Genomic DNA, 144,179 nt, shown 5'->3' on the forward strand with positions numbered 1-144,179 from the left:
AAAGTCCAAAAAAGAATAAAAAACGCCTGAAAAAACGCAAAATTTAAAACCAACATGGCGTTTTTCTTGGCATTTTTGCTCTCCCATAGACTTCTATGGGAGGAAAACGCCACGATTTCAGGGAAAAAACACCAAACTAGGTTTTTGCAGGATGTTTTGAAAATCCAGCCTCTGAGCCTGAAATTGCTGAAAAACGCCAAAAGGATAAAAAAAAAAACGCCAAACTGAAAAACGCCAAGTGAATCTGGCATTTTGCAGTTTACCATTGACTTGCAGCTAACATCTGGACGCTGCGTTTTTTTTCACTGAAAAAACGCTGTGCGGGAAAATTGGTGTTTTGACAGCGTTTTTGCAAAAAAAAAAAAACCTCAGTGGAGTTCCAGCCTTATAAGGGAAAAAGGCTCTGACAAGCAACACCTCTTACGGTTGTGCTAGGTCTAGTTTGGCTTAGCAACATGATCATGAGACCTGTCATCTAGGGATCACATGATCTGTAGGACCAATCAGTACAGCAATGTTAGAGGCATATTGGCAGCCATTAAAGGGTTAATTAGTGCTCTATGGGGAGAGCTGAAATATGTGACTGCAAGACAGATAAGACATAAGCTTGTATGTATTGCAATGCGGAACTCATTTTACACAAATGGAGAATTGGTCAATGACTTTCTATGAATCAGTGGCAGATGTTTCCCTCATTAATTAAATTCCTGTTTTGTATTTCCTCTGTGTCTCCGTACTACTGTCTACAGTGGATGGTTGTGCAATTCACACCGGTTTTAGGCAATTCATTTAGCTAGCTTTCCTGTATTCTGCTTTGCATCGCTATGGTAGTACATTTTGTAACATTTTATAGTTTCTGTTTCTTTTACATGAAGACTAATGTATGAAAACTGACCACACACTTCACAGCCAAAAGGTCACTTTACACTTGTATTTTAGGGAATTGCGTGGTTAATTTCCTAATAATTCCCTTATATACTATATTTTATGAATATAATAACTCTCTTTATGAACTAAAAATTGGTGGGAAATGAGATTTCAACAGTTTCCCTGCCAGTTCCCACCACAGCAGACATGAGTTTACAACAACCTGTACCTACTTCTCCATAGACAGTACTGTATACTGCTTGTATATTGCTAATGTACTCCGAGGGCAAGAGTGGGACATACACATTACATGCGGCCACATTGGTGTTTTGTGGAATTGTTTACTACAAATGAAGAGCAGAACCAATATGGCTGTGAGTAGCTACTTTATTATTTTACATTAAAAAGAGTTTTTTTCTCTAGAATAAATGCTAAAAAAAAAACTATTACAAAGAAAAAACATTAATGTTGCCTGTGGCAACCAGCCAGGTTACCTGTTGCCTTTTCCAAATGGTCTTAAAAGAATAAAAGGTGGAATTAGACTTGTTGCTACAGGCAAGTAACATATTTATCGGGGTACACCACGCACCGGCCTATAACACGCACCCTCATTTTACCAAGGATATTTGGGTAAAAAATGTTTTTTACCCAAATATCCATGGTAAAATGAGGGCGCGTGTGTGTGCATGCGTATACCCCGATACACCCCCAGGAAAGGCAGCGGGAGAGAGGCCGTCGCTGCCCCCTTCTCTCCCCCTGCCTTTCCTGGGGTCTAGATCCCTGCTGCCGCCGCTTCTCTCCCGCTGGCTATCGGCGCCGCTGCCCGTTCTCTCCCCCTGACTATCGGTGTCGGCAATGGGGCAGCGCCGCCGACAGCCAGGGGGAGAGAAGGGGCAGCAGCACCCATTGCCGGTGCCGCTGCCTCCCCCCATCCCCGGTTGCATAATTACCTGTTGCCGGGGTCGGGTCCGCGCTGCTTCAGGCCTCCGGTGTGCGTCCCATGTATCGTTGCTATGCACTGCACGGCGCAATGACGAGTGACGTCTTTGCGCCGCGCCGTGCAGCGCATAACAACGGCACAGGCGACGCACACCGGAGGCCTGAAGCAGTGCAGACCCGACCCCGGCAACAGGTAATTATGCAACCGGGGATGGGGGGAGGCAACGGGGCAGTGGCGCCGGCAATGGGTGCCGCTGCCCCTTCTCTCCCCCTGGCTGTCGGCGCCGCTGCCGGCACCGATAGTCAGGGGGAGAGAACGGGCAGTGGCGCCGATAGCCAGGAGGAGAGAAGGGCAGGCAGGGGCAGAGAAGCCGGCAGCGCTGTCGGTCTCTGCACCTGCAAAGCAGTTCATTGATTTAAAGCGCCCGCTTTAAACCATTGAACTGCAGCGGCTTATCGGCGTATAACAATCAGGTAGACTTTAGGCTAAAAATTTTAGCCTAAAAAGCGCGTGTTATACACCGATAAATACGGTAAATAACTTGTAGCTTGTATTTGTTTTAGTATATGCCCCCACTGTTTCTAGAAGAGAATATCTATGTCTTGCATTGCATGCTTCCATCTGATGTCTGGTACAAGTATCAGATCTCATTCTTGTTGAGGTCTTCTGAGAGGAGATTTAGAGTCAGGGAAATACTTTAGCCTGGATTCGCACTACATTTTCCCTTACATTTAATATGTAGGGAAAACCCCTTACATAGGCATTAAACATCTCCACAGGTGTTGATTAGGCAGATCATGATTGAGTGTCCAGTAAGTAATCGGTACGCTGCAAAAAAACTAAATATTGAATAGTGATATTTCCATAGATGGGATCCTGTAAAAATGAATCCATTAAATGGTACCATAGTAGCCTATCAATGAGAGATGCATGCATACAGGCATCCATTTAATAAATACATCATGAGCTTTCCAGAATACTGTATGTCATAAAAAAACTAACAAAAACTAAAACGTTTATTTATTTCATCCGCAGGCCCTTATGGGGGCTTGTTTATTGTGCAACCAATTGTACTATGTAATGACACCTTTCATTTTACCTTAAAATGTATGGTGCAACCAAAAAAGTATTATTTGTGGGAAATTTTCAATGAAACACACAATTTTCAGGGCTTTTTACAGTAAAAATTAAATATTAATTTCATTCTTTGGGTCAATGCGATTTAAATGATAACCATGTTTACATGCTTTTTTATTTTATTACTGTATTGCTTTTAAAAAGAATGTAGCTTTTTTTTTTTTTTTTTTTACAAAATAAGTATGTTTAACCACGTAAGGACGCAGACCATTTTGTCCTTAAGGACGCAGAAAAGTTTATTTTTACGTTTTCATTTTTTCCTCCTCGCCTTCAAAAAATCATAATTCTTTTATATTTTCATCCACAGACTAGTATGAGGGCTTATTTTTTGTGCGACCAGTTGTCTGTTGTAATGCCATCACTCACTTTACCATAAAATGTATGGCGCAACCAAAAAAATACTATTTGTGTGGGGAAATTAAAAAGAAAACCGCAATTTTGCTAATTTTGGAAGGTTTCGTTTTAACGCCATGCAATTTATGGTAAAAGTGACATGTGTTATTTATTCTTTGGGTCAATAAGATTAAAATGATACCCATGATAACTTACTTTTCTATTACTGTTGTGCTTGAAAAAAATCACAAACTTTTTAACCAAATTAGTACGTTTAAGATCCCCCTATTTTGAAGACCTATAACTTTTTCATTTTTCCGTATAAGCGGTGGTATAGCGGTGGTATGAGCGGAGGGCTCATTTTTTGCGCTGGGATCTGTAATTTTTATTGATACCATATTTGCTTATATAAAACTTTTAATACATTTTTTATTAATTTTTGGGGGAATTAAATGTTATAAAAAAGCAGCTATTTTGGACTTTTTTTTTTTACGTTCACGCCGTTCACCGTATGTTATCATTAACATTTTATTTTACTAGTTCAGATATTTACGCACGCGGCGATACCAAATATGTATATAAAATATTTTTTTTACATTTTTGGGGGGGAAATAGGGAAAATGGGACAATTTACGTTTTTATTGGGGGAGGGGGTTTTAAAAAAAAAATTACTTTATTTTTTTACTTTTTTTACTTTTATTTTTACACTTTAATAGTCCCCATAGGGGACTATTTAAGGCAATCACTCAATTGCTAATCCTGTTCAGTGCTATGTATAGGACATAGCACTGATCAGGGTTATCGGTCATCTTCTGCTCTGGTCTGCGGGAAGGCAGATCAGAGCAGAAGACTCCCGGAAGACAGCGGAGGCAGGTGAGTGGACCTCCGGCTGCCATGCTGGATGATCGGATCATCCGGGCGATCCGATCATCCAATTAAGTGAACGCGATGCTGCAGATGCCGTGATCGGTATTGATCACGGCATCTGAGGGGTTAATGGCAGACATCCGCAGGATCGCGGATGTCTGCCATTACCGGCTGGTCCCTGGCTGCGATCAACAGCCGGGACCTGCCGCGCATGATCCGGGCATCTCTCCGATGCCCGCGGTTCTGCTTAGGACGTAAATGTACGTCCTGGTGCCTTAAGTACCGCATCACCAGGACGTACATTTATGTCCTTCGTCGTTAAGGGGTTAAAATTGCCCTATTCTGACCCTATATACGGTAAGCAAATGTGATATTGATAGGCACATATGTCCGGCATCCGGCCTAGTTGAATATAGGTTGTCATCAGTTTTGTGGCAGCAAGCTGTGTTCCCCTGTCCGGTGCCCTACGGTGTGTCTAACCATCCGGTGTCAAAATTGAGATGCCGGATGATTGTGAACTGTCCCATATATAGTAAATGAATGGGATCAGTTCTAGCATCAGTTTCCCTTCAGTGCACACCGGAGGAAACTATTCTGGATGCCTGATATGTGAACCCAGCCTTACTTTCCCATATATGGGGCAGTTGTTTGTGTTTTTTTACATTTTTTTTATGATGATCATGCCATTCACCTTATGGGATAATAAACATTTGTTTTCATAGTTCAGGCATTTATGCAAATTTTTAGTACCTTTTTTATTTGTAAAATAGGAAAAGGGGCAATTTACATTTTTTATTGGGGGAGGCACTTATTAATATTTTTTTTAAATACTTTCTTTACAGCAATCTTTGCATTGCTTTTACTGCTAGGTGCTATGCATAGGCATAGCTCTGATCATTGTTATCGGCAAGAAGCAGCACAGAGCTGGTAAGCAGAGCTCCGGTGTTACTCTTGGGCTGCAGAGATTGCCCAGAATGCTGCTGTTCCTCTCCCACAAGGTTTAAATAGGAATACAAGGCAATGCTCGGTACTCTGATAATTATTCTACTGAAGAAGGATTGGAGCTCTGACCACTTAGTAAGAGACATTATTAACATTTGCATGTTCTCCTCTACTGCCCCTTCATTAAAGCTAGCTATCTTTGGATGAATGGTTTACAGGTTTTCAAAATTTTATACCTTGCTGTTCAGAGGAGCTAAAAAGACAGGAAAGAATGAGGCAGTGGATGCTACAAAGGGTCCGAGGCTTCGGAAAAATAGCCCCTTTTGCCCATCCTAGAATTTGGCAGCATGTCAGCATTTAATTATGTTGGAATTGTATAGTTGTATGTGTTTTCTAACGCTGCCCTACAGAATATTGAGTAAGTTGACAAACAGGACTACTGTATTCTGGATAATGTTTTCTTTGCAGTCTAAACTGTTCTAGATTGATAACTGTTTCCCCCTTTTTATGTCTTGGCCTTCATACTTATACAGTCCACTACCTACTAAAGTTTAAAGATCCCACCTCAACTTTGATCACACTGCATACTCTTTGCACATATTCCACATCGGGATGTATGTATTAACTACACACAGGCTTCACACATTTTTTTCCCTCACAGATTGGAAATCCACAGAAAATAAAAGGACTCATTTACTAGCTTACTCTGTAGCTGCCCTGTGTTTTTCTTTCATTTAGGGTTAAAAAATCACATTAACAATAGGGTTAAAAGAGGTCACAATAACAGAGGAAATCTATTTTTCTACCTTTTCCTTAAAATTGGAACTTTAAGATAGTAGGAAATCCCTCTGATAAGCTGAAGTGTATACTTGTGCAGCATTGTCCTAAAATTATATTCTTGCTTCTGTCTTACATTTTCCTCAACAAAATGCATAGTCATGTCTTCCTTGTAACTTAATATTGCAATCAGATTTTAGGAAGTGCACGTATCAGCCACTTCTCTTTTCTTCTCCCACTCTGAATCTGCTGTGCTTTCCTAGTGGGGATATAAGCAAAACCATCTCTGCTTGTACCTTTAGTGTTCTTATAAATAATGGTCACTTTGTTGCAAATCCAGTCTTTAACAGTAAGTACAAGCATTTTGTATAGTCAAGTTTTGGCTTCAGTAACATTGACCAATGTATATTTAAAATGATTCTTTGTTTGAATCTCAGCTTTCCTCTCAAATGTCTTATTTATGTAAAAATATGATACCATTAGGATGGTATGTGATCACTTTATGTGGATCACCTTCTTAATACCTGAAGCTCAAACTGGTGCTAGAATTTAATGGAACATTTTTTATTGATACTGTAGCTAAACACTAAAAAGAAAGCTGACTTTGCATAACCAGTGTTTCATTTCAAGGTGGAGAGTAGTAACCTCATTGCTATCTGATCGACTGTTTTGTTATATATTTAGGTTAGTAGTGTATAATACTGATATGTATAGTATTATAGGAAGTCAACTTTCCTTTCTTTCATTCTGATACAACCTTATAATATATTTATTAGAAATTTTATCACAACTTGTAGTTTAAGGTGGTCATACATATTACAGAGCTCTCACATACACATGGGCACTGACTTCTGCTGAGCATGCTCGTGTTCTTGTCATTATTATCATGCTTTCCAAACCATGGGCAACATGAAGAACTGACCGGATCCCTTATTTCAAGAATCTGTGATGATCTAATGTGAATGATTGTGCCAGTTTCAGAGCAATCATAGTTGTAATTTGGGCCAGGACCAGTCATTAGGGTGGTCCTCTGGCCCAGATTGACCGATCTCTTCCTATTTGCATATAGGCAGAGCTCTGTCAATTACAGCCTGTGGACGACTCTGATGACTTGGAGATCCTATTTCGAGGTACAGCTATGATTTTATTTCCTATCAGGTTACAACAATGTTTAGTTCCCAACAAGCAGGGATAGCATTCATCTTTACAGGCTTTCTATCTTTATTTTGGAGTCCAAGGTTAAATTAATCCCTTAAGTACATAGCCCATTTTGGCCTTAAGGACATAGCCAATTTTAATTTTTGCATTTTCATTGGTTCCTCCTCCCCTTTTAAAATCCATAATTTTTTTTACTTTTCTACCTGTAGTTTTCATCGGTACCATTTCTGTTTTGATATGACTTTTTGATAGCTTTTTATAATTTTTTTCTGATTTATGATTTTATTAAAAAAAACGTGTTTTTGGTGTTTGGTATTTTTTTACATTTACACCGTTTACCTTACAGTATTAAACATTATAGTTTGGACAATTACACACACGGTAATACCAAATATGTTTATTTATTTTTTCATTTTGCAAAATGGGAAAATAATTGTGATTGGATTTTTTTTTATTAAGGTAAGGGATTTTATATAATTTTACAAACATTTTAAAATTTCTTATTTAACCACTTAAGGATGCATGGTTTTTCAGATTTAGCATTTTCATTTTTTCCTCATCACCTTCTAAAAATTATAACGCTTTCAATTTTGCACCTAAAATTGCATATTATGGCTTATTTTTGGTCCCACCAATTCTACTTTACAGTGACATTAGTCATTTTACCAAAATATCCATTTGCGAAGCGGAAAACAAATTCATTGAAACAAAATTGAAGAAAAAATTCCATTTAGTAACTTTTGGGGGCTTCCGTTTCTACACAGTGTATTTTTTTTGGTAAAAATGAAATCTTATCTTTATTCTGTAGGTCATATGGTTAAAATGATACCCTACTTATATAGGTTTGATTTTGTATTACTTCTGTAAAAAATCATAACTACATGCAGGAAAATTTATACATTTAAAATTATCATCTTCTGACCCCTATACCTTTTTTATTTTTCCTCATATGAGGGCTATTTTTTTGCGCTGTGATTTGAAGTTTTTATCAGTACCATTTTTATATTGATGGGACTTTTTGATCGCATTTTATTCTTTTTTACATGATAGAAAAAGTGACCAAAAATACGCTATTTTGGACTTTTGAATTTTTTGCGTGTAGACCATTGACCGTGCGGTTTAATTAACAATATATTCTTATAGTTCGGACATTTCCGCACGCGGCAATACCACATATGTTTATTTTTATTTTCATATTTTTTTTTTTAATGATAACTTTTTTGTTACACTTTTTTTTTTGCAGATATAGCCCGCCGGTGGCTATTTCACTGCACATACTGATCTCATACACAGATCATTGTGGTGCATTGACATGACAAAGATTAGATAAATCGGTGCTCAAGCCCGGATTTCAGGCTTGGAGCAATCAATCGCCGATCATATGCGACGGAGGCATGTGAGGGGACCTCTGCTCGCTTTCTAGCTGATTGGGACATAGCTATTTCCCCGCGATGGTCCCGATCAGCCTGACTGAGCTGCTGGGAAGCTTTTACTTTAATTTTAGACGCAGCGTTTTATACCGGGACCGGGCACAGGGCGTACAGGTACGCCCTGCGTCCTTAAGAGGTTATTGATTATATGCAATCATTAGATTGCATTTACTGTACAATGTTTTGTCAATGGCATAGCATTGAACAATATGATCTGCCATCCACTGATATAACCTGGTTAAACCAAGGTACACCAGTAGATCAGCGATTGATGGCAGGATGTAGGTAACGGGACCCTCCTCCAACATTTTAGCCCACGGAACCCCCGCTATCTCCCTGCAGGGGTTTTGTGAGTTCCACTGAGCTACCGACAACTTTCATTCTCACTTTAGACGCTGTGATTGGCATTGATCATGGGGTCCAAAGCGTGTCTGGCTACTGATCCCCTTACAGTGCTTTTTATGTAAAGATAAAACATGCAATAAAAGTACACATATTTTGTACTACTGCATGCATAATAAAAAGTAAGACGACCGGGAAGAAGAGGACGGCACACAACAGGTAGACGGTGAAACGATTATCCTTTATTCGGAGTGTCACAACGTGCAGGTTAAAATCCCATAAGCCAGCAGGAGGTTATAGCCATTTCATGCCTGTAAGGCATTTCTTCAGACCACTCCTTCCTCACCTGTCAGGGCGGTTATATACTCACACGCCCATTACGTAGGTGAGGTGAGGCGTTTACAAAAGACAGTGATTTAAAAACAACTTAAAAACACATACAATCTAATAGTAAACTACTAATGCTAGATGTAACTACTAATCGAAGTTGTAAAAAGTAAATGTATACAACAGAGTACATTAACCCCTTAAGGACCCGGGCTTTTTCCGTTTTTTCATTTTCAATTTTTCCTCCTTAACTTTAAAAAATCATAACTCTTAAAAATTTTCACCTAAAATTATATATAATGGCTTAATTTTTGCGTCACTAATTCTACTTTGTAATGACATTAGTCATTTTACCCAAAAATCTACGGTGAAACGGGAAAAAAAATCAATGTGCGACAAAATTGATGAAAAAACACTATTTTGTAAGTTTTGGGGGCTTCTGTTTTTACGCAGTACATTTTTTGTAAAAAATTATACCTTATCTTTATTCTGTAGGTCCATACGGTTAAAATGATACCCTACTTGTATAGGTTTGAATTTGTATCACTTCCGAAAAAAATCATGAATACATGCAGGAAAATGTATACGTTTAAAATGGTAATCTTTTGACCCCTATAACTTTTTTATTTTTCTGTGTTCAGGGCACTTTGAGGACTCATTTTTTGCGCCGTCATCTGAAGTTTTTAGCGGTTGATTTTTGTTCTGATCAGACTTTTTGATCACTTTTTATCCACTTTTTTGTGGTATAAAAAGTGATCAAAAATGCGCTATTTTGGACTTTGGAATTTTTTGCGCGTACACCATTGAACGAGCGGTTTAAAAAGTGGTATATTTTCATAATTCGGACATTTCCGCGCGCGGCGATACCACATATGTTTATTTTTATTATTATTTACTTAATGTTTTTTTATTTTTGGAAATGCCGGGTGATTCAAACTTTTATTAGGGGAAGGGATAATTGAAAGGGTTAATGATTTTTTTTACACTTTTCTTATGCAATATTATAGCTCCTATAGGGGGCTATAACATTGCATGTACTGATCTTTTACACTGATTGATCCATCTCCATAGGAATGGATCAATCAGGGTTTTCGGCGATTGAATGCTCAAGCCTGGATCTCAGGCTTGAAGCATTCATTCGGCGATCGGACAGCACAGGAGAAGGTAAGAAGACCTCCTCCTGTGCTACAGCTGTTCAGGATGCCGCGATTATACCGCGGCGATCCCGAACAGCTCCCTGAGCTAGCCGGGCACTTTTACTTTCGTTTTTAGCCGCGCGGCTCAGCTTTGAGCGCGCGGCTAAAGGGTTAATAGCGCGCGGCACAGCGATCAGTGCCGCGCGCTATTAAAGACGGGTCCCAGCTTCACTATAACGCCGGGCCCGCCGCGATATGATGCGGGGTCACCGTGTGACCCCGCGTTATATCGCAGGACCGGGACTCATGACGTATGCATACGTCATGGGTCCTTAAGAGGTTAAATAAATATGCTAAGGTCCAACCTGTCATTCATTCCAAGCTCCCCTTCCGCGTTGGTACAGAGGATCCACTTAGCCTCCCGCTGCAACAGGTATTTCCTTCTTTCTAACCCTTCCACTAATTTAACCCGTTCTATCCCAAAAAAACGCAGACACCTTGGGTCACTGTTATGTGTATCCCAGACGTGGTTAATTAGACGGGGGGAACCTTTTCAGGTTTTAAGGGAATGAATGTGCTCCCTAAACCGTACGTTAAGGGGGCGGATGGTACACCCTATGTGAAATCTGTGGCACTGGCATTTAATGCCGTACACCACAAAAGATGTTCTGCAGCAGAAGGGATCTTTGAATTGTACAGTTACTCCTCCTAGTGTTAAATGTTTATCAGTGCAGATGTAATTACACCAGTTGCATGTACCACAACGGTGGTTGCCATGGGAGATGGAGCTAGGTAACCAATTTTGTGCATTTTTCTCTGTGAACTTGTTTTTGACTAAAACATCCCTGAGATTAGAGTCCTTCACTAATGCCGGAATCTCTAACAAAAGAGGGTGTAGTAGCCAGTCAACAAATTTTGACAGTGGTTCAGTTAGAGATTTTGGGGAGAAAGTACCAGTGAGCCGGTCGGAGATGCAACGGAAAAAGTTTTTCTGCGGTCTTTTTAGAAAGAACTCCCTTTTCAGTATAAATTCCTAGCAGTGATTGTAGTCTAGCTGCAAGTTTGTTCATAGGATTGTCGGATAATTTACAGTAGTATCTATTGTCTTCCAGTTGTCTCAAAGCTTCCCTTTGATAATAGTCCCTGGTATGAAGGACTATATTCCCCCCCATGTCAGATTTCCTGACTATGATGTCCTCCCTCTTTCTCAATTCCTCAATTGCTCCCCATTCATTATTTGAGAGGTTCTTACTGTCTGTGGGATAGCGCAAAGCGCGCATATCTTCTAGAACCCTTTTATAAAATAAATCCAGACAGTTACCTGTTTGAATGGGAGGGCAAAAAGAGGACTTGAGGCAACCCATCGGGGACACAGATGGTATCACTAGGGGGGACAACCTGCGGGGTGACATCGTTTTCGGATAGAAGATCTACTAATATATCCAGACATTCTAGCTCTGCTTGGGGTGCATCCTTTAATACACTGAACCCCAGAGGCTCTACTGATACAGGTATTTCTCCTTCAGTTCGCATGCATGTAGAAGCTTTATTACAAAAAAAACTTTTTTAAATTTAATTTACGGATGCTGCGGAACAAATCAATTTCAAATTCAATGTGATCAAAGTCCTGGACAATGCAAAAATTAAGTCCCTTAGACAGTGCGGTTTTCAAGTCGGCAGAGATAGTCAGGTCAGTGAGATTAATGATGGACAGTTCATTACCATTGCAAGTCGGTAGACGGTCAGATGTTATCTCCAGGACATTGACTACCTTTTGTAACTTCTGTTTCTGCCTCATGTCCCCCCTCCTCGTCCTCCTCCTAAAGGGGGCTCCACCACAGAATTCATATTTTGTGACTCGTTGTTAAATACAATATTGGGGGTCTGGGCACTGGGAATAACAGTCTTGTCCTCTGACCCACTCGATTCGTAGTCAGTTTTCCAGTAATCAGTCCGTCTGTAGCATCACCTATTTTTATTGGCCTTAGATTTCTTGGTGCCAGCAAAAGAAAAAACTTTGTTTGTTTCAAAGTCCATCTTGTCTCTCAGAAACTTGTCTCTTTTGATTTCCTTGATTGTAGATTGTAAAGAGACAAGTTTACGTTCTATTTTCTTTTGCAAAGCACCATACTGGACCTCTGAAATACGAGTCTGCAACTCTGTTTTGACATTATTTATTTCTGCTACAGTGGAGGCATATTCAATCTCATGTCTTGAAATGACCAATCGCATCATTTCCATGGAATAGCGTAAATGGACAGCCTCCCACTGTGAAACAAAAGCTGCTTCGTCGGTGTATTGAGAGGGTTCTTTTCAAAATTTCTGAGACCTCTCGGAACACGGTTACAAGACTCATACGATTTTAAAGACTGTAAGGTACAAAACAAGTGTGTTTCTTTTTCAGACAGGTTGGACAACTTAAATTCAAGAGTCTTTGTACTTATAACTTTACAAGCCTCCTTATCGTTACACATAGCAAAAAACTCGCTGGCGTCCGAGCACCCTGCTATGACTGCTCCGTCTGCACAGTCCATACCGCTTAAAGAAACAATCTCTGCTTCACTATCCATCCTCTTTAGATGCCGGGAGTCCCACACCATGCTCAGATTAAAAGACAAGAAAAGTCCACAGTCCAATAGCACAGGCAAAGCATTTGTTACAGGTGTCTCTGAACTCCACCACAAAGGCAATGTTCGCAATAGAGGAGATTTGATAAAAAGCCAAGGTACGGACCTGTATGCAGCGTAGATCTGCCGGTATGGTGCTCAGTCCCAGGAACATGCAGCAGTGCAGATCAGACGACCGGGAAGAAGAGGACGGCACATAACAGGTAGGCGGTGAAACGATTATCCTTTATTCAGAGCAAAGTGTCACAACATGCAGGTTAAAAGCCCGTAAGCCAGCAGGAGGTTATAGACATTTCACGCCTGTAAGGCATTTCTTCAGACCACTCCTTCCTCACCTGTCAGGGCGGTTATATACTCACACGCCCATGACGTAGGTTAGGTGAGGCATTTACAAAAGACAGTGATTTAAAAACACATACAATCTAATAGTACTGATAAACATTTAACACTAGGAGGAGTAACTGTACAATTAAAAGATCCCTTCTGCTGCAGAACATCTTTTGTGGTGTACGGCATTAAATGCCAGTGCCACAGATTTTACATAGGGTGTACCATCCGCCCCCTTAACGTACGGTTTAGGGAGCACATTCATTCCCTTAAAACCCGAAAAGGTTCCCCCCATCTAATTAACCACATCTGGGATACACATAACGGTGACCCAAGGTGTCTGCGTTTTTTTGGGATAGAACGGGTTAAATTAGTGGAAGGATTAGAAAGAAGGAAATACCTGTTGTAGCAGGAGGCTAAGTGGATCCTCCGTTCCAACGCGGAAGGGGAGCTTGGATTGAATGACAGGTTGGACCTTAGCGTATTTATTTAATGTACTACTCTGTTGTATACATTTCTTTTTACAACTCCGATTAGTAGTTACATCTAGCATTAATAGTTCACTTTTAGATTGTATGTGTTTTTAAGTTGTTTTTAAATCACTGTCTTTTGTAAACGCCTGACCTCACCTACGTCATGGGCGTGTGAACATATAACCACCCTGACAGGTGAGGTAGGAGTGGTCTGAAGAAATGCCTTACAGGCGTGAAATGGCTATAACCTCCTGCTGGCTTATAGGCTTTTAACCTTCACATTGTGACACTTTGCTCTGAATAAAGGATAATCGTTTCACTGCCTACCTGTTGTGTGCCGTCCTCTTCTTCCCGGTTGTCTGGTCTGCACTGCTGCATGTTCATGGGACTGAGCACCATACAGGCGGATATACGCTGCATACAGGTCCGTACCTTGGCTTTTTATCATATCTCCTCTATTGCGAACATTGCCTTTGTGGTGGAGTTCAGAGACACCTGTGCCGATTGCTTTGCCTGTGCTATTGGATAATAAAAAGTAAACCAGTGTACTTGCATAAGGAATAGAGTTTTGGTGAGAAAATGATGGGTTATTTCCTATAGAGCTAAAGACATTCCTTCACAGAATTTGAAGGGGAGATCAGGTGATTTACCTTTACATTTTAGGTATAGGGGTTGTAAAGTAGAAAAGAACTCCTTCAATAATGTATTTGGGTTACATACACAATGGATAAAGGAAGAGAAGAAGTGTCAAAGTGGAAAAGGGAAGTTCCAAAACTGGAGTTTCAGTTCCCGGGTCTCCTATGATTTGTTTATCTTCATTTGAAGTACATTAGCAATGTGGAGGTGCTGCTCTATTCTCTTCTAAGCTGTAAATTTATCACAGGTCATATCCAATGGATTTTTTACTAGTCTGCTCTGCTAGAAGGTTTAGTAGAGGAAAATCCCTTCCACTATGAGCTTTGTAGATTGATTGCTAATTCTAGAAAGAGGATGTATCAAAGGGGAATTCCGAAACTGTGGCTGCAAATGTATTTGTTAATTTTGGTTCATTTGCAGTTTAGTACTTATATCAACTTTTTATGAAGATATTGGCATATGTATTGGTACATGTGGAATTAATAACTTGGTACATGTGGAATTATATAACTTTCTTCCAAAAGCTGTGACATTTGTATTTTTCAGTCAGGGCTTGTTTTGGTGCATTAAATGGGCACTGTCATTAAACATGATTTTAAATATTTGATTACTTAAGCCAAATAAATAACTTTTGTAATTGGCTTCCATTTAAAAAGAAAAACATTTTATGTTAGTTTTTCTGCTGTATACTTCTGCCCACCAGGGGTTTCCCTTCTTGGCCATTCTTGACACATTCTGTGTGTAATGGCAGGAGACCAAACTCAGGAAGTGTTTCTCTGCACTAAGCTTGATTGACAGCTGCAAATAGCCTCACTGAAAGCTGAACAGACTAAAAGCTGTACAGACTAAAAGCTGAACAGACTAAAAGCTGAGCAGAGCCTCATTGAAAGATACACAGACTGAAAGCTGCTGCACAGATCCTGAGGTCTTCTATTCATCACAGCACTGCAATGATGTGAAGGCAGAAGTGGTCCCCCAGCAGGCTTCAGTGATGTCATGCCTATTGGAAAACACCCACTTTCTTCTGCTGTGAGATTTCACTATGTGAGCAAGAACAAAGGTATGATACAGAGCTTTTAAAAGCTCTGAAATTTTGGTGTTAGGAGTAGTTAGAGAACATATCCTGAGTTAGTTTACAAAAGTTTATTTAGTGCTCTCCTTCAGTATGACAGTACATATAGGCATTCATGGTTCCCTCAATAAAATATAGGTCCCCAGTGCCAGTAGCACTCATGTAGCCCCAGATCATGACACTTCCACCACCGTTCTTGACTGTAGGCAAGACGCCCTTGTCTTTGTACTCCTCACCTGGTTGACATTACACACACTTGACACCTTCTGAATCAAATAAGTTTATCTTGGTCTCAGGACATGGTTCCAGTAACCCATATTATCAGTCTGCTTATCTTCAGCAAACTTCATCTTTAGAAGAGGGACCATAGTAATGCAGACCAATTTGATGAATTGTGACACTGCACCTGAGACTATCTAACTCTAACAAATCACATGACTCTGGGGAAGATGAATGGCTTATTAAGCCCAAATTGGAGATTTCCTGTGCAATGGTTGTGTGTTTAGTTATTTTGAGGGGACAGTGACATTAAACACGTGTATACTGGCTGTGCACTCACTACTTTACATTGTAGCAGAGTGTAATTTCTTCAGTGTCACATGAAAAGATAGAATAAAATACCTACAGAAATGTGAATGGAGGACTCACTTATGTGAGATACTATATGTCAAACTTAACCATAGATACTCTGGTTTTGCCCTCTTTGCCTCTATTGGCAGTTGTAAATACTAGTAAGTCACTGATCTGACAGTACACTGCACTACTATAGTATCAAAAGATTGTATTTTTTATTTATTTACTAGCTGATTATCCGGCGTTGCCCAGTTTTTAATTCCTAATCCTTGTTGGGAAGGAAAATAAACAAAGGAGGAAGCTTTTGACTTCATATCCCATCCTCATATATTGTTGTCATATCCCAACCCCATATCCCGTCCTCATATCCTGTCCTCCTATCCTGACCTCCTATCCCATCCTCCTATCCCGACCTCCTATCCTGCACTCCTATCTCGACCTCCTATCCCGACCTCCTATCCCAACCTCTTATCCTGATCTCCTATCACGACCTCCTATCCCGACCACATATCCCGACCCATAATATGTGTAACAGGTATTGAAATATCCCCAGCCGTACGGAAGTTAAGGGGACTTTAACCCCTTCCCGACCTATGACATACATGTACGTCATGAGTGGGAAGGTGTTCCCGACCCATGACATACCAGGTACGTCATGAACATTTTTGCCGCTACTCGTGGCATCCCGCAGCGCCCGGTAAGATGGTGGCTATCACTGATAGCCAGCCATCTTACCATGCAACCACGTGGGGTTTCATCCCCCCCCCCCAGCGATCGCTGCTATCAGCTAGTCAAATCTCACTAGCTGATAGCAGCGTTTCGCTATGAGAATACTTAGCAGCGCGGTGTGTGAGTCCCGATCACGGGGATTGGGACACACACCGCTCTGCTAAGTGTCCCTTACCCGTCCCCCGGCGTCACTTATCCGGCCATGCGGTGTCCCGAGCGGTCCCGGCACGAGCGCCGTCCTCCATTAGCAATCATGGTATTGCTATGAATAGTCCCCTATGGAGACTATTCAAGTGTAAAAAAAAAATGTAAAAAAATGTAAAAGTAAAAGTTAAAAAAAGTGAAAAATCCCCTCCCCCAATAAAAAAGTAAAACGTCCGTTTTTTCCTATTTTACCCCCAAAAAGCGTAAAAAAATTTTTTTATAGACATATTTGGTATCGCCGCGTGCGTAAATGTCCGAACTATTAAAATAAAATGTTAATGATCCCGTACGGTTAACGGCGTGAACGAAAAAAAATTAAAAAGTCAAAAATTCTTACTTTTTTAATACATTTTATTAAAAAAAAATTATAAAAAATGTATTAAAAGTTTTTTATATGCAAATGTGGTATCAAAAAAAAGTACAGATCATGACGCAAAAAATGAGCCCCCATACCGCCGCTTATACGGAAAAATAAAAAAGTTATAGGTCATCAAAATAAAGGGATTATAAACGTACTAATTTGGTAAAAAAGTTTGTGATTTTTTTTAAGCGCAACAATAATATAAAAGTATATAATAATGGGTATCATTTTAATTGTATTGACCCTCAGAATAAAGAACACACATCATTTTTACCATAAATTGTACGGCGTGAAAACGAAACCTTCCAAAATTAGCAAAATTGCGTTTTTCGTTTAAATTTCCCCACAAAAATAGTGTTTTTTGGTTGCGCCATACATTTTATGATATAATGAGTGATGTCATTACAAAGGACAACTGGTCGCGCAAAAAAACAAGTCCTCATACTAGTCTGTGGATGAAAATATAAAAGAGTTATGATTTTTAGAAGGCGAGGAGGAAAAAATGAAAACGTAAAAATTTAATTGTCTGAGTCCTTAAGGCCAAAATGGGCTGAGTCCTTAAGGGGTTAAGCCACCAGGATCGGAATAATTTCTGATGCTTACTGCTGGCTGCACATGACAGCCCACACCCACCGTTTATGTAGTAGGCCCCATGCAGACATATATGCAGACACATCAAATGTCAAGAAGGGGTTAGATGTGTATCTATTATGTTTAAATGCATTTAACATTTTTCTTTTAAGGTTAAATTTATCTGTTAAATCATGCAAGATGTAAAACAAGAAACATCATTGACTTTTGAGAAGCCAAATGATGTTATGTGTCATATTCCAGTAGCTATCAGTTAAACACATTCCATTGTAATAAATGTTTATCTGCACATGCATGCCTGAATTGTGTCTTTTGTAGTTTGTTAAACTCCCCAATAGAGGATTCTTTACTATTTCTATTCAGGCCTATATTTCACACATTTTACTTTGGAATTCCCTTGAACACTCAGGGACAAGTGGGAATTGTGTCATATATTTAACCCTCGTAGATGCTATGTCCTTGTCACGATGCCGGCTGGCAGGTAGTGGATCCTCTGTGCCAGAGAGGGAAGGCGAGGACCGCGCTAGTGGACCGGTTCTAAGCCACTACAGGTTTTCACCAGAGCCCGCCGCAAAGCGGGATGGTCTTGCTGCGGCGGTAGTGACCAGGTCGTATCCACTAGCAACGGCTCACCTCTCTGACTGCTGAAGATAGGCGAGGTACAAGGGAGTAGGCAGAAGCAAAGTCGGACGTAGCAGAAGGTCGGGGGCAGGCGGCAAGGTTCGTAGTCAGGGGAGATAGCAGAAGTTCTGGTACACAGGCTTTAAACACACAAAACGCTTTCACTAGGCACAAGGGCAACAAGATCCGGCAAGGAAGTAGATGGGAGGAGGTCAGATATAGTCAGGGACCAGGTGGAAGCCAATTAAGCAAATTGGGCCAGGCACCAATCATTGGTGCACTGGCCCTTTAAGTCTCAGGGAGCTGGCGCGCGCGCGCCCTAGAGAGCGGAGCCGCGCGCGCCAGCACATGACAGCAGGGGACGGGAACGGGTAAGTGACCTGGGACGCGATTCGCGAGCGGGCGCGTCCCGCTGTGCGAATCGCGTCCCCAACGGTCATGACAGTGCAGCGCTCCCGGTCAGCGGGACTGACCGGGGAGCTGCAGGGAGAAAGACGCCGTGAGCGCTCCGGGGAGGAGCGGGGGCCCGGAGCGCTAGGCGTAACAGTACCCCCCCCCTTAGGTCTCCCCTTCTCTTTGTCCGGTAACTGCCTCCCCTGGGATGAGGACACCGGGAAAGGATGGAGGGATTCCTCAATGGCAGGCAGAACAGCAGGAGTAGGAATGGGGAGAGAGGGCAGAGGGCGAGACCTGGCACGGGGCAGTGTGACACCAGGACGAGGGCCATGAGGGGACACAGAGGCTTGCCTGATGGGAGGGGGGGAGAGGCATTTCCTGTGGCAGGCAGAGTCCTTAATGACCTTAGGGGGACCGGATACAGGAGGAACCACAGGGTCACGGCAGGGAGTACTGGGAACCGGTTGAAGGCAGTCCTTGGAACAAGAGGGACCCCAACTCTTGATCTCCCCAGTGGACCAATCCAGGGTTGGGGAATGGTGTTGAAGCCAGGGTAGTCCAAGGAGAATTTCAGAAGTGCAATTAGGAAGGACAAAAAATACAATTTCCTCGTGATGAGGTCCGATGCACATTAGGAGGGGCTCCGTGCGGTAACGCACGGTGCAATCCAACCTGGCTCCGTTGACTGCGGAAATGTGGAGTGGCTTGACAAGACGGGTCACCGGAATGCGGAATTTATTCACTAAGGACTCCCGAATAAAATTCCCAGAAGCTCCAGAGTCCAGGCAGGCCACGGCTGAGAGGGGAGAGCTGGCTGAAGTAGAAATCCAAACAGGCACCGTGAGACGTGGAGAAGCCGACTTAGCATCAAGAGACGCCACACCCACGAGAGCTGGGTGCGAGCGTGCGTTTCCCAGACGTGGAGGACGGATTGGGCAATCCACCAAAAAATGTTCAGTACTGGCACAGTACAGACAAAGGTTCTCTTCCTTACGGCGATTCCTCTCTTCCAGGGTCAGGCGAGACCGATCCACTTGCATGGCCTCCTCGGCGGGAGGCCTAGGCGCAGATTGCAGTGGAGACTGTGGGAGAGGTGTCCAGAGATCTAAGTCTTTTTCCTGGCGGAGCTCTTGATGCCTCTCAGAAAAACGCATGTCAATGCGAGTGGCTAGATGAATGAGTTCATGCAGGTTAGCAGGAGTCTCTCGTGCGGCCAGAACATCTTTAATGTTGCTGGATAGGCCTTTTTTAAAGGTCGCGCAGAGAGCCTCATTATTCCAGGATAGTTCAGAAGCAAGAGTACGGAATTGTATGGCGTACTCGCCAACGGAGGAATTACCCTGGACCAGGTTCAGCAGGGCAGTCTCAGCAGAAGAGGCTCGGGCAGGTTCCTCAAAGACACTTCGAATTTCCGAGAAGAAGGAGTGTACAGAGGCAGTGACGGGGTCATTGCGGTCCCAGAGCGGTGTGGCCCATGACAGGGCTTTTCCAGACAGAAGGCTGACTACGAAAGCCACCTTAGACCTTTCAGTAGGAAACTGGTCCGACATCATCTCCAAGTGCAGGGAACATTGCGAAAGAAAGCCACGGCAAAACTTAGAGTCCCCATTAAATTTGTCCGGCAAGGACAGGCGGAGGCTAGGAGTGGCCACTCGCTGCGGAAGGGGTGCAGGAGCTGGCGGAGGAGATGATTGCTGCTGAAGTTGCGACTGAAGTTGCTGCAAAATGGTGGACACTTCCGACAGCTGGTGGGTTAGATGGGCGATCTGTCGGGATTGCTGGGCGACCACCGTGGTGATATCAGAGATATAAGGCAGAGGAACTTCAGCGGGATCCATGGCCGGATCTACTGTCACGATGCCGGCTGGCAGGTAGTGGATCCTCTGTGCCAGAGAGGGAAGGCGAGGACCGCGCTAGTGGACCGGTTCTAAGCCACTACAGGTTTTCACCAGAGCCCGCCGCAAAGCGGGATGGTCTTGCTGCGGCGGTAGTGACCAGGTCGTATCCACTAGCAACGGCTCACCTCTCTGACTGCTGAAGATAGGCGAGGTACAAGGGAGTAGGCAGAAGCAAAGTCGGACGTAGCAGAAGGTCGGGGGCAGGCGGCAAGGTTCGTAGTCAGGGGAGATAGCAGAAGTTCTGGTACACAGGCTTTAAACACACAAAACGCTTTCACTAGGCACAAGGGCAACAAGATCCGGCAAGGAAGTAGATGGGAGGAGGTCAGATATAGTCAGGGACCAGGTGGAAGCCAATTAAGCAAATTGGGCCAGGCACCAATCATTGGTGCACTGGCCCTTTAAGTCTCAGGGAGCTGGCGCGCGCGCGCCCTAGAGAGCGGAGCCGCGCGCGCCAGCACATGACAGCAGGGGACGGGAACGGGTAAGTGACCTGGGACGCGATTCGCGAGCGGGCGCGTCCCGCTGTGCGAATCGCGTCCCCAACGGTCATGACAGTGCAGCGCTCCCGGTCAGCGGGACTGACCGGGGAGCTGCAGGGAGAAAGACGCCGTGAGCGCTCCGGGGAGGAGCGGGGGCCCGGAGCGCTAGGCGTAACAGTCCTAGCATACTGAAAATGATTATAATACTTCCTAAACTATGCAAAACACCCCTTGTGGAGGGGGGAGGGGCGAGTTACTGATTTTTAATGAGGAGATTATTGGTATGATCTGTTCAGTGATATGAAGACTTATTTGCTGGCAATGTTCCATGGGAAATTGAATGCAAATAAGCTCTCCTCCTATCTTCTAGTAGCCAAACCAAAATAAATAGAGTTTATCAAATCTGATGTGAATTTTGGCTGTTATTAGTCCACAAATTTCGCGGAAAAAATTAGAGGACATGCGCCAAATTTATCAAATGGTGCACAGACTTTGATGAATCACCACAGAATTGCTTAATTCTAGTCTGGTTAAATGTTGCAAAGAAGTGGTGGCCATGTGACACTTGTATTAGATGTCGCACGGACCTTGATACAATTGTCACAGTTATATAGGGCAGGGTTGACCTGCCCTGTGATAACTTCTAAAACCGGCCCGTGCGACATTTTTGCAACATTTCTGCAACATTTCACAAAAAGTGGCACATGATAAATAGGAGGCCTCAAGTCAAGTTTGCAGCCACAAACTACCAACCTGCTGCCAACCCCAACATATCCCCAACATATCCTCAATATATCCCCACACCTCTTGTTTGAATATTTATTGTGTAATTTTATGTCTGATACTTGTCTTTGTTTGTAGCCCATAATTGTAAGCGCTGTGGAATCTGTAGGCGCTATATAAATAAAATAAAATAAATAAATAAGTAAGCCACAGTCACAGTCTTGTCAGTCACAAGTCAGTCAAGTCACAGTCATCTGTCTAGTCAAAGTGGCCTGCACTAAATTGTCCACATCTACTACAAGTCCCAGCAAGCCCTTAAGGTCTCTGAAGTCACTGGTCACCTCCGTAGGCCTGGCTGAACTGTATAGACTTTTCCACCTGTCTAACCTCAGTAAAGCTACCGTTGTCCATAACTTGTCGTCGGAGTCATTAGCAAGGTCTCATAAATAGATTCAGTAGAGATAAATCATATGATCAGAGATGAGCTTGCATAAACCGTTTGCTAGTCTACAGGATTCTCTCTATGTGGGGACATTTATCATTGTTGGTGTGGTTTACCCTGTTTCTACTTATTCATATGTTTCGCTCTTGTGCAAAATTCATCATATGTGTGCACAGCGGATGATACATTTTGTGCACACTTAGAAAAATCCACACGGTACATCAAAGTAGTCGATTATTGGACACATTTCTGCGTGTCTTCATTGATGTTGTAGGGTTGCACAAAATGATGCTGCTGTGCGCAAAATCAGTGCTTATTTTTCTGAAAAAGTGCACATAATAACTCAATATCCACTGCAAAAAAGTATCCACCAACCACCATAACATAGACAACCATTTCAAATGCTCTATGAAAAAATGTGCACAAAAAAGATGCAATAAGACCACTGTGCAAAAAAGAGTGCAACAAAATAGAAAAACAGTATATATACAATAATAAATGTCCCCTATGTTCTTAAAACAAACAGTTATACCAAGAACCCAAGAGTATATTTCCAGTTGGCTTATAGTTAGACTGTTAAAAGGAGCCCACCAGAACATTAGTTAGAAGGACAATAACAATGTACATTATTTTCTGACAAAATCAGATACGTATCTTAGCAAGCCTGTAACTATAGCAAAATCCATCCATGATACAATGTATGATAAAATGTGACCGTATTTTCTTCTATTGTGTTCATTCTAGCAACAGTAGTTACGTATCGAGTGCTACAGCCTATGTGGATAAAAGCAGCTTATGCTTTGTAAAGCAGTGTCACTAGATGCAGAAAACATCTGGACACCTTGGGTCACTTCTACACCCAATAATACCTTGAACCTTGTTCCTTCTGTGACCTGGCCTGAATATCCTGACCTCTGCTTGTGACTAGTCCATCACCTTGCCAGTTTGTGCTGACTCTGGTTTGTTATTTTGTTCTACACTGCCCCCTTGGTTTCTGACTTCTAGCTTGACCCTAGTTAACTTCTTGTCTACTGATTTTGTATTTTATCTGCTCATGTGTTGCTGACCTGGCCTGTCTGACCTCCCTGATGCCCCATGCACTTAGCTCAGGGTTTGGAGCATTTCCCAGTTTAGGGCCACCATTTAGGGTTGATTGTCCAAGTAGGTGGGAATGGGGTTGTGTGTAGCACTAGTTTGCACTGATCCCTACCATAGATATATATGGTCTATATTATAGGTAACATAAATAGAAGAAATGTTCCGGCACAGGCTTTGGTTCTTTTTCAATGCTTTATTGATGCATGAACGGTGAACAGGAACGCAGTTGCGTTCCCCTATACCCTTCATGCATCAATAAAGCATTGGAAAAGCACCAAAGCCTGTGCCGGAACATTTCTTCTATTTATATTCTACATAGTCCTCGTGCACGGCGGATTGTTCGAGTGCCGCCCAACCTCCATTTCTCTTCTATATTATAGGCTACTACTGACCAACTAATGCCAATATTCAAGGACTAAATGGCTGAGGATGTGGTACCATTGAAAATGGACAGTCACTGGTTTCGGCACCTTGACTGGTCACATAACCAGAAATGTATTATGTTTCAGCCTAAAACTTGACAACTAAAATCTGCTTCATGCACATAACTTGCATCTACTAACATTAAAGGAGTTGGCTGCCTTTACTTGACTTTTTTGTAAACTGTACTATTTAATAAAATGAGGCACTTACTCATATCCAGTATGCTGACCGATAGCTCCGCCCCTCCCCAACCCCTGGCCTGTTTATTGGCTGGATGGCTAGCATCCTATTAAGGAACATTTGATCGGACACATCACCCTTACCTCCTCCACTGTACCTACACTTCCTGCTAGTGTGCAGTGTAATGCTATGGAGGAGGTAGAGTTATGTGTAGCCATCCAGCTAACACATGGGATCATAGGGCAGAGCCAAGTAATTACAGAGAACAGGGCCGCAGTCAACCCCTTTAATGTCAGTAGCTCATTATAAATTATTTGCATGAAGCAGATTTTTGTTGTCCTCCCCTCCATTGTTTATATAGGTGTCACAGCTATTTGAGTAGGGTTAATCCATTTCAAATAAGATATATGTACCCTATTCATCAAGCAGCAAGCTGCCTACTTAACAAATGGGTCTTAGGAAAAACCTTATCTATAAACCAATGCAACATGCTGCTTAGATGGCTTTCTACATGCTATTCTCCACCCTTGCCCTTGTAACAGATTAGTCCTGCTTTTTTTATATTGTGTTTTTTTTTTTTTTTTTTTGCCTTAACATTGACTGGATCCTGTAGCCCTGGTGACATAAGAAGACCACCTGCTCTGCGCTTAGGTTTTAGTGTAAAACAGTAGTCACTTTGACAAGGGACATAGTACTAAAGAGTTAAGGGACAAATATTCCAACCTTACTGTGTGGTCATTTATAATACAGCCTCTTATTCAGTCACACATAACTTGTCATGTTATGGCACTAAATAAGCAGCGGAAGGAAGCAGGAAGGAAGAAAATTCTCATAAACTATGTTTATTCTTTCAAAAAATCTTGTAGGCTTCTCTATGTATAAATGGTTAACATGAAACTGTTGACTAGCAGAACAACAGGTGGAGTGCTTCTTTAAATGATAAAACATGGTAATCCATAGCCAGAATGGCAGTAAGTAACCACAGAGAGGAAGAGTAGCATAATTTAACCCCTTCCCTCTTTGGCAATTTTTCATTTTCGCACTTTTGTTTTTTCCTCCTTACCTTTTAAAAATCATAACCCTTTCAATTTTGCACCTAAAAATCCATATGATGGCTTATTTTTTGTGCCACCAATTCTTTTTGGTAATGACATCAGTAATTTTACCCAGAAATCTATGGCAAAACAGAAAAAAACATTTATTGTGCGACAAAATAAAAGAAAAAACGTCATTTTGTAAATTTTGGGTCTTCCATTTCTACGCTGTACATTGTTCGGTAAAAATTACGCATTATCTTTATTCTGTAGGTCCATGCGGTTAAAATGATACCCTACTTATATAGGTTTGATTTTGTCGTACTTCTGAAAAAAATCATAACTACATGCAGGAAAATTTATGCGTTTAAAATTGTCCAATTCTGACCTCTATAACTTTTTTATTTTTCCATGTACAGGGCGGTATGAGGGATCATTTTTTTGCACCGTGATCTGAAGTGTTTATTGGTATAATTTTTGTTTTGATTGGACTTTTTGATCGCTTTTTATACATTTTTTTATGTTGTAAAAAGTGAACAAAAATACACTTCTTTGGACTTTGGAATTTTTTGCACATACGCCATTGACCGTGCGGTTTAATTAACAATATATTTTTATAGTTCGGACATTTACACATACCACATATATTTATATTTTTATTTAAACAGTTTTTTTATGGGAAAAGGGGGATGATTCAAACTTTTATTAGGGAAGGGGTTAAATCATCTTTGGGGGACTAAAACAATGGCAGGGATCAGTGTTATCGGCGGTTGATTGCTCAAGCCTCGATTTCAGGCTTGGAGCAATCAATCGCCGATCGGACGTGCAGTGAGGCAGGTGAGACACCCTCCTGTTGTGTTCTAGCTGATCGGGACATCGCGATTTTACCACGATAGTCACGATCAGCCCGACTGGGCTGCCGTTAATCTTTTATTTTCACTTTAGACGCGGCGATCAACTTTGATCGCCGCATCTAAAGAGTTAATGCCGGACATCAGCCCCATTAGCCATGGGTCCTGGTTGCTTATAGCAACCGGGACCCACCAGGTATGATGCAAGCTCTCCTGCTGACGTTTATAAACGTCCATATGTGGCAAGGTGTTAAAATGGACACCTTATTTTTTTTTTCATTAAATAAAAGTAAAATCCACTGATACCCCCCTTACAAATGCTTACTTGATTTGTATAGTAAAATAAATATATTTACATATGGTTCTGCAGTAATAGTTCATACAAATATTTTGCAAGAATAAAAAAATTCTAGTGGCCTATACCAGGCCTATGACTACATAATGCATATACAAAATTGTAGCACTCATTCTGTTTTAATAGTACATTGTCTTTTGTGACTTTTCAGTACTGTTCTCTGTTAATTCTGAATTAGTAATGTCAGACGCTGTACCAAGTATAGTTTCCTTTTTTTCTCATTCATCAATGAAAAATGGAATGTCATATAATATGAATCTATTCTAACATGAATATAAAACAGGGAAGTTAATATAAAAATACAAAATCTAAAAATAGGGACATTGAGTAGTTTCAAAGATCTATAAATACATTTATAGTTTATTCTTAATAATCCCTGACAGGCATGACTGCTAATGTAAGATTGGATGTTATATGCCATCATTTATAGCTGTTTGAGTTATATTAGGTCATTCATTTACCAAAATAGAGAAGGCGGTGGTAAATATGTGAGATATTTAAAGCTTGACCTTTGTCAAGAAGGACCCAGCGCAGCTGCCGCTTCACTCAGTCGATTCTTAAAAGAACTGAACTTTTTTCAGTAAGGCTAAATGGATAGAATACATAAGCATTCATCAATTGGCTTTTATCATTGCTATGTATGTACATTATATTTGTATTCTATTTAAAGCAGAACATAGTGATAATAACATGTATTGGCATCACCTCAGAATGTATGGCCACTGACTGTACATTCACTTGTAACAATGAGGTAGGAACAGCACTGAGGGAATGACAGTAGATGACAGTAGTATGTAGCAGCTGCTGTTTATGGCTGGCACGTATATGAGTATCACCAATTATTGGCTTGGGCCTGTGATTGGTAACATAAAAGCAAGCCTGTATTTGCCATTGGGCACTCGTCAGCCTGTGTTCAGGGGGCAGCACTTCAAAAAATGTTTTATGGAGCTCCTGCTTTTATATTGTGGTCTAGAGAGAAAAAATAAAGCCCCCCCCCCCCCCCTGGTTGAATCTATAGGGGCAGAGGTGCAGCCAAAGCATGCTTTATGGATTATGCTTATAATTTCGTCACTTTTTTTCTATAGAGGTGAGATCCATGATAAATCTGCGACAACTCATGCAATTTTTGAAAATATAAAAAAAATATTAAAATATCCTGACCCTTGTGGGATCACTCTAATGGTGGTGTATTTAGTCCAAGTGCTTAGGGTAGCATAAGCTGTAAAATGAGCCCTGTATATAGGTAAATGTGTGGTACTTCGGGGTGCATTGCGAAAGCCTAGTGTAACTCTAAACTAAACAGCAGAAGAGACAGATTTCATGGCCTTGCCGATATGTGCTTAAATTCGATTTGTTAAATTGAGTCTCATTTTACAACCTTGTTACTATAATCCTCTTTACTATGCTTGTACTTTCATGGGGGGTTTTGTGCAGGGAACTGTGTGGGGACATGATTTGGCCGACTCTGTTTGAAATAGTGTTGGAATAAAAAATTTTGGCTACCACCTCCCTTTGATGTACTCACGGACTGTTCTTATCCTTTCCTTCTCTCCTGTGCCTGGACTGTTGGATGGCATTCCCCTCCACAAAAACAAGTTGCAAATAGGTAGATATTTTCTCATAATATTTCCTATTTTGTGATATTGTCTACTATATTGTTTTACCTCAGGAGGATGCTCCTAAATAGAGAGTCCTTCTGGATGTTCCTTCTGGATACTAGAGAACCAAATGGGTTGAATGTGCGACAGGATCTAATACTAACATATTAAAATGTTTGAAGGTTTATAGAATGTGGGGATTGTATGATATGCATGGTATTGTTATGTATCTAGGTACGGTTAGCATTGATATGGAATTGTAATTTTGTGATGCTGTCCATCTTCTATACAGGAAGTTACTTAAGTTTTATGTAAGATTTGGGTATTTGACTATCACCTTACTGTATGTATATATACAGGTTTACTTGTAATATTATATGATAAGAATAGCATGTCCTTTTGTATGGATCTGTGAGGTAGTGATGTATAGGAAATATCAGCTTTACCGGATCCCGGATTCCATGACACATTTTTTAGATTACTTGTTGACATCACACTTGTAATGATCATGTGATCTCTTTGTTGGATATATAGGAGTGTATATGTCATTGTCTTTTATGCCATGACTTAGGGCAATTAGGAATATATGCCCTGCCTGTATGTATTATCTACTCTTCAAATAAAAGTTTGATGTTTTAACTGCTGCCGTGGTACCGGATGTAATCCTTTTTTCAACCATCTCCCTTTGTGTGCACTTTCTGGGGATCCTATAGAAGTTACTACATTGTGGCTAAAGCTGTCTGGAAAAAGGTACTGTGGTTAGCATTGTAAAAAATAACAGGTGAGCTCAGTCATATGGATTATGGAGGCACTGGTTAGGGCTCTGGTTAGGTCAATCACGTACATTCACAGGGTTGATCCAAAGCCACATCTTGTTCTCTTGGTTGTTTGCTTAGAGTCAGTGTCTTGTTGAAAGGTAAACCTTCAGTCCATTCTCAGGTCCAGAGCCCCATGAATTATTGTGTCTTCCTTAAAATGTCTCTGTACTTAGCTCAATTCAGCTTCCCCTCAACCATGAATACTCTGCCTGTCCCAGCTACTGAATTATAACCCCAAAACATAATGCTGCCACCACTATAAGGATGGTATTGGGCATGCAGGGAGCAGTGCCTGATTTCCTCTATGATGCTTAGAATTTAAGCCAAAAGAGTAAATCGTGGCTTCATCAAACCAGAGAATCTTGTTGCTCACAGTCTAAAAGTCATTAAAGGGGTTATCCAGGAAAAAAAAAATGTTTTTATATGTATCAACTGGCTCCAGAAAGTTAAACAGATTTGTATATTACTTCTATAAAAAAATCTTAATTCTTTCAGTATTTATGAGCTGCTGAAGTTGAGTTGTTCTTTTCTGTCTAACTGCTCCTGTCCCGGGAACTGTCCAGAGTGGAAGGAAATCCCCATAGCAAACCGTTCCTACTCTGTGCAGTTCCCAAGACAAGCAGAGATGTCAGATGAAAGCACTGTTGCCAGACAGAAAAGAACAACTCAACTTCAACAGCTGATAATTATTGGAAGGATTAAGATTTTTTAATAGAAGTAATTAACAAATCTGTTTAAATTCCAGGAATACCCTTTTAAGGTTTTTTTTTTTTGCTCTTTTTCGGGCTCTCATGTGACTGCTTCTGAGGAGACGCTTCTTTATGGCCACTTAGTCATTAAGCCCATAAAGTGCTGCAGTAATTTTTTTCTTTGTAATGTGCAAATAAATCTATTTTTACATTCTCATTATAAGGTTTTGAGTGCAGATTAAAGGAGAAAACTTGTATTTTTTGTCACTGCTATTTTTTCTTTGTTCCTTTTTAATAAATTGTAAAATTCTGTTTTACTATGTTTTTACTTAGCACTGTGGGATATTGTGTACAGAATGATAGGGGGAACTTGAATTTGTTGAATATATTTATTTTAGCACCTTAACATAACAAAATGGAAAATAAGTGAAAGGGTTTAAAGACTTTCTGAATGAATTGTATGCGTTTGTTTGTCCTGCTTCTGGTCATAATGTGGCCATATAAATCATATAGCACATTTCAAGTGCCGATCAACATGTAAATCAGGGGTAAGCACTTGTACTAGACAGCTGTCATTCCATGTAAAAGGTTCCTTGTTTGTAGGTAGGACAACAAATACCTTACAGTACTTAGATATTATGACATACAAACAACTTATTTAAACATTTAGCTCTGCTCTATGGAGGTTAAACTTTTTTTGTGGTCATATATTACTTTTTTTTTTTACAACGATTAATATAGATAACTAGCAAATAAAAGTAGATATTTATTCTTGATTCAAGCCATAGGACAGCAGGATACAATGTAACACGTTTCAGCCAGAAAAAACTGCCTTACTGGTATGAGTATGGCTGTTTTTTCTGGCTGAAACGCGTTACATTATATCCTACTGTCCTATGGCTTGAATCAAGAATCAATATCTACTTTTATTTGCACGTTATCCTGCGCTGGACCTTCAATCTTTTCTATTGCTATTTTCGTGTTGGTTGACACGGTACTGTGAAACAGGCGTCTGGCAAAGAAGGTGAGCTGGGTAACCATCTATTCTTCAACGATTAATATACTATTATAAGTATTATCAATTTTAAATATTGAAGATTTTTTTTCAATTATTTCATTAAATATATTTTTTTACATGAATTCAGTGGACTGAAATTTTATTTTACAAATTGCACCAAAATACTTTTCTGCTAGCTATGTAGAAATAAGAATGAACATCAGCTTAAAATCACTTTCTTCTCATTGACATTGTGTCAACAACTGATCTACCTGGTAGATAAAAGATATTCTTTAGGAGAGAAAATGCCAGTGACATGGATTTAGCCTAATTCAAAACTTTATGGCATGGCTTGACTGAACATTAATTTGCTGCCTAAATTGAAACTAAAGAATTTAAAAAATGTAAATTCCAACATATTTCCACTTTTTAAGTAGACTTTTTCTATAGCCCCACCTGTCCTCTACAAGTTTACCTTACAGATCAGAGTTGGTGATGGTGTTTAAGTCCTATTTAAACCATTCTTTGTATAATGGCATCAAGTCTCTGAGCCTTTATTCTATTTTTCTCTAAAGCAATGTCTTTTTTGGGACATATAAGTCCCAGATTGAATGACAACATAGCCCAGTCTTTCTTTCTTTCTCTTAAATGGGCACTGTCAGATTTAAAAACTTTTTATATGTTGTACATTTTTATTTCATTTTTTTTTTATTATAGCTTATACAATCATGGCTTATACAATCATGGCTTATACAATCATGGCTTTGTCCAAGCTGAAGCACAGGCATGGGCAAAGTCCATTAAATAAGGATAGGCTAGCACTCTCTGTGCTCTCTCCTATCTGATAGGACTCCTCTGTGCTCTCTTCTATCTGATAGCACTCATCTGTGTTCTGTCCTGTCTGATAGTGTTCCTCTGTGCTCTCTCTTGTCTGATAGGACTCTTCTGTGCTCTCTCCTGTCTGATAGTACTCCTATGTGCTCTCTCCTGTCTGATAGTACTCCTCTGTGCTCTCTCCTGCCTGATAGCACTCCTCTGTGCTCTCTCCTGTTTGATAGTACTCCTCTGTGCTCTCTCTTGTCTGATGGGACTCTTCTGTGCTCTCACCTGTCTGATAGGACTCCTATGTGCTCTCTCCTGTTGATAGTACTCCTCTGTGCTCTCTCCTATCTGATAGGATTCATCTGTGCTCTCTCCTGTCTGATAGTACTCCTCTGTGCTCTCTCTTGTCTGATAGGACTCTTCTGTTCTCTCACCTGTCTGATAGGACTCCTCTGTGCTCTCTCCTGTTGATAGTACTCCTCTGTGCTCTCTTTTGTCTGATAATACTCCTCTGTGCTCTCTCCTGTCTGATAGTACTCCTCTGTGCTCTCTCCTGTCTGATATGACTCCTCTGTGCTCTCTCCTGTCTGATAGTACTCCTATGTGCTCTCTCCTGTCTGATAGTACTCCTCTGTGCTCTCTCCTGCCTGATAGCACTCCTCTGTGCTCTCTCCTGTTTGATAGTACTCCTCTGTGCTCTCTCCTGTCTGATAGTACTCCTCTGTGCTCTCTCCTGTCCAATGAGACAGAGCACAAAGGAGTGCTAGCCCAACCTCACTTACTTGGACAAAGCCATGATTTCTATAAAAAGGAAATAACATTTTATATGAAGTATATTAGAAAAGTAAATTTTTTACCAACATATGTTGTACACATAAAAGGCGTTTGTCTCTGACAGTGCCCATTTAATCATAACAATACACTAGAAATGATAATGAATAGTTTGTGCTGAAAAGTACTTGATTATGTATAGTAAATGTTGTGTACTTGTTAGAACATACCTTCAATGAAATGATGATCCTCAGTGGTGTTGTAGAGGGCAAGATGATCATGCACTGACTATATATATATATATATATATATATATATATATATATATATATATATATATATTTAATGAAATAGATTATCTAAATGACAAGCTTATAGTATAAATATGTTTATATCATCAGCTGACATGTACCTAGTGTACTATCTGATACAGAAGGTGGGTGTTTTGAACTGCTGAGTATCGCTGCGACTGATGCATTACATGTGCTATTGGATGCAGTCCAATAGATAAATACATTTATGCATTACTTTCCAGTAGGTATTGGAACTGTCAATAGAAAGACTGAATACCCAATGGTTCTTTACAAGTGTAGTTCAGTTTATGCGGAGTTGTAACCCAATTCCTTTCTTGTTCATAACAATGTTGCAGCGGTCCTGCTGTACTGCTTGAAACTGGTATTCCGAGAGTTTCCTGGTTAGTGTAAGAGCAAGTTTGCAGCGGGCGTACGCCCCGGCTGGCGGTGTCTCAACCAGGCTTCAGCCAACTTCCGGATGGCTGGATGTTGCTAGCGGTTGCTAGGTAGTGACATCACTATGGTGGCTTAGCTGGTCTAAAATGCTTTCAATGCGTTTCGGAAACTGTATGGCTATTGTGGACTAGCAATCTATTCTTATAGTTGGGTCTCTCCTTTAGTTAACTCCTTAGTGTCCAAACATGAATACCACTCTGTTTCAAGTCTTCTCCTCATTTTTTTTAGAGAGGGGACTTAGTTGTGGGAACATGTTAAGGTTAAAATTGAGTCCATGAGGGTTCAGTGTATTCAGATTAAATATCCATTTTGACTCCATTTTGGACAGTTGTGTGACGTAATTACCTCCCATCCAATGGGAGACAACTTTTTCTACACCAAAAAATGTAGATCCTCTAGTTGCTGAATTGTGCTTGTATGGTGATTGTAGTGCACTGATAGAGGATGTCCTTCATTCCCTCTCTGTGTATTATAAACATGCTCTTTTATCCTGATACTCAATTGTCTTTTTGTGCGGCCAATGTACAACTTTTTGCATGGACAGCAGATGGCGTAAATAACCCCCTTGGTTCTACACTGAAATGTTCCCTGATTTTGTATTGGATTTATACATAATCAAGTCCCTTTCAGTGCAAATTATTCATTATCATTTCTAGTGTGTCTTATCAGTAGTACTAAATACAGGGACTAGTACTTATAGTTATGCAGCAGATAGGACATTTCCACTATCCTTAATATAGCGCTGGTGCCAATATTATTTTAATCATACAGATAATTTAGGTAATTTGAGTTCTTCCTCTATGTTATCTTTTTTTCGCATTTAAGCTAGAAATATCAGTACTATCAAATTATTCTGACTGATATAAATTAATTTAATTTTAATAGTAATATTTTTAAGTCCATGTTATACTTTGTAGGCCACTGTTTTTTGCTTTAAAGGCATTAATTTAACCCCTTAACGACCACGGATGTAAATGTACGTCCTGGTTTGGCGGTACTTCGTGCACCAGGACGTACATTTACGTTCAGAGTTTGACCGCGAGCATCGGAGCAGTGCTCGCATCATACACGGCAGGTTCTGGCTGCTATCAGTAGCCGGGGACCCACCAGTAATGGCCGACATCCACGATCACGCGGATGTCCGCCATTAACCCCTCAGATGCCGTGATCAGTACAGATCACGGCATCTGTCTCAATGTGCATGTTAAAATAGATGATTGGATCGCCCACAGCGCCTCCGTCCGTCTCCTCGGGTCTTCTGCTCTGGTCTGAGATCGAGCAGATCAGAGCAGAAGATGACCGATAATACTGATCAGTGCTATGTCCTATGCATAGCACTGAACAGTATTAACAATCAAATGATTGCTATAGATAGTCCCCTATGGGGACATAAAAAGTTGAAAAATGTAAAAATAAATAGTAAAAAAAACCTGAAAAATCCCCTCCCCCAATAAAAATGAAAATTGTCAGTTTTTCCCATTTTATCCCCCAAAAATGTACATTTTTTAATAAACATATTTGGTATCGCCGCATGCGTAAATGTCGGAACTATCAAAATATAATGTTAATGATCCCGTACAGTGAACGGCATAAACGTAAAAATAAACATTCACATCACATTTTATTCCAAATTTTTTTTAATAAAAAATGATCTAAAAGTTTTATATATGCAAATGTGGTATCGATAAAAAATTACAGATGACGGCGCAAAGATTAGCCTTCATAACGCCCTATATATGGAAAAATGAAAAAGTTATAGGTGGTCAAAATAGGGCAATTTTAGATTACTGATTTTGTACAAAAAGTTTTAAATTTTTTTTAAGAAGTAAAAAAATATAAAAGTATATAGATATGGGTATCATTTTAATTGTATTGACCCACAGAATAAAGAACACATGTCATTTTTACCGTAAAGTGTACAGTGTGAAAACAAAACCCTCCAAAATGTGCAAAATTGTGGTTTTCATTTAAATTTCCTCCCTAAAAAAATGTTTTTGGGGTTCGCCGTTAATTACAAAGTACAATTGGTCACGCAAAAAACAAGCCCTAATATGGGTCTGTAGATGGAAATATAAAAGAGTTATGGATTTTGGAAGGCGAGGAGGAAAAAACGAAAACAAAAAAATAAAATTGGCCTGGTCCTTAAGGTTAAAATGGGCTTGGTGCTTAAGTGGTTAACACTACCTAAGATCTCTGATGCTTGAAGAATTGACTCCAGCACCATCTAGTAAAATCAGTTTCCTTTATTATTTCAACACAGCAAAAACTGGCCACCATGTTTGGCTTAAGATCGTTCTAAATCATGGCTTATAGTAATCTTGTTTGAAAACCGTTGGTGTGTTTTTGCTGTGCTACCGAGCCATTTTTATATGTAGCTATAATAGAGAGATCTGATCTTATTGGATACAGTTCTGACATCAATTCTTTGTCAAAGGGTCTGCCACATGCCAATGGGAACTGTTTTATAATAGTAAATATTGGGTAAGCATTTGTTTCATTGAACCCCATATCTTGGGAACTGGGGGGGGGGGGGGGGGAGGGATGCTGATCAAAATACCCTAAACAGGTGTGTTAAAGCCCCCTCCCCACTTACACACAACAAACTATCAGCACATACAAAAAAAGTGCTATTTTGGATTTGCCATAGGTTCTCTTTAAATCAATACAACAGATTAATTTTTTTTATCTTAGTTCTGTTTCACATAGAGTTCATGTCAGTAGCAGAGCAGATGTCTGGAAGCTCACACACTGACAACCGAATAAGATTATGTAGACTTAATCTAAACTGTCAGCAGTCGGTATTGCAACGTTCTGAGGACCTGACTAAGCAAGACAGGTCTCATTATATTTATCACACCATTGTCTTGCAGAGTCAGCTTTCTCAGTACACCTATATAAAAAAAACTAGTTGTCCTAAGTTTGTAACAACACTTTCATTAGATATGACAGTGAAACTATTCATAAAAAGGGATACTAATGAAATGTTATAAAGAGATATTGTAAAATGTAGTAATGCTATTGTCTTTTAAGTATTTGTAAGTGTGATGGAGTGGTACTTGTGTTTTCCATATAGATGATAGCATGGGATGATGTCATAAGAGAAAAGACATTGACAATGTTTTGTAATATTGTATCAGTAAAATGTTATAACATTTTACAAAATTATCATGTAATTTTATAAATAAGAAATAAACATAGTAAAGATCAGTGCTGACCATGTATCCATCAGTGCTGACCATGTATCCATGTAGAGGTTAGATGAGAAATGCTTCCCTAATGTTTTGATGTGTAATATTTGTATTTTTTTATTTTTTACAAAATATAACTGCATGTTTTAATGTGACAAAAAGTTAGAAAAGACAGAATTGTTTTTGTTGAAGCGGTTGTCGTATTAAATCAACAAATCGCTTCAAGTTATGGTCTGATCGCCCCCAAGAATATGCTGATTTTGACATAGAAAGCCTTGGTCAGCAAAATATTTCCTCTGCAGCAGCCAATATGTGCCCTCTTAATTTTTTATAGGACTCCCATCTGTGAGGTCCATGTGCCTTCATAGATTATATGGCCAGAAGTTGTCTTCATTAAACAATAGTAGAACTGAGCATTTACTCAGATATAGGAGAATACCGTACACAATTGTCTAGTCCATCCTATTGTAACTTAAGATTCTGTATTCTTATTAGCAAACTATATAAAAAAAAAATAGCAATACAGATAGACTCACAGTGGAATCAGCACAAAATGTTCTCCAGGAACCTCATAGTTTGTGTTTCCATTTGTGAACAGCTGTATGCACCAGATACAATGCCAAGTCTCCAATGGGGTGGTGTAAAGCATGCTGTCACTGGGAGTTATGTAAACAGGAGCCCTTGTAATATAGGTAGATGCAGGTCCTAAAGAAAAGAACCACATCTATGGGACATTTATTGCATATCCTGTGGATATGCCATAAATGTCCCAGTTAAAAATACTACAGGGTGGGCCATTTATATGGATACACCTTAATAAAATGGGAATGGTTGGTGATATTAACTTCCTGTCTGTGGCAGATTAGTATATGTGAGTGGGGAAACTTTTCAAGATGGGTGGTGACCATGGTGGCCATTTTGAAGTCGGCCAATTTGAATCCAACTTTTGTTTTTTCAATAGGAAGAGTGTCATGTGACACATCAAACTTATTGGGAATTTACCAAGAAAAACAATGGTGTGCTTGGTTTTAACGTAACTTTATTCTTTTATGAGTTATTTACATTTTTCTGACCACTTATAAAATGTGTTCAATGTGCTGCCCATTGTGTTGGATTGTCAATGCAACCCTCTTCTCCCACTCTTCACACATTGATAGCAACACCGCAGGAGAAATGCTAGCACAGGCTTCCAGTATCTGTAGTATCTGTACCACGGCTGTCAATACTCCTTCAAGACGTATCTCCACGCACCAATTCTATACCCCCATCAGTACTACTCAAAGTACAGATGACAGTATAACACACACTTCAGTTCTTTTAGATGCTTCACTTACCAACAACACCACCGTTTTTTTTAGGCCTACCAGCCATAACCAAGACTCCACCACTGATGGTAAATCAGGCGGATTTTCCTCCTCTGGTGCACGTCCACATTGCGCCCCCACTAGGGACAAAAAGGAAAAAACGCAAAAGAGGGGATGCAGAGGAGGACGTGCAATCAGGGAGAGAAAAGAAGCTAAAAGAATTAACAAGAAGAAAGACGTAAATACAGTCAAAATATTTAATCTCTCTACGTATGTCTTGGATGAGGTACAACAAAGGGTTCTTAAAAAAGGGCTCTCATTCTGTCCGACATCAAAATCTAATAATTTTGATTTGTTCATGGACCTAAACAAATTTATACGTAAAATTACTATTAAGAGGTTTTTTTCCCTCAAGGAATTGGATGGCCTTCCTGCTGTCAATTCAGATGCCTGTCAGTACTCCGACATGGTACCCCCACCCATTCACACAGGACTTCGGCCCAAATCTGCCTTCTATCCGTTGCATGCAAAAGGTCCTTTTGTCGATACATTTTCCACCCTAGTCCAAACAGACTTTGACAATCTGACTAAAAACAATCAGAAAAAATACTCTTCCAACTTATCATATGCTGAAAATAGAGCCATCAAATCCCTCTCTGATAATAAATCTATTACTATCCGCCCAGCGGACAAGTGGGGCGGTATAGTCATACTGAATAGGGATGATTATATACTAGAAGCACACAGACTTCTGTCAGATAACACCTATTACCGCCCCATATCCTATAACCCTACCAAACAATTTCATGAAGAATTAATCCAGTTAGTTGACTCTGGGGTCTCTCAGGGTATCCTCTCCAAACCTGAGAGAGATTTCATACTCATTGATGAACCAGCCCTACCGTTATTTTATTACCTGCCCAAAATACACAAAAATATCCCAAATCCCACAGGTAGACCTATTATTTCAGGTATTAACTCTTTATCCTCCAATCTTGCACACTATATCGATCTACTCTTACAGCCATATGTGACGTACCTCAAATCCTACCTGAAAGATACAACAGAATTTATCAAATCTATCCTAGAAGTCCCATGGGCTGCAGACTATCTTTTAGTGACTATGGATATTTCATCCTTATATACGGTGATTGAACACCAAGCAGGAGTTAAAGCTGTTGCACATTTTATTTCCAAGGATTCAAGCATGCCTGCAGCTCAGGTAGATTTTATCCTTCAGGGGTTGAATTTTATCTTAACACACAATTACTTTGAATTTTTAGGTCAACTATACATGCAACATACGGGGACCGCTATGGGGTCGAAAGTGGCCCCTAGCTTTGCTAATTTGTTCGTGGGTCTGTTCGAAGAGCAATTTGTGTACACTCATCCTCTCTTTCCAAATTGTATGTATTATCGAAGATATATCGATGATATATTTATCGTTTGGAAAGGAGACAGATTAAAGTTAGATGAGCTTCTGTCGCATCTAAATTCTAATGACTGGTCATTACAATTCACACAGTCTGTCTATGACAATCATGCTGAGTTTTTGAATGTATTAGTCTCTCATGATGATGTTTCCATCTACACAAAAACCTATTTTAAGCCAGTTGACAGCAATAGCTACTTGAATTTTGACAGCAGCCATTTAGAAAAATGGCTGGTTAATGTACCCTATGGGCAGTTTAAAAGAATAAGAAGAAATTGCACAAGGGAAAGAGATTTTATCTCTCAAAGTAACATCTTAACAACCAGATTTAAAGCTAAAGGTTACCCCCTTTCCCTCGTGCAATCCTCCTTTAATAGAGCCCTCTCTCTCGATCAAGCAGAATGCTTGTTCCCAAAATCAGACCCACTAGCTTCTAACAATACTGATCGTTCCACCAATTTTATAATCACCTATAGCAGAGAGCATCAAGAGATTCGGAAGATCCTAACCAAACACTGATCTATCTTACATGCAGATCCCCATCTTAACAGTTTCCACCTAAACCTCCAATCACATTTCGGAGAGCTCGCACCTTACGCAATTTAATAGCCCCCAGTAAATTGAAACCACATACTACGTGTTCATCTAGTTTACTTGATACCACAGGGAGTTTCCGCTGTGGCATATCACGCTGCAAGTGTTGTGCAGTCATCTCACATAGATGTAAAACCTTCACTTCTACTGCAACAGGGAAAACTTTCCTTATTAAATCCCTGCTTAATTGTGGATTGCAATATGTTATTTATCTTCTGCAATGTCCATGTGGCTTTAAGTACATAGGGAGGATGATCAGATGCTTCAGAGAATGTCTCAACAAACACCGGAACAATACAGTTCATGGTTTTCTTTTACACAGTGTCTCTCGACATTTTACTGAGAAACACAACAGTGATTTTAATTCTATCTGTGCCACCCCAATTGAACACATTACTAAGAGTGTGAATCAGAGATATAACACATTAAGATGGAGAGAAAACTTCTGGATCCATACCTTAGGCACTTTATCCCCAAGGGGACTTAATGAGATGATTGAATGTCATTTATGATATTGGCATCTCATATTATTCCACAAACTTGCAGTAAATAATTATCCTCTGAAGTGTTAATCTTTTTTTATCAATATTAATCTCTTATAGTTTATATTGCCATTTTTAACCTTACTGATATGGTATTATATTGTGCAGCCATGGTTTTTATTGTATTCCATGGTTTTAAAATAGTAATTTTTTTGTCATTATTTTTATATAAACCATGGTTTTTATTGTGCAGCCTTAGTTTTCATGTATTCCATATTATATAGTATTTATATTTATACTTATTTCTATTATATACTTTATATAGGCTATTATCCACTTATTAATATGAGCGTTCATTTTCTGCACCTAGATATCCCCCTGTCCCATCTCTTCTGGATGACAGGTATACTGTTTACTTTCTATACTTCTCTTGAACACGTGTATTACCCATTACATGTGTTCCTGGTCTCCTTTAGCATACTTTCCTTTAACCATATTGATTTATGTTATAGTCCGATCTGCACACATATACAAGAGCCTCACATTACCGTCTAATATCCTCTGACAGCACATAAATATTATGCCGATATCTCCGTATGCTGTCTGGCTCCCTGTGGACATGTGACGGCCGCTTCCTAGCGACGCGTCCTTGACTACACGCTCATTGGTCTTTATTTGTCACGTGACGGCCGCTCCATAGCAACGCGTCCGTGACAGCGCTGTATACCCACGAACAACTGCACCAGCTCTCCGATGCTCAATGAAACACCGCTCCTGACAGCAGTCCGTTCCCTGCACCTTACATCTTACTCCGGATGCTGTCGGGAGCGGTGTGTGTAGCTCAGCCAGGATGTTTACATTCAACAGTCCGGATGCTGTTATTTCTTATCTAGGAGCAAATTTATTGTTACTGATATCTTTTTTGACAGTAATATGATGGACCACACCGAACTTTCATTTCTTTCACTGCATTAAGTAATTAATTGTTTATTCTTAATTTTTGTGTTCATCTGTATACTTTTATACATTGTACCATGTGATACATGTTTGATTAGCTCCTCCCACTTAAGTGGTTGGCGCCCACTCTGTATGTATTTAAACACTGTCTGCATCTTGCTGCACATACTCTGATCTGAAGAAGGGGGTGGCTCCCCCAAAATGCGTAATCTGTATTTTATTGTTTTATTTATTACAATAAACCTCCCAGTGCCTTGTACTATTACTACATCTCTGGTCTGGTTTACTTCGTGGGAATCTGCAGCGTCTATTGAGGTCCTTTTGTTCTATACATCTAAGTTTCATCAGAATTGGTTGTTCTTCCTCCCCTGTGACCTCCGGCTTGGCAGCAGTCCTACCACCTCTGCAACTTCTGCAATCTCTGGTAACCCCATTGTGGGTTGATACGCAAGTTTTACTTGCTCTCAGATGAGCAGCCACTACCTAGGGGTGTGTCTTATCTGACCCCCTATATTTGAGTCGATCACCCATACGGTATCACACGAGGCGCCCCCCTCTGGTCTCCCTTTTTTTTCTCTTTTACAGGCTGTAAAGCAAGGACTTGATCCTCTTTCTAGGATAGCAACTATTAAACATGAAGAAGTATTTTTTTTTCCTATTCACCCTTTGAAAATGTAAATCTGTATGTAAAATACAATCTTTAGATAATACCTTAAAGGGATTGTCCAGTGAAATAAACAACCTGTGTGTGGTGTTAAAAAGTATAATAAAGCAACTTAATAATATTGTTATTAGCCCTGCTGAACAGATCTCACCATGTGAGCCCTGCTCCCTCCCTTGTAGCTGTGAACATTACACTTTAATGTTTTATCCCTGCTCACCCGTCCCCTCCTGTCTAGTCAGGGTAGGACCATTAATGTTAAGCAAGGAAACTCCTATCACTGCCTATTAGATTTTAAGATGCCTTTCTCAGATTAGATAGCAGTGAGTCTGTTCTGAAGGAAACTACTGTGACTGACAAAGGCTTCCTGCTGACTTAAAATCTAATGAGCAGTCATATGAGTTCTCCTCTTCACATTGATGGTCCTCAACAGATAGGAGGGGAGGGGGAAGCAGAATATATTCAAATGCTGTGATGTGATGTCACTATGTACACTATGGCTAATAACATTATATCAGTTTTTTGCTTTTTATGTATAATTTGACAACATACATTGCTTGTTTATTTCACTGGACAACCCCTTTAAGATGACCAGACACATTAGTCTTACATTTACACGTTTAATATGAAAATTATTGTTCGTTGACTGAAATTTTGCAATAATTATATCAACTGAAGAACGAGTGACTATCATTTTCTGTAAAGAAGTCAGCTGTGTTTAAAATGTTTAGTTAATCTTTATTTATTGTTGAGTGTAACTAGAGCATGAAGGATTGCTCTTTAAAAAAAGGTTTCATAGTAAAAGTTAATTTATCTCCATCTAGTGTCATTTAATATGTACTGTATGGGCACTTTGAACAACTATAACGGTTGATATGACCTAAAATGTAAAATGTGTTGGAATAACTTTTTTAATCTAATGTGTAAACTGCTTATGGAACTCCATTAATTCCTTCAAACTGCTAACCAAATGAGGAAGATGTAATCTATGTATATCCATCCCCTCAGGACCTCTCAGAAGTCGTGGGACACATAAATAAACATCTATTCTTTCATTCAAAGTGTAATCGGTCGGCACTGTAGTAGATGTGGGTGCATGTGGATTAAGTATATCCAATAGAGGTAGACAATTGCTGATAATAAAGATTCTTTATTCAAGCATTTCACTGCAAACAATTTAGCAGCACATGTTCCGGTGTAAGCATTTATCAACTGTATAAGTAACACACGGAACTGGCGCACTTTTATATACATCAAAGTCACATATAATACATGTCATCATTACTCCCACATTGACCCACTCCCTCTGTCCAAAACAAAAACAAACAAAACGTGGCAGATTCAGATGCAGATTCAATATGGGAAGCGGCATCTCATGCCGGGCGCTGCAGCTGTGGAGCGAGAGTGCAGTGGTAAGAAGAGAGAATCATACTGCATTGCATATTACTGTAGCAAACTGGATAGCTCATATTCTCGATTTAACCCTCTTGGTTCCAGGGTACCCAATGTGTGCATCCAATAGGCTTCTTTATGAGCGGGAAGCTTTTTGACATCACCACCACATCTAGGTGGAATCACTCCATCGATTACCTGAAATTTGAGTTGTGCAATAGAATGTCCTCTATTGTGAAACTGACAGGGTATTGGTAACAGTAAGTTTTTGCAATTGATGCTGGATTTGTGCCGGTTTATGCAGGCTCTTACACGCTGGGTTGTTTCCCCAATGTATAGGAGACCACCATAAGTGATATAAGTGATACCAAGAAAGAAATTGATACCATTGAATTGCAACTTCAAGATTCATTGAAATCGGAGGAGTTTGCTACCTTAAAAGAGAATCTCAATAAACAACTGGAAGATACATGTAAACACAGAGGAATACTTGGCATATCGTGTATATTGATGGTGGGACTCTGCCGGCTCCTCGCGGTGGGGGGCTCCTTCGCAGAATCCCATCGGTTATTCATCTTCAAGTTGAAGCAACGATTTTCCTGCCTTCCGCTGAAATAGATGCCCTTTTTTACACCAAGGAAGAGGACGCTGGGGAGGAGAGGCGGCCAACATAATCGGCAAACCCGGAGCTCCCGCAATCACGAGATCACAGGTAGGACTGAGTCAATATTCACCAATATCTCCTCCAGATGTCTATCCTCTGTGGAAATAGCTGTACTACAGAAAGGTCAAACATTTAGTCCAGGAAATAAGCTGGACTTATTCCAACTGGACATTGACTTAGAAAGACTGTTTCTTCTTGTTAGACTTAAAGCACATTTTTCCACAGAAAGTCCTAAACATGATGTGGTACTACCTTCTAATGTAAGCAAAACTGAGGATGTAATGACTTTGGATAGATTCAACTTGATCCCCTTACAAGGGGATCAAGTTGACTCCTTCCTTTCTATTAGACACATCAGAATTTCTGCAGACACTGACTACAGTGAAAGGGGTGACAGAGGAGACACTACTAGTCACCATAGATGTAGTGAGTTTATATATGCCTATCGACCATGACAAGGGAATTTGCGGCTACTAACTGGTTACTTGAACACAGTGACTATACAGAAGAACAAAAATCATTTTTGACAGAAATGCTGGACATAGTATTGCGACAGAATTACTTTCTTTTTGAGGACACCTTTTATCAACAAAGGAGGAGTTCAGCAATGGGGGAGAACATGGCCCATACTCATATATCGCACACTTTGAGAATCAACATGTCTATTCTGATGGATTGTATCAGAAACATGCCAAAATATGGTGACGTTATGTAGATGATATTGTGTGCATATGGGAGGGGCAAAAATGTTTTTTGAGCACCTGGATATGGTCAGGAGTGAGCTACAATTTACATTAACATGTCATGGATGGAATTTTCTGGATATGTTCCTAATGAAGGCCAGCAAGGGAGTTTTAGAGACGGACCTGTATAGGAAACTCACCGACAAAAATAGTATACTGCATTTTACAAGTGCCCATTTACCTTCAGTTAAAAGATCTATCCCATGCTCTCAACGACAAAGGGTTTCCAGGATTGTTAAGGACCCCGTAACAAGAGATCTTAGATGCTAATTTCAGAGAGAGAGGGTATCCTGTGAGTGCGTTGGCCCCACGTCCCCCAAATAACTACAATAGAACCCCGAGATCGCAACTAAAATTTATCCCGTTTGTAAGAACTTATCATCCCTTTAGTTACATGATTGATAGAATTGACTGGGTAGCAACATAAAAAAAAAAACAACAACGTTTTTGAGTACACAGAAAACCGGGACCTTCCGCTGTTTGAATTGCGCCTAGTGTAGCAATGTCTTAAGAAACAATACAATAACTCAAATGCAAGATGATTTTCAGCTCACCTTCCTTTGGTCTTGCACGAAGCCTGGCCCAGCTTCATACATGGCAGTAAAGCACAACAGTGGATGATCCAACAATTTCTTTAAAACGTCAAAGCTTTATTCCAAAGCAGGTTAAAAGTTGCAGGAGATGCAAAACCTCACACACCTAGCCGGTAACACACTCATCATGGATGCTTTTCGAGCGCATGCGCGCTCTCGATCACCACAACACCTGTGCAATGCTCGTCCTTTAAATATACTTCCCAGAGGAAGGAGTCAAAAGACATAGGAATATAAAGTACATATATCATTTAAAACATGTTACATATTCAAAAAGTACTTCTGCATTATTCATAGAATGGAAAGCAAGTGTATGCACACAACACTACAATCATATTGTGTGTACTATTTAACTCGTTGTACTTTCAATATATATGCATATACATCTAACGGGACTTCATGACCACTACTGACAGATTGTAAATTCCTAGTAATGAAACATGAGTTCCTTCCTCTTGTTTAACCCTTTCGGGGATCTTGTTTGTAATGTGAACTGCCAATATGCCTCACGACTAAGGAGTGTTGGAAATCTCCTCCCCTTGTGGCCATTTTTACCTTCTCAATACCATATGCTCTGAAATTATCTATGTGACCGTCATGTACCTCTGAAAAGTGTACAGATACACCGGATTTATTTCTGGTGCCCTCTGTCTTAGTTGCATCATTTACATGTTCCTAATTCTCATTTTTAACTGTTGTGAGGTGCACCCTACATATTTTAGATCACAGGCTGTACATCAATTATGTACACTAGATTTGTAGAATTACAATTCATGTATTGTTCGATTCTGTGTACATGATTGTTTGCGGCATCTCTAAATTGTTTACACACCTTGAGTTGAGATCTCCTATACTTCACAGGTTTTACATTGGGTGGCTCCATACTTAAAAAAAAAAGCCAGCTTTTTTTAACCAAGTGTTAACACCCTGCATTTTTAAGACTACCTAGCTCAGGGAAAAACTGTGAAAAAAGTGTGTTGGCTCTTTTGGGTACTATTGCGGTCCCTTGTGCTTGTATGTTCGCTAATTTATCATCTTCTATTAATAAGTGTAGATGTTTATATACTGTGTCGCGAATTGTTTTCAAATAAGCATTATATGTTATGGCCAAAACTGGTTTATTAAGTCTTTTTATGGGGTGCTTATAGTGCGCTCTTCCCTTGTTAGTAGTAAATCCTGGCGGTTCTTACAATTCTCAATTCTTCTAGCCTGATTCAACTTACTATGACTGTACCCTCTTTTATGTAGATGGTCCTCAAGGGACTGTGCTTCTTCCAGGTAGACGGATTGGGAAGTGCAATTATGTTTCAATCTAGTGAGCTCCCCTACTGGTATTGCTTGGATGGTTTGTGGAGGGTGATTATTGTCTGACCTTAATACAGTGTTACCTGATATTGGTTTTCTGAAAGTAAATGTTTGAATTTTTTGGCCAGTGATTCCTGTGAGCTTTAAATCCAGAAAACTAACAGTAACCAAATCTACATGGTGGGTTAACTTTAAATTGGATGTGTTGGAGTCCAAGTAATCCATGAACAGTGGTATGGAAGACATATCACCCCTCCAAATGAGGAGAAAATCATCTATGAGTCTTCTATACCACTGCACATGGCTCAAAAACTCATTATTGACTGTAAATAAGGTTTTTTCCTCCCAGTATGACATTGTGAGATTGGCTAATGAGGGGGAGTGCCTCGCCCCCATGGAAACTCCACTGCAATAATATATGTGTTTTATATTCACATGTCTTTTGACTCCTCCCTCTGGGAAGTATGCTTAGAGGACGAGGATTGCATAGGTGTTGTGGTGATCAAGAGCGCGCATGCGCTAGAAACGCGTCCATGTGGAGTGTGTTACCGGCTAGGTGGTGTGATGTTTTGTATCTTCTGCAACTTTTAACCTGTTTTGCAATAAAGCTTTGAAGTTTTAAGGGAATTGCTGGATCATCCACTGTTGTTCTTTACTGCCAAATACAATAACTCACCCACACTCAAGCAAAATGTTCCCTATTAACAAATTCTTCACATGACAAGCAAGGAATGTAGTGTACTTGATAAAATGTCCATGCGATCTCCTATACGTTGGGGAAACAACCCAGTGTGTAGGAGACTGCATAAATCGGCACAAATCCAGCATCTGTTGCAAAAACTTACTGTTACCGATACCCTGTCATTTTCACAATAGAGGAAATTCTATTGCACAACTCAAATTTCAGGTAATCAATGAAGTGACTCTACCTAGACGTGGTGGTGATGTCAAAAAACTTTTGCCTCGTAAAGAAGCCTATTGGATCCCCAAGTTGGGTACCCTGGAACCAAGAGGGTTAAATCGAGAATATGAGCTATCCAGTTTGCTACAGTAATATGCTATGCAGTATGGTTCTCTTTCCTTACCATTACCCTTTCTCGCTCCACAGCTGCAGCGCCCGACATGAGATGCCGTTTCCCGTATTGTATCTGCACCATCTCATTCAATGAGTTAGCCATGTGTTGTTTGTTTATGTTTTGGTCAGAGAGAGTCAATGTGGGAGTAATGATGACATGTATTGTATGTGACTTTGATGTATATAAAAGTGCACCAGTTCCGTGTGTGTTACTTATGCAGTTGATAAAGGCTTACACCGGAATGTGTGCTGCTAAATTGTTTGCAGTGAACTGCTTGAATAAAGAATCTTTATTATCAGCAATTGTCATGCCGGGATTTACTCTACCTCTATCCTGAATTCAGACTTGATTTTTAGGGAACTCGTTTTTTTTGCCCTTGTTATATTATTAATTCCTTAATTACGCAGAATGCATATTTACGTCCTGCGCTGACTCCCTCGATATAACAGACCCGGGGGCTATCAATGGCCGGGACCTGCGGCTAATACTGGACATCACCGATATTAACCCTTCAGACGCGGCGATCAAAGTTGATTGACAGTCGAAAGTGAAAGTAAAACCTTGCCGGCAGCTCAGTCAGGCTGATCGCGACCATTGTGGTAAAACCGCTGTGTCCTGATCAGCTGTATGGACATGAGGAGGGTCCCTACCTGCTTCCTCATTGTCCGATCATCGATTTACTTATTTTATTTATTTATATAGCGCCTACAGATTCCGCAGCGCCTACAATTATGGGGTACAAGCAAAGACAAGTATCAGACATAAAATTACATAATAACTATTCAAACAAGAGGTGTGGGGATATATTGAGGATATGTTGAGGCTAGAGATGAACGAACTTACAGTAAATTTGATTCATCATGAACTTCTCGGCTAGGCAGTTGATGACTTATCCTGCATAAATTAGTTCAGCTTTCAGGTGCTCCCGTGGGCTGGAAAAGGTGGATACAGTCCTAGGAGACCCTTTCCTAGGACTGTATCCACCTTTTCCAGCCCACCGGAGTACCTGAAAGCTGAACTAATTTATGCAGGATAAGTCATCAACTGCCGAGCCGAGAAGTTCATGACAAATCAAATTTACTGTAAGTTCACTCATCTCTAGTTGAGGCCAATTAGAGAATGTTATAGGCCTGTCTGAAGAGATGTGTTTTTAGGCCACGTTTGAAACTATGCATGTTGTTGTTGAATCTGAGGGATTGAGGGATAGCATTCCAGGGAACCGGTACAGCACGAGTGAAGTCTTGGAGACGGGAGTGAGAAGTTCGGATTATAGAAGATGTTAGTGGGAGATCATTAGCAGATCGGAGAGAACATGTAGGATGGTAGACAGAGATGAGAGAGGTGATGTAGGGAGGTGCAGCATTGTGGAGAGCTTTGTGTGTGAGACTGAGGATTTTGTACTGTATTCTGGACTGAATTGGTAACCAGTGTAGTGACTGGCACAGGGAGGAGGCGTCGGTGTAGCGGCTGGAGAGGAAGATGAGTCTGGCTGCGGCATTAAGGATGGACTGGAGAGGAGAGAGTTTGGAGAAAGGAAGGCCTATTAGTAAAGAGTTACAGTAGTCGAGGCGGGAGTGAATCAAAGCAATAATGAGAGTTTTAGCAGTTTCAGTAGTGAGAAACGGACGGATTCTTGAAATGTTTTTGAGATGCAGGTGACAAAAACGTGAAAGAGACTGAATATGGGGAGTGAAAGACAGATCAGAGTCAAGTATAACTCCAATACAGCGAGCCTGGTGCCCGGGAGTTATGGTAGTACCACATACCGAGATGGAAATGTCAGGGTTAGGTACAGTATCAGTTGATGGAGAAAAGACAAGAAGTTCTGTTTTAGAAAGATTTCGTTTGAGATATAAATAGGACATGATGTCCGAGATGGCAGAGAGACAGTCACTGGTATTCTGTAGGAGTGCAGGGGTGATGTTGGAGGAGGAAGTATAGAGTTGGGTGTCATCAGCATAGAGGTGGTACTGGAAACCAAATCTACTGATTGTTTTTCCAATGGGGGATGTGTAGAGTGCAAAGAGTAGAGGACCCAGGACCGATCCCTGGGGAACCCAGCAAGGGGAAGATGAGAAGAAGTAGAGCCAGAAAACGAGACGCTAAAGAAGCGGCCAGAGAGATAGGAGGAAAACCAGGCAAGAGCAGAGTCCTTGAGACCGATGGAGCGGAGACTACTGAGGAGAAGTTGGTGATCCACAGTGTCAAAAGCCGCAGACAGGTCCAAGAGAATCAGTAAAGAGAAATTGCCATTTGATTTGGCCGTCAGAAGAACGTTAGTGACTTTGGTTAGGGCCGTTTCTGTGGAGTGAAGGGAGCGGAAACCAGACTATAAGCGGTCAAGGAGAGAGTTCTCGGAGAGATAGCGGATAAGGCGGGAGTAGACCAAGCGTTCCAGGAGTTTGGAGATAAAGGGGAGATTTGAGACGGGTTGAAAGTTGGCTGCACAGGACGGGTCCAGAGATGATTTTTTCAATAGTGGGGTTATGATAGGGTATTTGAAGGAGGAGGGAAAGACCCCAGAAGAGAGGGAGAGGTTAAATATTTTAGTTAGGTGACAGCTGATAGCAGGAGAGAGAGACTGGATGAGGTGTGAAGGCATGGGGTCACTAGAGCAGGTTGTGGGGCGGGTGGAGGAGAGGAGCCTGGAAACCTCATCCTCCGTTACAGGTTCAAAAACTGAGAGCGATGAAGAGGAGATGTGGCTGGGAATTGGATCAGAACTTTTAGGGGACTGGGAGAGGATTTCATCACGAATGTCATCGATTTTAGTTTTTAAGTATTTGGCCAGGTCTTCAGCACAGAGATCAATGATTGGGATCTGTACTTTAGGCCGAAGGAGAGAGTTGAACGTGTCAAAAAGGTGTTTTGGGTTGTTAGACAGAGAGGAGATGAGGGAGGTAAAATATGTTTGTTTCGCGAGGTGAAGAGCGAAGTAATAGGATTTAAGCATGAATTTATAGTGCAGGTAGTGTGAAGAAGTCTTAGTTTTCTCCACAGACGTTCAGCACACCTTACTGCTCTGGCCTGAGATCCTGGCAGGAGCAGTGGACCACCGATAACACTGATCAATGCAATGCTATGGCACAGCATTGATCAGTGTATGCAATTAATGTACTGCATGTTATAGTCCCCTATGGGGGACTATAACATTGCACAAAAAAAGTGTAAAAAAAAAAATAATTGTTAAGAAATGTGCTTTAACCCCTTCCCTGATACAAGTTTGAATCAACCCCCCTTTTCCCATAAAAAAAACTATGTAAATAAAAATAAATATAAACATATATGGTATCCCCGCGTGCATAAATATATTTAATTAAACCGCACGATCAATGGCGTATACGTAAAAAAAATTCCAAAGTCCAAAATATTGTATTTTTGGTCACTTTTTATACCATAAAAAAAATAAAATTTACAAAAAGCAATCAAAAAGTCCGATCAAAACAAAATTGGTACTGATAAAAACGTCAGATCATGGTGCAAAAAAAAAAAAAATTTGCCCTCATACATCCCAGTATGCGGAAAAAATTAAAGGGGTAAGAAGAGGACATTTATAAATGTATACATTTTTGTGCATGTAGTTATGATTTTTTCATGAAGTAAGACAAAATCAAACCTAAATAAGTAGGGTATCATTTTAATCGTATGGACCTACAGAATAAAGATAAGTTGTAATTGTTACCAAAAAATGCACTGCGCAGAAACGGAAGTCCCCAAAAGATACAAAATGGCATATTTTTTTCAATTTTGTCACACTGATTGTTTTTTTTGTTTTGCTGTAGATTTTTGTGTAAAATGACTGACTGTCATTACAAAGTAGAATTGGTGGCACAAAAAAAAAGCCATCATATGAGTCTGTATGTGCAAAATTGAAAGGGTTATGATTTTTAAATGGTGAGGAGGAAAAACGAAATTGCAAAAACGGAAAAACCCTGAGTACTTAAAGTGGTCTTTACTATTCTTAAAGGGGTACTCCGGTGGAAAAAAAAATGTTATCAACTGGTGGCAGAAAGATAGACTTGTAAATTACTTCTATTTAAAAATCTTAATCCTTCCAGTACTTATCAGCTGCTATATGCTCCAGAGGAAGTTGAATAGTTCTTTTCTGTCTCACCACAGTGCTCTCTGCTTACACCTCTCTCTGTGTCAGGAACTGTTCAGAGCATTAGAGGTTTGCTATGGGGATTTGCCCCTACTCTGGACAGTTCCTGACATTGACAGATGTGTCAGCAGGGAGCACTGTGTTCAGACAGAAAAGAACCATACAACTCCCCTGGAGCATATAGCAGCTGATACTGTACTGGAAGTATTATGATTTCTAAATTGAAATAATTTACAAATCTGTTGGCACCAGTTGATTTAAAAAAATGTTTTCCACTGAAGTACCCCTTTAATCACTAACTATAGACCGTTAATCACTAATGAAATAATACTTCCAGTAGTTTCCTGTGCAATTACAGCAAATCACAGGACCTACTGCTCCCTGCTATACCAAGACATAGTGCTGGGCTGATGACTTACACAGTACACTACAAATGGTATGTAAATGGATAAGGGGTTACTGATGCACTGAGTTTGCAAGGTTCTATGAGGGGCATTTACTAAGGGGTTTTGTCATTTTTCTCTGACTATTTTTGGCGCTAAATTGTCACAATTGCGCCTACCCTATTTTTTGTGTGACTTTTTCTAGCAAAAGCTAGAAAGTAAAACATTTTTCCCGCTTGATTTATGCTAGTTTGCATTTTTTACTTGCAGTGGTCAGGTATTTATTAACTGCGACAGTCGCAGCTGCGCAATAAACTGTCGCAAAAACTGCCGTAAAAATTGACTAAATTTACTCCAGTTCCAACATGGAGCAGGAAAAGCTACTGCCGCCCGGGCTCCGACATACTTTCTCCCTGCTACCCTCACTTCGCTACAGGGACACTGCAGTGATTTACATCCCCCCCTCTCAACTGCCAGCGCCACACAACTCCCATCTGTCTGCTAACTGTTCCAAGACTACAAGTCCAAGCATGCCCTTACAGTGAGGACATGCTGGGAGTTGTAGTCTTGTAGCAGCGGGAGCTGAGCGGCGCGTGCGGGAGACAAGGGGGGATGTATATCAGTGTCCCCATAAGTGAGGGTAGCGGGGAGGCTGTATGAGGAGCCCGGGCGGCTGCACTGTAATGTCAGCCCGGGCTCCTGCCCTGACCGCCAAAGGCTTTGGCTGTCAGGGCATGCTGGGTATTGTAGTTTTGCAACAGCTGGAGGGCCACAGTTTGCAGACCACTGGTTTGTGGTCTGTAAATTGTAGTCCTCCAGCTGTTGCAAAACTAAACAGCTGAAGGGGACCGGCGAAGACGTTCACTTACCTTTCGAGGCTCCAGCTACGATGGGTGACGGAGATTGTCGGGCGGCACTGTCGGCACTGGCACTGGCCTAAAACAGTGTTTCCCAACCAGGGTGCCTCCAGATGTTGCAAGACTACAACTCCCAAAATGCCTGGACAGCCTTTGGCTGTCCAGGCATGCTGGAAGGTGTATTTTTGCCACATCTGGAGGCACCCTGGTTGGGAAACACTGGCCTAAAACAGTGTTTCCCAACCAGGGTGCCTCCAGATGTTGCAAGACTACAACTCCCAGCATGCCTGGACAGCCTTTGGCTGTCCAGGCATCCTGGGAGCTGTAGTTTTGCAACATCTGGAGGCACCCTGGTTGGGAAACACTGGCCCCAAACAGTGTTTCCCAACCAGGGTGCCTCCAGATGTTGCAAAACTACAACTCCCAGGTTGGGAAACACTGTGCCCGGCCTCCGCCCCACCTTACTGTAAGGGCATGCTGGGAGTTGTAGTCCTGCAGCTGGGGGCAGGGGACAAGCTTGTCACTTGCCCACACATCTCCTGCACCACACAACTCCCAGCATGCCCTTACTGTAAGGGCATGCTGGCAGTTGTAGTCGTGTGGGGCGGGAGATTTGTGAGCAGATGATAATAAATATACTAACCCATTTTTATTTATTTTTTCTTTTCATTTCAGATCCGTGTATCCTGTGGACTCCTTCGGATTCGGTGGACTACTTCGATGACCAGCGTTTTTCTTTGTTTGATTTTAATAAAATGGTTAACGAGGGCTTGTGGGGGATTTTTGGGGTGGGTTGGGGTTTTTTGTAATAACATTTTTTTAAAACCTGTTGTGTTTTTTCCTTACTTTACTTGACAGGCTTAGTAGTGGAAGCTGTCTTATAGACCATAACTTAGTCCATTACTAAGCTGGGCTTAGCGTTAGCCACAAAAACAGCTAGCGCTAACCCCCAATTATTACCTTGGTAACCAACGCCACAGGGGTGCCGGGAAGAGCCAGTACCAACAGGCCCGGAGCATCAAAAATGGCACTCCTGGGCCTAGGCGGCAACAGGCTGGCGTTATTTAGGCTGGGGAGGGCCAGTAACAATGGTCCTCGCCCACCCTGGTAACGTCAGGCTGTTACTGTTTGGTTGGTATTTGGCTGAGAATAAAAATAGGGGGGACCCTATGCATTTTTTTTTTAAATAAATAATTCAATATTTAAAAAAAAACACATAGGGTCCCCCCTATTTTTATTCTCATCCAAATACCAACCAAACAGTAACAGCCTGACGTTACCAGGGTGGGCGAGGACCATTGTTACTGGCCCTCCCCAGCCTAAATAATGCCAGCCTGTTACCACCTAGGCCTAGGAGCACCATTTTTGACGCTCCGGGCCTGTTGGTACAGGCTCTTCCCGGCACCCCTGTGGCGTTGGGTATCAGGGTAATAATTAGGGGTTAGCCCTAGCTGTTTTTGTGGCTAACGCTAAGCCCGGCTTAGTAATGGACTCCGTCTGTAAGGCAGCTTCCACTACTAAGCCTGTCCAGTAAAGTAAAAAAAAAAGGTTTAAAAAAAATTTATTACAAAAAAACACTCCCCCACAAGCCCTCGTTAACCATTTTATTAACATCAAGCAAAGAAAAACGCTGGTCGTCGAAGTAGTCCACTGAATCCGAAGGAGTCCACAGGATACACGGATCTGTAGAAGAAGTAACAAAGAAAAAGAGTAAGTACATTTAGGGAGAAAAAACAGTGTTAATAGACACACACACACACACACAATAAAGGCCGTTTACCACTATTCTGAGCCATGACTACAATTTAGTTATTTAATTATTTAGATGTGGTGAAAAAGCTACAAAAAAAAAACTCAAAAACAAAAGATCCAGAAGGAAACCTAGCAGGCAAACCTATTCAGACAGCAGGAAAAAGGAACAGACTATTTTTTTCTACTACATGAAGTAAATTTCCCACTTTTGCCTATGTGTAACAAATTTATTAACGCCGTGCAACAATTTAGTAAATTTGTCGCACAGTCAAAAATGAAGGAGAAAAAAACATGGTAAAAACCAGACTACATAGTAAAAGATTAGTAAATGTCCCTCTATGTGAGCATTAAAGGGTACCTTACATCAAAAAAACTTTTGATATATTATAGATTAATGTATGCAGAATAATTTTCCAATAGCATATTATAAAAAAATGTGCTTCGTTCTATTTAATTTTCCACTTTGAAAAATGACCACTAGGGGTCTCCCTACCAGTCCTTTTTCATAGATTTCAGACTCATGCAGGAGTCCTAAATCTCAAACTGCAGCCGGAACACAGACAAACTCAGCACTGCTCACTGCCAAGGGGCAGTGCTGTGCTTGTCTGTGTCCCAGCAGCATCAGATTTAGGACTCCTGCATGAGTCTGAAATCTATGAAAAAGGACTGGTAGGGAGACCCCTAGTGGTCATTTTTCAAAGTGGAAAATTAAATAGAACGAAGCATATTTTTTAATAACATGCTATTGGAAAGTTATTCTGCATACATTAATCTATAATATATCAACAGTTTTTTTGATGAAAGGTACCCTTTAATAAAAAAAACAGCAGCAAAGCAGGAAATGGGTTAAACTAAGTACTGAACTGTTGCTGAAGACACACCTGCAAAAAAAAAAAAAAAGGGGGAGATCACATACAGCAAGCAGCACTGTGCACACACAGCAGAATCATAACAAGGAATGGGTTATACTATGTACTGAACTGCTGCTGAGATGAAAAGGAAGTCTTAATTTACTTGTCAGGGACAATGCAGATTCTCTGGAGAATGGACAGAGGTTACAGGTTTACCACCTTTCTTTCTCTCCCCCTCCTGCACATAGCATTTGATAAACCTACACTTCATATGCTCCATCTTGCTGTGTCTAGATACAGTTACTAGAGACAGAATTTCCCTAACAGGCAGTAAACAGCAGATTGGACAGAAATGAGACACCTATTGGCCAAGGCTTTAGTGCAGTTTTTTCTTGTATAAGGAGTAAATAAAGTGATTTACAGAAATGTCAGTAATCACACAGGCTTTCAAATGAAGGTAAGTTGTTCGAAACAACAGTAGTCATTTAAAATGTTTTAACCTTTTATTAAAAATAACCTTTCCCAATGAAAATGGAACCTACCTATTATAAATATAACACAAAGCTTATAAAAATATGCTGAATAGGTTTGAAATTCATGTGTTTTTGATGAGGGCAAAATAATGGTAAAAATAGTATGTGTGGGGACTGAAAACACATAGTAAACCGATTTTAAATATATACAACATAAAGAAGGACAAACAAAAATACAAATACAAACAATAAATACAAAAATAAAAAAATAAAAAATTAAAGAATTATTTGATATTTTTGAATTTGACACTGAACAACTGTATACATATGCAGGGACTCTAAACAGAAAAAAGATTGTTTTATCTATACATTTTGTATATCTTTTATCCAGTTCATTATAGCTATTATATCATCAGACATTTCTTCACACAATTAATTCCTATTGGAAATATCAGCCTTAGTATATTTATTCATATTTTCTCCTTTTTTTTTTCTTTTATAGAAATAATTAAGTAATTGTAAAATTGTCAACTGACTAAGATGTTAGAGGCCAAATAACTGGCACAATGTGATGACAAAGTAAGCCTAATTTATATGCAAATACTTCATGTAGATTACTGCTGCATGTTAATGTATGTTAGGGGAATTCTAAATGGATTGTATAATTGGAGCATAGCAGAGAGATAAATACGTGTTGTAAATCAAGCATTACTACTGATGATAATTAAGGGCATATTAAAAATACCCACACATGGGGCACTTGAGAAGAATTTATTACTAGTTTGCAATTAACCACTGAAAAAGCCCCACTGGACTAAGGATGCAAGTTTCAATTTACAATACAGTTTATGTCGTATCTAGTATTCCTGTCGTGGTTAAATTAAAGGAATGTGACATCTACAAGAAACTGAGCTATTTGAAGTAACTGTCAATCTTTGCCATCAAAGGGTGGCTTCTTCATAGCCAATTAGATCCTTTATCATGCTTAGTAAGATTATAAAGTCCTACTGAGTTCAAACATTGTCCCTATTGAGTTGCAACCACCAGAGGACTGTGTGGTTGGTACCTTCATCGCTAGGACTGAACTCTGATAATTCTTCAAAATGCCTCATTTAGCTGACTGTTCATACTATGAGGTAAGAAGTTTAGCTTATAGATTTAACAGTTTCTAAATAATTTTTACTTGTTTTTACTTTTTTTTTTATATTTTGACAATGAAATAAATGATGTAAGAATGTAACTGTTTTATTTTTGAGATTGTCCTGAAAGATTTAAGATAGTTCTCTTATTATGTTTAAGTGATTTGCTAATTCTGTGAACTTCTTGTTTGTAAATTAATAATGAATATTGAAATAATATTATTTATGAACTGAGGATTATATTTAGCTTATTTCTATGTCATGTTTTATATGATTAAATAATATTTAATATTACTAAACATTTAATAGTATCTATTTTAATTAAAACGATAATTGCTATATTTTGATTTAACACACATAGGCCATGTTTACAGACTGGAAAAACTATTTTTCTTATGGTGTGTGAACATGGTCTTACATTTTATGTTTGCCAGTATATGTTTATTTAGGAGAATTATTATGATGAGAATTATTATGAAATTTTTGTCAAATGAGCAAATGTATCAGCATGGCATGCAGGGCATACTATGTTTCTTGCAGGTCACTTGCAAAGTTAGACACATGGATGGCATATATGCAAATATTCTATGCATATGTATATATATATATATATATATATATATATATATATATATATATATTTGATGCCTTTATTCCTATGTCTGTTAAATTTTCAAAACTTAAAAAATTTAAGTAGGCATTCATTTCTAATACTTTTTAAAAGCTTCTTTGCATCCATAATGAATCATTCTACTTAATATTGCTGAACATATGTACAAATTGCAGATGTTTTCACAACTCCCCCCTCTTGAAATAAGACATTCGCTGAGCCATTTCACCTTGACTGAGTTTATTGCTTATATACAACAATTGGACTTGGATTGCTTTTTTTTTTATTATAGGTTCAAGCACACCTGGATAACCCAACAAAATATCACTTGCAGCAATCGCAAAGACAGCAAGTAAAGCAATACTTAACTATTGGGAATACATTTTCAGCACCGGCACTGTCCTATTCACATGCTCAACCTGCAGGAGTAACTCCCCCACTACAGAATGGACATATGTCTCCTGTGGCAGAAAGCTGTACACCAAATGGCACCATATCTAATATACTGAATTTAGGGAACAACCATGAAAATGAGGTAACAACAATAAACTCTTAATACTCTGCTGACTGAATTTTATTTAGAATATTTACAATTATGGTTGTTTAAAATGACCAGTCCACACCATTTGCCATGTGTATATGTGTTGTTTGGAACCATAGACTGTGAATTGTTCTAGATCCCTAACTTAAATATTAGCATTATTCCTTTCACCATCTAATAATCCACTAGTTACTGCTCAGCAATAGCTGGAATGTTCTTCAACATACATAGCTAATATCTTAGTAGAAGTTCTCATAGTCACAATTTGCAGTAAATAAATTGTTATTCGGATTTCCCTAGTTTATAATGAATTATTAGTATCAAACTGACAATTTTTTTATTATGCATATCACTGAAAAGACATACTAAAAAGATACTCTCAAAAAAGTAACTTGACCAGCTCAGTATATGAAGTTTTAGAAAATTACATTCTGTCTGGTTTACACAGAACAGGTCTGATAAGAGAGTCTAACATTACCCAGGGAAACCATCATAGGTAAATATATTCCCTGCTGGTTCTATCTCTATAAAGTTATGGGAGTAACAGATATATTAACCAATGGGCAAAGTAGAGCTAATAAAAACAGGCAACTAAGCCACTATTATTTGACTAATTCCAATTTAAACCAGGCACTATTATTTGACTTATTCCTTTTAAACCAGACAGTATATGTTTTTGCACATCGCTATATAATGTAATTTTACTGCCATGTAAAAGGAGCCTTAATCTATGATAGTACATAAGCAATAGATAAAATAGTTAATAGATTAAGGAAGCTCTTCTAATTCACTATGCATGTGTATCACCACCTGTAATATATGCCCACAAAAACATGGAGTCACAAAATATGGCCATAAAAATATTGAGAGTGTCATATTTGCTCTTCCTTGAGCAAAGTTACTCAGGAGATGACCATGTGGTCCCGATTCTCATTTAGATTCCAGTTATTGTTAGGAGCAGAACACATAGGGCTTTATGACATGGCTGAGCTGTGTACTAGAGGCTGTAGGGACCCAAGATGGCCGGATAACACCACCCCCCCCAACCCCCCCCCCCCTCCCACGATAAGACATCTTATCCCCTATCCTTAAGATGTCTAGGGGTGGAGTACCTCTTTAGATATCTAGATGACGTCCATTAGGGAAATGGTGTTTAACTTGTCATGGAAATCTGTAAGTATAAAAGTGTATATATCATGTCAGATATACAAATAAATAAATACATACATTGAAGGTCATTTTAAAAATAGAGTATTATGCATTAAACTAAGAAAATGTGCTCACTACAGCTGACCAGGTATTGCCATTTTTTGGGTTATTATTGCTGTACTGTTTAAAAGACACTATGGGGGAAATTTATCGCTACGTTTTTTTGTATATCCTCTTTTAAATCACTTATGTTGCTGGTATTTTGGCGGACACACACAAAATTTTTCATGCGTGATAAATAATCCACAAGTCCACCAAAACTAACAAAACGACTTCACAACACCATTTCTCACTTTGTAGAGCAGGTTCCTAGTGCAGCACTGAATGTGGTCTATGTTTGTGAGTTTTTTTTTTTTTTAACCATTGTAATGTAATTTTGCGTGTTTTTTAAAATTGCAAATAATAAATTAATGACCACTGCATGTAAAGTGGCCTACATACAAAATCTTCAGAAATCACTTATATTGTAAGTAAAAATTTTTTGCAAAAAACCCCTGCAAATCTAAAAAATATCAAACAATAAATACAAATCTCATGGTCATAGAGCTGTAATAAGTTGCTACTGATTTATATTTAAAGTGGTATTCCCTTCTAGGGCATTTATGGAATATCCCCAGAGTATGCCATAAATGTCCTTAAGATGTGGGTCCAACCCTTATCTTGACATCCAGGGTTCTTCTTATCCCCGGTTGGAAAATTGCAAACAGCTGAGCTGGCAGTTTAACACAATTTGTATAACTCTTTTTTTTACTTTAATGGAGTTGTATAAACAGCACAGTTTACACAATGCTGGGAGTTATAAAAACAGCAGAGCTAACGCTGCTACACTGGTAAAGTAATTTACATTAATGTCATTGAAAATTATCCAAATAGTGTAAAACAACCATGGCTGTTTGGTTTCCTGACTACCTCCTGCAGTTCCAAGCAGGCCAGAGGGGTTCGTGGAGCCCACGATCTCACGGTAGGTGCAGATCCACTTTATGTTCTTAATAATAATAATAATAATAATAATATATTTACTTTTCAACAGATGGAAGACGTTATTGATGACATAATTGGTTTGGAAACAAGTTTCAATGATGATGGCCTGAACTGTACAGAACCTACACTGCTAATGCCAAATAATGTAAGCATTGGATATCAATACCTAGATATGTGGTTAACGTGTAGTCCTCTTGCTTTATAGTACTAAGCTTATGAAGACATTTATGTGTAAATAGTTAAAATGTAGGAAGGCAAAAATAAATAACTCTTCAGGTCCTGAAAGCCAAAACTGGCCATGTCCAGGAGAGGGTACACTGGGGCAGATTGTGCCAAATGTATCACACACAGAACCCAGAATTTCTTGCAGGAATATTATAGCTTCTTTAAGTTGTCTCGTTTTGGTAATAGATTTTAGAAATTAGGTCTTTTTCTCATACTGTAAGTCCTAGGGCTAAACAGATTGGTCACCAGAGATAGAGTTGGCTTGATGTGCACCGAGTAAATTGTTTTAGTTACTATTGAAAAAGACAAACCTGCATTTACTTTGCTGGACCTAATCTGTAGCTTTTTTTAATATATCAATTCTGATTCAGAATGTAAAACCAAATATCAGTGCACTCAGGTGTGAGGAGACATTTCCGTACTGGAAAAAGATATTATGTATTTTTTGTCTACATTGACATTTTATTTTAAATATATTGTCAAATCAAATCCTATAAAAGTTTTCTTCAGGTAGTAATGTCACTAGATAGCCTCAAACCTAATAATGTTTCTACTTGAATAATCTAGACTTTATAATACAAATTGCTTGACACTATTAAATCAAGTTTAATGTAATATAGTTTTGGAGTATTCGTTGTACATGTGACCTGGCTGTACACGGCCTTTAGTATTCATATATATATATATATATATATATATATATATATATATATATATATATATATATATAGAGAGAGAGAGAGCGAGAGAGAGAGAAAGAGAGAGAGAGAGAGAGAGAGAGAGAGAGAATGAGGCAGCAACTAACAGATAGAACACTATATCTACTTTTCCCATTAACTTTGTTGGCATCTTGTAAATTATGTTTATAATAATAAGCGCTGTATACACCAATACCATCAAAGGTTAACATAAGCCCTGTAAACAGCAATACTGTCACCTGTAATCTAGGTAAAGCAGTGATGCCTATTTGCCTACTCTCCCAGGAGACAGTCTCCTGTAGTTGGAGGAAACACTCAGCTTGCACTAATAATAGGTGACTATTTGGTCACACTTTTAAAGAGGATCTGTGGCCAACCCAAAACAGATGTTACTACCATTGAATGGTTTAGAATGGCCTGATCACACATCATTTTACAGTTTAATGATGTTTCCTGCCTGTCCTGAGATATGAGGGTTCATAATTTTTCTGACAATTCTGGGAATCAGTCAGATGGGTGTGGCCTCAATTTAAAAAAAGGGAGTGACAATCAGCTGATGGATGGAATTATAAAGTCGTGGTGTTAAGGTTGACCAATGAGGGGCATGTATGCCTGAAACACACCTCCTGACTGCCACTTCCATTATGAAAATTAAGAACACCCATCTGACTGATTCCCTTAATATATATATATAAGCCCTCATATCTCAGGTACAGAAGGGCATATCAAGAAACTGTAAAAGGGGTTGTGGCCAGGGTACCCTGAGTTATTTAAGGAAGATCTCTGGGATCTCTGGGATATAACGAATTCCTATCACGGAATACTCCTTTAATGTTAATGCAATTTCATTTTGGGGGGTTAGCCACAGGTCTTCATGGGGAAAACTCTGCTGTCATATCTAATATATATCTTGGATTTGGTGTCCCATAGATTGAGTCTCTAAAGCTTAAAATATAATGTAATTCCTATTCCAACTATAGAAAGTTCTATATTACAAATGAAAGACTTAACTACTTTTACCTTCATACACTGCATTTAACAATGGTCACCAAATTTCTGCTTTCCGGATATGCCAAATTTAAGATGATTGCTTTGGTTTAGTGTGCAGTCTACACATACAGTACATGCAGGTGAATTGTGTGCAGATCATCATTTTTCCAAAGTTATAGTTTATTCTGATCCAGCTTTTGCTGCCCCCTACTGACCCTAATAAACTTTAGTTAAATGTGCTAACAGGGTTGCCAACCTTATCCACAATTCTGAACAACTAAACCAAAGTTCACACAAATGAACCAGGGCTTAAAATACAGTAAATGTAATAGCAGCAATGAGCCACAGGTTCTGTAATATCAGAGCAGTAATGGAAGTGTAGTATGCTTGGCACGAATGAGCCCTTGTGTAATTACATTTTAATAATCAGTCTTTGGCCAGATTTGGGGCATTTTTGCATCTGTATAATGGCCTGGTGGTGAATCTAATGACCAGAGCTGACAGCATGATAGATTCCTGTGCTCTCATTTCTGGTTATTAGGCCCAAGGTTGAACTGGGACTTATGGTCGTAATGTGGATGCAGGAATAGGGCCATATTATGCTTGTCTAAGGATGTTTTCATCCTGTACTTTGCAGTACATATAGGAGATATAGATCATCAGGGCTTCCCTGTGTAATTCTCTAATGGTACCTGTAGAGGCATACTGTATACGAAGAGTTTAAGGTACTGAACCAATGTTCATAATTTTCCTTGTAATTATCTTCTGGCTTTACAAAGGTCACATTGAGTTGTATTTTGCCAACATTAAAGGACTTTCAGCATATTAAAACCTGTGTAGAGGAAGAGTGGTGCATTTGCCCATAACAACCAATCAGATTGCTTGCTTAATTTTTCACAGGCCTCTATAAAAATTAAAGAAGCAATCTGATTGGTTTCTATGGGCAACTGCACCACTCTTTCTCTACAAAGGTTTTGATAAATCTCCCCCATCGTGTAAAAAACAAAAAACAAACAAATGTTTTCCTGTTGAATGACTTTGTATGCCCTATTACATATGAAGAAAAAAAGGGTATACTGATATATACCAGGTTACTTTTGTATTTTTGTCAATGATAGATAGATAGAAAGAAAGAAAGAAAAAAGAGACATAGAAAGACAGAAAAAGAGGAGAGAGAGAGAGAGAGAGAGAGAGAGAGAGTAAGAGAGAGAGAGGAGAAATAGAGGGAGTAACATAGAAAGATAGATAGGTAAATACGCTAGATAGACATATATTGAATGAAAACAAAAGATAGAAAGAAAGAAAGATCAGACATAATGAATAATTATAGCTAAATACTATACAGTTCCTAAAATGAGCTAACAGAACTATTATGAGATAGGAAAATTATAAGACTCACAGAATTGCTTCCTTAATATTGGGCAAAAGGTAATGGCCACCCAGAAGACTTTGTAACTAAGCTCATCACATCAGCTGTGTGATGTGCTGTAGATATTTGAGAAAAACATTTTCTATTTGTAAATTATGGATGGTTAGCGATCCTCTGTGGTAACAAAATTAGTCTAAAGGTAGATTGTTGAAATAACCACTTGGATGATAGTAGCTTTATTGTTCCTTAAAGTGTGCATCAGGACGTTTTAAGCTAATATCAGCATGCGAGAATGCACACAATTCCTACAAAGGCATCCTCACACTGCACTGGACAAACATTAACATGACAATTTGACTAGCAAAGGGAAAAAGAAAAAAGACAGGAAAACAAAGTTTCAAGAAGAAGCAAAGTTCACTTCGGTGGCCAGATCAAATGCTTATTCTTGCGTATTGTCTGAGCTGTAAGATTCAAGATACCATATATAACATTAAAAAGATAAGGTAAGAAAGAACATATTTCTGGATGTTGTCACTTAATACAGTATTTCTCTGACATAGATGTAATTACATACTAACGGTTTAAAGTCTTTACAAATATGTTTGAAACAAAAGGAGTACAATAAGTATAGGGCATCTGCCTGTGATATCCAAAAATAATATTCAAGTTAATATCTATTGACAATGATAATAATAATAAAAATGGTAAAGTAAACCTAAATGAACATACTCAAAGGAGGTGATGCGGAAATAAATATTTATTGAAAGCAAGAAAAATTATGTTTTGTAATGAATAGTACTATGTGTTTTTATAAATATTATGTTATATTTTGTAAATATTATATATTTTTAGTCATTATTTATTTTTTACTATGAATCCATTATGTGATGATGAGATATTCTTTCAAAAAACTATAATTTTGTTGTAACAAATTAAGTATAATTTATATAATTCTGTCAGGAGGTTCATTAGTTTTAACAGCAAAAACAGCACAGTATGCAACACTTATCCTGCCATGAAAATATAGGAACCCTTATGGATGCCAGCTAATCCTATTCTTATACAACTCAATGGGATCCACCAGGGTTCATTGGGATCCAATAGCTGTCTTTGCTCTGTAGTGAAAGCCAAGATGCAAATGTGAACACAGCCTTGTTAAAGTCTAACTTAGAAAACAAAATGCAGCATTTGGAGAAAAGACAAAACAAACAAGTTCTAAACAAATGTAGGGAGCACATGGTAGGTGTTCACACTGGTGTGGTGCTCTGTGGTGAACATTGTTTCTGTGATGCTTTGTCTGTGGGGTGGTGTGGCCCAGAGCCAGGGGCTTGGTCGGGCAGCAGTGGGGCTGCCTGGTCACTGGATCATTCCCCCGGTGGGCTTGGTGTCTCAGAGGCAGTGGTCGCCACCTGGCGCTATGCCAGTGTCAGGTTAGGGACCCACTCTGACCAGGTGACCTTGACGTGGCGAGTGGGCTTGTACTATTTGATCAAAATGTATACTAACAACCTGTTAGTTTTTTAAATTATGCTGAAAAGCAAGTAGATCAAAATAAAAATGGTGGATGTGCGGCTATGTTTCTCCTATTTTTGTTGTACAAAGTTCTAAACAAAGCTAAGGCTTACAACAGATCATATAATGTTACTAGAATATGTCATCCATTTATGATTATGTAGAAATGACTGCTGGGACCTCCACAAGTGCCTAGAATGAATGGGTTATGGTGTCACTCCAGACTTACAGCAGTGCTTGGTGTTGCAACAAAACCTCATTCACGTAATCATGGCTGTCATGCAGCTCTAATAGACTGACAGGTACTGCATATTTTAGTATTGGAGGGGTTCCTGTGCTTAACCCAGGGCCATGATCTCTGTGTCCTAGGCTTCAGTGGAGTTTACATTGTTAGGAATACGAAAAAAGAAAAAGAACTTCAAGAACCAAGTTCTCCACTGATATAATTGGTCATATTTAAAGGTGTATTCTGGGAATATATATATATATATATATATATATATATATATTTTTTATATGTTGCTGGGCATGATAGAAAAGTACCAATAAAGGGATATTTACCTACCCCAAGCCCCTGCAGCTTTCGTTCCAAGGACTTCCATACCCCTGCTGCTCGTTTCTTCTCCCGGCTTCGAGACGAGAAGTAGGTGCAGGACCTGTCCCCACAGCTAACCAATGGCCAAGATGGGACTCCACTTGGGCCAGTGGAATAACTGGTAGGTGAGTGGGCAGGTACTGCTCTAACTCTTCATCTTGGAAGCAAGAAGAAGGGAGAAGCAGCTGGAGACCATAGAATTGAAGCTTTAGGGGACTGTGTTGGATAAGTATCACTTTGTTATTTTCACAATATAAATAATTTTATTTTGCCCTGATACCTCTTTAAGAGATAATTTAAAATTATAGGTACACTTTAAATATTCTACCTTAGAGGGCTTGTCTAAAAACATACTAAAGACTCTAAGCATAAAGTTTGGCCTACATGATTGTGTGAGATACATTACTATGCATGTGATGTTACTGAGGTCTGATGAACACACAGGCCTGGCAGATATGCAGAGACACCTGGACAGAAGAATGCAATAGTAGTATGATGCTAATAACATATTAATAAGAATCATAAATATATATCCAGTGCATATATTGTAAGGGTCAATATAATGATAATGGCATTATAACTTGTGTATATGTAGCTTACACACAATTTAATTTATTTTTATAACTTCACTGCTACTGTAACAGGCAATTGGATATTTCATTGGTTTGTGTAATCAATTCCAGCCTCCATCCCCCCACTTTGCTGTCTATTCCAGTCCAGTTTACTAGTTATGCTTGTTATGCCTATGCTTGTTATGTTTAAGGTATGGTCCAAGGTTTAGGATGTGTACACCAACAGTGCCATAATAGAAAAATAATCAGAATTTATAGAAACAACGAAAACCCAATTACTGATGAAGCAGCTGCTTGTGAATATCAGAATATCTCAAGGTCAATGACCCTTCTATGTAAATATTGCATTAAGATGAATAAAGGAAACAGAAGAAAGAAAGTAATCAAATTCACCAACTATTGGTCCCAGACTCCCAGTGGTCTAAGAGTGCATGTAGTAAGGCATACCAATATAATAGTTTGTAATATATTACATGTGGCCTCATAGGTTGGATATACCCCCAGCCCCTAGGTCACAGGTAATAAGTAACATAGTCTGCTTATTCCGTGATGTTGGCAGTCGTCTTAGGGCAATGTTTACACAGAAAGGTCATTGGAAGTGTGCTATGTGAAATCTTGTGCTGTGGACTCTTAGTATGCTTGTTTGGTGAGTAGATATATACATTATTAGTTGTGTGAATGTGTTAAATTTATTAACAATAATATTAGATTTTGCATTACTGGATTTTCATTGTACAATGTTATTATGTTACTTTTTTGTGGTTATTTGTTTCACATAGTTTGATTTTCTCTTTTTTTCAGCTTCCATTATCTAGCAGGATTTTGGATGTCTATAATTCTGACCATAGCAGTTCCAATTCCACCATGGGGCTGTCCAACACATCTGGTGTAAAGAGGGAAGTTACAGGTAAATTTTAAGATGCATTGGTTTTTAGAAACTACTTTTTTTTTTTTGCAATATAAATAATACACAAGGTAAAATCTGGACATTTTTACACAAGATTATCATAGCACAATGACAATCTATGCACTTTTGTTTTATTAGTTATATGTATATTATTATGATTATATTATTTATTATTATTTAAAAAAAATATACATTTATTTAAAAATACAATCCTTCCAGTACTTATCAGCTGTTGGATGCTATAAATGAAGTTGTACAGTTTTTTTCTGTCTGACCAGAGGGCTCTTTGCTGACACCTCTGTCTGTGTCCGTTACTGTCCAAAGCAGAAAAGGTGGGGATTTGTTCCTGCTCTGGACAGTTGCTGACACGCACGGAGGTGTCAGCAGAGAGCACTGTGGTCAGACTGGAAATAACTACACAACTTCCTCCGGGCATACAGCCACTGATAAGTATTGGAAGGATTAAAGGGGTATTCCAGGCAAAACTTTTTTTTATATATCAACTGGCTCCGGAAAGTTAAACAGATTTGTAAATTACTTCTATTAAAAAATCTTAATCCTTCCAATAGTTATTAGCTTCTGAAGTTGAGTTGCTATTTTCTGTCTAACTGCTTTCTGATGACTCACGTCCCGGGAGCTGTCCAGCTCCTATGGGGATATTCTCCCATAATGCAAGGGATATTCTCCCATCATGCACAGCTCCCGTGACGTGACATCATCATTGAGCAGTTAGACAGAAAACTTCAGAAGCTAATAACTATTGGAAGGATTAAAAATTTTTAATAGAAGTAATTTACAAATTTGTTTAACTTTCTGGAATCAGTTGATATATAAAAAAAAGTTTTTGCCTGGAATACCCCTTTAAGATTTTTAAATAGAAGTAATTTACATATCTATATAACTTTCTGGCAGTAGTTGATCAGCATTATAGGGGGTTGATTGCATTGATCAGCATTATAGGGGGTTGATTGCATTGATCAGCATTATAGGGGGTTGATTGCATTGATCAGCGTTATAGGGGGTTGATTGCCCAAGTCTGTAGCTCAGGCTTGGATCAATCAAACACCGATCAGACACACGGAACAAGCTAAGGGGACCTCCACTCGCGTCCTAGCTGATCGGGACATCGCAATTTTTTTGCGATAGTCCCGATCAGCCCGACTGAGCTGCCGGGAAGCTTTTACTTTAGTTTTAAAGGGTTAAAGGGTTATTGGCACGCTGCACAACGATCGGTGCCGTGCGCTATTAGCCCAGGGTCCCGGCTATCATAAGCCACTGGGACCAACCCGGTATGACTGTGTCCTTAAGAGGTTAAATGGCCCCTTTCTACATTTTTAATATTGTCGGCTACATTTTTAGGTTCCCGCCCACCCACATAAATAGATCCCTGTTTAAAAATGTACATTACATTTTTTTTTTGTCTTTCAATTTTCGGGAGAGGGCAGGGACTACAAAATTCAGCGCTCAATATTAAAAATGAATAAGGAGTGCATCTCGTAATTTTTTTTTCTAGTTTTTGTTCTTAAATCATATTTTTTTTTATTTTCACTTAATTTTTTTAGCCCCATTTATAAATTTTTTGGGAGCATTTAGATGTGCTGCCATGAATAATTGTGGGGGTCAGAGACAAGATGAGGACAGAGACATCAGTAATATGTATAATACAGTAGGCAAAAAAGACTGTTTCCCTAATTTACCAAAAATCCATAAATTTACAGAGGACTTCTGTCAGAAATCAGAGATACTTCAAATTGTAATTTGCAGAGGCAGATGGCCGGGACAATAATGTATGTATGCATTGAATGTAATTGTGAAGGACGATGTCATTGTAATTATTAACCTGTTGGGGACCATGGGCGTATGGATACACCCTTGCGTCCTGGTACTTAAGGACCAAGGGTGTACCTGTACACCCATGGGAATTTTGATCCGAGCCTTTAGTTGTCGGGGCATGCTGAGAGTTGTAGTTTTGCAACATCTGGAGGGCCACAGTTTGAAGACCACTGTCCTTCCAGATGTTGCAAAACTACAATTCTCAGCATGCCCAGACTGTCCAGGCATGCTGGGAGTTGTAGTTCTGTAACATCTGGCCCTTCAGATGTTGCAGAACTACAACTCCCAGCATGCCTGTACAGCTTCAGCATGCTTGGAGTTGTAATTTTGCAACATCTGGAAGGGCACTGTTTGGAGACCACTAAACAGTGGTGTCCAAACTGTAGCGCTTCAGATGTCAATTCAAAGCATGCCGAGAATGTCCAGTCATGATGGGAGTTGTAGTTCAGCAACATCTGGCCCTTCAGATGTTGCCGAACTACAACTCCCAGCATGCCTGGGCAGTTTGGGCATGCTTGGAGTTGAAGTCTTGCAACATCTGGAGGGCTACAGTTTGGAGACCACTACACAGTGGTCTCCAAACTGTTCTCCTCCAGTTGTTGCATTACTACAACTCCTAAAATGCCCTTTGGCTGTCTGGGAATGCTGGGAGTTGTAGTATTGCAACAACTGAAGGCACACTGGTTGGGAAACATTGTCTGTTTCCTAACTCAGTGTTTCCCAACCTGTGTGCCTCCTGCTGTTGCAAAACTATAACTCCCAGCATGCACTGACATACCATGCAGGCTGGGATTTGTAGTTTTGTAACAGCCGGAGGCACATGGGTTGGGAAACACTGAGTTAGGAAACAGACAGTGGTGCAGAAACACTGCGGTAGTCTGTTACCTAACTCAGTGTTTCCCAATCCCAACCAGTGTGCCTCCAGCTGTTGCATAACTACAACTCCAAGCATGCACAGTCTGTCAATTGTAGTACAGGGTACAATCACATGGGCTAGGGTTTACAGCAAGTTTCCCGCTTCAGGTTTTAGATGCAGAAAATTTTCCTAAAAACACTACACTACATTACACTTACCCTAAATAAAGAGTAAAACACTACATATACACTACACCCTTACACTGTAGAAATTTAAAACATCTTGTAAGTCAGTTTTTCCAAAACGGATCCTCCAGCTGTTGCAAAATAACATCTCCCAGTATTGCCGGACAGCTATTGACTGTCCAGGCATGTTGGAGGTTTTGCAACAACTGGAGGCACCCTGTTTGGGGAAAACTGACGTACAGTATTTTTGGTGGAGGAGGCAAGTGTAACGCTTGCATCCTGGAACACCCCTATGAAAATCCCTAATTTAGGTCTCAAATGCACATGGCGTTCTCTCACTTCAGAGCCCTGTCATATTTCAAGGCAACAGTTTAGGGCCAATATGGGGTATTTCTGTACTCGAGAGAAATTGCGCTACATATTTATAGTGGCTTTTTCTCCTTTCACCCCTCATGAAAAGGTAAAGTTGGGGTCTACACCAGCATGTTTGGGGAATTTTTTTTTAGTTTTTACACTAACATGATGGTGTTGCCCCATACATTCAGGAAAGGAAAAAAGAGACCCCCAAAATTTGTAACACAATATCTCCCAAGTATGGAAAAACCCCATATGTGGGCATAAAATGCTGTGCACAACAAGGCTCAGGAGTGAGAGCGCACTATGTACATTTGAGGCCTAAACTGGTGATTTGCACAGGGGTGGCTGCTGGTTACAGCAGTTCTGACATAAATGCAAAAAAATAAATACCACATGTGACCCCATTTTGGAAACCACACCCCTCACACAAAGTAATAAGGGGTAAAGTGAGCCTTAACACCCCACAGGTGACTCACAGATGTTTGGAACAGTGGTCTATGAAAATGATAAATTTTATTTTTCATTTGCTCAGCCCACTGTTACAAGATCTGTCAAACGCCAGTGGGGTGTAAATGCTCACTGTACCCCTTGTTACATTCCTTGAGGTGTGTAGTTTCCCAAATAGTATGCCATGTGGGGTATTTTTTTGCTGTTCTGGCACCAAAGGGGCTTCCTAAATGTGACATGCCCCCCAAATACCATTTCAGCAAAATTTGCTTTCAAAAAGCCCAATGTTGCTCCTTCCCTTCTGAGCCCTCTAGTGCACCCGCAGAACACTTTACATCCTCATATGAGGTATTTCCTTACTCGAGAGAAATGGTGTTTCAAATATTGGGGGACATTTTCACCTATTACCCCTTGTGAAAAGGAAAAATTTGTGGTAACATAAACATTTTAGTGAAAATTTTTTTTTTCATTTTCACGTCCAATTTATTGAAAATTCGTCAAACACCTGTGGGGAGTTAAGGTTCACCGTACCCCTTGTTACATTCCTTGAGGGGTGTAGTTTCCCAAATAGTATGCCATGTGAGGTGTTTTTTGCTGTTCTGGCACCATAGGGGCTTCCTAAATATGACATGCCCCGCAAAAACCATTTCAGCAAAATTCGCTCTCCAAAATACAATTGTTGCTCCTTCTTTTGTGAGCCCTCTAGTGCGCCCACAAAGCCCTTTACATCCACATATGAGGTATTTCCTTACTCGAGAGAAATTGGGTTAAAAATTTTGGGGGGCCTGCCTCGTCTTTTTCAAGCAATTCTTACTTGTAATTAAAAAAAAATTTGGGCACAGATACATTTTTAAGCAAGGTTTAGCTTTATTAACACATTTTTTATGAGTCTTTTCAACACTTTTTTCCCTATCGTTTCAGTAATGATGGTGATTCCAAATAAAAAGAAAAAAAAAATATATATATATCATTTAATACATCTATCTATATGTGTCTCCCTTCTTCCTCAGGTCTGAGTTACAGTGTGTGGATAAAGTACTTTATATATACATATTCCCATGAATGCATTAACCCATTAACATTTGAAGTTTGCCGGGTCTGAATGCCATTGGAGGCTGAGTATGACATCAGCCTCCAGGGTCTATTGGTGGTGTATAGGAATGAATGGGCTAGATCTATAACATTGTGAATTTTTGCCCATTGAAATCAATTGGCCCATTGTGGTCTATGGAGATCTTGAAGCAAACAGGGTAGAAAGCTAAACAGCAGGGTCCTGGTAGTAATGTGCATGGGAGACCCTGGTGTGGGTTCAATTCCCAGGTTGATGTACAGTGTTGGGATTATACTTTAATTAGGATAGAAGTATATGGGTCAATTCGTAGTTAAGAAAGTGCTTGAACCGTTGGAACTAGATATATTGGATACCATAAATGGGCAACTAGGTTAATTGAAACAGGAGGTAATAATGTGTATGTTCCAGCATCACATCCAACAGGTAAAGATATTAACATGAAACTTGGCACACGTGTTACTTATATGTCAACAACAAACATAGGATAGGGGATTTAACCCTTACTCCCCCCCATTTGCCAGGGTCGGGGTTTTTGTTTAAGGTCCCATACAAGTTTAGGGGAAATATATGTTCCCCATAACTTCCGTACGGCTGGAGATCTTTCAATAATACCTGGCACACATATTACGTATATGTCAAATAAAAAGATGTGATAATTAAATTAACCCTTACATACACCCTTATATAAAAGATTGTTTTTTGTTTCAAGTCCCATGCAAGTATATGGGACTTCCAGTTCCTTACTCCACAAGCTCCACTCTGCATCTCCGCTCTGGTGAATGTGTCAGTCCGGCTTGAAAAGAGAGATCGAGCTAGGAGGACAGGATATGAGGTTGAGATATGAGGATGGAATATGAGGACAGGATAGGAGGTCGGGATAGGAGGTTGAGATATGAGGAGTGGAAATGAGGTGGGGATATGAGGACGGGATATGAGGTCAAGATAGGAGGACGGGATATGAGGTCTGGATATGAGGACAGCATATGAGGTCGGGATAGGAGGTCGAAATATGAGGTAGGGTTATGAGGACAGGATATGAGGTCAAGATATGAGGACGGAATATGACGTCGGGATATGAGGATGGGATATGAGGTTGAGATATGATAACAATATATGAGGACGGGATATGAAGTCAAAAGCTTCCTCCTTTGTTGATTTTCTTCCCCAACAAGGATTAGGAAGGAAAAACCAGGCAACCGGGTACTAAGCTAGTAGGTATATGTATGGCATATATTCATACTACAGTGGGACCAGAGAAGATAGGCTGGCCGCCTGCATCTATACCTTATATAGGACGATCGTATCGGGTGTCAGAAGTGACACCTGCTGCGATCTGTCTATTAACCCCTGAAGGACCAAGCATTTTTCCGTTTTTGCACTTATGTTTTTTCCTCCTTACATTATCTTATTTTTTGCGCCACCCATCAGTCATTTTACCGAAAAATCTACAGCGAAACCAAAGAATAAATCATTGTGCGCAAAATTGAGGAAAAAATTCAATTTTGTAATTTTTGGGGGCTTCTGTTTCTACACAGTAAATTTTTGGGTAAAAATGACACCTTATCTTTATTCTGATACAATTAAAATGATACCCTACTTATATAGGTTTGATTTTGTCTTACTTCTGTAAAAAAAATCATAACTCCATGCACAAAAAGTAATACGTTTAAAATTGTCAACTTCTGACCCCTATAACTTTTATTTTTTCTACACACGGGGCGGTTTGACGGCTCATTTTTTGCGATGTGATCTGTAGTTTTTATCGTTATCATGTTTTTTGATCAGACTTTTTGATCACTTTTTATTCATTTTTTAAGGTATAAAAAGAAAAGTGACCAAAAATACGCCATTTTTTTACTTTGTAATTTTTTTTGTGCGTATACCATTGACCGTGCAATTTCATTCATGATATATTTTTATAGTTCAGACATTTACGCACATTTTTACAGTTCAGACATTTACCACACACATTTTTTTTTATTTACACTTTTTTTTTTAAATGGGAAAAGGGGGGTAATTCAGACTTTTATCAGGAAAGGGGTTAAATCATCTTTGTTAACTTTTTTTCCCCACTTTTTATTGTGATGTTATAGCCCCCATAGGGGACTAAAACATGCAGTACATTGATTCAATACACTGATAAATGCCATTGCATTTCATTGATCATTGTTATCGGCGGTCGATTGCTCAAGCCTGGATTTCAGGCTTTGAGCAATCAATCGCCGATTGGACGCACAGGAGGCAGGTAAGGCACCCTTCTGATGCGTCCTAGTTGATTGGACATCGCATTTTCACTGCTATGGTCCCAATCAGCCCAACTGAACTGCCAGGAAGCTTTCACTTTCACTTTAGACGTGGCGATCAACTTTGATCACCGTGTCTAAAGAGTTAATGTCGGACATCTGCCTTAACGCCGATGTCTGACATTAGCCACGGGTGCTGTTGCTCCTTAGCTCGCTTCATAACCCTGCCATACCGCAGTACTTTTAATAAAAGGAGTTTTACGGCAAGGGAATAATGCGGGTGTTACGTTATGCGCTCGGGCCGCACACGCTGGTCGTGAGCGCATGGTCCCGTTACCTGCTGCTGCCGGCGGGGCTGGTATTCGCATTGTGGGAAGCGCCCACATTCGAGTCCCAGCCCGTCACTCACATTGTGCTTCTCCTGCCCCCACCTCTGCCTCTCTGCTTCGGCACACGTGTCCCCATCCCCTAGGGCTCAAGCACCTAGGGGTTGCCCTAGAGAAAGCATTCCTGTGCATTGCCTTGCTATGTATCATACCCTTGCTCAATGACCTGACCTTGCTCCTTTACCGCCGGCCCACTGACTATTTACTACGTTCCTGACTACGCAACTGTGCCACCTGCCCTGACCTCCTGCTATCCAGACCACAAGTTGCCTTATCCCACCGGTGCCTCGAATCTCCTCAGTCGCCTGTGTGGTCGAGCCATACCAGGAGTAGTGACCTGGGTGCCGCCTGCCGCAGGAAGTCTATCCCACGTTGCGGCGGGCTCCGATGAAAACCAGTGGCACCTTAGACTCTGCTCCCTGGTGCGGTCCCAGTCATCTACCACACAGGTCCAGCGAATCCACTATCATCAGTGTTCCAGTCTAATGAAACGAGTCCATGGATCCTGCTGAGGTACCCCTGCCTGAAGTCGCGGATCTTCCCTCCGTTGTGGTACGTCATTCTCAGCAATAGGCGCAACAGGTGCAGCAACTTACCCAACTGTCTGCTATGATGCAACAGTTATTGGCCTTGCAGCAACAAAAGAAGCAGGTATCGCAACCTGGCCCACTCCCACCACCAGTTCCTGCAGTGTCTTCTTGCTCCCAGCTACGCCTGCCTTTACCTTCTAAGTATGATGGTGATTCCAAGTAATACAGAGGCTCCGTCACACAGTGCTCCATGCACTTGGAGCTCATGTCTGAACAGTTTCCGACGAAACGTGCGAAGGTGGCCTTTGTCATTAATCTACTGTCTGGAAAAGCCCTGGCTTTGGGACCGTGGTGATCCAGCATCCTCCAATTTGTTAGCTTTCTTGGCAGAATTTTGCAATGTCTTTGATGAACCCGCATGTGCCTCTTCTGCTGAGACGGCTTTGCTTAACTTCTGTAAAGGGAATTCTTCCGTTGGTGACTATGTAGTTCAATTCCATACTCTTGCCTCAGAACTTGCATGGAATGATGAGGCCTTGTGTGTCTCATTCAAAAAAGGACTGTCAAGCAGGATGAAAGATGCCCTCGCAGCACGTGATCCTCCATCTTCTTTGACTGAACTTATCCACTTGGCCACACGCATTGATGTGTGTCTTGCTGAGACAGGAGGCACTGCGCTTAGAGAGGAAACCAGCCTGAACACGGAGATCTCCTTGCCTGGCAACCGTGTTTCAACGTCCGCCCCTTCAGTTTCCTGCGCCTCTTGGTGAAGAGGCTATACAAGTGGATCGTTCTCGTCTTACACAACAGGAGAGGTCACGATGACGCAGTGAGAATTTGTGCTTGTATTGTGCTAGCACGGAGCACTTCCTCAAGGACTGTACAGTTCGCCCAGAGTGTCCGTGAAACGCCTGCAGTTAGGGTACGTGGCAGAGGCGTCCCTGGGTTTGAATACTACCTCTCCATGCTCAACTATTTCTGTACAAGTCTTCGCTTTAGCCAAGTCTTCCTTCATTGCTACAGCATTTTTTGATTCTGGATCAGCAGGTGACTTTATTGATGCTTCTTTGGTCCACAAGTATCATCTTCCTGTCACTCGGCTTGCCAAGCCCTTGTTCATCTCCTCTGTTAATTGACGAAATGTGGACTGTATGGTTCACTTCCGTACATAATCTCTCATCATGCAATTGTATGTATTGCATAAAGAAAATATTGAATTCTATGTTCTGCACACTGTACTTGAGAGATTCTTCTTGGCCTTCCATGGCTGCAACACCATTCTCCGCAACTGGATTGGAAAACTGGAGAAATAACTCGCTGGGGACACTTCTGTCAGAATCCTTGCCTCCACCCATTTCAGACTAAAGTTGTTTCTCGTCTTCCTCCATTACCTGGCCTGCCGCCACTTTACCAAGGTTTCTCTGACGTATTCTGCAAGAAACAGGCTGAGTCTCTGCCTCCACATTGTCCTTACAACTGCCCTAGAGATCTTCTGCCTGGTGCCACTCCACCTCTTGGTAGGATATACCCTCTATCAGTTCCTGAGACCAAAGCTATGGCTGAGTATATCCAGGAGAATCTCCAAAAGGGATTTATCCGTCATTCCTCTTCTCCTGCATGGCTCATTCTGTCCATGCATTGACCACAGGGGATTTAACAAAATCACGGTCAAGAACCATTACCCATTACCTCTTATTTTAGATCTTTTTGAAGTTTTTCTCCAAGTTGGACTTGCGTGGTGCGTATAACCTCATTCGTATCCACAAAGGAGATCACTGGAAAACGGCATTCAATACTCATGACGGACATTTTGAGTTTTTCGTAATGCCATTTGGTCTCTGCAATGCTCCAGCCGTTTTTCAAGAGTTTGTCAATGATAGTGTTGTTGTATACCTAGATGACATCCTGATCTTCTCTTCCAACTTAGAGGAGCATCATACTCATATTCGTCTGGTTCTTCAGCGACTACGGAAGAATTATCTCTATGCCAAACTGGAGAAATGCTTGTTCGAGAAGTCTAGTCTTCCATTTCTTGGCTACATTGTCTCTCAACGGGGCCTGCAGATGGATCAAGATAAATTGTCTGCAGTATTGGATTTGCCCCGTCCTTCCGGTCCATGTGCTATTCAACACTTTCTGGGATTCGCTAACTGCTATCCTCAATTTATCCCAAATTTTTCGTCCTTGGTTGCTTCAATCGTGGCTCTTACTAAGAAGACTTCTAATCCTAAGTCTTGGCCTCAAAAAGCTGAAGAGGCCTTCTCCTGTTTAAAGTCTGGGTTTGCCTCTGCTCCTGTGCTTATAAGACTTGCTTTGGAGGTTGATGCCTCATCTATCAGAGCGGGTGCTTTTCTTACTCAGAAAAATGCCAAGGGCAAGACTGTAACTTGTGGGATCTTCTCCAAGAACTTCTCTCATGCTGAGAGGAATTACTCCCTTGGAGATCATGAACTCCTTGCTATCAAGCTAGCTTTTGAAGACTGGCAACATTTATTGGAAGGTTCTTCTCATCCAGTCAGCATCTACTCCGACCATAAGAATCTTCTATACCTTCAGTCTGCTCAGCGTTTGAACCCCCACCAGGCAAGGTAGTCACTGTTCTTTTCTAGGTTCAATTTCTTCATCCACTTCTGTCCGGCAGATAAGAAAATCAGGGCAGATGCTCTCTCCAGGTCCTCGGACGTCATTGGTTTGGACTCCATGCCTAGGCATATTATTCCTCCTGACCGTTTGAATCCTGCCGCTCCTGCTTAAAGTCAGCAAGTTCTTCTGGGAAAATCCTTTGTGCCCACCGGATCGAGATGCCAGATACTGAAATGGGGTCATTCATCTTTGACAGCAGGCCATCCTGGTATACGCAAGACTCTACTTCTAATGTCCCAACACTGTTGGTTGCCCCATTCTGATTTTGTTTGTTCCTGTGAAACTGTGCCGGTGAAAAAACTCCTCTACAGAGACCAGGGTCGTTGTAGATCGTTTTTCAAAGGTGGCTCATTTTATTCCTCTATCAGATCTTCCTTCTGCATATCGTTTCGGATCGTGGTGTGCAGTTTGTCTCTAAGTTCTTTGTAACCATCTGGACATCAATCTGGACTTCTCCTCGGCCAACCACCCTCAGTCCAATGGTCAGGTGGAGAGGGATAATCAAATTCTTAAGACTTATCTTCAGCACTTTGTTTCTGCTCGCCAAGACGATTGGGTCGACCTTCTCCCCAGGGCTGAATTCTCATATAATCATAAGGATTCTGAGTCCACGAGGTCGTCTCCCTTTTTCATTGTCTACGGACTCCATCTCTGCTCTCCTCTCACAGTTTCCTCCGGTGCGCCTGCTGTTGATGAGCTGGTCCGTCACATCACCATCTGGCAACAGACCCGACAGTCATAATCCCAGGCTTCTTCATGCATGAAGATGCAAACGGATAAGAGTAGAAGACCTCCTAAGTCCTTCTCTCCTGGTGACATGGTGTGGCTTTCATCCAAGTACAACCGCTTCAAGATACCCAGTTACAAGCTTGGTCCTCGCTACCTTGGTTCTACAAAAAAAAAAATCCTTTCTCTTACAAACTCCGTCTACCTGCTATGTTATGTATTCCCAATTCCTTCCATGTCTCTCTCCTCAAGCCTCTTGTCATAAACCGGTTTTCTCAAAAGAATCTTGTCCCCACATCTGTCTCCGGCTCTTTTGATGTCTACAAAGTTAAAGAGATTCTGGCCACTAAAACCGTGAGAGGTAAACAATTATTTCTGGTCGACTAGGAGGGTTAAGGTCCTGAGGAGAGATCTTGGGAGCCTGAAGAGAATATCCTGGACCTTGACCTTCTCAGGAGTTTTCTGAATCGTAAAAGGAGGGGGAGACCAAAGGGAGGGAGTACTGTTACGTTATGCGCTCCGGCCGCACACGCTGGCCGTGAGCACATGGTCCCGTCCCAGCCCGTTACTTACCTTGTGCTTCTCCTGCCCCCACCTCTACCTCTCTGCTCTGATACGCATGTCCCCATCCCCAAGGGTGCATACACGCTGGAGCTGTAAGAGTTAAATGGCCAGTGCGCTCATTAGTGAAATAACACCTGTGGTTCATTAATAAATTCCTCCACCTCCCACACTTCCCTGCCAGATCTTTGTTGCCCTAGAGCCCTAGAGAAAGCATTCCTGTGTATTGCCTTGCCATGTATCATACCCTTGCTCTGTGACCTGACCTTGCTCCTTTGCTGCTGACCTACTGACTATTTGCTATGTTCCTGACTATGCTCCTGTGCCACCTGCCCTTACCTCCTGCCATCCAGACCATGAGTTGCCTTATCCCACCGGTGCCTCCAATCTCCTCAGCCACCTGTGTGGTCGAGCCATGCCAGGGGTAGCGACCTGGGTGCCGCATGCCGCAGCAAGTCCATCCCGCTTTGCGGCAGGCTCTGGTGAAAACCAGTGGCACCTTAGACTCTGCTCCCTGGTACGGTTTGAGTCATCTACCACACAGGTCCAGCAAATACACTATCATGAGTGTTACAGAAACATGAGTGTTACTGCAGGTACTTCAGCTCCCAGCATAGAGCAGAGGGTGCTCCATGTTGGGAGCAGTAGTACCTGCAGTTGAGGACAGATCACAGTGGGTGCCACTCCTGACACCCGATGCGATCATCTTATCAAGAGGCGATAAAGCCGCCCGCATCTATACATTATACAGGACTTTCACAGCCGGTATCAGGAGTGACACCCGGTGTGCGATCTGTCTATTAGCAAGCACAGGTACTACTACTCCCATCATAGAATAATCTGTTCCATGCTGCGAGTAGTAGTACTACCTAAAAAGTTTGATAAAAATAGAGAAAAAAAGTGACACACACACACATACTTCATTAAACAATTATTAAAGTACAATACTAATAAAAATTTGCCGATAATGAATTCGGATCTAATCTTTTTACTTTCTTTTTTAATTTGGCAAATTTTTCAAAAAAACTTTCATCTCTACTAATAATCTTACAATCACAATGGCACATGTGTTTTACAAAGCTTTCTATTTTAGTAAAGCAGAGCAAAGCTCAACAAGCATGTTTATTCTGTCCTCTTAGTTTAGAAGCTCTGAACAATGGTGGTCTTGTGATCAATATGAACATCATGCATTTCCTTAATCAAATTATATTGGGAAACATAGGATTCTTTCAAATGTTGGCTGGTGATCAACTGCATAAATGCATTATCTCATATTAAATGTGTTTCATGATAGAACAAATGGCTTTTTAGAGCTTACAGAAAATCCATTCAATAAGTATCTATATTAACGGATTAACAGCTTGAAAAGTTACATTCAATTAGTCCTCAACATTATAAAACCTTTTACTGTTTATTAATGTCATGGAAAGGAAACAGAGGATTCTTTCAGTGGGAATATTTAGGAAATCTGATTATAACTGAACTAGGGAATGCAGAAAGCCCTAGCTACTGGACAATGGTTAAATACACTTTTTGTATGGAAAAGTCCTATGAAGTCTGACAAGATGACTATTTAACTTCCTAGAAAAATAAAGGCTTTTTTCATTTATAAATGTTTTTCATACAGTTGGCATAGAAATATAAACAATTGTGGACAAGGGTACACACACACACACACACACACAATCACGCATTTATACACACACATTTTTTTTTTCTAAGAAGGAATAAATAAAAATTCCAACATTTTAGCGTTTTGGTCTTAGCAAAAAATAAATATTCCGTTTTTTGTTTTTTTTTTAAATCAACCTGTCATTGTGTTGTGAAATGTTCAATACTAAGGGCATAGTAAGGTTTAGTGAGGCCTAAATATACATACAGTATTGATGCAAAAAATTCAATATAGCAAAATTGTATACCTTGGCATTCTACTAGCGGCCTTGCATCCGCGTAACCAATAGGGTAACAGATTATGCAGACACGATAGGTAATGACATCCACAGAGTCAGGACTGGAGTTATCTCTAATTGAAGCTGTTTTACCATCCTTTACTGTCAGTGTCTTCTACAGTAGTTACAGTGTACTTGCTGCCACCAGTTGGCTCACCCTCCAATCTGTGGCACCTCCTTACAGGCCTCTGATTCACTCCTTTTTCATGTACTTGCTCACACACAACAAGCTACCAGCTTTCTCAGTACCTCACAAGCCAGTGTGGGACCATCTGGTCTTCAATCCACCACCACATTAACAGCCTTCAGCCCCCCCCCCCCTTTTAACATAGTACAATAATAGGCAAGCATAAAGCAATGAGTATAATATTATTAGTACTGACCTAGAGACTAAAGATAACATGTCAGATTTACTGAAAAAGCAACACCCTGTTTATTTTTCAATTTCCTAATGCATTTTTTTCTTTTTATGGTAAAATTAAAGGTGTCATTGCAAAGTACAATTGGTGCCACAAAAAACAAGCCCTCATATGGGTCTGTGGATAGAAAAATGATGTTATGTTTTTTAACCCCTTCCCGCAGAATGTCATATATAAACGCCGGGTTGTGCAGTGCGTTTGCGCATCCCGGCGTTTATAAATGACATTCAGTTAACCCGGCGATGCGCAGCATCGCACGGGTTAACTGGCAGAAGTCCCGCTGTTTCCAGCAGGGGACAACTTCTGCTTCACCCCCAGGACCATCCATTGATGGTCCTGGTCAGCGATCACTGTGATTGGTCCCTGTGGACCAATCACAGTGATCTGGGGTGAAAGTTCAGATCCCCCGCACTGCCCGCCCCTGGAAGTCGGGCAGAACGGGGGACGATGGCTGCGGGGGCTCGCGGGGACCTGCAGCATAGGGGGGGGGGGGGGGAACACGAGGGGACCGGCAGCCTTACCAGATCCAGCGGCGGGACCGAGGAGCAGCGCGGGACCGGCCACGTGGACGAGCAGCGACGGGTAAGTATGTGGTCCTCAGAGGCAGCAGTGAAGATCTTCACTGCTGCTTCTAGGAGTCTGAAAACTACAACTCCCAGCATGCCTAGACAGCCTTTGGCTGTCTGGGCATGCTGGGAGTTGTAGTTTTGCAACATCTGGAGGGCCCCCGTTTGGAGACCATTGTATAATGGTCTCCAATCTGTGCTCTTCCAGCTGTTGCAAAACTACAACTCCCAGCATGCACTGACTGTCCAGGCATGCTGGGAGTTTTAGTTCAGCAACATCTGGCCCTTCAGATGTTGCCGAACTACAACTCCCAGCATGCCCTTCAGCTGTCTGGGCATGCTGGGAGTTGTAGTTTTGCAACAACTGGAGACACACTGGTTGGGAAACATTGTTTCTAACTCAGTGTTTCCTAACCTGTGTGCCTCCAGCTGTTGCAAAACTATAACTCCCAGCATGCACTAACAGACCATGCATGCTGGGAGTTGTAGTTTTGCAACATCTGGAGGGCCCCAGTTTGGAGACCATTGTATAATGGTCTCCAATCTGTGCTCTTCCAGCTGTTGCAAAACTACAACTCCCAGTATGCACTGACTGTCCAGGCATGCTGGGAGTTTTAGTTCAGCTACATCTGGCCCTTCAGATGTTGCCGAACTACAACTCCCAGCATGCCCTTCAGCTGTCTGGGCATGCTGGGAGTTGTAGTTTTGAAACAACTGGAGACACACTGGTTGGGAAACATTGTCTGTTTCTAACTCAGTGTTTCCTAACCTGTGTGCCTCCAGCTGTTGCAAAACTATAACTCCAAGCATGCACTAACAGACCATGCATGCTGGGAGTTGTGGTTTTGCAACAGCTGGTGCACCCCCCCCCTGTGAATGTACAGGGTACATTCACATGGGCAAGGCTTTTACAGTGGGTTTCTCGCATCTTGAGATGCACCAAATTTTGTGCTGGGAAACTCGCTGTAATCCCCCGCCCATGTGACTGTACCCTAAAAACACTACACTACACTAACACAAATTAAAATAAAAAGTTAAAAACACTACATATACACATACCCCTACACAGCCCCCCTCTCCCAATAAGAACGTCCGGTACGCCACTGTTTCCAAAGCAGAGCCTCCAGCTGTTGAAAAACAACAACTCCCAGTATTGCCGGACAGCCGTTGACTGTCCACGCATGCTGGGAGTTTTGCAACAGCTGGAGGCACCCTGTTTGGGAATCACTGGCGTAGAATACCCCTATGTCCACCCCTATGCAAATCCCTAATTTAGGCCTCAAATGCGCACGGCGCTCTCACTTTGGAGCCCTGTCTAATTTCAAGGCAATAGTTTAGGGCGACATATGGGGTATCGCCGTACTCGGGAGAAATTGCGTTACAAGGTTTGGGGGGCTTTTTCTTCTTTAACCCTTCATGAAAAGGAAATGTTGTGGTCTACACCAGAATGTTAGTGTAAAAAAAATTAATTTTTTACACTAACATGCTGATGTTGCCCTATACTTTACATTTTCACAAGAGGTAAAAGGGAAAAAAGCCCCCCAAAATTTGTAATGCAATTTCTCCCGACTACAGAGATACCCCATATGTGAGCGCAAAGTGCTCTGGGGGCGCACAACAAGGCCCAGAAGGGAGAGTGCGCCATGTACATTTGAGGTGATTTGCACAGGGGTGGCTGATTGTTACAGCGGTTTTGACAAACGCAAAAAAAACAAAACCCCACATGTGACCCCATTTCGGAAACGACACCCCTCACGGAATGTAATGAGGGGTGCAGTGAGAATTTACCCCCCACAGGTGTCTGACGGATCTTTGGAACAGTGGTTCGTGAAAATGAAAACTTGTACAGCCCACTGTTCCAAAGATCTGTCAGACACCAGTGGGGGGCAAATGCTCACTGTATCCCTTGTTACATTCCTCAAGGGGTCTTGTTTCCAAAATGGTATGCCATGTGTTTTTTTTTTGCTGTTCTGGCACCATAGGGGCTTCCTAAATGCGATATGCCCCCCGAGCAAAATTTGCTCTCAAAAAGCCAAATATGACTCCTTCTCTTCTGAGCATTGTAGTTCGCCCATAGTGCACTTCAGGTCAACTTATGGGGTACCTCCATACTCAGAAGAGAAGGGGTTACAAATATTGGGGGGTATTTCCTGCTATTAACCCTTGCAAAAATGTGAAATTTGGGGGGAAACACACATTTTAGTGGAAATTTTTAATTTTTTTTTTACATATGCAAAAGTCGTGAAACACCTGTGGGGTAATAAGGCTCACTTTATTCCTTGTTACATTCCTCAAGGGGTCTAGTTTCCAAAATGGTATGCCATGTGTTTTTTTTTTGCTGTTCTGGCACCATAGGGGCTTCCTAAATGCGACATGCCCCCCGAGCAAAATTTGCTCTCAAAAAGCCAAATATGACTCCTTCTCTTCTGAGCATTTTAGTTCACCCATAGTACACCTCAGGTCAACTTATGGGGTACCTCCATACTCAGAAGAGAAGGGGTTACAAATATTGGGGGGTATTTCCTGTTATTAACCCTTGCAAAAATGTGAAATTTGGGGGGAAACACACATTTTAGTGAAAAAAAATTTTTTTTTTACATATGCAAAAGTCGTGAAACCCCTGTGGGGTATTAAGACTCACTTTATTCCTTGTTATGTTCCTCAAGGGGTCTAGTTTCCAAAATGGTATGCCATGTGAGGGATTTTTGCTGTTCTGGCACCATAGGGGCTTCCTAAATGCAACATGCCCCCCAAAAACCATTTCAGAAAACGTACTCTCCAAAATCCCCTTGTCGCTCTTTCCCTTCTGAGCCCTCTACTGCGCCCACCGAACAATTTACATAGACATATGAGATATGTGCTTACTCAAGAGAAATTGGGCTACAAATATAAGTATACATTTTCTCCTTTTACCCCTTGTAAAAATTCAAAAATTGGGTCTACAAGAACATGCGAGTGTAAAAAATGAAGATTGTTAATTTTCTCCTTCACTTTGCTTCTATTCCTGTGAAACACCTAAAGGGTTAAAATGATGACTGAATGTCATTTTGAATACTTTGGGGGTGCAGCTTTTATAATGGGGTCTTTTGTGGGGTATTTCTAATATTAAGACCCTTCAAATCCACTTCAAACCTGAACTGGTCCCTGAAAAATAGTGAGTTTGAAAATTTTGTGAAAAATTGGAAAATTGCTGCTGAACTTTGAAGCCCTCTGGTGTCTTCCAAAAGTAAAAACTCGTCACTTTTATGATGCAGACATAAAGTAGACATATTGTATATGTGAATAAAATATGTTTTATTTGTAATATACATTTTCCTTACAAGCAGAGAGCTTCAAAGTTAGAAAAATGCAAAATTTTCAAATTTTTCATCAAATTTTAGGATTTTTCACAAGGAAAGGATGCAAGTTACCACAAAAATTTACCACCATGTTAAAGTAGAATATGTCACGAAAAAACAATCTCGGAATCAGAATGATAACTAAAAGCATTCCAGAGTTATTAATGTTTAAAGTGACAGTGGTCAGATGTGCAAAAAACGCTCTGGTCCTTAAGGCCAAAATGGGCTTGGTCCTGAAGGGGTTAAAAGGCAAGGAGGAAAAATGCAAGTGAAACCTGGCTTTGTCCTCAAGGGCAAAATTGCTTTGCTCAAAAGGAATTAAAGACCTTTTTACATGCATTTTCATGCAAAAAAAGAAGGTAAATCCATATTAGAAACAACAAAAATGTTTAAACGTGTTGTTCACCTTTGGTTTGTAAGTTAACGTGACACATGACCAATAGATCTTTGCCTTCATCTGTGATCTTGGCTGATCTTGGATAGGTTCTGCTTAATTGATGGGGTACAAATCTTTCGTTTATGATGGTTTAGGAAGTTTTGCCAACAGCTGCACCCAGTGGAGGTGTCAATAGGCATCTGCCTTCTTTTACACCTGTCACACTCATTTATGACATGGGAAGGAGTAGACAGCTGAAACAAAAAATGTTTAACCCCTTAACGACGCAGGACGTATATTTACGTCCTGCGCCGGTTCCCGCGATATGAAGCGGGATCGCACCGCGAATGACTGCTCCGTGCCTGAGATCCAGGCAGGAGCAGTCAAGCGCCGATAATGCTGATCACAGGCGTCTTAATACACGCCAGTGATCAGCATAGGAGATCAGTGTGTGCAGTGTTATAGGTCCCTATGGGACCTATAACACTGCAAATTTTTTTTTTTTTAAAGTGTTAATAAAGGTCATTTAACCCCTTCCCTAATAAAAGTTTGAATCACCCCCCTTTTCTTATAAAAAATAAATAAAACAGTGTAAAAAGAAAAATAAATAAACATATGTGGTATCGCCGCGTGCGTAAATGTCCGAACTATAAAAATATATCATTCATTAAACCGCACGGTCAATGGCGTACGCGCAAAAAAATTCCAAAGTCCAAAAAAGCGTATTTTGGTCACTTTTTATACCATTAAAAAAATGAATAAAAAGTGATCAAAAAGTCTGATCAAAACAAAAATCATACCGATAAAAACTTCAGATCACGTCGCAAAAAATGAGTCCTCATACCGCCCTGTACGTGGAAAAATAAAAAGTTATAGGGGTCAGAAGATGACATTTTTAAACATATAAATTTTCCTGCATGTAGTTATGATTTTTTCCAGAAGTGCGACAAAATCAAACCTATATAAGTAGGGTATCATTTTAACCATATGGACCTACAGAATAATGATAAGGTGTAATTTTTACCGAAATATGCACTGCGTAGAAACGGAAGCCCCCAAAAGTTACAAAATGGCGTTTTTTTCCCGATTTTGTCGCACAATGATTTTTTTTCCGTTTCGCTGTGAATTTTTGGGTAAAATGACTAATGTCACTGCAAAGTAGAATTGGTGACGCAAAAAATAAGCCATAATATGGATTTTTAGGTGAAAAATTTAAAGAGTTATGATTTTTAAAAGGTAAGGTGGAAAAAACTAAAGTGCAAAAACGGAAAAACCCTGAGTCCTTAAGGGGTTAAATCAGCCTTTTTCACCTAAAATGTTAAGTGTATTTTTTTAACAAAGTCAGAAGTATTGTTATTGGATATTTTTTTTACTGAGAATAAAAAATTTGATCCTGGCAGTAGGGTAGATAGTAGGATCAGCTTACCTTCACCTCACATATGTAGATACATGGAAAAGGTGCTGGTCAATACTTCAAGAACAGAGGGGGAAATCCATAGTCCTTTAAACTTCCATTTTTATTAATTTAATAAAGACTGCATGTTCTAAAGTGTCAGTCTTTTCTTCATGAGTCCTCGCAGTAGCATTGCATAGTGGACAACCCATTAAAATTAGTTATGTAGGTGGAGTTGCCTTTTTAAAAAGTAATGTCTTTAAAACAATGATTGATAAATTTATGCACAAGATGCACATATTGAGTAATAGTGAAATTTAAACTATACAACTATGAATTATTATTTTTTCAATATGCACTATATGTGGATATGGACATCCCCCTCTCTATTTTTTAGATTGGAAGTCAATGCAAAAAATGGCTCCTGCTCCTAATCATGTCCTAATATTAATACTTCATTTCCTCTGCAGTAGTTCTGTAGTTAGAGAGGGGATTTTCCTAATGTAACACTCATTAAGTAATTATTGTTGGTGTTTTATCATACCATGTGATGATGTGACTGTAATACAATATGCCAATGCTAATTTCCTTCTCATGCTTGTGATTACAGTCTATGCGCTTTCAAGTTATTTGGTTATGAATTTAATCATCTCTGTAGAATTAAATCATTAGATACACTACATACTGGTGAAGTTGTAACAAAATACCTTTAATACCTAAAAAGCCAACAATCATAATGAAATATATTATAAAGAGCTGTTGTGTTGCATAAAATAACTAACATGCCATTGCATTGATTTTTTTTTTTTTAGATACAGATACAAGAGCATTGGCCAAAGAAAGGCAGAAGAAGGACAACCATAATCTTAGTAAGGATTCCAATATATTAAATAGGCGACAGTGTTTCTAATAAATGTATTAGTTACATAATCAACATTTTAATTGTAAAAGTATCAACACTATAATAATTTGTTTGTCATATTTTGTTTAACAAATTTAGCATAGCTTTTGTGCACTGTTGATTCGTTCATTTTCTGTGTATTTATATGCCACTATGCTATACTCATTTTCTAAAAATGGACAAATAATGGCTGTTTTAATGATAAACATTAATTGAATTACAGATAAATATCTAGGGATCTGGGATATCTAAGCTGAAATAAGCCCTCATGAAATATTCATTGTTTTTTAGTTGAACGGAGGAGACGTTATAATATTAACTACAGGATTAAAGAACTTGGAACACTGATCCCAAAGTCAAATGACCCGTGAGTCTACAGTAAATTCACATCTTACTTTATTTCTGAAATGTTTAAAATTTTAAAGGATGGTTCTGTATTACTGCAGATCTATAATCATACCAAGAAATTAACTATATCAATTCTCTTTATGTTAATGGGGTATTTGGGTATAATAAATATTTATATATTTTGCTTGTGTAAAATTTAAAAAATGTATGATACTCACTTACTCCGGTACCCTGCAACTCCCGTTACTGCGCTTTCCGATCTCTCACTAGTTACTGCTTTTTACATGCCAGCCTATGAAGATGTGCTTCCTATCATAGTCATTGGGAACATTTTTTTTTAAGCTGGTACAAAGGAAAAGTGTAGTAGTTCTCCCATAGCAACCAATCAGATATAATCTCTTTTACAAGCCCGTTCCAAAATTTAAAAAGCAATATGATGGTACCAGTTTTGATACCCCCCCCCCTTCTCTATATTAATATATCATACACTTAAAAATCGGTCAGCAATGCTGGGGCAGTTATAGAAAAAGGTGTGCCTTTTCCAATAACAGAGGAGGCTGCCAAATGCTGGCTTTTTTAAATTTTTAGATACTTCTAAAGTTGTATCTAAACAGTTGTATGCCACATTATTGATGGTCCAGAGGTCGGTTCGACTGGGAGCCAATACATTGAATTGAAAGCATGAAGCCCTCTGACTGCCTTGGTGCGTGCCGTGACTGATCTGCTCTGCCATGATTGCTGATAAAAGTCCCTCCTAGGGGGACTGAAACATTTATAAAAAAATATACAAAAAATTTGCTTGATAATAAATATTCAGATTCCGACCCCTTTCTCCATTTTTCAAATAAAAAATGGAAATAAATAAAACCATTAACATATTTGATATTGCTGCATGAGGAAATGTCTGAACTATAAAAATGGGCAAATATCAGAACATACACAAGCCCTTATATGGGTATGTAAAAGAACAGAAATAAAGGAGTTATGGGTCTTGAAAACCCCCACATTTTTATTCCTTTATAAGGGGTTAAACTCACTAAATACATAACTATATCGTTTTTAAAGCTGAAAAGACATACATCTATCCAGTTAAGCCTACTGTATTACCCTATAATGTGATCTAAAGGAAGGAAAAAGACCCTATCGCTAATGCTCACAAATGGTGGGAATTTGCGTAATGTCTGCCCGGATAACATAGGTGAATATTCCACAAATTTTCATGTTCCGACGGTGCCAGGATTGCTCAGAATTTGCGCTGTCTTCATAGATGACAATGCATTTCCAAGCGGAATCCGCAGAAACAATGAACATGTTCATTTTTTCTGCTGATGACAAAATCGGGATTTAGGTGGCAAATGTTTCCACCTCGGATATTGTGCTGTGTGCACAAGGCATCAGAATCCCATTGAAATCAATGGAACTCTACTGCAGTGGAATTTCCGAGATAAATATTTTTGAAAATGCTGCCACATGAACATAGCCTATGAGGTAGAAGCAAATTTTTCTCATTTAAGTAGAAAATTTCTTCCTGAATCCAAATGTGGTAGAAATAAATTCCTGAATTAACAACCCTTGTCTAGAATCTATTGCATATAATCTGTTATATTATTATTATTCTTCAGAAATGCATTCAGGCCCCACTAAAACTGATTTTCTAAACAGAAATTAAATATTTAGTAAAATACAGATTCATACATTCTATTATTTGTCGTCAAGTATCTGTGAAGAAGCTAAACTCCACTGCTTGACCAGTTCACCCAGTTATGTACTATTTTTATGAATCAAAACCTGTATAAGAACTCAGACAGTCCTTAAAAATCTGTATGGTTTAGGAAGTGTGCCAGTTGTGCTATGGCCATATGTTTATTGCTACATAAATGGTCCTGCTGCCTACTCCAGATTTTCTTCCTTGCAGCTTTGGTGATTCTACCATGCAAATTTAATTTCTATAGCTATTTATAAATAAAGATTGCCCATAGAATTCTAGCGTTTTCTCTTTATTACTTCATTGTGCAAGTTCATTGTGTTTGTGTAAGATTACATTCAAGCTGGTGAGTTGATGGCCTTAACATATAGGTAAAATAAACAGCTGAGTAGTGGTTTCCATTGATGTTATACTTTGATATTATGTATACTTTTAAATAAGAATCGCTACTGAGAATACAGGTTTTTTTACTTTAACAATGAAACACTCTTCCTTTCCTGAAGAGTCAAATATAAAGAATATTATATTTAAAATGATCTTTAAAATGTAATCTGAAGTCCTTGGCAATGTACATTTTCTTCTCCATTAATGTATAAGTACTGCACATAGATTTTAATCTCAAAGTTAATAATAAAAGCAATTTTCACTTAAAATATAAAAACTGTAATGGTGGAATCATAATACATTTAGCACTCTCACAAAAAAAGTCTCTCTATTAGTTTCTTTTGACACATATTTTCATTCCAGGATCAATTTTACTATATAAGGAGTTCTTAACTATTCTATTAAAATTTCCATTCAAAAGCAATAATATCTAACAGGGAATAATAGTCATGTAAATCATTATTTCAGGTTAATGTAAAAGATTTTGTAAGTTCTTATGAATTCTGCTGATGTGCACAATTGTGAAAAGGTTATTTCGCCATTTTGCAGTGATATGCGCTGGAACAAAGGAACTATTTTAAAAGCTTCAGTTGAATACATCAAGTGGCTACAAAAAGAACAACAAAGAGGTAGAGAATTAGAACACAGACAGAAAAAATTAGAACAAGCCAACAGAAGATTGCTGCTGCGTATTCAGGTTGGTTAAGTATGAAAAAGTTCTAAAGTTCTGGAAATTATCTCCATCTATTCTACCACTAGATATTTATTTATTATAACCATTGCCTGCTGGGCCATTTGTGTAATAATGTGTTTAACCTTTAACAAAGATTACTTAGATGAATGTAGTCTGACATTGCTTGATAAGGAGAGATATGATTCCAAACCTGTTAGGCACTAAGAGTCAAGCAAGACAATGTATGTCTCTCCACAGTGTAAAACAAGAGATATAAAATAAAAATACCCATGGTTCCTTTAAAAGGGTTCTCTTTTTTATATAAAAGTTTTCTTTAAGTTGAGCACACAGTTTTTAATTTACATACTTAAAATGTGTTTGTGCATGTTCCATATGGAAAGTTGAGGCAAGTTATTTATAAAGGACCTATCACCAGGGTACTGCTGTTTTAGTTGACAAATAGCCACCAAAAACAAATTCTCTAAATGTAACAAAAAAGCTAAATGCAAAAAAAGCCTGCACCACTCAGGCAGTAGCTCCCAATGTCATGCAGGCACTTTCAACCAGACCACTGGTTGTACTCACAGACACTATATACTTCAGACACCATAAGCTTTCTGCTCAGCATCACATGTAGAAGTTCACTCTTGTAATATCTACAGTTACTGCAGCAGTTTGTTGACTTTGCCCCCTCCTTTATGTGCCCTCCATGGTACCATGATGCAGTGCTTGGCACCAACACATTGCCAGTATGTCTGGATCAAGCCCTGCTTTGGCCTGCACTGATGAAAGATGTCTCCTCGTGCAACCTGGCAGTCAAGAAACTATGTTTGTCCAGTGTCCAATTATTTGCTGTGCATATAGAAGACTGCTGGCATAGTCAACCCAGGGGAAAACTGTCAATTAGGTGGAGAAGTGGGGGCACCTCAAATCAGGCTGGATAAAATACAGAAATGCCATAAGAAAAATTAAAAAGGAATTCCCCATCCCTTACATAGAAAGAAAAAATAAGGTATTTTATTTTCCTTGGCTTCTCTTTATTTATTAGTATTTTGTGAAGCAAAGGCATCAGGAGAAAAGGAAATAAGAGCTGTGATTTGTTGCTATGATAAATCTGGGCAATTGTGTCCCTCTGTGTTGTGCTAGTCGTCTCAAGACCCAGACCTTACCTCCTGGGGGATTTTTAGCGTTGCATGCAGTTCTGTGCTTCAGGAAAAAAAAATGTTAACTGCAACTATGAAAACTTTTGCAAGTAGGCCAGCTCACCAGTCATGTACGCTGTCCATGTCAATTAAAATGTCATAGCTTCAGTCAATATTGAAAACAAAACTCCTATGTAGACATAATGCTTGAAGCATAGACGTGTTTTGGACCTATAGTCCTTATTCACTACATCCACCATCTAGTGAACAAGGATTTTAGGTCCTAAACCCATCTATGCATCTAGTGGTATGTCTATATGGGTTTTGTTTTTTTGTATGGATTGAAATAAAGCTATACCATTTTAAGTGACAAGTGGATCTGTGCTTTGCAAGTATTAACTGCAACTTTGGTTCAAGTGCTTCTAAGTTTGTGTACTACTGTTATTAACTGTAACCAATAAGATTGTGTGCCTGACTGTAAGAAGAAATACATCTTGTTGATTTTCTTGCACCAGTTTTCTGTGTAGCCATGGGCTACATTCTATGTTCATTCATATCTAGGAGCTCCAACAGAGGAATTCTATCAAGAGTTCTACAAAAAAAAATTTTTTTTATGACTATAACTATGTTTAAGACTGCTATAGACAAAAAACCCAAACAATTTACATTGCAATGTTTTCTTTGTAGGAACTTGAGATGCAAGCCAGAGCTCATGGTTTGCCAATGCCGGCAATGTGCACAGTAGAATTAGCTTCACAAGTCATCAAGCAGCAAACATATGGAGAGAACATGTCCGAAGATTATGTTCATCCACTTCCCATGTCTATTGGACAATCAAGTGACTTATGCGATGGGTCAACAGGATATTCAGATCCACTCTCACACTTTACAGATCTATCCTTCAGTGCTGCCTTAAAGGAACAGATGTTAGAAGAATTGTCTCCATATGGAACTGACCCCTTTCTGTCTGCAACATCGCCTGACCTTTCCAAAGAAAGCAGCAGGAGAAGCAGTTTCAGCTCTGACGATGGAGATGAATTATAAACTCAAAGGACAGATCCCAAAGACAATCAGTAACACACAACCTGTTACCAGGACTTTTCTTATGTTTTAAACCTTACAAAGAGCCAAAAAGGAAAAATAAATTTTCAGTACAGGGAAAAAATACAGAATGAACTCCATTCTCTAAAACATGAATGTCAAAGTGACATATTTGTATATTATATTTTACACCAATTAAATTACATGGGCCTAAGTGATTTTCCACTATCACAGCTCCAATTAGTAAATACGGCTCAACATGTTTACCTTGGGGCTAATAATCACCTGGAGACTGGATGGAAAAGCCTTAATAATTTTGTGCACATATATTACAATATAACATTTCTCACTTGTCATTAAGTTGCCATTTTGCTCCTTTAGTAAATGGATCATCCTGTTAGCAAATGTAATTAAGAGAATTTGAAGGCCATAGCAACAGATATTTACTGCAAAAAGTACTATTCTTACACTCCAGTCTAATGAAAATGTTGTGGCCTTTAAAATGGGAAGAACTTATTTCCATTTTTCTAATTTCATAGTTGACTCGGATGTTCAGGAGGAAATTGCTGTTCTATATTTCTGCTGCACCCTTCTCCAGAAGAATTTTAACTGTTTTGAACAATCGGCTTTCACTGTCTCATTAATACATTGATAATTGAGTTTATGCTCCACGCATACGGTCCTCTGGAAAGCACTGTGTTGTCATGTGTCATACTGTGATACTGGATAATAAGCAATGAGCCTAATAGATGGACCCCGGTGCAGACAAAAATAACAACTGGCATTTCTCTAGCACACATTTTGACCTTAAACTTCTCTTCTTTTTTTTGGCTGCACTAGTTTTAATTCATTAAACCCAATAAGCGTATTTGTGAACAGTACAACATTATTAAAGTTTTGTCTACAGTGTGCCATGAACCTTAACTCAATGGAGTTCAGCTACTAGGCTATGCTAGGAAACCTGGTATAAGCCTTTTAGAAAATAATTCTCACAGTTTGCTACTTGCAAGCCATGCCATGTTTTCTCCGACTGTTACAGAAAAAACTCTAAATTTGAATGCAATTACGGCATAAAACTTTTGTAACTACACTACTATGTCTTGATGTGGTTTATAAGAAGCCACCAGTTGCTATATAGCTGGACTCCACTATACAATCTGATTTTATAGAACTAGCACTTTTTTGATAGGAGTCAAATAGTATCCATATAAGTATACGCTGCATGACATTTGTATTGTCAGATAGGACCCCTGCTTAAATAAAACAGTTTTTCATATTTTTTCATGGATAAAAGCCATCTGGACCACACATTGCCTCTAAATTACTATAGTCTTTGTAAACAGTATTTAAACACTAGCTCATATAGCTACGCTACATGCAACTTGGCTGTGATGTCCTATTAGTCTCTAATGTGTTCACCTTACCTTTCCTTGAATTTAGTCAAATATTCAGATTCTTTATGATCCAAATTAAACACAATATTGCAACATGCTAACAAAACCTCAACAGACTGCAGTTCACATCACTGCCACTTGGTGGCTACACATGGGGTAATTTCCTAAGACCGACATTCAAACTACGGTCTTAAATAAAAGGGCACCAGTGTTAGATGTGCCAGAGGCATGGGCCTCTTAAAGGGGTACTCCGGTGAAAACCTTTTTTCTTTTAAATCAACTGGCGGCAGAAAGTTAAACATATTTGTAAATTACTTCTATTAAAAAATCTTAATCCTTCCAGTACTTATTAGCTGCTGAATGCTACAGAGGAAATTCCTTTCTTTTTGGAACACTGATGACATCCCGAGCACAGTGCTCTCTGCTGACGTCGCTGTCCATTTTAGCAACCATGCATAGCAGATGCATAGCAGATGTATGCTAAGGGCAGCATGATGGCTCAGTGGTTAGCACTGCTGCCTTGCAGTGCTGGGGACTTGGGTTCAAATCCCACTAAGGATAACAATAAAAAAAAGTGTTATTATTATTATAATAACGTCAGCAGAGAGAACTGTGCTCGTGATGTCATCAGAGAGCATTCCAAAAAGAAAAGAATTTCCTCTGTAGTATTCAGCAGCTAATAAGTACAGGAAGGATTAAGATTTTTTGATATAAGTAATTTACAAATATGTTTAACTTTCTGCCACCAGTTGATTTAAAAGAAAAAAGGTTTTCACCGGAGTACCCCTTTAATAACCCCAGTGCATCTGTGGCTGCCTGTGCATGGATTATCACTTTTATGTATTTCAGTTACTGGTATAAAGTATAGTAAATGTGAGAGGCTATGGTGGCACCACTCCCTTTCCTGCAAAGCTTCAAACACATTTTCAAAGGTTCAGGGCATGGCATAAGGATAGAAAGTTGCCCATTTGTCAGCACACGAGCTTTTACTAAAAAAGATATCTGTGACCATTTTACACCAAAAATTTATGTACATTTAAAGATAAATTCCCCATATAGGATATAAATCTAGAGAAGCACAAATGTAAATATACTGTTTTTATTTTCTCTATGCTAATCATTCTGTGACACACATTTACGGTTGTATTGAGCTATGAGGAAAGGTAAAAAAGTAAAGATACCACTGGATGGTCACAGTCATGACATATAGAGCGGCCTTATCACTACACACTGCTATTATTCATTGAGTATAGTATAGTATAGCAAGACCAGAAAATCACATTACATGCTTTCCGGCAATGTGCAGCACCTGCAAATCCCAATAAAGACAATACCATGTAGGCAATCATTAGCTGTATAGCACCATAAGGGTGTATGCACACATAGAGTATCCTGCAAATATTTGATGCACAGGATTTGAAGCTGTAGATTTCAATGTAAACTAAATGACTGAACACAGCTTCAAATTCTGCTCATCAATTCTTGCACATTAAATATGCGCAGGATACTGTATGTGTAAAAAGACTGTTGGAATGAAAAATTATGAGGACAAAATGATTGTGTAAGTAATTCAGAAAAAACATGTTCCAAGTACTTTTTGTCCTTTTGAGTATCAATTGGGGATGGAGTAAATGGCTGGTATATTGTAGCAATCATGACATTATAATTGTGATATTATCCCATACTGAACACTTATAATTTGTTCTAGAATTCCAGTCAGCCATTATTGTATTGTAAAATATCACATCATTCATTTTCATACTGCCTCTACAAACAGGCATAATGGTTTCATGTATAAGACTGATCACTAGATATTCTAAATAAATGAAAATACTCCTTTAAGAATAAATCTGGCCCTTGATATCACAAACCCCGTAGAGTTGCACACTGCTTTACAGAAACACTTAAAAACTTCAGTGTCCTAAATCCTCAATATAACAAAGGAAATACCTGAATGAACTGACTCAGATTGCAATACAATTTCCCGGGAAACGCTTTATATACCAGAGGCTATATTTAAGCTAATTTGTCTTAAACATGTATTTTCCAAATATAATTTATAGTGTGGTCCATATTTATTATGCAGTTTAAAGCCATAGAGATCATTCCACAAGCAAAAAAAAGCCTACAGCCTATTCATTTCACATGCCCTTAGGTGTGTGCCAGAGCTTCTAGGTACCTTATGGCAAGAACTGTTTAGTAGCTAAAATTCTTTCACGAGCTCTAAGTTTATGTATTTAAGCAATAATTATTCCATAAGGACACTTAGCTCCTTATAGACAGTTTTGTAATGGGTTAAGAAATATTTTAGGCAAAGTGTTTGGACAATTCTTTTATATTATCCAAGTCTACTTTATTTTAATTCTTATCGCTGACTTGAGAAAATCTAACTTTATACTGAATATTTTAACAATATGGGTAAAAACATTCCTTATGAGACTTTAGAAACATTGTGTGTGTGAAGTGAACTGGGAACCTGTCTTACCATTTATCGACCTTACAATATGAACGTTAATACAGTTGTTATTTTGTGAATATTTTATACATTAGCTTTGTTTCAAAATAAGTTGATAATGAAATAAAGTCTGCTAAAATAGGAGATTCTGGCAATGTAGAAGAAAACATAATACAGTGCAGTAGCCTTGGTAAAATAGAAAAAAAACTATACTTACCCACCCCTGGTCCCCTGCTGATCCTGCCACAGTTCAATTTTTTTTTCTCCCTTTGACCCACCACTTGAACCTGCTTCTGCTTGAACTAGGACCTGGCTACAGCAGTTTTTTCCATTTTAGCCAGTAAAAAGGTCCTTCTGAGAGCACTAATCTCAGGAGCAGGTTGAAGAAATGAGTGGCTGGGGACCAGAACCAGTGGGGGACCAGGTAAGTATAGTTTTTGTTTATATTTTACCAGGGTCCAAGAACCATATTATTTTTCCTACAACACCAGAATATCTCTTAAATATTAAGTTAAACAATTTAGCAATTCTGATATAAACTAATTTAAAAAGGACCTGTGGTCAGTCCAAAAAAACATTTTTCATATCATTGTACGCCCTTCCTTTATTCTGTTTATTTAATTTCTTGTTACACCACTGTACCCAAGATATAGGAGTTTTATTATTTGGTTTAATGCAGTTTTATTGATTTCAGTGAATTGTCATTTAGCTGGGAACTTTATTGCAAAGTAGGGGGTGAATGCTATGCTTAAGGGGTGTGATTTGGTGCTTCATAATCTCATCCCCTAAATAGGAATCAGGTCCCTTCAGCCTTGTAATCGAACACCCTTAGTCTAACATTCCTACCCTATTTTGCAACAAAGTTTCTGCCCATCTGACTATTCATTGAAAAGTACAGATAGTCAACCAAATGGTAAAATCCCCATATCTTAAGAACTAGGGGCATAGCAATAAAGTAGTAACCTGTTTAGAATTATGTATTGTATGCTGCTCGGGAAGTATGAGTATCATTAGTGGTTTTGGTATTATTTTATCCATTCTTTCATAAATATCTCTTTTCAAATAATTTTTATTGAAACATTTTTTAACAGAAAATCAAGATAGCTAAGTATGTATTTAAGTCATACATAATTTAGCAATAACAATAACATATGTTTAACATTACATATTTTCACAGCAATCTATAGTCACCATGCTGAGTGTCACAAATATGACATCTACTGTATTTATTATGGATTGTATTACCAGAAAACTCTTTCATAAATATCCCAATGTTGTTTGTTAGGTAAAACGTGAATAGACAGACATGTGTGACATTGAAAGTGTATATCTTTTTTTTCTGTCTTAAAACATGTCTTGAACTCCATTTGATTGGTTCATTCTAGTACTGGGTATTTTATCCATCTGTAGCTCAACAGTGCTTGACCATCTAGAATGATAAAGGCGCAAAGAGGATTTTCTCTCTTACCAGATATTGGGAAAAAAATCATACTTACTAGAAATACAGGATCTTTAGCTGATAACATTTTCCTGTTACTATCTAGTAACGAATTTTGGTTATCAGCTCATAGTCTCTGTATTCAAACAATATTAGCATTCCTGTTCTAAATGTTGTTTTCCATAATAATGTATATTTGTTTCTTATCTCACTTCTGATATTTTTACAGCATAGGTAGCATTATATTTTCCTTTTTAATTGTACTATATGTGAAAACCACAATACATATGTTTTTAAAAAGCATGGCAAGTGGCAGGTTAGCCAGAGATATTCAGCACAAACCTCTGGGACCCTTCAATTTATCCTTTTTGATTTTTAATGTTTGTACAGTGTTATTACACATATATTTTATACTGACTTTTCAAATGTTCCATTTTATAAATCTAGAACAATTTTATACTATGTATTTGTAAACTGCTGACCATATATTCATCAATACTGTTATTAAAAGTCTTTTATAGTTTGTTTTGTTTTTTTAACTATAACATTTTTTGGTTGCATTTCAGTATTGAGCTTACTAGTTGTGTTTAACCATCCAATCTGCAAGCAGGATTCCATCTGCGGGACACCCGCAGCAGATGATTTACATATGAACGCACCCTTAACAGTAAACCAAACAGATACCATAAGAGTTCCTACAATAATCCTATAATTTACCATCCACAGTTTCTTTATAGGAAAGCCTACTTGCAAAAGAGTCAGTCTGAAACAATGCCCTCCATATCAAAAAAATGCCTCCATAAAAGAGCTAGGTTGCATCAGTGACGCCATAGTAGAAATAGCTTTGAACAAGGCAAACATGGCAAATAACCGCAGAAAGAAGGCCACTTTAACCAAAAAATATCTGCAATGGCACCATTTTAGTAGCAAGTGCCCAGAGCAAAGTCAGCTACTGTAATTCACTTTTATCTTCCATCAGAGAAGCTGAGACCGACAGGTGCAGTGACACTAAGGATTTGAGACTGTACTTTTTGTTTTGGCCCTTTTTACGGTAACCAGAAAAGCAAAACAATACTCTCACCGGAACTGTGTTGTTACAGCTGCTGCAAAAGCACCTCTGCTATCTTGTGATATGGAATCAGGGCTGTATAAATCAGGGCCTCATACCTGCGCTACCTTCTATCCCTTTATACGACCATGCCCTGCAGTTTAAAATGTTATGGACCAGTCCCTCTTTTTACAGTTGTTTATTTGAAATAGATTTAGTGCACATAGAAATGTGCGTAACCTGCATTTTAGCCTTTTGTTCCTATTCACCATTTGGGTAGGATCACAGGTAACAGATCTCCAGCTGTCCTGCTCGCAGCAGCAATCCGCCGCTAGGAGCCACACTTGCAATGCACTCAGACATCGTGGAGCGGCTGCAATGTCTGAGGACATTGTACATGCGCCCGCGATTCGCTTATCCTTGTGTGGCTGCTCATAGAGGTGGATTGCTTCTGCAAGCAGGACTCGGGAGGGAAGAGGGGAAACAGCTGGAGGCGCACTATAGGGTCTGTCCACCAGGGGATCTGCAGTCTAAACCACACTGCGGATCTGTTACGTGTAACCCTACCATTCCTGTTCATTTTCACTCTATAACTGTGCAGAGTGGGGTGTTCTTCCTGTGGTGCAGATAGGGAACTGTATTATAAGCTTTGATTAATTAATTAGTTGCCTTCAACCTGTTGCCCTTCCTTCACTCTCAGAGCCATGGCTGAAGCCAACATACTACAACCTGATCCTTCTTCCCTCTCCCTTTCCTCTGTGTCTGCATAACACAGTGATACCCCAATATAAAAATATAACTCAGCAATTCAAAATTAAAATATCCCTATGCTCTAATCATTTGTTTACTAACATATATCTCAGGTATCACTCCATCATTAATATGCAGATTACTGTACATTAAGGCAGACCTGTCTGCAGGAAAACTTATATATGGGATTTTGGGCATACCATTTTATCTCCATAGTCCTCTTTATTGCTGAGATATAAGCCTTTTTGTTAGAATGGAATCAGTGCAAGGGAACTAAAAGCTTAGCTTGTATCAAAAATCATTAAATACATCACATAAACAACCAAGACACTTTTATTAACAATACACAGGATAGTGCATGTTCAGGGTATGACATTGTACAAATATAACATACAAAAAATTCTAAAATCACTAAGATTGCATAATTATATGCAAATGAGGGTCAATTGTCTAAGGGGTGTTTCCCAGCATGGCAAGAGCCCAGATAAGTCCAGTCCATTTACTCTTTGTCTAGTGGTAGTCAGTAAATGGGGCAAAGGTGATACAAGCAAGCCATTGGGTGGTGATAAAAAGGACATAGGTTGGACTTTTCTGGGCTCTTGCTATGTTGGGGAACACCCCCTGGGCACTTGACCCTCATTTGCATAATAACAATGAAATGTATATCTGACCGATGGAGAGGAATATGGAGATTAAAATATGATATATCTGGAATATTGATGACTAATTCCATCTAGCCATAGACTTGTATATGTCCCAATTTTCCTGCTGACACGTGTGCTCTAAATTTACTTATTTTCCCTGCTACTTCTATGTGAGGATCTGTTCCCTTTAAGAGCTTACAACAGCATTGCTTTTAATGTTTATGGTTACTTCTGTCTTTTATAGAGTCTCTATCTTAAAGCAGGTTTTAATACAGATGATACCATACACTGTTCCTTTTTACCGAATGCTACCCTAGCAGATATTCAATTCACATTCTGGAAATACATTGAAGCGGTTTTAAGGACTACAAATGTGACACCACCTTTACATTTTTCATAGTATTCTGTTAAATACTGGAACACTATATTTGCTCTGTTTATAGCACAATACACATCAAATTATGCTGCATGAAGTGAAGGAATAATCTTTCATCATGAAAGGAGAAAATTCCATCCCTAGGAACAGTTAATAGACATTCAGTAGACACAATTATAAATAACAATATGTGGCACCTGATTCTAATGATGCAGTTCAGGTTCAGAGTTTTACAACTATTCATAAACTGCTCCAGCAGACCTTTCCTGATTTATGATGCCAATAGATCCCTTTAAATTACCTCTTGTATTAAGCTGTGTGCAGTGTATTGTCCTATGAAACAAAATGTGACTGTAAGATGAACATTAAACACTGAATGCATAATCCATTGTGAGACAAAAAAGTGAGTGTCACCTGAAAGTTTTTTTTTTTTTTTTCTTGAAGGCCAAGGTTAAATGTTGCTAGACATTATACTGGATAATAGCATACTTTAAAAAACATTTAATATGGTAAATCCAATTCAATCATACAGACATTTTATCTTTCAAGGACATCCACTTTTATGTGAACATGACTCTTCATTTCATTTGTTATTGCACCCATAGTGTAGCTCTGTCGCTTGCCTTGCTTGCCATCAGAAACCTTTTATATATATATATATTTGCTTTTAAAGTGTGTAGAAATTGCTTTGTTTCTTTTTAATACACTATGATCAGGTCATCATTAAAGGGATTTAAAAATATAATTAAAACATTATATTGCATAATGTTAATATAATACTAATATTGCAAATGACTATTACAAATGACTCATTTTAGCAGTCATTTTTCCCATTGTCTTACTAGCTAACTCTTTCAGCATTTCCGTAATAATTCATATTACATAAATGTTTATGTGTCATTCCAAAAACTTCTACAAAGCCTCATGCACATCCTTGCATAATGGCTCTATATACATGCCGCTGAAGGTGTGCTGGGATATCTGGTGCCAAAATGTTGGCAATAGATACTTTAAATTCTGTAAATTGGGAGGTTGAAGCTTCCATGGATCACACATGTTTTACCAGTACCTCCAACACATGCTTGATCAGATTGACATCATGGAACTTGGAGACTAAGGCTATGTTCACATGTCAGAATTTTTATCTGGAAAATCTCAATGCGGACATTCTGCAAACTGCCGGTGCCAGCAATAACACCTAAGACCTCTCGGAAATGCGCCGTCTCCATAGACGGCAATGCATTTCTGTGCAGAGTCTACAGACAGAATGGACATGGCCAGTCTTTCTGCAAACACCAGAATCAGAAATTTGGCCATGTTCACAGCGCAGCAGAATCCCTTTGACTTTAATTGGACTCTCCTGCTGTGGAATCTTAGTGTGAAATTCCAATGTGAAATTCCGCACAGAAATTCTGATGTGTGAACAGGGCCTCTGTCAGTACTTTAAACTCTTTGCTTACATACCCACTGTAGGCACTTTCAGTGGTGAACAGCAATTAGCTTGGGCACAGAGATCATTCTCAGAGAAAATAATGAATTGAGAGAAAGTACACTGCTCATAAAAACGAAGGGAACACTAAAATAACACATCCTAGATCTGAATGAATGAACTAATTGTATGCAATACTTTTGTCTTTACATAGTTGAATGTGCTGACAACAAAATCACACAAAAATTATCAATGGAAATCAAATTTATCAACCCATGGAGGTCTGGATATGGAGTCACACTCAAAATCAAAGTGGAAAACCACACTACAGGCTGATCCAACTTTGATGTAATGTCCTTAAAACAAGTCAAAATGAGGCTCAGTAGTGTGTGTGGCCTCCATGTGCCTGTATGACCTCCTTACAATGCCTGGACATTCTCCTGATGAGGTGGCGGATGGTCTCCTGAGGGATGTCCTCCCAGACTTGGACTAAAGCATCCGCCAACTTCTTGACAGTCTGAGGTGCAACGTGACGTTGGTGGATGGAGCAAGACATGATGTCCCAGATGTGCTCAATCGGATTCAGGTCTGGGGAATGGGTGGGCCAGTCCATAGCATCAATGCCTTCCTCTTGCAGGACTTGTTGACACACTCCAGCCCCTTGAGGTCTATCATTGTCTTGCATTAGGAGGAACCCAGAGCCAACCGCACCAGCATATGGTCTCACAAAGGGTCTGAGGATCTCATCTCAGTACCTAATGGCAGTCAGGCTACTTCTGGCAAGCACATGGAGGGCTGTGTGGCCCCCCAAAGAAATGCCACCCCACACCATTACTGACCCACCGCAAAACTGGTCATACTGAAGGATGTTGCAGGCAGCAGAGCATTCTCCACGGCGTTTCCAGACAGTCTGTCACATGTGCTCAGTGTTAACCTGCTTTAATCTGTGAAGAGCACAGGACAACAGTGGCGAATTTACCAATCTTGGTGTTCTCTGGCAAATGCCTCCTCACAGATCTTGTAAGCACAACCCCCCACCTGTGGACATCGGGCCCTCATACCACCCTCATGGAGTCTGTTTCTGACCATGGACACTTGCACTGAGTGGACACTTGCACATTTCTGGCCTTTTGGAGGTAATTTTGCTGGGCTCTGGCAGTACTCCTCCTGCTCGTCCTTGCACAGGCGGAGTTAGCGGTCCTGCTGCTGGGTTGTTGCCCTCCTACAGCCTCCTCCACATCTCCTGATTTACTGACCTGTCTCCTTGTAGCGTCTCCATGCTCTGGACACTATGCTGACAGACACAACAAACCTTCTTGCCACACCTTGCATTGATGTGCCATCCTGGATGAGCTGCACTACCTGTGCCACTTGTGTGGGTTGTAGACTCCGTCTCATGCTACCACTAGAAAGCACCGTCAGCATTCAAAAGTGACCAAAACATCAGCCAGGAATCATAGGAACTGAGAAGTGGCCTGTGGACACCACCTGCAGAACTACTCCTTTATTGGGGTGTCTTGCAAATTGCCTATAATCTCCACCTGTTGTCTGTTCCATTTGCACAACAGCATGTGAAATTGATTGTCAATCAGTGTTGCTTTCAAGAAGTGTGATTGAACTTGTAGTTACATTGTGTTGTTTACGTGTTCCCTTTATTTTTTTGAGCAGTGTACATTAAACCCACTGCTCAGTACTGTACCTCAAAAACAAACTACCATTTTCACCTCCATGGTCCTGACTCCCTGACATGGTCCATCCTTTCCCAGACTGGGAGCATTATTAGAAAGACTCATACTTCATGCATTCGTTTGGTTACTCCTACCATACATCCCACTCCATACATAGTGGGTGTTGGTTAATATCTGCAGCTGACACTCTTTGCCAGTGACTGACAGTAGAGTGATAGCGACCTCCGCATTGAATTGGTTATTTCACAAATGCAATTGCAACAGCCAGGGGCCTTCTCATGGCTGCCATGGTAAATCTGCTATTACAGCCTGCTATAGGCTCTGTTGATTGGAAACAAAAAGAAAAAAAGAAAAAAAAATAACAGAGTTACCACTTTTAAAAGGAGAGGAGAAAAAAATGAAAATGCAAAATAAAAAGGGACAGCAGACTCAAAGCGTTACTATAATTTAAAGAACTTTGACATGTTGCCTAGACATTTTAATAATGTCACCTAAGACGCACTGCGATCCCTAGTTATAAGCCAGAGAAGTGACCAGCATCCCCCTTGACTGCCAGGCTGACCACCAGTTCCCAGTTCACTGCATAAACTTATATAGCAAAAAGGTTGAATTTGATTGACAGCCGAAGTGTGAGCTGTGCACTGTTGTGAACTTCCCCGACATTTAACTAGTGATTGCAGCAGATCTCAAAAGTGAGACCCACTCAAAACTTTATACACGTCTGGCCAACATGTCTAAAATGTTTTCAATTGAGAGTAACTCTTTAGGGATTAAATGAGCTCCCTCAAGTGATTTTTAATAAACCGAATTAGTTCAACACTTTCATGGAATGGAAATAGTCTGCTCTTCTCTTTTCCAACAACAAAGCCTTATCCTGAATCTAAAACTCATCCCCCTTTTTGCACAAAATATAACACTTTAGTGAAAAACATGCACCCCACCAGCAGATTCACTGCTACAATACCCCAACATGATAACTCAAAATAACACTGACTCATTAAGTAAAAAAAATTAAAAATGAATTCTTCTGGTCCTCAAGGTCCAAACTGGTTGCGCCCCTAGCAGATTAAGTGTAATATAGCCTTGTCAGTAACCTGAACCACATTCCTCTGTTCATACTAGTTTGCATCCTGGTAAATATTGTTGGCAAAGAGAGGACAGTTTACAGCTTGGTAGGAAGGTGCTGACTTTGTATTATTCAGAAATAATGCTTCCAGGATGACATTCTTGTATTTCATCACCGAGTGATTGGCTCTGTCTAAACACTATGTATGGCTCAGTCCAAACTCTATGTCACTGGGGAGGGATGCCAAATGATGAATGAAGCAATATATGCATTTTATCAAGCTGATCCAATATTTCCCTGGGTATATTTTAAGGGTTATCTTTTATTTCTTTTGCTAGTGTAGCAAACATTTTCTTCTGAAAAATGATACTTTGGGGAAAGTAATAACACTTTTCTGCTTTATGTTTCACACAATTGGAGGCTGCATAAGTGTTCACAGAGTCTCTGAGGTAAAACATTGTTTGGTATAAATGATTTTTATATTAATGTTACATTAACTTAACATTATTTTGTTTTTTTATGATGCCTAATCCTTAAGTCTATATACACCTTGTATCCCTTACCTTCATAGTACACATCACAACATAGTAATAAAATATTGCCTAGACTGCAGTGTGTCAGTGTAATAGAACTTTTTATTTTTTCCTTTAAAAAGTTACTTGCATCCATAAAATAAATCAAATGCAAGCATTAAATATTAAGTACTCACATTTCTGAAATCTTTTTTTTCCCCAGAGGTAACCAATTATTATGACAACTTTGTGCTTTTATGTGTTTTGACTCATTAGTATTCATGGATAAAGTGTATTTGATGGCAGTTCAGTTGTAGCAGCTTCAGTATAGAGACTCTGACAATTGCTAGTAGTCACAAAAAACATAAATTCACCTAATGTTCCTCTAAGGAATTCTAGAATGACCCTGATAAGACCAAGGTTATTTGCTGTGAGGATGGCTAATGGATGGGTTATGTTAATAGTGTCCACAGAAAGGTGCCTTGAGAGAGTCGTGGTTGTGGCACATCACTGACAGCTAATAGATTTTACTTTTGCTGTAAAAGAGTGATCTTTTAGGGCTACAGGTCATATACCTTGCTTAATATTTAAGTAAAGATGGTTGACTAGTGTTTGAAACAGATTTTTTGGTTGCGATCGAGGCTCCTTAATATACAGAAAGCCTCGCAAAGTTATGTTAATTCATTCCTTCTTGGAATGCAGGCTAACTTTTCATAAATCTATCTGTACCATATGTCCTTGAAAATGACAGTTACAAAGTTATAAATGAATTGTAATATAAAATAAGAATGACATATTTAAAGACTTTAAACTAGAACAAAAGTTTAAGATGCATTATTAAACCTTAATATCCTAAGCAAGTGAATCACAATGCATGCCTACTGAAAATAAAATTGTAATTTTCAGATGACAGCACCTTTCTGCTCATCATGCTGCGCGGATCTTTAGCCAATATTAATACATGTTTTCATCTAGTGATGACCTCCTCTAGGAATAAAAATTAATTTTGGTGATGCCGGGAAAATGCTTCTGTTTGGGTGATAATAATAATAATATACATATATTATTGCAATACATGTTATTATTGATTACATTAAATTGGTTTGTAGTATAAGTTGTATTCTACTGGATATTAATTTCTAAACAGCATTCTTTAGATCTGTTTACTACAGGAGACAGCAATCTCCCCATTCAACCAGTCAGCAAGTATATAATATGCTTTATTTTATATGCAAGGATTCAAAGCCATATTTTGATATCCTAAACCATGCCTCAATCTGCTCAATGACCTACATTTCTCAATTGCATTAGCTACAAATGTATTGGTATCAGGCTCCCAAATCCCTCTGTCCTGCTGCTCATTCATTCTGACATCCATTGCTCAGGTAGGGGTGTGTCCAAGGCAAGCACAATGAGCCTGCCCTCACTAATCAAGCATTTAGTTCCTCCCTGAGTCTGCTGTGTTGTGCTAGATATCTTCATCAAATCACTGCAGGCTGCCCTGTAACCCCATTCCTCTCTGTTTTCTTGCAGTCTAATAGTATAAGAGTGAGCACAGTGGAGTGCTAGTCCGACCCTCACTCCTTGGACTATGTCCCAGCCTATGCTTCATCAGGGACAAAGATGATTCTGCAGCCGGACAGGATTATGTTCGAAATGATATGTGGTCCTTTTTATAAGCCATGATTTCTATAAAAAGGAAATAAACATTTACAAAGTATATTAGAAAGATTAATGTTTTGCCAAGATGTACAACAAATAACACATCTTCTGTAGGGGCACAATCTATCTGTAGAAACCTGTAGAAAGGGGAAACTTCCTGTTAGGAAAGCACTCAAGGGGCCCTATTAGGGGGCGGAGCTAATATTTTACTATTAATATGAAGGGGCAATATTGTTTTTCTGGGGCAATATAGAGATATTATTAATATTGTCAGGGACCTGGGGGACAGGTAGAGTGAGCCCTAAACTGAACCTAAAACATCTCACCCTGCCTACTTGCCCACTCAACCTAAGCGGTGAGTTGACAACTGGGAGCCGGTCCCTTCCTGCGCTAAAGTGCAGTGGTGTAAAAATAATAAACATAATCGGTCACAGGCCAGAAACCTATTAGAAAATACAAATACTAAACGGGCAGAATATAAACTCACAAACAGAACAGAATATAGTGAATTAACAAACAGTTCACTAAACCAGATACAAGATAAACGGCAGACATGATAAAATGAACAAGACTAGGCATGATAGGAGTATACAGCAGAATCCAGGAAATGAAGGGGTTAGCAGAAGAACTGAGAGTCAAGACACTAAACTCCACAGGTTTAGTAAGTTACTAAGAACTATCACAAGCAGGTACAAGTACAAAGGATAGGATCAACCATACAGGATATAAAAATATAAGACACTGTTCACACTGGGAAACAGAACCAGGATACCAAACAGGAATATAAAATACAGAGCACAGGTAACAAGCAAGACTCAGACATAGTGTCAACACCGACAAAGCTGAACAGACATAAAACTAAAACCGACCAATATAACACAGACTAAAATCTATAATAAACTAGACTATTTAACCATGGCTAAAACTCAGATAATATCACAAGATAAATACAAGGTGCGAGCACAAGCAGACTTGGAAGTGTATTGCACACACAGAAATACTAGACTGAGGTATTTAATAACCAGCCCAGACTGCAGAGAAGTCTGGCTTAAAATAGACACACCCTAGTTACCAATCGTCCACAGCATTAACCATTCCCTATCCAGGTGGAATAGCCAACTGCTCTGAACAAACTAGTGTGAATACACACTTAAACAGAAAAATGCAAAAACAAACAAGCGGACATTACAAATATATAGGAATGCAGAAGGGGTACTATTACTGTATTATGTGTAGCGTATTATGGGGCAGTAAGGATACAATGTTATTGTGAGGAGGGCAATGGTGGCATGGTTTCTGTGTTGGGAGTAATATTATTGTATATAGACACAAAGGAAGACACTGTTACTGTGTTAAGACATTAGGAGTATCTAGTGTACTGAATGTTTTACACTATTATTTGAAGGATAACTATAGAAATAAAACAGCATCGGGCAAAAAAGAGAACATCAACTACTAGTCTGCAGAGAAGAACAGTGTAGAACTGATATCTACCACTAAATGGTCACTGTATGGTGGTACATTGGAATTGGTATAGTAGTTTTTATTTAGCATCACTATGGTGGTTTTATTCAATCACTATGCAGTGGTACTATGTTTTCTTGGTGTGAATGTATTATTTGGTAAGAGTATTGTAGTGCTATTCTGATACTATGTGTGGGCAAAATATGACCATGATATGGCAAAATTATTTGGTCCTTATATAGAAGTATTACATGTTAACTGTGTGACTGTATTATTTAGAGACTTTACAGTACAGCAGACTCTGCTGTCAAGAGAATATACAGTCATTGCCGTAAATGTTGGCACCCATTAAATTTTTCTAGAAAATGAAGTATTTCTCTCAGAAAAGGATTGCAGTAACACATTTTGCTATACACAAGTTCATTCCCCTTGTGTGTATTGAAACTAAACCAAAAAAGGGAGGAAAAAAAGCAAATTGGACATAATGTCACACTAAACTCCAAAAATCGGCTGAACAAAATTATTGGCACCCTTAATTTGGTTGCACACCCTTTGGAAAAAATAACTGTAATCAGTCGCTTCCTATAACCATCAATAAGCTTCTTACACCTCTCAGATGGAATGTTGGACCACTCTTCCTTTGCAAACTGCTCCAGGTCTCTCTTATTGGAAAGGCGCCTTTTCCCAACAGCGATTTTAAGATCTCTCCATAGGTCAGTGGGATTTAGATCTGGACTCATTGCTGGCCACTTCAGATCTCTCCAGGGCTTTATTGCCATCTATTTCTGGGTGCTTTTTGATGTATGTTTGGGGTCATTGTCCTGCTGGAAGACCCAAGATCTCTGACGCAAACCCAGCTTTCTGACACTGGGCTGTACAGTGCAACCCAAAATCCTTTGGTAATCCTCAGATTTCATGATACCTTGCACACATTCAAGGCACCCAGTGCCAAATGCAGCAAAACAGCCCCAAAACTTCATTGAACCTTCACCATATTTCTCTGTAGGTTCTGTGTTCTTTTCTTTGTAGGCCTCATTCCATTTTTGGTAAACAGTAGAATGATGTGCTTTACCGAAAAGCTCTATCTTGGTCTCATCTGTCCAAAAGAAGGTCTTTGGCTTACTCAAGTTCATTTTGGCAAAATGTAGTCTTGCTTTTTTTATGTCTCTGTGTCAGCAGTGGGGTCCTCCTGGGTCTCCTACCATTAGCATTTCATTTAAATGTTGACGGATAGTTTGCGTTGACACTGATGCTCCCTTAGCCTGCAGAACAGCTTGAATATCTTTGGAACTTGTTTGGGGCTGCTTATCAACCATCCGGACTATCCTGCGTTGAAACCTTTCATAAATTTTTCTCTTCCGTCCACGCCCAGGGAGATTAGCTACAGTGCCATGAGTTGCAAACTTCTTGATAATGTTGTACACTGTGGACAAAGGCAAATCTATATATCTGGAGATGGACTTGTAACCTTGAGATTGTTTATATTTTTTTTTACAATTTTGGTTCTCATGTCCTCAGACAGTTCTCTTCTCCTCTTTCTGTTGTCCATGCTTAGTAGTGTGGCACACACAGACACACAATGCATAGACTAAGTGAACTTCTCTCCTTTTTATCTGCTTTCAGGTGTGATTTTTATATTGCCCACACCAGTTACTTGCCTCAGGTGAGTTTAACCCGTTAAGGACTTTGGACGTAAATGTACATCCTGGTGTGGTGGTACTTAACACACCAGGACGCATATTTCCTTCCTTCCGGATCGGTGTTCGTATCATGCATGGTGGGTCATGGCTGCTATCAGTCATTAACCCCTCAGATGCCGTGATCAATACAGATCACAACAACTGCGCGTGTGCGGCACTTAAAACGGGTGATCCGATCACCCACAGCACTTACCTGCGTCCAGCCGCCATTTTGGGGTCTTCTGCTTGGGTCTGCAATCGAGCAGTCCCTATCGTGACTATAGAAGTGTACATAAAGGTTTAAAAAAGTGTAAAAAATTAAGAAAAAAATGTGAAGTAGTTCTCACAGAAAAGGATTGCAGTAACACATATTTTGCTATACAAATTATTCCCTTTGTGTGTTTTGGAACTAAACCAAAAAAGGGAGGGAAAAAAGCAAATTGGACATAATGTCACACCAAACTCCAAAAATGGTCTGGACAAAATTATTGGCACCCTTTCAAAATTTTGGAAAAATAAGATTGTTTCAAGCATATGAGGCTCCTTTAACCCCTTAAGGACCCGGGGTTTTTCCGTTTTTGCATTTTCATTTTTTCCTCCTTACCTTTAAAAAATCAGAACTCAATTTTGCACCTAAAAATGCATATGATGGCTTATTTTTTGCGCCACCAATTCTACTTTGTAATGACATCAGTCATTTTACCCAAAATTCTACGGTGAAATAGAAAAAAAATAATTGTGAGACAAAATAGAAAAAAAAAAACACGTCATTTTGTAACTTTTAGGGGCTTCCGTTTCTACACAGTAATTTTTTGGGTAAAAATGCACATTCTCATTATTCTGTAGGTCCATACGGTTAAAATGATACCCTACTTATATAGATTTGATTTTGTCGTACTTTTGGAAAAAATCATAACTACATGCAAGAAAATGTATACGTTTAAAATTGTCATCTTCTGACCCCTATAACTTTTTTATTTTTCTGTGTATGGGGCGGTATGAGGCAAATTTTTTTGCGCCGTGATCTGAAGTTTTTAGCAGTACCATTTTTGTATTGATCTGACTTTTTGATTGCTTTTTATTAATTTTTTCATGATTTAAAAAGGGACCAAAAATACTCTATTTTGAACTTTGGCATTTTTTTTCACGCACGCCATTGACCGTGCAGTTTAATTAATAATATATTTTTATAATTCAGACATTTCCGCATGCGGCGATACCACATATGTTTATTTTTATTTAAATTTTTTTTTTTTTAAATGGGAAAAGGGGGGGTGATTCAAACTTTTATTAGGGAAGGGGTTAAATGATCTTTATTCACTTTTGTTTTCACTTTTTTTTTGCAGTGTTATAGCTCCCATAGGGACCTATAACACTGCACACACTGATCTTTTACATTGATCAGTGGTTTCTCATAGAAATAGAGAAAAATACCATGTAGAATTGCAGATTTTGGCACCAAACATGGCAATTTTGGTGCAAAAAAATCCAATATGGCTGCAACAAAAAAAATTTGGCGTAAAAAAAAAAGTGGAAAATTAATTTTCACAGAAAAAGTGGAAAATACATTTTCACATATTTTCATATTTTCAAAGCAGCACAAGAGACCTTTGAAAATTTGAGGAGAAAAAAAAGGTGTGAATAAAATCACTGGAACAGAAATTACAGCAACTTTTGAGAATCTATCCCTTCATGGATAACAATGAAAATTTTGCTGCTGTTTTTTTGTATTTATTTGCCAAAATCTACACATACTGGTGGAGATTCTCAAAACTGCTGTAATTTCTGTTCCAGCAATATTATTCACACCTTTTTTTTTTCTCCTCACATTCTCAAAGGTCTTTTGTGCTGCTTTAAACATATGAAAATATGTGAAAATGCATTTTTGCGCCACTTTTGTCTTTTTTTTCAAGCAAAAAAATTCAGATTTTTTGCGCAAAATTTTACATCCCAAAAAATTCTGGCGGAAACCTCTCAAGAAATATTCCATTGTTACTAGTGCCCAGACAAACGATAACTTTATAAATAAAACATTTCTGAGCTTAACCTCTTAAGGACGCAGGGCGTACCTGTACGCTATGGGCCCCAGCCCGGTATAAAACGCTGTGACCATACGCCGTGTCCTGGCGGCTAATGATAGCCGGGACCCTGGGCTAATAGCATGCTGCACCTATCTTTGTGCCGTGCGCTATTAACCCTTTAGCCGTGGCGTTCAAAGTTGATTGCCGCGTCTAAAATGAAAGTAAAAGCTTCCTGGAAGCTCAGTCGGGTTGATCGGGACCATCACGGTGAAATTGCGATGTCCCGATCAGTTAGAACGTGAGCGGAGGTCCCCTCACCGGCCTCCATCGATTCCGATCGGCAATTTATTGCTCCAAGGCTGAAATCCAGGCTTGAGCATTCGAACGCCGATTACACTGATCTTTGCTGTGTCAATGCATGGCAGTGATCCGTGTATGAGATCGCTATGTGCAGTGAAATAGCCACCAGGGGGGCTATAGCACTGCAAAAAAAAAAAAAGTGTTAAAAAAAAGGTTAATGAAGATCATTTAACACCTTCCCTAATAAAAGTAAGAATCCCCCCCCCTTTTACCATTTAAAAAAAAAACTGTGTAAATAAAGATAAAAAAAGCATATGTGGTATCGCCACATGTGGAAATGTCCGAAATATAAAAATATATGGTTAATTAAACCGCATGGTCAATGGCGTACAGGCAAAAAAATTCCACAGTCCAAAATAGCGTATTTTTGGTCACTTTTTATATCATGAAAGAATGAATAAAAAGCGATCAAAAAGTCTGATCAATACAAAAATAGTACTGATAAAAACTTCAGACAACAGTGCAAAAAATTAGCCCTCATACCGCCCTGTACACGTAAAAATTTAAAAGTTATAGGGGTCAGAAAATGACTATTTTAAACGTATACGTTTTCCTGCATGTAGTTATGATTTTTTTTTTAGAAGTAATACAAAATAAAACCTATATAAGTAGGGTATCATTTTAACCATATGGACCTACAGAATAAAGATAAGATGTCATTTTTACCGAAAAATTTACTGTTTAGAAACGCAAGCCCCCAAATTTACAAAAGGGCATTTTTTACTTCAATTTTGTCGCACAATCAAATTTTTTTTTCCTCTTTGACGTGGATATTTTGGTAAAATGACTAATCTCGCTGCAAAGTAGAATTGGTGGCACAAAAAATAAGCCATAATATGGAATTTTAGGTGCAAAATTGAAAGTGTTTTTTTAGAAGGTGATGAGGAAAAAATGCAAATGCAAAAACGGAAAACCCTGCATCCTTAAGGGGTTAAATGGAAGTGCAGGTGCAGTGACCAAGAAAAAAAAAATATATTTTTTAAATAACATTTTTCAATAATAATTATTTATTTTTTAATAATTATTTAAATAACACCTTTCCCCCCCCCCAAAAAAAAACTAAGAAAAAACAAAACAAAAACAATAAAACTACAACCATTACTGTGATTTCTACACTATCAAAAAGCTGGTGTGAAATTTTTTATGTAAACTGGACACTCACCCCTTTGAAAATATCATGTAAAGCCGACAATATACGTGGACACGCCCACTTTTACAAAACTGACGTGAACAGTGTAAACCGCGGCACAAAGCTCTTAGAAAATGTGGTTTATACTTTCGCACCAAAATTTTGGTGTAAAATAGATTTTTTTTGGGCGCAAAATTCTTCCCCACTACTTAAAATAGCACGTGCAATCTTGATTTCAGTATAACATATACCAATCTATATGGCTTCCTGTGAGCGGTAACATTTCCTTATTATCACCCAGAGAAAAGGTTGTAATCTAATGAAGTAGAGAAATCCTCACATGTAGAAAGCCATCAGGTAATAATAAGCCAGGCTGCAAATTGTGTAATGAAAGGTGAGACTTTTTACAGTCAATCACAGTGGAGATTCAGATAGAATTATATGAATATTAGCACATTTATTTATGAGGTTTCTGACTCATAGATAAGACATGTCATATGGTCATACCATGTAGCAATACAACAGGTATGTATTTCTCTGTAATAACAACTGAATATATTTTAAGACATTATAAAAAAAAATATATATGTATATATAGTCCACATATAAAATAGGAAAATAAACTGACATACATTAAGATATACAGGATTTGTATCTCACCATATATGTTTCCATCAGATGTTGGTAACAACCCAAGTAATCCATACATACCAGAAAAACAAATCAAATAAGCTCAGAAATGAAGTTATGTGTAATAATGTGAAATGACACAGGGAAAAAGTATTGAACACGTTATATTTATTGATATTTATTAAATACTTTGTACTAAAGCCTTTGTTGGTAATCACAGTTTCAATATGCCTCCGAAATGGAGAAAAAAAGTGTCATGCATTGCTTTGGTGTGATTTTTACCCATTCTTCCACAGTCTTCAAATGTTAAAGGTCCTGTGGGTCTTTTCTATAAATTCAGATATTCCGTTCTTCTTTTACATTCTCAATGGAATTTAAGTCAGGTGATCGACTGGGCCAATTCGGGCAGTTTTATTTGCTTTCATTTGAGAGTTTCCTTGGCTGTGTATTTGGGATCATGGTCTTGTTAAAATGTTCACCCTCATTTTATCTCATCCTGGCAGATGGCAGTAGATTTATGTCAAGAATGTCTCGGTAAATTTGTCCATTCATCCTTCCTTCAATTATGTGAAGTTTGCCAGTACCATTCACTGAAACGCAGCCCCACACCATGATGTTCCCACTTCCTGACTTCACTGTTGATATGGTGTTTTTAGGATGATGACATGGTGTGTATTGTTGAATCCTAACAGTTCTGACCGCATTATGGCTGACATTTTTTGCTCCTTTTGGTTTAGATATTTCTGTTGATTTTGAGTCGCAATCCACTGATTTTGGCAATACACATTATATGGACATGCACTGGAGGGAAACTGATGCTAGAACTAATACCATTCATTTGAATGGGACAGTTCACAATCATCCAGCTTCTCGATTTTGATGTTGGATGGTTGGACACACTGGAGGGCACCGTACAGGGGAACACAGCTTGCTGCGTTCCCCTGTTTGTTGCCAAAAAACAATGGATGCCGGATGCCACACAACTAATAACAAGTTGTCATCAGTTGTGGCATCAGTTGTGTCAATATTTAGGATGAGTTCACCTATGCTGGATGCCGGACATATGTCAACCCAGCCTTACTGTTTTCTTTGAGACAACAGTACCTGCTACTCTCAGGGCTTTTTGAAGCTCTCCACAAGTGGTCCTTGGCTCTTGGATAACCCTTTGGATTTTTCTTCTCCCTCTTCAGAAAGCAGAAATCTTGCGAGGAACACCTGATCAAGGAAAATTTATGGTGAAATGTTTGCCTTTTTACCTACGTATTATGGCACAACAGTGCTCGCTGCAGCATTCAGAAACTTAGAAATGCACCTGTATTCGAAAATGTTTTGTAGCATTTAGGTTGAGAAGGTCTTAAAGGGGTACTCCGCTGCTCAGCGTTTGGAACAAACTGTTCTGAACGCTGGAGCCAGCGTTGGGAGCTTGTGACATCATTACCCCGCCGCCTCATGATGTCACGCCCCGCCACCTCAATGCAAGTCTATGGGAGGGGGCGTGGCAGCCATCATGCCCCCTCCCATAGACTTGCATTGAGAGGGTGGGGTGTGATGTCGTGAGGGGGCGGGGCTATGATATCACAAGCTCCTGGCACCGCCTCCAGCATTCAGAACAGTTTGTTCCAAATGCTGAGCAGTGGAGTACCCCTTTAAGACAGCTCTTTGCTTTTTGTGACACCTTGGAAATGACACCTTTTTGTAGGCCATCAGTTGGGACTGAACCAGCTTATATTGATTTGCTCTGACATGGGGCTGAATTGCTCTTTCTTAATGATATATTTCAGCTGTTGTTTTGGCATTCCATGCCTTGTTGCACCTCCTTTTCTTCAAGTGTTCAATATTTTTTCCCTGTGTTATTTTACAATATTACACATATTTTTACTTATGGGCTTATTTGTTTTGGTTTCTTTGTATATGTGGATCCCTTGGGTTGTTACCAATATCTAGTGAAAATTTCATGTCAATAGCACCTTTGGAAATATGTTTAGTGAGGAAAATGGTCATGTGTGCAATACTTATTTCACCTGCTGTATGTACAGTTAGGTCACGGGATCATCTCTGGGGACTAAAGGACAGTGGGAGTGGTTGTCAGAAGCAAGAGTCGCAGTGCAGGTTGCAGGTTTCTGCAATGCAGTGACAGTATAGAGGGAGGAGGTGGTGTCATTTTGCTGGGAGCAGTCACAGGAATACTAATGAACAATAGTGTGGGTGTGTGTGTGGGGGCCTTTTTTTTGTATTTGTTAGTTGCTTGTTTCCCTGTTGCTCCTGACAACTGACAGGATTGTATTTTATTGTGTTGACATTTGACTCCCCTCACTTATTTAGGAAGGGATTGTCGACCAGTTTCCGGCCTACCATTTAGGATAGGCGGACAAGTAGGCAGGGACAGGGGCGCGGGTAAGCTTAGCAAGCACTCCTTCCCTGCCCATACGTGACAACAATGCTATCTGCTGACACCTCTATCCATTTAAGGAACTGTCCAGAGTAGGAGCGAATCCCCATAGCAAACCTATCCTGCTCTGGACAGTTTCTTACATGGACAGCGGAGTCAGCAGAGAGCACTGTGTTCAGACAGAAAAGAAATTCAAAAAAGAAAAGAACTTCCTGTGGATCATATAGCAGCTGATAAGTACTGGAAGGACTAAAATAAAAAAAGAGACATGGTCTCAACTGGCAGGTAGGAGATGCTCAACCCCAAATGCGGTTGTGCATATATACTGTTGGGAGAAGATCCTACCCTTGCAGTCTGTTGCTAAGGGTGATCCCCAGCATAAAAATGCATACAATGGGGGATGCCTGCAAACAGACTACAAGTGCCACATTAACATCCTACACCAGATAAACGGTGTGGATGTGTAACAATTAGAATAATAACATACAAGGATAGGTGCACTACTGTGGTAGATGTAACAGTCACATTAGCTAACCTTCAACACTGATGTTAAAATTGAGACATTAGCAGTATATCCTTATATGAAGGACATACCTGAGCCCGCACACCAACGCCAAGGTTTCTCAAGTGGCACGGGACCTACACTAACCTACCTGTGCCTGATAGGCAAAACCAGGGGCCAGTGGGCAATTACGGCAGCATTAGGTCCGACTCACAGCTTGCTCCCAGTTACCTCCAGTGTGAACAGGGCATACATACAATGGGAGGAGGGAGGCAAGCTATAAGCCCCACCCAAGTGGCTGAGTATGTATGCCGGCCTCACAGGTGAACCTGAATGCAGCCTAGAGTGGAAATAAAGGTGCATGAAATGTGGAGTTTTTACATCTCCAAGTACATTAGCTAACCCTCAACACTGATGTTAAAATTTAGACATTAGCCAGTATATGCTTATATGAAGGATTAAGATTTTTAGATAGAAGTAATTTATAAATCTAGGTAACTTGCTGACACCAGTTGATTAAAAAAAAATGTTTTCCAGTGGAGTACCCCTTTAAATGTTGTTGTTTGTATTATGTTTTTATGTTAACGCTAATGAATGACCCTTATTATTCATACACACCATTCCTATGGATACACTTATCACATCTGTCAGAAACTTCCTACAAGTATGGAATCTGTATCAGTCAGCTTTGAACTTTTTTTTCTTCTTTGTGGCAGACTCTAAAAGCCATACTAACTAAATTATAACAGTTGGCCTCTGCAATGTTAAACTTTTATTCACAAGTATATTCTTTCCAACTCTTAGAAAGTATTCTTTTTGTCATGGTTGTCAAATTCTCCTGTGGAGCTATCTCTTAGTCGTTACGTAGTCTGTCATTCTTCTAAACTTGTCTCAGGTAGTATGTCTATTTTCTACACTGTGGTTGTGTTTTTTTTATTTTTTATTATTTTATATCTTCTTGTTTACTGCATTTCTATTTATAATTCAAACAAGCCGTATCAAATATGCAACAGTATAAAAAATAAGCTCACCTAAATGTACACATAAATGTAAAAATAAGTTACGTTTGGAACTTAGTTTACAGAATTTTTATGTGCTTTTCAGGTAATTTCATTTACTATTTTTTTTTTGCAAACATTTTTCAGTTTTCACGTTCAGTTCAATTAAAGGGATTATCCAGCAACAGAAAAACAGAGGTAATTTTTTTTTTTTTTTTAAACGCTCCCTGTTTGTCTCCAGGTTGGGTGTAGTATTACAACTTGGCTCCATTCACTTCAATGGAACTGAGCTGCAGAACTACACCCAACCTGGAGACAGACAGGGAGCGGTTTTGGAAAGAAATTACTTGTTTTTCTACTCCTGGATACCATCTTTAAGAAGCCTAAAGAGAACACGGGGGAGAGAATTAGATCCTCAGAAAGCTACATTTTGACAAAAGTGCTATTTATTCCAAAAATTCTACAAACCAAATCAATATATATGTAATCAAAATATGTGTATTACTACATATCCAACAAAACTGGATACAAATCTGGAACAATTTTACTTTATGTAATTTTGTTTGGATTTCTACTCAGAATCTCCACCAATTTGACATACCCAGTACTGCCTGGATCCTCTGGTATGGAGGCAGCAGAGTTATTCTTATTGTGGAGTCTAAAACAATAGTCACTTTTTCCCACTCTGAGAGGTTTCTAAAAGACACCAGGGGGCACCATAACATATATGCAACAGCAATATTTAAACCAGTGTTTTTCCAACCAGTGTGCCTCCAGCTGTTGCAAAACTACAATTCCTAGCGTGCCCGGACAGCTTAAAAACACCGAATCAGACACTGGAACATTTTTTAAAAAATAATTCCCTACAGAATTATGATCTAGAACATAAAAAAATATAACACTTTATCAAAGAAATTTTTACATATAACAGTTCAATTATGTGAAGAAAATAAATCACAGAATAAATTGATAACTATTCGAGAAAAATCTGTTAATGCATATGCTAATATATTTTTTTCTTTCTTTTTTGATAGTTGCATATTTTAACTATTTATTGTTAGGTCCCAGTATACACTAAACGATTGTTATGTCTCCGATTCCCATTATATGATTATCCGATGTTTTAACCCGACCCCTGTCATTAAAACAGTCACAAGGCGACGACACCTTCAATGCAAATGATTTCCTTTTGCTACTTAAGATTATAACACGATCATGCATATTCTAATTTCATACCTCTAAATATATTTCTGTTTCAGATTAAAGAATATTAAAACATGAGCAAAGTCCATCAATATGCTGATTTATTCCCAGCACCGCGGAACAACTTAATTGTAGTAAAGGAAAATGGTTGAAAATAGATACAAATATATGAAAAGAAAAGCAAAACAAATATGTCACTTTCTTTTTTCTTTTCCGGAACATGTTAAATAGTAACGTTAACGATAAAAACCATGACAAGATTAAAGGCGAAAGCAAAAAATGAGAAATAATAAAGATACCCCTGTGACAGCGCAAGCAGATTGACCATTTCAACCTGATTTTGTCTATAACAATTCCAGTTATTTCCCTTATTCTCACAAAGTGGCACAGAGCAGGGTGGTCAATTCATCTCCCTCTCTCTCTCTTTTTTTTTTTTTTTTTATATATATGCAAATTTCTTAGAATCAATGTAAAATTAAATCCAGGTATAATTCAGACTGAATCTATTTAGCCACAGAATTTTGTATTCCAGTAATTGGAGGGATACAGTACTTTGTCAATCCTGGCACAGAGATATCGAAATTGGATTTGGTGTCCCCATGTGAATACATACCAGTCTTTAATTCTTCCCAGCAGTCTATGCTTTAAACGTTCCCTATTAAGCTATAATGTAAATTGAAAACACTTGTGTTTATTCTGTGTAATAGTAGTCACACAGTATCACACAGTAGCACAATGCCCAGGTTGAAGGAACGCAAGGATATATCCATTTTTTATTTTAAGGGGTTCTAAATTGAATCAGTAAAAACGTTAAACAAATCTAAAAGCAATGCAAATGTATTTACAGTGATGTCTCATTCCCTTTTAACAACACACTGCATGACTGTTCTATCTAAACAATATTAAAAAAACAAACATAAAGCCCTAATAAAGATAAGTTGTATCAGATGTGAAGAAATAAATTCAGAATAACTACAACAGCTATAAAAAAAAAGTACAGATAGAATAAAATGAATACAATGTCTGGTTTGCAAGCCCAAACAATTAGGATTTCCATAATTTAGCTATGTATCTCAGCCATAACAATGAGTGATAATAAAAACATGTTGTCACAACAGCCCTTTGGCGAAGTACTGAGACAAACAAGACTCCTCACGCTGTCTTCAGACTTTTGTCAGATCATAAAAATATTTGCAAGCGTTTAAATTTATGCTGCCTAGTCTGAGTAAATTCACTATACATTGAATTGACCTGTGACATCACAATTCTTTTTCGCCATTGTTGCAAATGATTGAAGCCATGTGTGACAAATTGCAGGCAGAAAAGGGGAACATAAAAGTAACATAAAGCATTTATTACACGTTGATAAAAAAATAATTGAGAAGAAATACGAGGGCATTATGTAAGTTAAAGTTTATACGACTAGATGACCAAGACAGCAAGCATTTTTATTTCTATAAGTAATAATTAATTGTTTATTGGTATGTTTGAGCTAAATTTACAGTGTTTTCTATATAGTCATAAATGAATATGATTTAATTTTAATATTTTTTATTCTTAAGTGTATAAAATTAGCATTAGCATTAGTGAGGGGAATTTACTAAGATTGGTTTCACACGCTGGTCTTACGTAAACCCCCGCTAGTGTATGATCGCACTGGATTTATCAAGAAGAGCACATCTCTTGATAAATTCAGGCGCATGTGAGACTGCCCATGCGACAGTCTCAGAAATCTACACCAGCTATGAGCTAGTGCACATTTCTACTACAATTTGCGCATTCTATTAGTGTCTAGATGCCTGGCCAATATGGCGGAGATAAGTAAAAAGTTGCAACATTTTGCATAAAGCACATGGTTTGCGCAAAAACGTTGCAACTGTCTACCTATCTGCACCAAACTCAGAGTATAATAAATTTGTACAGAAAACTTTCAACTGAATTTGCATGCATCTTAAATTCTCCCAAGCTTTGTGCATTTGGTTAATCACTATACTATTTATATATTTATATATATAACTTCTGCTCAAATATCATTGTTGGGGCTCATGTTGTTTAGTATATCCTTTTTTTTTTCTTTACTATAAACACTTTTACCTTTATTTTGTTATTTTTTTTTTTTTCTTCAAGCAGAGAAAAAAAATGCACGCTGAACCATAAAAGGATCCCTAATCATTCTTATTTGGGCCACAAGAGGTCTCTCTTGTAACAGGTTTTAGACTCTGCATTGCTATTTTTTTCATATATATTTTACTCAAAGGGACAATTCTGCTTTTTAGATCAAAATGCTGCACGTTAAGTGTTATGCTAGAAAAGATATAATTCCTTCTTACCTTGTTCTCCTGCTGATGAGTAGATGATGGTCTGACTGAATAAATCATCTCAGATATTTTAATAAAGAATAGGTATACTTTACAAAAAGTTTGAGCTTTCACCTTGTCTCCAAAAGGTTAGGAATCTGACCAGATAGAACAATATGCTTTAGTAAAAAGTGACTTTTGATAGAGACAAAACAGCATGATACTTTAAATTGAAGAATAAGAACACCTTGGATCTAATATATGTACTTAGATCCTATCATTGCAAGCTAGAAAGCTTTTATATTCATTTTTGGGGAATAACCAGTAGTATTCTTTACTGATGTTCCATTACTCTTTTGAAAGTAAAATGTGTCATTTTGTTGTTTCTCTTGTGTTGTAACTTTAAAGACACTTTTGACATTAGCTACAATTCCTTCCTGTTTATAATGGCATACCTCATGACAAAGAGGCATCTTTCTCCTTTTTAAAGAATATAATATAACACAAAAGCAACACACTACAAATGTACATAAAGTGAGAATTAAATTATGACCGATATATAATATCATGGAACACAACTGTGCTTTGATGAGAGGTTGGTGACACAAAAAGACAACAAGGTTCAAATAGAATTTATTAAAATCTTGGAAGTGCTGGGCCTTGGAAGTGAGAAGAAAAAAAATGTCTTTGGAAATGTTATGTTGAGAAAAATGTATTAGAAAAATATGTTCATCTTACCAATGCTTAAGTGAATGAGAGACTAATTATAGTAATAATAATTATATATATATATATATATATATATATATATATATATATATATATATACAGTACTTTAGGTTTTCAATCATGTTGTGAATACCAAAACATGTTACAAGAAAATTACACTTTTGTAAGATTTCATGTTCACGCGTACCTTTGTATATTAGGTATGATCTATCTATTTATCAATTTATTTATTTAATTAATAAATAAATATAATCACATTATCATTTATTTCTAATAAAACTCAGTTGTATAGTACGTCATCTTGTCACAACACTTGATCACTATTGTGTTATTATATCTTCAATATCTATCTATCTATCTATCCATCCATCTATCTGTGACTTCCATGTTACCAACTCATCTCCCATGTTAATCTCAAATTAGTTTCATAAGCATCTTATTGAATAAAACCTCAAGCCTTTACCTATGTTTTTTTTCCAGCCCTACATTTTATTAGTTGTATAATAAAACAGCCACAAGCAGTGACATACTGACACACAAACACACAGACACAGACACATTAAATTATTCAGATAGCTTAGAAATATTACTATGCATCGGAAAATGTCATTATAAAACCGAAGTGGACTTAAGAGGAATTTAAAGAGTATCTCTCATGATCTTGTTAAAATTTATAATCCTGCCCCCATCATGATAAACCACCTCCTGCCTTTATTTTGTATTATTTGTTAGTTTTTTTTACTTTGATATTGCTCTGCATTTTCTGCTCAGTCTCAGTCAGATTCACAGACTGGGAAGGGGCGTTCCCCAGCAGGGGTGACATCATCTGAAGCCATACAGGGGAGAACTTCCTCCCTCATTTTGCTACACTCAAAAAACAGAGCAGTTCAGTCTGTGAGCTATGACTGGCTAAGGCTGCACACACCCCTCAGCACTCCAGACTGCATTTCCTGATTTTTCACTGCCTAAAGGCCCAGACAACTCTCATACTACCTCTTGCCAGATAGTTCTGCTTTTACATATTGTAAAGCAACCTGGATAAATGGACACAGTCAGGTGTCAAATCCTGGGGAGAAAAAAGTGTGGGAACTCGCCCAAGATTTCCACTTAAGGGCTGGTCCTGCAGAATCCCTGCTTATGGGAACAGTGTTCCCATTGTGGAAAAAGTGTAGGAACTCCATTCCCAAGCATTCCTGCCAGACTTCAGCCCTGGACATAGTGCATAGCAGCTGATAAATGTGAGGATATGAATGTTTTCTATGGCCAGATAAAAAGGAAGCACATCATTGTAATGTTTTAATCAAAACTAAGCCTAAATGGTGAAAAAGTATACATTAAAATGTGGCCCCTGAAAAATGTCTAAGATTCTGATCCCTATAACTTTTTTAATTTTTCTGCATATGGGACTATATGAGGGCTCATTTTTTGCACCATGGTCTGTAGTTTTTATGAGTACCTTTTTTGTTTTGAATGGTATTATTGATCGCTTTTTATTATTATTTTTATCGTATATGAAGTGACCAAAAATGCACAATTTTGGACTTCGTTTTTTTTTTTTTTTTTTACGTGTACGCCATTGACCATGCGGTTTAGCTAACCTTACACTTTAATAGTTCGGCGGTACCACATATGATTTTTATTATATTATTTTATTATATTATTTTATTTAAAATATAGGAAAAGGGGGGTGATTTGAACTTTTATTGGGGGGGGGGGCTTGTTCACATTTATTCTCTTTTTTTTTAAAACACTTTTTACTTTTCTTAGCCCCCACAGGGGGCTATACCATGCAATCTTTTGATTGCACACACTGATCAATGCTATACCATAGCAAAGCATTGATCAGTGTTATGGGTGCTCTGCTACATCAGCCAGGCTTGGAGCAGTAGATCGCCGATCAGACGACAAGGAGGCAGGAGAGGGCCCTCCTGTCGTCCAGCAAGCTGATCCGGACATCGCGATTCTGTCGCGATAGTCCCGATCAGCTCCTCTGAGCTGCCGGGATAGTTTTACTTTCACTTTAGACACCGCAATCAACTTTGATTGTTGCTTCTAAAGGGTTAATGATGGGCATCGGCCCGATCAGCGATGCCCAGCATGAACCCTGGGTCTAGCCTACTAATAGCAGTCGGGACCCACGGGGGTTTAAAACGTTCTCTGCTCATGAGAACCCTTTATATCCCGGTAACGGGACTCAGGACGTTCAGGTACGAGAAGTACCAGGACATCAGGGCGTACCTGTACGCCCTGCATCCTTAAGGTGTGTTAATAATAATAATACAGTATGTATAAAGCCAACAAATGTATAGCAAATCAAATTAAATGTATAGCAGTATACTATAGTAGACTACAGGGCATTTAGAGGTCTATAGCAGAAAATCTGAGGTCTTATTTCTATTAACCCCTTTAAACACCATGACCTAAATGTATGTGAATGTCACAGGGATCCCGTGAGCTCAGAAGCAGAGCACTTGGGATCAGATGTGGGAGCAAGCTTTCACAGCTGCCGAGACAAACATAACTGCTCAGACTGAAACCTGAGACTATCTCTGTAGTTTAACCCTATAGATGCAGTGGTCATTACTGAACATTGCATCTATAGGAATAATAACAGGAGGGGCAATGGTTAATGGGATAGTTACCATACTAACTGGAGCCATGATCATGGCCTCCATGTTTGCCAGCCACAGAGCAAATATTACAGCACAATTGAATTCCAAATATAAATGACTTCTTGACAAGATAGCCGCTACACTTTAGAGCTCCATATACACTCTGCAGCAACTTCAATCAAACACGTGTGTAGGGCAAACAAATGCTGCTTGCACGCCATATGTAATAATGAAAGTGATTGAAAGATTAAATCATAACTCACGATTTCTTTGGAAAATTCTTCCGGATTTATTTTTCCTTTTTCATATTATTCATAGTGCACTTCAGATCGTCTTGAAAAGACTAAATGGCAGCATATTTAGCAGCAGAATGAAACAGCATTAGCAGTAGTTTCACCAGTCATGGCACAACATTTCAGGGGCGGACCCCCTTATTCATGCGCATTGACTGCTGGGAGCATGAACAGGTAAGTAAGACTTCCACACCTGCATGTAATTAGTCTAGCTAGACATAGTTGTTACTTGCACATTAAATTAAAAAAAAAAATGTAAAAACAGCATGCAGTATATAGTGTAGGACTTACAAAAAGACATTAAAACTACATTGCTCATTCAATCCTTTCGGTATTAATGTTTTGAGTTCTGTAATCCAAAATGCTTCACGTTGAAGCAAGCGCTTTCGATTAAAATTTTCATTCGTGTGAACAGTGACCTGTTGCACAACTTGCCACCGTAACGCAGAAATTTGATGACCGTATTGTTGAAAGTGCCGTGCAACCGTGGTTTCTCCATACTTATTATATTAATTATTAATTAATTAATTATATATTATATTATACTTTTATTAAATGTTACGCCTATTTCTTGTTGTTAATTTTTTTTTATTTTTTAGGGTTTTTCTAATTGCAGCTTTATGTTCGATTAAACGTGTTTTAATATTTCGTGAAGTTTGCCCAATGTAACATTTGCCACATGGACATTTTAATAAATAAATTATATTGCTCGAGCTGCAGGTAAAAAAGCCTCTAATATTTATTTTATGTCCTTTTGTGGGATGATGAATTACATTACCCTTAATGATGTTACTACAATTTGTACATTTTAGACACGGAAGCGTGCCCTGTCTTCAAGATGCAAGGGATGTTTATCACCTAGTGATTTGCCCCTTTTACGTACATACATAGGTAGTTGAGAAAATAATGCTCCATATTTTTGGTCTGTTTTTAACAAACCCCAGTATTTTTTAATTGTTTTTTTTTATCAAATTAGATCTTTTATCATATGTACCTATATATAGTATTCTGTTTGTTTCTTTCTTCTTTTTATTAGTGAGGTTTCTCAACTGTGCACATGTAACTTCTTTGACCTTATTTTTTTCTGATGTTACTTTATCTACATTATACCCCTTATCCGAAAATGTCTTGATTATTTTGGTACCTACTTTATCATACTCTTCATCCGTGCTAGTAATTCTACGTTGATGAACTGACTTCTTGGTAATCCCTTAAATACCGAGGGAGAATGGTAACTTTTTGCATGTAACATATTGTTTCTATATGTAGGCATAGTGAACAATGTAGTTTCAAAACCCAATTCAGTTTTTTTAACTTCAACATCAAGAAAATGCATGGAAGTGGCACCATAAATAACAGTAAATTTAATTGTGTCATGTAAGTTATTTAATTTTTCTACAAATTGTAGCAGCATTTCCTCACTATCATACCATAATAAGAAGACATTGTCCACGTAGCGAAGCCACGCGGACGATGTGTTCAACAATCCTGACGAGAAGATGTAATTTTCCTCAAATAAATTCATAAATACATTGGCTACAGACGACCCCTTTGAAGCTCCATATATTTGCAAGAAATAATCTTGATCAAAACGAAAATAGTTTTTTGTGAGAACCATATCTAACAATGTCATGAGGAAAGATAGCATCCTATTGTCAAGAGTGGAATTTCTAGACAACATTTCTCTTACACATTCCATACCCTCTTCTTGAGGGATATTTGTGTACAAACTTTGTACATCAAGAGTACACAAAAAAGTGACACCTTGGCTGGGGATTTTTTCAAGCTGTAACAAAAAATCAGTGGTATCTAATAAACATCTGGATAATTTTTTGACTTCTTTTTGTAAAAAAATATCCACAAGGATCGCGAGAGGCTGTAACAGGTAGCCCGACCCAGAAACGATGGGGCACCCCGGTGGCCTCTCGCAATCCTTGTGGATTTTTGGTATAGTGTATAAAATTGGAACTCTTGGATATTCTACAATGAGTGACTTCATTAATTTTTCTGAAATAATGCCCTCTTCATAACTTTGCTTGACATACGTGTCAACAGTATTTTTTAATTCTAAAGTGAGATCTTTTTTTTAAATTTTTTATAGAATACTATATATAGGTACATATGATAAAAGATCTAATTTGATAAAAAAATTTTTTAAAAATACTGAGGTTTGTTAAAAACAGACCAAAAATATGGAGCATTATTTTCTCAACTACCTATGTATGTACATAAAAGGGGCAAATCACTAGGAGATAAACTGATTAAAAGCGATATTACTGTAAAAAAGAAAGATAGACAAACATTCCTTGCATATCGAAGACAGGGCACGTTTCCGTGTCTAAAATGTACAAATTGTAGTAACATCATTAAGGGTGATGTAATTCATCATCCAACAAAAGTACATAAAATAAATTTTAGAGGCTTTTTTACCTGCAGCTCGAGCAATATAATTAATTTATTAAAATGTCCGTGTGGCAAATGCTACATTGGGCAAACTTCACGAAATATTAAAACACGTTTAATTAAACATAAAGCTGCAATTAGAAAAGCCCTAAAAAATGGGGAAAAAAAAGGAACAACAAAAAATAGACGTAACATTTAATAAGTATGGAGAAACCACGGTTGCACGGCACTTTCAACAATACGGTCATCAAATTTCTGCGTTACGGTGGCAAGTTGTGGAACAGGTCACTGTTCACATGAATGAAAATTTGAATTGAAAACGCTTGCTTCAACGTGAAGAGTTTTGGATTACAGAACTCGAAATATTAATACCGAAAGGTTTGAATGAACAATGTATTTCTAATGTCTTTTTGTAAGTCCTACACTATATACTGCATGCTGTTTTGAATAACTTTTAAAATTTAATGTGCACGTAACAACTATGTCTAGCTAGACTAATTACATGCAGGTGTGGAAGTCTTACTTACCTGTTCATGCTCCCAGCAGTCAATGCGCATGAATAAGGGGGTCCGCCCCTGAAATGTTGTGCCATGACTGGTGAAACTACTGCTAATGCTTTTTAATTCTGCTGCTAAATATGCTGCCATTTAGTCTTTTCAAGACGATCTGAAGTGCAATATGAATAATATGAAAAAGGAAAAATAAATCCGGAAGAATTTTCCAAAGAAATCGTGAGTTATGATTTAATCTTTCACTCACTTTTATTATTATATATGGCGTGCGACCAGCATTTGTTTGCCCTACACACGTGTTTGATTGAAGTGCCAGCCACAGAGGCCTTTGAGCTCTCATAAGTCAACCGTCAGTGTAGTACTAACAGTTAGAGATGAGCGAACTTACAGTAAATTTGATTTGTCACGAACTTCTCGGCTCGGCAGTTGATGACTTTTTCTGCATAAATTAGTTCAGCTTTCAGGTGCTCCGGTGGGCTGGAAAAGGTGGATACATTCCTAGTAAAGAGTCTCCTAGGACTGTATCCACCTTTTCCAGCCCACGGTAGCACATGAAAGCTGAACTAATTTATGCAGGAAAAGAAGTTTGTGACGAATCGAATTTACTGTAAGTTTGCTCATCTCTACTGACAGTGTATAGTGTGCATCAATACAGATCATAATAATCAGAAAATCACAGCTTCAAGTCCACCGTGCGGTTTAGCTAACCTTATACTTTAATAGTTCGGACATTTACGCATGTTATTTAAAATATAGAAAAAGGGGGGTGATTCAAACTTTTATTAGAGGGGGGGGGCTTCTTCACATTTATTCTCTTTTTTTTAAACACTTTAATTTTCTTTTGATAGCATAGCATTGACCAGCGTTACCATGGTAACTGGAGCCATGATCATGGCCTCCATGTTTGCCAGCCACAGAGGCCTTTGAGTGCAGTACTGACAGTGTATAGTATGCATCAGTACAGATCACAATAATCAGAAAATCACAGCTTCAAGTCCCCGAGGGGACAACATTTTTTTAAAATAAAATGTTTTAGACAAAAAATTACATTTAAACCAAAAATTTGCCATTTTTACTTATATTATCACTAAAATGTAAAATATTAGGCATTGCCGCACTATAATGTTATTTATTCTTAAACAACGTTATAGGGAAGAAAAACATACCATAATTGATAATTGGAAAGAAAGAAAGAAAGAAAACTTAGAATATATCCTCTCATATATACAGCACCCCCAAAAAAATAAGCCCTTAAATAGCTCTGTTGGTTGAATTTTGTTTATTTTTTAAGTGATTTTGTTTTGAAAAGTAAGGAAAACATCAAACGACTATAAAACAATATAGAAAAAATTAGTTAACCTTCTAAGCCCTCTCACATCTTTAAAATATAAAAGGACATAAACCAAATGATGCCAACATAAAGTAAACATATTGCAAATACAATTGCAAACATTTTCAGAATCATTAGGATAAGTTAAAACATCCCAAAGTTATTACCACATAAAGTGAGACAGGTTAAATAATAAATAAATAAATTGGGCTCCAGCCTTGCTTTGTACTTCATCAGGGTTTCATCAATGCAGATATTCTTTTTGGGTGTATAGGCCTCTGGAAACCTGATGGCAAGGTGGGTAATCAGTCTGTAATCAGCCTGTTATATTGGGGGGGTGCTCTCTAGGGGAGCACAGGCTATTGTCACTAAAGTGCCTGAAATGGAATATCATTTCATGTCTCTGCCTAGTGATTAACCCAGCAAAAAATGGGGGTACAGCAAATGGGGTCAGTGCTTCAGTTAGAGCAAATAGAGGGCTTCTTCATGGCCTATTCACACGTACAGTATTCTGTGCAGATTTGATGCACGGATATGATGTGCAGGATTTTCTGCTGCAGATTTCAATGTAAACTGAATGACTCAATACAGCTTCTAATCCTGCACATCAAATCTGTACGTGTGAACAGACTGTAAAGGGGTATTCCAGGAAAAAACTGGCTTCAGAAAGTTAAACAGATTTGTAAATTACTTCAATAAAAAAAGCATAATTCTTCCAGTTAGTTATCAGCTGCTAAAGTTGAGTTGTTCTTTTCTTTCTGACAACAGAGCTCTCTGCTGACACCTCTGTTTAAACTGTCCAGAGCAGGAACAAAACCACATAGCAAACCTCTAATGCTTCGGACAGTTCCTGAGACAAGCAGAGGTGTCAGCAGAGAGCACTGTTGTCAGAATGAAAAGAACAACTCAACTTCAGCAGCTGATAACTACTGGAAGGATTACGATTTTTTAATAAAAGTAATTTACAAATCAGTTTAACTTTCCGGAGCCAGTATATATATATATATATATATATATATATATATATATATATATACCTATTTATCTATCTATATATATCTATATATATATATATATATATATATATATATGTTTTTTTTTCTGGAATAACCTTTTAATAATGCCCATTAGGAATTCTAGCACATCAGTTGGGGTTCATGGCTTTTTTGTAAAAAAAAAAAAAACTGGATTAGCAGCATTGAACTGCTGTGCATAAAAATTAGATTGGGAGACAATGTCCCTTAATATATCATTTCCCAAAATTTTTGTTACAAACTGCAAGGGGGTATATCTTTAGTCATTACTATTACTGACAGTGTTTGCAGTGAAAGGAGGGATATAAGGCATGTAATGATTAGGATTACCCAGTCCTTAGCAGCACTGTCAGTCACAGCAACATGTCTTCTTCTGACAGGGGGCCCAGAAGCCACAGAAACATCACTGGGTGATGTATCTGAGAACTGTCTAATGCCAAAATCTGATGCTATGTCAGTAGCCTCAGAGTCTCCAGCAAGGAAGGCATAAGCCTCTTCAGTAGTATACATGCGGAATCACATTATTTTGTGATGTACAGTTTGATCTATGGCAATATAGAAGTTAAGAGCTTTTGGGATTCACTAACTCAGAGATGACCTATGGCAATGAAGGGGTTAAGATCAATGATCTAAGGCAATAAAAGGGTTAAGATCAGGGATCTACAATAATGAAGGAGTTAAGATCAATGATCCATGAGTTCAATAGCTCTTAGAGGGCTCAAAAGAGGGTTTCATTAATTCCCTTTACCCCTGATACTACAGATCTGTCTCTCCCTCATAAAAATGCAGTGAGGAGAGGGGGCAGATCTATGGTAATTTGTGTCAATATTTAAGAACTAGTGACTCTGATCAGGGCAATGCGGGACACTATGTACACTTATGAGGGCACTGGATTGGGTGGAGCTGTATGCTCCTGCCAATAACAAAAAGCAGCTTCTGCTCTGCCAGGGGAAAGGCAGTACCATCTAGGAAGATATTTGCACCAGGCAGCTAAGCATTTCTGCGATTGGTGTAGGTCTTATTTTCCTGTGTTTTCCTGAAAGAATCACTTGATGTCTTTTGGAGCTACTGCAAAGTATAGAATTCTTCATTCTATCATATATTCATATATATATATATATATATATATATATAACTCAATGTGTGTGCGTGTATGTGTGTATGTGTGTGTATGTGTGGTATGTGTTTGTGTATGTATGTGTGTATATGTTCCAGCATCACATCCAAACGGCTAAAGAATATTAACATAAAACTTGGCACACATGTTACTTATATGTCAACAACAAACATAGGATAGGTGATTTAACCCTTAGTCACCCCAATTTGCCGGGGTCGGGGTTTTTGCTTAAAGTCCCATACAAGTCTAGGGGAAATATATGTTACTGCATAACTTCCAAACGGCTGAAGATATTTCGATAATACTTGGTCACATGTTACTTATATGTCCACTTAAAATATAGGATAGTTAATTTAACCCTTAACTACCCCCATTTGTGAGGGTTGGGTTTTTTGTTTAAAGTCCCATGCAAATCCATGGGAAATGTATGTTCCCACATAACTTCTGTACGGCTGGAGATATTTCAAACATTCCTGGTACACATATTACTTATATGTCAAATAAAAATATATGATAGTTAAATTAACCCTACACCCTTATATAAAAGATGTTTTTTTGTTTCAAGTCCCATACAAGTATATGGGACTTCCATTACTTTACTCCACAAGCTCCGCATATCCTGGTGAATGGGTTAGTCCAGCTTGCAAGCCACACCCCATCTCAAAAAGACATACACACTGTTTAAGCTCCAACCCTTTTATTCTCTACCCTTTTTGTGCATTGCTTTGGCTTGAAAATCATGCCCAGTCTCACAAAGCCACATCCCCTTCTATTTTCAGCTTACAATATCTTCATTACAAATCAGTCCCCCCTGAGGACAGGATGTAAGGATGGGACATAAGGACGAGATATGAGTACAGCATATGAGGATGGAATATGAGGATGGGGTATAAGGATGGGATATGAGGTTGGGATATGAGGTCGGGATATGAGGTCGGGATATGAGGACGGAATATGAGGACGGGATATGAGGTCAAGATAGGAGGATGGGATAGGAGGACCGGATATGAGGAGGGGATATGAGGACGGGATATGAGGACGGGATATGAGATCGGGATATGATGAAGGGATTTGAGGTTGGGATATGAGGACGGGATATGAGGTCGACATAGGACCAGATATAAGGACAGGATATGAGGAAGGGATATGAGGTCGAGATAGGATGGGATATGAGGTCTGGATATGAGGACGGAATATGAGGTCAGGATATGAGGACGGAATATGAGGTCAGGATATGAGGACGGGATATGAGGTCTAGATAGGAGGATGGGATTGGAGGTCGGGATATGAGGACAGGATATGAGGTTGAGATAGGAGGTCGGGAAAGGAGGTCGGGATATGAGGTTGAGATAGGAGGTCGGGAAAGGAGGTCGGAATATGAGGATGGGATATGAGAACAGATATGAGGACGAGATATGAGGACGGGATATGAGGACGGGATAGGAGGTCAGGATAGGAGGTTGAGATATGAGGATGGGATATGAGGACGGGATATGAGGTTGGGATATGACAACAATATATGAGGATGGGATATGAAGTCAAAAGCGTCCTCCTTTGTTGATTTTCCTCCCCAACCAGGATTAGGAAGGAAAAACCGGGCAATGCCGGGTACTCAGCTTGATTTATGTAAAATAGCTGATATTGAAATATCCCTATTTACTTGTTTCTCTTCAAAGGGGTACTCCACTGGAAAACATTTTCTTTTAACACAACTGGTGTCAGGATTCGGCAGGCTGGTGGTGGATCCTCTGTGTCAGTGAGGGATTGGCGTGGACCGTACCAGAGGACCGGTTCTAAGTTGCTACTGGTTTTCACCAGAGCCCGCCGCAAAGCGGGATGGTCTTGCTGCAGCGGTAGCAACCAAGTCGTGTCCAACCTCACTGACTGCTGAGACTGGCGTGGTACAGGAGGACTAGACAGAGGCGAGGTCAGACATAGCAGAAGGTCAGGGCAGGCGGCAAGGTTCGTAGTCAAGGGCAACGGCAGAAGGTCTGGAAACACTGGTAAGGGCAAATACAAAACACTTTCACTAGGCACAAAGCAACAAGATCCGGCAAGGACAGGAAGGGGAAGTGGGTTTTTATATACAAGGAGCAGGGAAGCTAATTGACACTGATTGGGCCAGGCACCAATTAGTGGTGCACTGGCCCTTTAAATCTTAGAGAGCCGGCGCATGCGCCCTAGAGAGCTGGGCCGCGCGCGCCGGGACTGAGCAGACAGAGGACGGGGCAGGTGAGGAGATTGGGATGCGACCCGCGGGCGGGCGCGTCCCGCTACGCGGATCGCATCCCCGCCGGTGACACTAGTGCAGTGCTCCCGGTCAGCTGGTCTGACCGGGGCGCAGCACGGAGACATACGCCGTGAGCGCTCCGAGTAGGAGCAGGGACCCGGAGCGCTCGGCGTAACAACTGGCACCAGAAAGTTGAACAGATTTGTAAATAACTTCTATTAAAAAATCCCATTCCTTCCAGTACTTTTTAGATGACATATACTACTGAGGAAGTTCTTTTCTTTTTGAATTACCTTTTTGTCTGACAAAAAGCTCTCTGCTGACACCTCTGTCCATTTTAGGAATTGTCCAGAGCAAAAGAGGTTTGCTATGGGGATTTGCTCCAACTCTGAACAATTCCTAAAATGGACAGAAGGGTCAGCAGAGAGCATGTTATCAGACAGAAAGGACAGTCAAAAAGAAAATAACTTACTCTGTAGTATACAGCAGCTGATAAGTACTGAAAGGATTAGGATTTTTTAATAGAAGAAATTTACAAATCTGTTTAACTTTCAGGCACCAGTTGACTCAAAAGAAAATGTTTTCCAGTGGAGTATCCCTTTAAGAGTCTATGCCTTTTTCTGTGCTGCATACACTTATGCAAACATAGACTTTATTTGTTTTTGATCTTGCATTTAAACAGGTCGCACCTCTAGCTGTGTGTATGCATGTATTGGCATGTTATATGACACCGTTTAGGATGCATTTAAAATTCAAGTGTACACTGCAGTAGGGCCTGGCTATACTGTGTCTTGCCTGTAAGGTAATGTATATATGACATTTATTGTATTATATTAACATTGTATTAGGGGTCAGATTGATTGTATTGTTTTCTTAATCCTTTCTCCTTGTAATACTTAACCTATCCCTGATCCGTGGTTCTGTTCACCTGTTATCCTCCTTATTAGGCAGGCTTGGTGCACGGGCGGAGGCCTAGGAGCACCCTGACATCACCAGCAGTGAAGTCAGAGTGCTCCTGGAGCGCCATCTATGCACCAAGCCTGCTGGTTGAACGAGGAAGATAACAGGCAAACAGGACCATGGAATGAGGATAGGTAAGTATGGTTATCATCATTGTCACCCACACTACATGCATGTATCAACAGGTTAGTGCGGATCACAATGTTGACAGATTCCCTTTCAATATAATTAGTATATATATATATATATATATATATATATATATATATATATATATACATATATATATATATATATATATATATATATATATATATATATACACATGGATAATCCATTATATATACTACTCTCAGTTTTTTTATTTTGGCATCTATCAAGGAGTGAAATATACTGTATAGGATAGAAAGTATCGAAGCTAATGTGTCAAAAGCAGAAAAAAAGACAAGCATAAGGATTTGAGTAACTCTGACAAGGGAAAAATTGTGATTGCAAGAGGGTTTTGAATATACAGTGGTTTCAACCTACAAAAAGGGATCCCAGGAAGGAATACTGTTGAACTGATTTACAGTAGATGGAGATTGAAGGCTATCTAGGTTGGTGTAATCCCACAGAAAAATTACTGTAGTACAAAATGGTGAAAAAAAGAGTTACTGTCAGCTAAAATACAAAGGTGTCAGAAAAGACAGTATATCATAGTTTTCTGCATATGAGACTGGATAGCTGCCAGAGTACCCCTGTAACTACACAGGGCAATAAGCATCAGAAGGGTGTGTATGTGTCACATAATTATAAAAGAGATTAGAGATTAGCCAATCGAAGCTGACAAACCCGAATTTGTTACGAATTTCAGGAAATATTCGATTCACAACAAATGCGAATATTGTAGCGATTCTATCGAACAAATTGCTTAATTAAACTCCATTTACTGCGGTGCAAGCTCCAGGGCATCTAAAATGGCGGATCCACATGTCAGTATATGGGGCAAGGAACGCCGGGAAGGCGGGAAGGCAAGGCGGGAAAGGAAGTAGGCGGGATGACCCTGAATCACATGCAGGATGCAGCCTATCAGCAGCCAGTCACTGTATATAATCGGCAGCCATATTCCGGCTCCCCACTTCATTACAATACACTGCAGAAGGATCATGGGATGCAGAGCCTGTGTGTGTGTGTGTTACAGCAGAGAAAAGCACAGTCCAGCAGCATTTAACATCCTCCTAGTCCCATCAGCGTTCTTGTGGATGGAGAGAATTGTTTTTGTCACTGAAAAGGATTTTTACTGCAGCTGCAGGCATTCACCTCCCAATCACTTTCTTTGGCATAGTATTACAGAGAGGGGCAGATAGCTGTGTGTTGCCTCATACATTTCAACAAACTGCCTCAACTACATAAACCTTAGCAGAGGAGGCAGGAATAATTTTTCAGCGCAATCTCTGTGTCTTTGTTCCACAACAAATCATCTGCTGGTTATACTAGTCTGTAGGTGGTATAATACACAGCAGTCCATTTCTAATAGTCTTTGACAGAGTGCAATTTTATGTTTAGTACACAGCTTTTTTTGGCTGCAGCACTGTTGTGTACTGCTGGTGTTTTACAAAAATAGTTTTTTTAAGGGTACTGTAGCACATTTTTCTGCCCTCATCAGTGCATACCGCATACGTACATCTAAGTATTGCACTAATTTGAACCTGTTAATCTGTCAAGGGCCTACATACTGTGAAAGGACAGACTAAAGTAATCACCGGCTGGTGTTTTACAAAAATACAGAGTTTTTAGGAGTATTGTAGCACATTTTTCTGCCCACACAAGTGCATACCGCACATATACATATGAGTAGTGTACTATTTTTACCTGTTAATCTGTCAAGGGCCTACATACGGTGAACATCCAGGCACAAGTACTCACTGGCTTGTGTTGTACTCAGATACTTTTTTAAGTGTACTGTAGAGCATTTTTCTGCCCTCATCAGTGCATACCGCATATGTACATCTGAGTAGCGTACTATTTTGTACCTGTTAATCTGTCAAGGGCCTAGATACTGTGAAAGGCTGCAAAAGTGCACACCTGCTGCTGTTCTAGACAAATACTGTTTTAAGCGTAGTGAAGCGTATTGTTCTCCCCTCATATACACACTAAGTATGTCTGGCAGAGAAGTGCCAGGACGTGCACAGAGGAGTGGCAGAGGCCTAAATCCTTCAGGCAGAGGTCACTGCAGACTACAGCCGAGTGGCAGCAGGAGTCGCATCAAGAGGCCGGAGCTCCCGTTATCTGCTAGCGGTCATGTCTCGACCAGCAACCATAGATTGGTTAACACTGCCATCCACTTAATCACAAGTGACATCTGACACCCCCAGTCAACAGTAGGTGGGTTCATCAGACACAACCCCCAGTTGGCATGGCCAGGGAGCAGTCCCTGTCCTCCCATTGCCTCTGTTCTATGCTGTTCCCTCCCCTACAGAAGTATATTATGCTGTGGGTTTAGCTCCACTATTCACTGAGAACGATCTAATAGAGGACAGTCAGCAGCTACTGCCCAGCCAAGAAGGGGATGAGACACCCGCTGCTTCCTCCATTAGGCGGGCAAGTAGTGATTAGGAGAGTGACGTGGGAGGCGGTGTTGCCAGGGTTCTGGGTCCTGAAGCAGACACTGTTGAGGAACCTGAGGAGGACATCAGTGACATGCAGACACTTGTTGATGATGATGAAGCTGATCGCAATTGGAAGCCGGGTGCAGAAGGGGCTCCATCATCATCAGGAGAAGAGAGTTGCAGGTTGCCCATGAGGCAGCAGCTGAGCCAGCAAGGTAGTAGCATGGTTGGCAGTCAGCATGGTGGCAGAAGTGGAAATTCTGAAGAAAAACTTGCCCGGGGAGACCACCTGCTTCGCGGCAGCCTACCTTCCCGGGAGGTAGTGGAACAGGGGTTCCTGGAGATGGCAGCAGTAGCAGTCAATTATTGCGGACTGTTGGTGGGAAAATCAGCTACTCGGCGGTGTGGGAGTTTTTCATCAAGCATCCGGAGGAGGTTCAGATAGCCACATGCAAGATATGTCGGCAGAAGGTGAAGCGTGGCCAGGGTCCCAATGTCGACACCACGGCCCTGCGTCAAAACATGCTTGACCACCATAAAGCGGCCTGGGATAACCGTGGCTCCGATGTTGCGGTCCAGCCTTCGGCATCACCCAGTGGCACACCGCTCCCTCTTTCAGCCAGCCAAGGCTCCACCACCTCAGCCGAAGGGAGCTGTGTGTCATACCCTCCTTCTGTTGGTCCAGATGCTCCTGCTCCTCCTACTTTTAGTCAGCCATTCTGACAACAATCCATCGGTAAAAAATGTCGGAGAGACAAGAGTATGCGCCTACTCATCCAATGGCGCAGAAGCTGAATGTTCGCCTATCCAAGTTGCTGGTGCTGCAGTCCCTTCCTTTTCAAGTGGTGGACTCTGCACCTTTCAGAGAACTGATGGCTTGTGCCGAGCCAAGGTAGAGAATTCCAAGCCGTCATATATTGCAAAGAAGGCAGTATCAGCCCTGCACAATTTTGTGGTCCAGTCCGGTGTGTACCAAAGTGACTACGGTGCCATCGTCCATCCTCTCGCAGGTGTGAATTGGGTGGCCCCTTGTGCTCACCTTCCACTGCCATGGCTGCTGGGGAGGGCTGGGGCGGCAGGAGCAGTACCAGCTCAATCATTAGCAGCCTGAGTCTTTGAGTCGCTGATGAGTAGCTTTTTTCACCTGCATAGTGAAACAACTCATCAGCAGCAGGTATACCTGGAGCAGGACCTGAACCAGCAGGTGGTGGCATACCTTGACATGCCCATGCCAACACACCTTGAAGATCCGCTGGACTTCTGGGAAGCCAAACTTGATTTGTGACCGCAACTAGCAGAGTTTTCCCTGAAAAAGCTAACCTGCCTGGCCAGTAGTGTGCTACCAGAGTGGGTGTTTAGTGCGGCGGGGCCATAGTCACCCCAAGGAGGACTTGTCTGTCCACGAAAAATGTGGAGAGACTGGCCTTTGTGAAGAGGAATCAGGCATGGATCAGCCAGGATTTCCAACCACCATTGCCTGATGCATGAGAGTAGATTGACCATGGTGCCACACCAACTGCCACTATATGGTCTCTTCTCATGCTTTAGCCAGTTCCAGTCTGTGTCATTCAGCAACTACATGGTTTAGTGATTTAGCTGGGCCTAGGAAATTACCTATATATGTTTATGGTAGCACTAGGAACCATACATCTTTAACCCCTTAAGGACTCAGGGTTTTTCCGTTTTTGCACTTTCGTTTTTTCCTCCTTACCTTTTAAAAATCATAACCCTTTCAATTTTCCACCTAAAAATCCATATTATGGCTTAATTTTTGCGTCGCCAATTCTACTTTGCAGTGACATTAGTCATTTAACCCAAAAATGCACGGCGAAACGGAAAAAAAAATCATTGTGCGACAAAATCGAAAAAAAAACGCCATTTTGTAACTTTTGGGGGCTTCCGTTTCTACGCAGTGCATATTTCGGTAAAAATTACATCTTATCATTATTCTGTAGGTCCATACGGTTAAAATGATACCCTACTTATATAGGTTTCATTTTGTCGCACTTCTGGAAAAAATCATAACTACATGCAGGAAAATTTATACGTTTAAAAATGTCATCTTCTGACCCCTATAACTTTTTCATTTTTCCACGTACGGCGCGGTATGAGGACTCATTTTTTGCGCCGTAATCTGAAGTTTTAATGGGTATGATTTTTGTTTTGATCGGACTTTTTGATCACTTTTTATTAATTTTTTAATGTTATAAAAAGTGACCAAAATACGCTTTTTTGGACTTTGGAATTTTTTTGCGCGTACGCCATTGACCGTACGGCTTAATTAATGATATATTTTTATAGTTCGGACATTTGCACACGCGGCGATACCACATATGTTTATTTTTTTTTTACACTGTTTTATTTTTTTTATGAGAAAAGGGGGGTGATTCAAACTTTTATTAGGGAAGGGGTTAAATGACCTTTATTAACACTTTTTTTTAACTTTTTTTTTGCAGTGTTATAGGTCCCATAGGGACCTATAACACTGCACACACTGATCTCTCATCCTGATCACAGGCGTGTATTAACACGCCTGTGATCAGCATTATCGGCGCTTGACTGCTCCTGCCTGGATCTCAGGCACGGAGCAGTCATTCGTCGATCGGACACCGAGGAGGCAGGTAAGAGCCCTCCCGGTGTCCGATCAGCTGTTCGGGACGCCGCGATTTCACCGCGGCGGTCCCGAACAGCCCGACTGAGCAGCCAGGATACTTTCAGTTTCACTTTTGAAGCGGCGGTCAGCTTTGACCGCCGCTTCTAAAGGGTTAATACTGCACATCGCCGCGATCGGCGATGTGTGGTATTAGCCGCGGGTCCCGGCCGTTGATTAGCGCCGGGACTGACTCGATATGATGCGGGATCGCGGCGCGATCCCGCTTCATATCGCGGGAGCCGGCGCAGGACGTAAATATACGTCCTGCGTCGTTAAGGGGTTAATGGAAATTTCCAAATTCATCTTTTATTCTTAGAGATTGTGAGGCCATATTGTCTCCTCATCTGCCGCCAACTCCAGGCTGTGGCATTCAGACACTATATGGTCTTCCCATGCTGCTACAAACTCCATGCTGTGTCATTAAGCCACTATATGGTCTCCTCATACTGATGCCACCTCCAGGCTGTCTCATTCAGCCACTAACTGGTCTTCTCATGCTTCAGCCACCTCATGGCTGTGCCATTCAGCCACTATATGGTCTCCTCCTACAAATGCCACCTCCAGGCTCTGTCACTGTGCTGCCATGTGACATGTGACTCCTTGTTACATTTGGTCCTTTGTAGGCACACGCCGGGGCCCGGGACACTAAAACTTGGGAGTTAAAAGTTCAAATTTAAAAATCACAAATTTCAATGGTCTCCTCATGTTTCTGCCAACTCCAAGCTGTGCACTAGCTACCCTAAATTTTCAATCTAAATTCTTCTTTTTTTCTTAGGGATTGTGAAGCCCTGGTGTCTACTCCTGCTGCTGGTGCCAATGCCAGGCTGTGCCATTCAGACACTATATGGTCTCCTCATGCTTCAGCCAACTCCTGGCTGTGTCATTCAGGTCATATATGGTTTACTAATGCTGCTTGGCCTTGGTCTGGGAATAAAAACGTTGTTATGGTAGCACCAGCTACCCAAAATCTTCAGTTTAAATTTCAGAATTCAATTTTAATCTTAGGGATTGTGAAGCCCTAGTGTCTACTCATGCTGCTGCCAACTCCAAGCTGTGCCAGCGGTCCCTGCTCCTCCCCGGAGCGCTTGTGGCGTTCTCCCTTCTGCAGCGCCCCGGTCAGACCCACTGACCGGGAGCGCTGCACTGACATTCGCGATGGGGATGCGATTTGCATAGCGGGACGCGCCCGCTCGCAAATCACATCCCAAGCCACTTACCCGTCCCGGTCCCCAGCTGTCATGTTCTGGCGCGCGCGGCTCCGCTCTCTAGGGCGCGCGCGCGCCAGCGCTCTAAGATTTAAAGGGCCAGTGCACCAGTGATTGGTGCCTGGCCCCATCAGTCCAATTAGCTTCCACTTGCTCCCTGTCCATATAACCTCACTTCCCCTGCACTTTCTTGCCGGATCTTGTTGCCTTGTGCCAGAGAAAGCGTTTAGTGTTGTCCAAAAACTGTGTTCCAGATCTCCTGCTATCCTCATTGACTACGAACCTTGCCACCTGCCCTGACCTTCTGCTACATCTGACCTTGCCTCTGCCTAGTCCTTCTGTCCCACGCCTTCTCAGCAGTCAGCAAGGTTGAGCCGTTGCCGGTGGATACGACCTGCTTGCTACCGCCGCAGCAAGACCATCACGCTTTGCGCGGGCTCTGGTGAAAACTAGTAGCAACCCTAGAACCGGTCCACCGACACGGTCCACGCCTATCCCTCGCTGACACAGAGGATCCACATCCAACTAGCCGAATCATAACAGGCACTATATGGTCTCCTCATGCTTCAGCCGACTCCCGGCTGTGTCATTCAGGCAATATATGGTTTACTAATGCTGCTTGGCCTGGGTCTGGGAAAAAAATGTTGTTATGGTAGCACTAGCTACCCAAAATCTTCAGTTTAAATTTCAGAATTAATATTTTAATCTTAGGGATTGTGAAGCCCTAGTGTCTATTCATGCTGCTACCAACTCCTGGCTGTGTCATTAAGCCACTACATGGTCTCCTCATGCTGCTAACACCTCCACACTGTGTCATTCAGCCACTATATGGTCTCCTCATGCTTCCAACACCTCCACGCTGTGTCATTCAGCCACTAGATGGTCTCCTCATGCGGCCAACACCTCCACGCTGTGTCATTCAGCCACTATATGGTCTCCTCATGCTTCAGCCACATCCAAGCTGTCATTCAGCCACTATATGGTCTCCTCATGCTGCCAGCACCTCCACACTGTGTCATTTAGCCACTACATGGTCTCCTCATGCTGCCAACACCTCCACGCTGTGTCATTCATCCACTACATGGTCTCTTCATGCTGCCAACTCCTCCACCCTGTGTCGTTCAGCCACTATATGGTTTCCTCATACTGATGTCCCCTCCAGGCTGTTTCATTGTGCCGTGATTCTAAAAGCATGTCATACTGAATAACAGTATTATTTCACTACCCCAGCACACTCCATATGCGTGTTAGAACACAGCAAAGTGTTCTACACCCCTATTGAGGCTCTCTGTAGGCCAGAAATAGACGTTTTTAATATAGATTCAACGCAAATAAATTCAGGTCGAACCAAATTTTTTCAAATCTAATTTTTCAAAAGTTCGCTCATCTCTAGAAGAGATGGCACCAGATTGAACTATAGGGAGAAGAAAAGCTGGCGGAGGCAGTGTTATGATCTGGGCAATGTTCTGCTACAAAACCCATGGTCTGGCCAGAAGTAAGTTATAGGGGTACCCCGACCAATGACGGCCGTCACGTCCCCTCCCATAGACTTGCATAGCAGGGGTGATGTTACATAGGGGCAGAGTCATGACGTCAGGATACTCCAGCCCCGTGGTCTCCACCCGGCTGTTTGTGAGCTGGCACCGCGGTGTGCAGCTCAAACAGGTGGGTGGCAAATACAAAATTGTGAGGGTCCCCAGCGGCGGGACCCCCGCAGTGACACATCTTATCCCCTATCCTTTGGATAAGATGTCTCAGGGCCGGAGTACCCCTTTAAAAATGTATTGGATTTGGTTCCGAATTTCACTCAACAATTTGATTCAGTAGAATCTTAACTTTTTGTCATTTGTTTCAGGCAATTTGCTTATACAGGAGACAAGACTCCAGTCAAAGACTCCTATAACTGTGACCTAGAGATAAGCAGTGAAGCTGTATGCATCACAACTTCCACTCTTTAGAACAAACCTAAGACATCTCAATGGAGTGCCATGGAATTTTCTATGAGTAGCTTGGATGGGGAATCCTTCAAAATCCTTTAAACTGGCACTAGCTCTACTAAGAGAGTGGTTACATTACTACTCTAGAGCAAGTGGCCAAATTGTGATTTGTTCTTTCCAAATGAATGTTCTTTAGACAAATTGTAGAACCCTAGGGCTGTCCTCAGGTGGACCTAATGGCTATCCTGAGAACTTAAATGTGACACAGTTCTACTCTCTCTTCAGGAAAGGCAAGCCTTTGAACACTCTATCCATTCATTGGACCTTTCACCCAGCATATGTATTTCCACACATCCCAATGCTCTCAAATGTTGTACAAAAAATTTTATGGAAACAAGTCATAGTGCATTTCATT

General features: G+C 39.6%; 1 protein-coding gene across 1 annotated transcript; it reads left to right on the forward strand.

The window, feature by feature from the left end:
- The first annotated feature begins 6,127 nt into the window (after nt 1-6,127).
- Nucleotides 6,128-94,550, forward strand: TFEC (transcription factor EC). The gene is made up of 8 exons (XM_056573859.1): nt 6,128-6,212; nt 57,647-57,889; nt 60,135-60,230; nt 66,848-66,953; nt 87,646-87,702; nt 88,026-88,101; nt 90,721-90,868; nt 92,674-94,550. The coding sequence occupies exons 1-8, from the start codon at nt 6,180-6,182 to the stop codon at nt 93,028-93,030; spliced, it is 1,116 nt and encodes a 371-aa protein (XP_056429834.1). The 5' UTR covers nt 6,128-6,179; the 3' UTR covers nt 93,031-94,550.
- The last annotated feature ends 49,629 nt before the right edge of the window (nt 94,551-144,179 follow it).

The sequence above is a fragment of the Hyla sarda genome, chromosome 4 (assembly GCF_029499605.1).
Source record: "Hyla sarda isolate aHylSar1 chromosome 4, aHylSar1.hap1, whole genome shotgun sequence".
Lineage (NCBI taxonomy): Eukaryota > Metazoa > Chordata > Amphibia > Anura > Hylidae > Hyla > Hyla sarda.

What these genes read in the sequence shown, in the direction of transcription:
- TFEC (XM_056573859.1), top strand. Translation starts at nt 6,180, where the DNA reads ATGGTCACTTTGTTGCAAATCCAGTCTTTAACA. An exon ending in TGCAAATCCAGTCTTTAACA is followed by an intron (nt 6,213 to 57,646) that starts GTAAGTACAAGC and finishes TTTTTATTATAG; the next exon opens with GTTCAAGCACACCTGGATAA. An exon ending in TGTAAAGAGGGAAGTTACAG is followed by an intron (nt 66,954 to 87,645) that starts GTAAATTTTAAG and finishes TTTTTTTTTTAG; the next exon opens with ATACAGATACAAGAGCATTG.